This window comes from Onychomys torridus, chromosome 2 (genome assembly GCF_903995425.1).
Source record: "Onychomys torridus chromosome 2, mOncTor1.1, whole genome shotgun sequence".
NCBI lineage: Eukaryota > Metazoa > Chordata > Mammalia > Rodentia > Cricetidae > Onychomys > Onychomys torridus.
Window position 1 is genome coordinate 64,999,507 of NC_050444.1, and position 144,179 is coordinate 65,143,685.

Consider the following 144,179-nt stretch of genomic DNA (forward strand, 5'->3'; position numbering starts at 1 on the left):
GTAGCCCAGGCTGGCCTCAAACTTTCTATGTTGTTGAGGCTAGCCTTGAACTCCTGATCTTCTTGCCTCCATCTCCTAGGTATTGTGATTACATGCATGCCTATGCCTCCCCTGCCATTAATACAATTTTTTAAGAGTGGAGAAGGATTTATTAGTTTTTATTACGTTTGCTTTTTGTTGAGAGGTGGGGAGCATGCACCACAGCATACATGTGGAGGTCAGAGGTCAGTTTGTGGGAGTTCATCCTCTCCTTCTGCCATGTGGGGTCCAGGGATCTCAGGTTGTCAGTCTTGGTAACAAGTGCCTTTACCCCGGAGCCGTCTCTCAAGCTGGAGTGGAGAAAGATTTATTACTTGCAGCCAGCAGGAAATCATGTGATCCTCCGTGCAAACTAACATGAACAAAGAGGATAATTGTAAATATTTTAAAATCAAGTTGTAGCTTGTTCAAAGGTGTACTAGTTAGGTTTCTATTGCTGTGAAAAACACCATGGCCAAAAGCAACTTGTGGGGAAATGTAGTAGAATATTATTTTAAGGTGTGTTACTTTTGTTGATGTTGCATTTGTTTAACTCTGTGAAGCTGTGTTACTGTTCCTGTCTAGACCACCTGATGGTCTAATAAAGAGCTGAACGGCCAATAGCAAGGCAGGAGAAAGGATAGGTGGGGCTGGCAGGCAGAGAGAATATATAGAAGGAGAAATCTGGAAAGGGAGATGGAGAAGGAGCCAGAGAAGGGGAGGTCATCAGGGACCAGCCACCCAGCTACACAACCAGCAAGGCACGGAGTAAGAGTAAGATTTGTGGAAGTAAGAGAATGGGAAAAGCCCAGAGGCAAAAGGTAGACGGCATAATTTAAGATAAGGAAAGCTGGCTAGAAACAAATCAAGCTAAGGCTGGGCATTTATAAGTAAGAATAAACCTCTGTGTGTGATTTATTTGGGAGCTGGGTGGTAGGCCCCCCACAAAAGAGTAAAATACCACCAACAACAGAGAAATGGTTTATTTCAGCTTCTATTTTGTAGCCCAGCATGAAGGGAATTCAGAGCAACGATTTAATACTGAACCTGGAGGTAGAAGCTGATGCAGAGGCCATGGAGGAATTCTGCTAACTGGGTTGCTTCTCTTGCTTTTTTATACAACTTGGCACTCCTGTCCAGTAGTAGCACTACCCACAGTGGGCTCGATGCTCCCACATCTATTGGTAGTCAAGAAAATACATCACAGACTTGCCCACAGGCCAATCTGATGGAAGCACTTTTTCCATTGGAGTTTCCTCTTCCCAGATGACCCTGGTTTGTGTAAAGTTGACAAAAAAACAAAACAAAACAAAACGAAACTAACCAGTTCATTTTGTATTTAATGGACTGGAAATATCTGGGTGATTTAACACGTCAACTATTAAAAATACATAAACAAAAATTACACAACTTCCTTCCATTGTTATTAATTTTCTTTGCACTGCTGTTATAGACTCTAGGGAAACACACAGGTCTCTGCTACTGAGCTATGTCCCCAGCCAGCCAGCAAGTCACCTTTTTTTTTTTTTTCCCTCGAGACAGGGTTTCTCTGTGTAGCTTTGTGCCTTTCCTAGATCTCACTCTGTAGACCAGGCTGGCCTTGAACTCACAAAGATCCGCCTGCCTCTGCCTTCCGAGTACTGGGATGAAAGGTACAAGTCACCTCTTTATCACTCCCTTATTTCCTTCTCTTTCCCCCCACTTTCATATTCCCATCCTTCACATTACCTTATTTTTTCCTTTGCTTGAAAATCTTCTATCCAACACCTTAAAATACTTCACTGTAATAAACAAAATATATAGAGGCTGATCCAGTTTGCTCTTATTGCTATGATAAAACACCATGGCCAAAAGCAATCTGGGGAGGAGAGCGTTTATTTGGCTTACAGGTTACAGTACACCAGGAAAAGCCAGGGAAAGAACTCAAGGCAGGAACGAGGAAGCAGGAATTACAGCGGATACCATGGAAGAATGCTGCTTGCTCCACACAGCTTGCTTAGCCTGCTTTCTTACACATTCTGGGACCACCTGCCCAGTGGTGGCACCACTGTAGCTGTTAAGTTTCTTCAGTCCCACCTGGCCCGAAGTCTCGTGTTTCTCTGGTCCTGTCTGGCCCTGAGGTCCTGCAGCTGCTTATTACATAATCACTCAGAGGCTTAATATTAGTTGCAAATTCTATGGCCTATTGGCTCAGGCTTCTTGCTAGCTAGCTCTTACAACTTAACTCAGCCCATTTCTATTAATTTATGGATTGCCACGTGGTTCTGTGGCTTACCTGTACTTTCACATCTTGCTTCTCCTGGAGGCAGCTAGCAGCACCTGCCCTACTCTCCTCCTCTCTCTCCAGTTGTAATGTACCACTTCCCAGTACCTGCCCCACTCTCCTTCTTTCTCCTCTCTCTCCAGTTGTAATGTACCACTTAACCTTATTCTGCCTCACCATTGGCCAAATAGCTTTATCAACCAATCAGAGCAATACACATTCACAGCATAGAGAAAGACATCCCACAGCATACCACCCACAATAGCTTGAACCTTTCACATCATATCAGTCAAGAAAATGCCCTGCACAGGGACTTAAGAGATGACTCAGTGCTGAAGAACACTGATTGCTCTTCCAGAGGACAGGGGTTCAATTCCCAGCATCCAAGTAGACCAGTTCCAGGGGAATCTGATGCTCCCTCTTCTGGCATCTTCAGGCACTGAACACATGTGGTGCATAGACCATAGGCAAAACACCTGCTCATAAAACAAAAACAAGTGAATAAATAAAAGAAAGAAAAAAGATAATGCCCTAGTTCCTTGTCTACAGGCCAATCCAATGGAGGCATTTTCTTTCTTTCTTTTTTTCTTTTTTCTTTTTGGCTTTTTTTGAGACAGGGTTTCTCTGTGTAGTTTTTTGGTGCCTCTCCTGGATCTCACTCTGGAAACCAGGCTGGCCTCGAACTCACAGAGATCCGCCTGGCTCTGCCCCCCCCCCCCCCCTGAGTGCTGGGATTAAAGGTTTGTGCCACCTCTGCCTGGTGGAGGCATTTTCTTAATTAAAGTGCCCTCTTCTTGGATATCTCTAGTTTGTGTCAAGTTGACAAAACACCACCACCACCACCACGAAAAACAAACAAGCAAACAAAAAACAAAAAACTAACCCAAACAGGGACCTAGTGGACTGACTCCTGAACAGAAGTGTGACAAGTAGGGCCAGTCTGTCACCAGAAGTGGTGGCTGAAGCATCCTCCATCAACAATCACAAGTACAGCTAAGTAGGCTTCTGGGAGTGTGCTGTGGATGCTCCGAGACCAGAAAATGTGTCGTGAAAGGGATGGGGACTCCAAATGTGGACACTGACACTAGACTCACCAAAATTACACTAGGGAACGCTGGTGTTGTATTCCTCTGTGGCGATCCATGGAAAGGACTCACTAAAATGCTCTGGATGTTGGCAGCCTCTGTGCCTTTGGGAGCCACCTTCAAAACCAGACAATCCACGAAGATGTGAACTAACTGCTGATTGCCAAATAATTATAAAACTGCAAATACATAGGCTTTATGTTTTCTTTCCTATGGCCGTAATTCTTAATATTTTCCTGGTTGGGGCTGTTGCTACATTTTAATTTATACTACCTATCCAAGTTTTATAATGAGCAAACAGTAACTACATGAGAAAACTTCTGAGCTCATGACTGGGTATAATGGGGTGCTACGATGAGAAATGCGTTTATTGGGATAATGGATGTTTATGGTACATTGAATTTTTCTTTTTCTTTTTTGGTTTTTTGAGACAGGGCTTCTCTGTGTATTTCCGGCTGTCCTGCAGCTCTGTAGACCAGGCTGGCCTCAAACTCAGAAATCTGCCTGCCTCTGCCTCCCTTTTCTTTTTCTTAAAAAAATTTACTTATTTTTTTATTTTTTATTTTTTTGCAGAGGGGTGACTGAGGAAGTCAGAAGTTCTGAGGATTGAATTCAGGTAGTCAGGACTGGTGGTACCTTCACTTGCTGAGCCATATTGCTAGCTAGCATTTTGATGGAGAGTTAATTTAGCTCCTAAGGGTTATAACTCATAGCAACAGATTTTAGTAAGGATCAGGAAATGGACAGGATGGGGGAAAGTAGCTCAAGGTTAGAGTTCTTGCTTAGACTAGTCAAGGCCAGGGAGGGTTTGGCTCCCTATGAACCAGAAGGGAGAAAAAGAGATCAGAAAGATGGTTTAGTGAGTAATGGAGATTGCTGCCACACTGACAATCTGAGTTGATTACTTGGACCCACATGGTGGAAGAAGGGAGCCAACTCTTGAAAGCTGTCCTCTAATCTCCATATGTGTGCAGTGATCGTGTGCTCAAACACACACACACACACACACACACACACACACACACACACACACACACACGAATAAGTGAATGTAATAAAAAACAAAGAGACCATAAGAAAGTTGATTATGTGAAATTTAACAGGTTGATGTCTTCCGGAAAAATTTTCATACCCTTATGAGATATACACACTGCAGTTAGTAGAAGCAAGCTACCAAGAAAAAAAAAAAAAAAAACAGGACAGGAAGATAAGTGGGTTTTGGGTGGTTTGGGGAGCAAGAAGGGAGATTTAGGTGGATGTGATCAATGTACATTGTCTACATGTATGAAATTGTCAAAGAATAAATAAAAATATCTTTAAAAAAAAGACAAGAGGCAAGGCTTTAAGTCTTCAGCCAGCATTTCAAGGGAGCACCCAGCCACCTCTGGTCCTGAAAATTGAACACCCTCCCTAGTGTCCCTAGTGTCCCTTAGAAGTTGGAGCCCATCTCGCCCCGCCCCACTGTAGCCCCGCCCACTCCCTCCCGGCCCCGCCCCACCTCCCTGGGACTGGGCCTTGGGCTCCCGTGGGCCCCGCCTCTTCCGGCCCGCGAGGTTTGATTCCTTTGGCGGGCGGAAGCTGCTGGAGCTTGAATCCTGTGAAGATTCCCATCGACTGCTCTCTGCTTTGCTGGGTTCTGCGGCGGCTGCTTCGACCTTCTGTCCGGTTCGGTCCCGCCGGGCCTGCCGCCCGTCAGGTCAGTTCTCCCACTCGCGGACCGGGCTCTGAGCTGTGGGGCGCGGCCGGGAGACGGAGCTGCCCCCGGGGTCCCGCCCACCCGTGCGGTTCTCTGTGAGAACTTCTAGAGGTTTCGACCCAGGGTTTTCACTGGTGGTGGTGGTTGCTTCTATTTTTAAATTTCTTCCTGCCGTTCTGAGACGTAGTCTTGTGGAGTCCAGGCTGGTCTTGAACTCACTGTAGCTAAAGCCTTCCCGGGGGCTGGGGAATACGGGCGTGGGCGCTCCCCACCCCGGTGCTCCGCGCACCGAGTTACTATAGATGGAGTTTTCAGTGCTCCTGACTGTCCGCAAAAGCGGTTCAGAGAAGGGCTTTGGGATACTTTACCAAGTTCCCTGGGGGTGCTCCAGTTAAAAAGGATATATGTGATCCCCGTTTCCAGAGTCCAAGTCCTTGCTCACCCGACATCTCCTCAAAGCAAGTGGCCCGAGACGCGCATATTGTAAGGGTGCTCCGAGGCCACCGCAGTAAACGGAGCAGCTAGGGGCTCCTGCCGAGGAGAACACAGGGAAACCTCCCAGAGAAGGCGTTCCAGGGCAGCAGGCTCACACTGCCGTGGGGTGAGGGAGTGTTCTAGTCCCACCTTGGGTAGATTTCTGTAGTTGGTGGAGTAGGAGGAGGGGAGGGGTTTCAGAGTGGCCTGACAGGTTGCTTAGAGGCGTAGATTCCCGATTTTTGTTCATGTTTTGGTGAGGTGTGAGAGAAATCGGAACAGCTTATTACACCGTCGTGGAAACAGTGGATCTCTCCTGCTTATCTATTGTGAACCAACTCAATGGGCAGATTCGTCCCTAAATGCCTTTTGGAGTGAATGCCTCTGTATGCTGTTCTCAGAAACCTGCAAGGGAGCAGGAAGGATGCTACTCCACGTATTCTAAGGCCAAATTATAAGGCATTCCGCACTCTCATTTGGAATGGCCAGATCAGTGTCTCATGTGAAGAAGATAATGTATTTTGTAGCAAGTGATAGTGGCCCAAATAACATAACACTAGTAGCAAAACAAACTCAGTTAGTTTATAGTCCATGCTGATCTGCAGCTCACAGAGATGTACATGCCTCTGCCTCCCAAGGGCTGGTATAAAGGCATGTGCCACAGTATCTTAGAGTTTCATCACAAATCTCCCAGTGTCTAGCTGATGCCATGTTTCCTCAAGTTTATAACATGTGCCCCATTTCTTCTATTTCACCACAACTGGAGGGGCACTCAGATACCAGACTTAGGGGTCTGGTTTACTTGTACACTAATGGACAAGTAGTCAGGTATCTCTGATCACAAGTATTTCTTGTTTCCTATTCCAATTTCTAGAAAATAAACAGAATGTCTAAGATTATTTAGAAATGTAGAGGTCAAATATAGTAGCTATAATTGCTAGTGCCCCCCCCCCCCTTTCTTTTTTGCGACAGGGTTTCTCAAACAGCTCAGGCTGTCCTAGAACTCCCTTTGTAGATCATGCTGGCCTCAAACTCACAGAGATCCTCCTGCCGCTTGAATGCTGGGATTAAAGGTGTGTGCCACCAGTGCCCAGGATTACTAGTTTTCTTCATAGTAGCAAAAATGATGTTCCCTGGATTTAATAGATATAATCCAGCCCCACAGTGGCGTTACTTAAAGCCATGGTGATTTGAGGGAACACGGTAGACAGGAGAAAAGGTTTTAGTATTTGTGCAAGCTGGTCTCTTCCTAGGAACTGGAAGTTTAAGAGTCCTTTGAGAGAAATCTGTGAAGAAGTTAATTATGAGCCAAGCCTGGTGGTACACTGTGTAATCTTGTGTGTGTGTGTGGTGGGATTAGGCAGGAAGTGTGGAAAGTCAAAGCTGCCTAGGCGGTGGAGAAAATTTATGACTTTTGGGATTGCAGACCTGAGTCTCCATGCTGGGTTTGCTAGCCTACTTTATAGCAGACAGCTCTCCAATCAAATTTATATCCCCCAGCTCCCCCATTTCCTTTCTCCTGCTCTCCCCACTCCTTCTCTTTGAACAGGGGTCCCAGGAGTTTCTGAGCCATGTCTTGACCTCTAAACCGCTATTATTTCGTGTCTTGGACTTCCTTAGTTCTGTGTTTCCAGTTTTTTTGGGATGGGTTTCTGCTTCATTCCCACATTTGTCTTACTGGCAAATGACCAATAAGAGATTTCTGTGTTAGTGAGGCAGTTAAGCATATTCCCTTAAAATCTGGCCTGGTGAGATGTTGTGGTGGATTGGAGAGAACAAAACTGTTCTCTGTCCTCTCACCTCCACACGCATGCTATGGCATGTGCACACCCATATGCACATTTATCATACACACACAATAATTACAAATTTAAGAAATCAAATTTACATGTATGTGTCTGCGTGACTGTAGCATGCTGGTACCTGCAGAGGCCAGAAGAGAGTGTTGGATCCTCTGAACTTGGAGTTACAGTGGTTGTAAGCAGTCTAACATGGGTGCTAGGAACTTGGGAGAGCAGCAAGCACTCTTACCTGCCAAGCCTCTCTTCAATCCTCCTGCCAACCCTCCATTTTAATGTAGTATCTTATGTGTGACCTATGCTACTCTGGAACTTCAAATCCTCCTTTCTGGTGTCCGAAGTGCTGTGATTGTAGGTAGGTATCAGCATACCTGGTTCTGTTTTCTTCTTGACGGTGTCTTTGATTGTACAGGAATTCTGAATGAACACACACACACACACACACACACACACACACACACACACACACCTGGGTTTTTTTCCCCAGTTGATCTGGAACTCTCTGTGTAGACCAGGCTGGTCTCAAACTTGGAGTAATAATCCTCAAGACTCTGCCTCCCAAATGCTGGGATTATAGGTGTGTGCCACTGAGCTCAGTCTTGTGTTTTCTGATTTTTTTTTTTTTTTTTTGGAAAGGTAATTTTTTTTTTTTAAATTTTGATTTTTTTAAGCTTTATTTATTCACTTACTCGGTGTGTGCACAGATGTGTGGAGGTCAGAAGACAACTATGGGAATTGGTCTCTGTCATGGAGGTCCCAGGGATCAAACTCAGGTTGTCAGGCTTGGTGGCAAGCGACTTTACCCACTGAGCTAGTTTGTCTTTGATTTTAAGTGGATTTGTTGTTGTTTGAGGCATAATCTCCTGAAGCCCTGGTGGTCTTGAGCTTGCTATGTCTAGGATGACCTTGAGTTCCTGTCTCTCTCTCTACCTTTCAAGTACTGGGATTGCAGGGAAGTACTATCACCTGGATATGTTCAGGTCTTTTATCTGAACTTGATTTGTATGGATGTTGTGAGGCAGGAATCCAGGGGTTTTTGTTACTGTTTTTTTAATATGACTAATTACTGCTTCACTGTCATTCATATGCCTAAGATTTTATCTATCTATCTATCTATCTATCTATCTATCTATCTATTTATTTGTTTTTTTGAGACAGGGTTTCTCTGTAGCTTTGGAGCCTGTCCTGGACTAGCTCTGTAGACCAGGCTGGTCTTGAACTCACAGAGATCCACCTGCCTCTGCCTCTCCAGTGCTGGGATTACAGGTGTGCGCCACCACCGCCCGGCCTAAGATTTATTTTTATCTCTATTTACAAATGGAGGAGGTGAAGCTGGGCTGTGGTGGAGCACAGTTTTAATCCCAGTGCTCTGGAGGCAGAGGCAGGCGGATCTCTGCCTGGTCTAGCCCTGGTCCACAGAGTGAGTTCCAGGACAGCCAGGCTACACAGAAACCCTGTCTCAACAAACTTTAAAAAAAAAAAAAAAAGTGGTATTTCTTTTATTGGTCATGTACAATTTTTTTCTGTTTTACAGATTATTTTTGTCATTTTGAATAAACTTCCAGGTGGACTATGAAAGATTATGATGAACTTCTCAAGTACTATGAATTATATGAAACTATTGGGACAGGTAATTATTATTACTTTTTTTGGAGGCAGAGTACAGATAAAATAATTGGAGGTATGGTCTATTTGGGTAGTTATGAGCTTTTTAGTATAATTGAAGTAGCTTAAATTTTTTCTACCTACAATTAAAAAACTTAAATTTATTTTATTATTATTGTGTGTGTGTTTGTGTGTATGATGTATGTGGGACACATGCCACAGCATGCATATGGAGGTCAGAGGACAGCTTTGTGGAGTAGGTTCTCTTCCACCGTTATGTGTGTTCTGGGGCCGGAACGCAGGTTGCCAGGCCTGTGTGCCAAGTGCCTTTACCTGCTGAGCCATCTCACCTGGTGCTTTACCTACTCTATTTACTAAGCAGAGCAGAACAGGGGTGGAATACTAGAGAAAGCCTCGGAAGTCAGAAGAACTTTGACTTTTACTGTAAACAAAGTCCTTGGGGAGTTTCGAGCTAAGGCATGGTCTGACCTTTGTTTCCAAAGGTCATCCTGGCTGCTTGAGCTCAGGTGAAGACGACATGGGGTGGAAGAGGACAAGGGCAGAGGAGGAAGCTGTTGGGCAGCACAGGGGAAGCTAGTGAGACTGAATTAGAACAGACAATAAAATATGCAGAGTGCGCAGATGTTAACGAGTACATGAATGCACAGTCATGCATTACCTGCTCAGAGAAGACGTGGGCCATTTCTAGTTAGTACCTGATTCCACCTGATTCCTTCCCCCAAGGAAGTCGTTGGTATGTTTTCCCCAAGGTAAGCAGGTGGGATTTGCTGACGGAGTACTTGGAGTGCTAGAGAAATGAAGTTCCAGGATGTTGTGCCCAGCCAGCCTCCAGGGAAAACAGTAGGGGAGATCTTGGAAGAGGCTATCAGAAACTTAAATTTATTTTTATTTTATGTGCATTGATGTTTTGCCTGCATGTATGTCTGTGAGGGTGTCGGGTCTCTTGGAACTGGAGTTACAGACAGTTGTGAGCTGTCATGTAGGTGCTGGGAATTGAACCAGGGTCCTCTCGAAGAGCAGCCTCTCCAGCCCTACCTTCATAGTTTTTAAGCTCAGTGAAGTTTTATATAATTTGTTGTCAGTCTCAGTAACTTTATGTTGTGTTCTAGCATGTTAGTAAAGAAAATTTAATTGCAATGTTTACCATAGAGTATATTTTTTTAAAAAAATTTATTGGTTTGGAGAGATGGCTCAGAGGATAAGAGCACCGATTGCTCTTCAAGAGGTTCTGAGTTCAATTCCCAGCGCCCACATGGTGGCTCACAACCATCTGTAATGAGATCTGATGCCCTCTTCTGTGTACATAATAAATAAATCTTTAAAAAAAAGATTCATTAGTTTTACTTATGTTTATGTGTGTGGTCTGCGTGTGAGTAACGTGTGTGTGTGTGTGTGTGTGTGTGTGTGTGTGTGTGTGTGTGTGTGTGTGGCTGAGGAGCCTAGAAGAGGGTGTTGGCTGCTCTGGAGCTGGAGTAACAGTTTTTTTGAGCTGCCTGACGTAAGTGCCGGTAACTAATCTGGTCATCTGTGAGAGTGGCAAGCATGCTGTGACTTGTTAGCCGTCTCTCCAGCTCCATAAAGTGTATTTCTAAAGAGTGAGGGTTTTTTCCCTGCTTCTTTATTATTTATTCTTTATTTACTGTTCATGATCGGAAAGAAGAAAACTCCATCTAGAGCAGTGGTTCTCAGTCTTCCTAATGCTGTGACCCTTTAGTACAGTTTCTCAGGTGGTGGTGACCCCAACCATAAAATCATTTCGTTGCTATTTCGTAACTGATTTTGCTAGTGTTATGAATGGTAAACATCTGTGTTTTGTGATGATGTGAAAGGGTCTTGACCCACAAAGGAGTTGTAACCCACAGGTTGAGAACTGCTGACCTAGAAAGGCTGAAAAGAACCTGGGGTCATGGCTAACCTGTCGGAAGTGACAAAGGAAAGACAAACTTCTAGGAAAATGTGGCTTGAAAGAGCCTTTTTAAAAATATGTGCTTGGCTGTACTATAAGTAGTTGATTTGTATGAGATGGTTAAAAAGGCCAAAGATAAAAGGGTTTCTTTTTTTTTTTTTCCTTCCTTTTTTTGTCTATGAAGTTGCTGGTTTTGTTTTTTTGTTTTTGGCCTATTTGATGTATGTGTGAAACAATGTCCAACAATAAACCAGAATTTTATTTTGCTGAGTTGTTTAAAAAAAAAAAATCTGTGTTTGGGCCCCTGTTTATCTCCTATTCATTTTTTTTATACTTAGGTGGCTTTGCAAAGGTTAAACTTGCCTGCCATATCCTCACTGGAGAAATGGTAGCTATAAAAATCATGGATAAAAATGCTCTAGGGGTAAGTTTGAAATTAATTTTTTTCCTTAATTGTATAAAGTAATGGGCGGCTCTACTGTCATATGGGCGTTATAGTACATTGACCATTTATCCTTCATGACATTTAGAAAAAAAAGGTTATTTTGAGTTAAGGTTTCACTATTATATAGCCCTGGTCTTTAACTTACTTTGTGTCAAGATTGGCCTTTAACTTGTGATCTTTCTGCTTCAGCCTCATGAGTGTTTAGGATTGCCAGTGTGTGTCATCATGCCCTAGTAAAGGAATATATATAGCTTTTTAAATGTATATATGCATGGCATGTGTGTAGGCGCACGTGTAGGGATGCGTGCATGTGTATGCCCATGCATGTACAGAGACCTGAGGTTGATACTGAAATCTTCCTTGATTGCTTTTCACTTGATTCTTTTTTGAGACAAGGTCTCTCAGTCAAACCCGAGCTTGCTGATATGGCTAGTCTTGCTAGACAGCTTGCTTTGGGGATCCTGTCTTTGTCTTCTGAAGGTGAAATTCTAAGCAAGCTGCCTTATCTATCTGACGTTTATATGGTTTCTGGGGACCCAAATTCTAGTCCCCTTGTTTGCATAGCAAAATGTAAAGATCTGGAGACTCAAGGGATGACTCAGAAGTTAAGAGTACTTGTTCACTTTCAGAGGACACAAGTTCAATTCCCATCACCTGCGTCCAGCACTCACAACCATCTGTAACTCCAGTTTCAGGGGATCCAACTCCTCTGGCTTCCTGGAACACCTATAATTATGTGCACATACCCACATGTATGCACACATACACACACATACTTAAAAATAGTAATAAAAAAACTTTTAAAAAGCAAGAGATGGTTCTGTTGGTAAAATATTTGCTGTGTAAGAATGAGAAAGTTGCTTGGTGGTGATGGCTCACACCTTTAATTCCAGCACTTGGGAGGCAGAGCCAGGCAGATCTCTGTGAGTGGGAGGCCAGCTTGGTCTATAGAGCAAGTTCCAGGACGGCCAGGGCTACACAGAGAAACCCTTTTTTGAAAAAGCAAAAAAGAATGAGAACATGAGTTTGGATCCCAAGCACCCACATAAAAAACTGAGTGTGAGCGTGGTGGCTTTATACACCTATAATTCCAGTGCTGGTAAGGTGTACACCATTTAGCCTAATTGGTGGGCACCAGATTCAAAGAAAGACCCTGTCACAAGAAATAGATGGGTGACGATTAAAGAAGACATCTAATGTTGACCTCTGGTCTCTATATGTGTGTGTACACATGTGCATACACATGGACTTATACATATGCCACACACATATATACCACATTCACAAAGTAAAGATCTGCATTTTTAAAGTAATCTGGATCCAGGCATGGAGGCACATACTTATAATCCCAGCACTCATGAGGCAGAAGCAGGAGGATTGCTCCAAGTGCAAAGTTAGCTTGGTCCACATAGCAAGTTCAAGGCTAGTGAGTACTGTACAATGAGACCTCAATAACAGACATAATGAAAAGGTATTTTTACAATGAATGAATTCCTTTTCCTTTTCTTTCTTTTTTTTTTTCTTTTTTTCTTTTTTCTTTTTTGGGCTGAGGACTGAACCCAGGGCCTTGTGCTTACTAGGCAAGCGCTCTACCACTGAGCTAAATCCCCAACCCTCCTTTTCTTTTTTTGAGACTCCTTTCTTGTTCTTTAATCCAGACTGACATATAACTCACTTTGTAACCCAGGTTGGCCTCAGATTTTCAGTCCTCTCGAAGCCTTCTGGCTGCTAGATTCTATCCAGGCCTGCTAATGAGATCTCTGTACTTGGTTTGTGTGGAACGGCCACCTTCTGCAGTAGTCCGAGATTCTTTCAGAATTGTGGGCATTGTACTCTTGACCTCCTATGTCAGCTAGCTTCTTACTTACCATTGTGACAGATACTTAAGGGAAACAATTTAAAAGGGGGAAAGATTGAGTTTTGTCTCCTGTTTGGGTCCAGGATCTACTGCTTCAGGCCTGAGGTGAGGTTGAATGTCACAGTGGTTTGAGCATGTGCCTCTGTAGCACCAGGAAACAGAGCGTGCCTCTGCTAGTGGGCAACCTCCTCTATCCCACCCATGCCCCAGCTTATTGAGTGGTGCCACCGTGTTTGGCGTAGGTCCTCTCTGAGTCCTCAGACACTGCTAGTATGGGCTTTGCTGATCTCCACTCACTCAACCTGGCAGATTAACTGTCACACTAACATTGAGCTTGCTGTATCTTCAGAACACTAATTTTGAAATGTTTTTCTGTATTTTTGAGCAGCTTGTTTTAGAGCTACTGATAGGTTTTCCTATCTAGTATTAAAACTATTGATATTGATACTTGGAACACTTACCAGGAAATTTGTTGCTTATGTGAACTGATGTTTTGTCAAACAGAGTGATTTACCCCGAGTCAAAACTGAGATTGATGCCCTGAAGAATCTGAGACATCAGCATATATGTCAGCTCTACCATGTGCTAGAGACAAAAAACAAAATATTCATGGTTCTTGAGGTTAGTGGTGGTTTCCAGACAGTGAAAGTGTTTGTTAACTTTTTCAGTAGTTGAGAGAGAATTCTATCTTCTTACCTGAAAAATTAGAATCAATTTGTTCATTTTTGTCGCCATGATAATGTAATCCTTATAAGAAGTAACTTAGAGAAGATGGGTTAGCCACAGTCCAGGGTCCCAGGAAGTCAAGGCAGCACAGATTTAGCAGAGCAGAGAGACATAAAGACATGCTTGCTTGTCTGTTAGTGCTCAGCTTGACTTCTCCAGTCTAACACAGCTCAGGACTCCTGAATAGGGAATAGTGCCACCCAGAGTGGGCTTTCCACATCAATGAACTTAAAAAAGATAGTCTGCCACAGATATGCCCACTGGCCAATCCAGTATAGACAGTCCCTCACTGAGACTTCTCCCAGGTGATTTTAGGTTTCGTTAGGTTAATAAAGCCAATGCTTAAATAACTTACTGATTCTTTTCTTCCACCTTTATGTGGGTTCCTGGGATCAAAACCATATTGCTGGCCCTTTTTGTGCCTTTTATTAGTATATATTAATTATACATAATGTGTTTCACTGTGACATTTAATATGTATATCTTTATGTATATACAGTTTATTTTTAAGTTTGATTATTTTGTCTGCATTTCTGTCTATGTTCTCTCTGTGTGAGTGTGAGTGTGTGTGTGTGTGTGTGTGTGTGTATGTGTGTGTGTTGCCTGTGGAGACTACAAGAGGATGTTGGATCTCCTGGGGCTAGAGTAATAGATCTGCCTACCTCTGTCTCCCAAGTGCTGGGATTAAAGGCGTGCGCCACCATCGCCCAGCTAACTGTAGGCTTTTATGTGGGTGCTTGGGGATCTGAACTTAGGTCCTTATGCTTGTTCAGCATGCATTAACCACAGAGCCATCTCCTTGGCCCCTAATGGGCCCTTTGTAGGGAGATTGAAAAAACACTTGCCTTTTGACAATGACCAGCAGTAATTGCTTGAGAAACAGTAATTACTGCTGCTTTTCATTTTTGATGACTGTACTAAATGTTGGTATGTTAACTTGAGAGTGAGTTTTAGTACTTTGTTATAAAAATATAAAGCCCTGAGTGAGCTTTCTAAAATCACAGTGGTAGTTGGTTTGGCTTCTGTTTATTGGTAGTAAAACTGCTCAAGGGAAGAATTATTGTTCTCCTTCCTGGAATAATTACTGAATTGTTGGATCCTGAGAGTGTAGTTTTAGATATGCTTACTCAGTTCCCTTGCCTTTAAAGTCAAACTAATAATACTGAGTTCGGTATGGTTTTTACTTTCCACTCCTGGGAAGTGATTTCTGTCAGCTGTAACTGTGTGACTCTTGCTGTTGAAGTACTGTCCGGGAGGAGAGCTGTTCGACTACATAATCTCCCAGGATCGCCTGTCGGAAGAGGAGACCCGAGTTGTCTTCCGTCAGATACTGTCTGCAGTTGCTTATGTGCACAGCCAGGGCTATGCCCACAGGGACCTCAAGCCAGTAAGTGACTCTGTCACAGGTGCCCACCTGAGACATGAGTGTGGTCTGCTTCTTATTTTCAGATGTCCATGTGTTCTGTTAAAAACCACCAGTTTTGCTCCTTAGTTTTTCTGTTTTAGTCAGAATCTGTCACATCCATTTTTCTTTCTTAACATTTCCATCACCTGTCAGTCGTGTGTGACATTGGATGCCCTTGGAATCAAGGTTTTATCCTTGGGAAAGATGTGCCTTCCAATATTTTCTATTCAGTGTTCTGTTTTTATTTGAGACAATGTCTGCCTATGTAGCCCAGGCTAGCCCCAGCTTTAGATACTCCTGTCTTAGCCACTTAGAATGCTGAGATTATATTCCTTTAATTTCAAACCAATACCAGTGAGCAGTTCAGTAGAATTGACTGACTGTAATTTTAAAGACTTGATGAAAAATGAAAGCAGTCTTTCAGTCTTTAGGCTCTAAGGTGGGTGATACATTTAAATGTAACTTTGTAAAAAGAGGGTCTGTGGTAGTGTTACCACTGTTTCAGGTTTTAATACCTCACTCTTTGGTCTCAGCTCTGCCTTTGGCAGAGGTTGTCTTCACTGTAGTTGGCCCTCAGTGCTAAGGAGGAATGCTTTTTCCTCCTTTTTTTCTTTACCATATTCTTTGAAACAATCTCCTACTGAGCCCAGAGCTTGCTATTTTGCCTAGACTCTCTGGACAGTGAGCCTCAGGGGTACTCATATCTTCCCTCCCCAGTGCTGGGATTAGAGGTGTGTGTTGTCATGCCTGGCTTTTTACATGGGTGCTGGGGTCTGGGCTTGGCTTCCTCATGTTTGTACAGCAGGCTCTTTATACACTCAGCCGTCTCCCCACACACTGCTCTCTCTCCCTTTCTTTTTGTGGGAAAGTGCTCTACCTCTGAGCTACATCTCCAGTTTCCAGTCTTCTCTCTCTCTCTCTCTCTCTCTCTCTCTCTCTCTCTCTCTCTCTCTCTTCCTTTTGGTGGTGGTGGTGGGGGAGACAGGGTCTCTGTATGTAGTCGTGGCTGACCTGGAACTCACTACGTATACCATGCTGGCCTCAAACAGATCTACTTGCTTCTGTTTCCTGAGTACTGGGGTCAAAGGTGTGTGCTTATCCCCATCTTTGTTTTTTTCTTATCTTTTCATTAGATTTTAGTGATGTTTTAACTTCTATTGGATCTCAGCCTCGAATAGCAACAACTCTAAATCAGTTTTAGAAATAGTTAAAGGTAGGATATGATATAAGGAAATCAGAATACAGTTATCAAAATATTTTTGTTTTTCTAGGAAAATTTATTGTTTGATGAATATCACAAATTAAAGCTGATTGACTTTGGTCTCTGTGCAAAACCCAAGGTAAGTGTGAAAATAAAAATACACTTATGTCTGTAAGTATACCTGTTGGTATGTTATTTTGCACTGACTTTCATTTAATTTTTATTGAGCTAAGTTAAATCCATTTTGAAAAACGTTAATTTTTTTCTTTAGCATTGGTAGTTTTATAAGTTTGCTAGATAATTCTGAGATGGAGCCAAGATTGTGAGCCACCACTATAGGGCTAGGATTTGTCCCCACAGGTAAGCTATAAGAATCTGTGATGCCAGGTAATAAGAAGCCCTTACACTATGAATACTAAATCACGTGTTTGCAGTTTGAGTATGTTACCACTAGATGATCCCTTTGTTCATTTGTGCAGAAGCTGAGAATTTGGTGCGTATCTAGTTTTTAGTACCCAGATGGTTTACTGACAACTGAGAATTAGTTATACTCTGAGGTGATTCCCCTTTTCTTGTGAAGAAGAGGGGGAATGGATGGCCTTGGACTTCTACATTTATACTGCTTGGGATTCCCCTAGTTTGCATCTCATGTGTAAGTCCTGGTGTTCCCTAGCCTAACTTCTCTTTGAGGTGACTTTGACTTCTCAGCTCTGCTGTCTGCAGCAGGTCTCCTGTGTGGCTGCTTGTTGGAGGCGTCCTTCCTGGTTCTCTAATGATGCCACTCCATTGCTAAAATGAGCTGTCTACATTCATTAAGAATGTTGGAACTGCAGACTCCTCTCAGCCCTTTGTAGTCCCGTGATTATTTCCTGCACCTCAGAATTAGCAAGGTGCAGAGGGAAGCAGATTTTGCCTCTTCAGTTTTGAATGTCTGCTTCTTTCTGCTTCTTCTCCCACTGATGTCTATTCTGAGATTATCAGTGGAGGCTTGTGTCTGGGAAGCAGATGACTCAGAATGCAGTTTAAATTTTTTTACAGACATAAAGCATATAAAGATCAACCTTTGACAGATAAGGTATATTTTCCACAGGAGATGGATGGGGAATGTTTGTAGAAGACTATTAGCCTTTTTTTAAAAATGGCTGCCACCGATTCAACTCACATGGACACCATCTAAGAAAATGGGGGTGGTCTGGGAAAGATGGCCTCGGCCTCTGTGGGGTTCTCTCTTTTGGGCATGTTTCCTTTGTAAATAAAATCTTAAGGTTTCTAGGTCTTTTGCACCCTACAGGGCTCAGCATAGGAGTGCAGGAGCAACTTCATTTTCATAAGGCCTATGTTTCTGTGGGAGAGCAGGAGAGGTTGGCAGATCACCAGTTAAGGTGGTGATTTGTCTTACTATACAGTCTGGACAACAGATTAGCAATGAATCGCCTACTTACCAGTTGCTTCTTCCTGTGAACAAAAAGGAAATTCTTCTGTATTTGTAAAGATTTGATGTTAAAGATATCGACTTAGGGGCTGGAGAGATGGCTCAGCAGATAAGAGCACTGGCTGTTCTTCCAGAGGACCCAAGTTCAATTCCCAGCACCCACATGGTGGCTCACAACTGTCTGTAACTCCAGTTCCAGGGGATCCGACACCCTCACACAGACATACATACAGGCAAAATACCAATGCACATAAAATAAAAATAAAATAAAAGAAGAGAACTTCCTCCATATGATTAATAATATCTCCAGAAATTCAAACAGCATTATTGGCTTAGCACTTAAAAAAAAAAAAAAAAGATAATGGACTTAAATTGTATGGGTATTCCTTGAATACTTGGGGGTAGGAAATCATGGGTGTTTGGATGGGTATGAGGTTAATTACTGTGCAAATGAGTATCTAAGGAAGTATGGACTTGATTTGACTTAACTAAGGGGAAAAAGATCTTGTTCATGTGAGGTTGAGTGGTATTGGAAATCCAGAGGATCACAATTGGTCTATGTGCATGTACATATATACAAAGAACATTTGCAGAAATCTCTTGATTATTTGGAATAGGTTTTTGTTGTTTGTTTTTTTGAGATAGATTTTCTCTGTGTAGCCTTGGCTGTCCTGGAACTTACTTTATAGACTAGACCCAGGCTGGCCTTGAACTCAGATCTTCCTGCCTCTGCCTCCTAAGTGCCGAGATTGAAGGTGTGCACCACCATGCATGGCATGGGCTGGTTCTTCATCTAGCCTTTTTTTTTTTTTTTTTAAAGATTTATTTATTATGTATACAGAAGAGGGTGCCAGATCTCATTAGAGATGGTTGTGAGCCACCATGTGGTTGCTGGTAATTGAACTCAGGACCTCTGGAAGAGTAGTTGGTGCTCTTAACCTCTGAGCCATCTCTCCAGCCTTTTTTTTTTTTTTTTTTTTTTTTTGTGGTGGTTGGTGTGTCCCCCGCCCCCCTTAGTTCAAAGGGGAGAGTTTATCAAAGTTGAATGTTTTTAATGCTTGTTTTTGTTTTTTGAGACAGGGTCTCACATAGCTCAGACTGATCTCAAGCTTTCTATGTAGTTGAGTCTGGCTTTGAACTCCTGAGTCTCTTGCTTCTACTACCCAAGTGCTGCTGGGATTACAAATGTACACACCATGCCTAACTTGAGATTTACTATTCTTAGGGTCTGTAACTAATAAATGTTTCATTTTTATGTTGTGGTAGGGCCACAAGGACTACCATCTACAGACATGCTGTGGGAGTCTTGCTTATGCAGCACCTGAACTAATACAAGGCAAATCGTATCTTGGATCAGAGGTAATTGTTACTGATTAGTTTGGGGACATATTTCTGTCATCCTTGTTGTAGTTGCTTTTTGTCTAAAGTGTTCTGCAGTTTGAGCTGGTTAGGTCAGCTAGCTATGGCCCAGTGCTACAGTGGCAAACCTAGTTTTCAAAGATATTTGTTAGCACAGGAAAAAACTACCTTTCAACTGTAGCTGACACCCCAAAGCCAGTGGTCCTGTCATGTGTCCCTGCTCAGAAGGCCTGGCTTTGCTCCTTTACACTTGCTCCCTCAAGTTAGTCAGCCCCTCTTATTCTCTGGAGTTCAAGTGTTGCTGTGTTAGTGTTTTAAAGAAATAAAACATGACTTGTCAGAGGTTGGGTGTTGCTGGGCTGAGCGTCTCCTGTCTTGCATGCACTTTTGTACAGTGGGACCTTTGGAGGGGAAACAGCCCAGGTAGCAGCTGGTCCCAGTTTTCTCTACCTGTAGAATCCACTTTTTTGTGGAACATCTCTGGGGAGAAGTGCTATGTGGGAGAACTTTGGAAATACCAGCTTACTTAATTTAGAACAGGAGTAAATGGGAATTTGTATATTTTTAGTGACTTCATTTTGATCTCACATTTAAAGTATTATACAAAAATAGAATTAAGAACTTTGGCATATTTTTATTTAAATTTGTAATTATTTTTCCTCATTTGCTTCTTTCTCAGAACATACATATTATGCAGATCCTTTTTTTAACCATATGAATGTGTACTGAACATAATACTCTGTTATAACTATATGTACACTTTATATTTTTTAATATATTGTCTCTCTTTAAAAAAATTCTTTACTATATCTTTGTGTGTATATTGGGGCAGTGAATGCCATGGTGTACATATGGAGGTCAGAGGATAATTTCCAGGAGTTGGTTCTGTCCTTCCACTGTTAAGGTTCCAGACATTGAACTCAGCTTGTCAGCCCTGGTAGCAAGTGCCTTTATCTGTTGAGCCATCTTGCCAGCCTGTTTTTGTTTGTTTTTTTATTTAAATAAGCCAAATTTTTAATTTATTCATTTCTTGCATTTGAAGTGCTCTTCCATGACCTCTTGGTCTGAGAGTCTTTGCCATAGTCCTTACCCATTATGTAGCTCCAACCAACCACTCGGGGCTTTCCTCCTTGAGAGTTCTGAGGCCTACCTATCATTTAGTTTCTGCTTTTGGTAACTTTAGGTTGATTTGGTGCTCAGCATAAAGGGCCTTCTTCATCCTGACATACATAGGCATATCACAATTGGAAACAGACACACAAAGACGTGCTTGGAGCTTGTCTAAGGCTTTGGCACTTCTGTGCATTCATATGCTAGGCTTTCATGGATGAGTGTGGCCTTAAATACCTCTTGTAAAGCCATCCATTACACCTTTAGCAGCAGTGCCTTTTTTGGCCATGGGGTAGGGTCACACTGAATCTTGAATGCACTTGAGTCCCTGTCTCTGGGAGACTTGGCGGTGGCAGGGAAATGCCTATTTGTTTATTTATTCTAGAAGAAAATGCTTATTTATTTATTTATTTGCTCGTTTTGGAAGAATAGTTTATTGAGTATGTTTCAAGAGAGCAGCAGGCTGGGTAGTAACTGGAGTTATAAAGCCTGCAGCTTTATGTATGTATATTTTCTGAAAGTCAGGAAGGACCTTTCCTTTTTGGTGTGTGTATGTGTGTGTTCACATGTGTGTTTATAGGTGTACATCAGGTTGATAGCGTCTACATTATTGAGGCAGGGTCTCTTACTGAACTCTGTAGTTCACCAACTCCAGCTAGTTTTGGTAGCCAGTGTGACAAGGGAGTCACTTGTCTCTGGCTCCAGGTGATAGGCTTGGAAGACACACTGCCTGGCTTTTATGTGGACTTGGAGGATGTAAACTCCCACCCTCATGCCTATATGAGAAGGTATTTATCTACAGAGACAAACCCATTTTGTATCCTAAGCTGGTCTGGAACTCACTGGGTAGCTCAGGTTGGCCTTGAGTTGTTGAGTGTTCTTGCCTCATCTTCCCTTCACCACTCCTGGGATTATAGGGTTAAGCCATTTGGCTGCAGACCCCTGTAAAGTGTGTTATCTGTACCAGTGATACTCTTTATATCCTTATTGCATTGGTTACCATATTTCTTTAGTTCTAGTTAATTGTATGCATGTATGTGTGTATGTATGTATATATGTATGTATGTATGTATTGTACATGCAGATGAAGACCAGAGGACAGTTTATGGGAGTTGGTTTTCTCTTTCTCCTTCCACTGTTGAGAGTCCTGGGGATTGAATTTATGTTAGCCTTGGCAACATGCTTCTTTACCTGCTGATCCATCTTGCTGGCACTCTTGAGTTCTTTTTAAATCTGGAAAGCTTAGGTTTTCTTCATTTTCCTTACAACATCCCCTCGCGCCCCCCCTCCTCCCAGAGTATCACAATAAAGTTTTGGTTTGCCTGAAACTCACTATGTAAATCTTGCTTCTGCCTCCTTTTTTTTTTTAAATTTTTTTTTTTTTTGAGCTGGGGATCGAACCCAGGGCCTTGTGCTTGCTAGGCAAGTGCTCTACCACTGAGCTAAATCCCCAACCCCGCTTCTGCCTCCTGAGTACTGGCATTAAAGGTATGTACCACAATGCCTGGCTTGTTTGTGAAATAGGTCTCATATAGCTCAGGCTTCTGATGTTGTCTTTACCTCCCAAGTGTTGGGATGATGGACATGTCACCGCATTCAGTGGTGCTGGAGATCAAATCAAGGAAGGGTTCATGCATGCTAGGCAAGTGTTTTACCAACTGAACTATATCCCCTTAGTTCTTTCTTTTTAAACTTTGGAAAAATGCACGTAATATAAAGTCTACCATGGTAACTGTTTGCAGTTCAGTTTGTGAGGTATAGTTACATTGTCGTGCAATGAAGCTCTATAGTTCTCTTTACCTTGTATAGCTAAAACCTGGTGTTCACTGAACAGTACCTCCTCCCATTTCTACCAACCCCTCCGGCTTCTGTCCTATTCTCCATGTCGCTGAATTTGGTTATTCCATGCCACATTTAATACTTATTTATTTATTTAGGTTTTTCAAGACAGGGTTTCTCTGTGTAGCTTTTGGAACCTATCCTGGATCTCACTCTGTAGGACAGGCTGGCCTCGAACTCACAGAGATATCTGCCTGGCTCTGCCTCCCGAGTGCTGGGATTAAAGGCATGCGCCACTACCCGTCACATATAATTTTAATAATTTTTTGTGAATATCTTATTTCACGTAACATAATGCCTTCAAGGTTTATCTGTGTAATAGCATGTGTGATTTAAAGAAAAAGTATGTGTGTGTTATGTGTGTGAGGGCTTTCCCTGAACTTGAGGCTCCTTGGCTAGGTTGGAAGCCAACAGTTCATTGCAATCCTTCTGTCCCGGCTCTCCTTGGACCTGGACTTTATAGGCATGTGCAGGGTGCCCAACTTGTTACATGAGTTGTGGGATTCGAACTCTGGTCCTTGTAATTGTGCAGCAGACACTTAACTATTTTGCCTCTCTAGCCCTCTTATGTGATCTTAAATAGTATTCTTGTCCATTTGAGTTTGACTTTTTGTCCTTGTGAGATAGTGTCTTAAGAACTGTACCAAGGAGTCCATTGTCATGCTTGAATGATGCAGAACTCAGGCCTATACCCTTGGAGATTTTGGTTTGATTGTTTAAGAATAGTGCTTCATTTTAAAGTAAGCAGTTGAGGTAATTCTGGTGTTTATCCTGCCTAGGACAGTTTCCATGGCAGGGTCTCTTAAGGCTTTCACAAATTTCTCATGGGAAATGTTTCAGATATTTTTCCCTAGTTATTTTGGCCTTACGTGCCAATTGGTAGGCTTATTTACATTTGCTTTGGCTTGTGATTTTAGTTAATTAGTGTGTTCTCTTATCTAATTTGAAACAGTGATGTGAGATGCCTGATTGTGTTAACTGGAAAGTCTGTTTCTTTTCAGCAGGCTGCTGTAGACTTTTTTTTTTTTTTGTTTTTTGTTTTTTGAGACAGGATTTCTCTGTGTAGCTTTGCGCCTTTCCTGGAACTCACTCTGTAGACCAGGCTAGCCTCGAACTCACAGAGATCCACCTGGCTCTGCCTCCTGAGTGCTGGGATTAAAGGCGTGTGCCACCACCGCCCGGCTACTGTAGATTTTATGGAAACACTACGATACTTTGTTTTTCTTCTTTTAGTATAATCTCAGACATAATCTGTTTTGACCGCTCATGGTATTTGACAAGACCATGTTCTCTTTCTGCATTGCCTCAACTTCATAAATGAAATGGCCGACACCTCTTAGGTATAATTGCTTAACTTCTGATCTACAGCTTGGAACACAGATCACTTGTTGACTTGAAAGGCAGGTTTTTCACTTCAGCATCGTTACAGAATCCTGGCTGGCACTCTGATGCGATTCACTGGGCAGGGCTGGGTTACCTGGTTACCTAGTGCCTATGTACCACCTAGATATGTGATGCTGCCTAGGTCATCTTAACTGTTTCTTCTTTTTTTTTCCCCTTTGTAAAACATGCAGTTCTTCTTATTTCTTACAAATTTCCCAAGGATCAAATGAGGTTGAAAGCTGTGACTTACAGTTAGGCACTCTATCACTGGGCTACCTCCTTAGCAAGCGAGCTCTGGTAGAATTCTCTAAAGGAATAGAACTGACAGAATGGAAAAAACAATGTGGCTTTATTAGACTGATTTATAGATTGTAGTCCATGTAATTCGATAATGGCTGTCTCACAACAGGAAGGCCAAGAGTCTAGTAGTTGTTCAGTCCATGAGCCTGGGTGTCTTTGCAGTCCCAGTCTGGTTGGTGTTGGAGTCCGAGAGGATCTGTGTTGGACTCCTGACTATTGGGTATAATAGCAGTCTCACAGCAGGATAGACAAATTTGCCAGTGAGAGTAAGGGCAAGCAGCAAAAAGAAAGCTTCATTCTTTCATGCCCTAAGGCTGCTACTGGAAGGTGTGGCCCAGATTTAGGGGTGCGTTTTCACACCTCGAATATCTGATCACGCAACAACAGCACCTTGGTTTTAGTTGATTCCAGATGTGGTCAAGTTGACAACCAAGATTAGCCACCACAGAAGCCATGACTAATAATGTGACATTATTATTGATCCAGGTCAAGTACTGCCTGAACAAATAGTTAGTTACTACTCAGGACTCATGAGACTCAAGGATACCTCAGAAAGATGTAAACTTCTTTCTGGAGTTTAGGATTTGTAGTGCTGCTGTTCTGGCAGGCTAATTTCTAGCCTACACATTGGAAAAGTCACCCATTGAATTTTATTAAGATCTCTCTATATACAAAAGATTTTACAGCATGGCTTAATTACATTTGCAGATGACAAGGAAGTTCTCAGATTTGTTTTTGACAACCCTCTAGATGTTTATATAATCCTCATATATAACCTTAGCCCCTGGTAGCCTTAAAATTATCTAGACCTGGCTTCGTTTCCTTATCGTGGCTCAGTTTCTAGCCAGTTGGGAATTATTTTCTATTCAGTATTAGCATGTATCTAGAGTATACTAAATTGAAAGTCAGGAGGTCTTCCATTGAGTCAGTGACTTTGGACAAATCTTCCTTTCTGGGCTTCGTGTTCACTGTCTGTAGAATGAGCAAGTTGAATTGGCTGGTTTCTTAGTGCTCTTCCAGCTTGTGAAGATTCTGTGACTCTCTTTGTGTCCTGCCTTTTGGAAATGTGTTTTAATGCTATTTTTCTCCCTCTTAGGCAGATGTTTGGAGTATGGGCATCCTCTTATATGTTCTTATGTGCGGATTTCTACCGTTTGATGATGATAATGTCATGGCTTTGTACAAGAAGATTATGGTGAGTATTATGGGTACAGAATTTCAGAATAAAAGCTCTCTGTGCTGCTTATTGTATGCTCCCATGGATAAAAGTACCAAAAGGCAAACATTCTGGCCTGTTAGAAGTTAAGACTATAGGTATTATTTGGCCATGGTTAAAAGGAATGGAGTTGGAGGCTGCTTTTTTTTCTTTTCTTTTCTTTTTTCTGAGGCAGGATTTGTCTGTTTATCCCTGGCTCTTCTGGAACTCACTCTGTAGACCAGACTGGCCTCAAACTCAGAGATGCTCCTGCCTCTGCTTCCCGAGTGCTGCAGTTATATAGGTGTGCACCATCACTGCTGGGCATGGCTGCTTTTTCTTGATCTGGATTCCAGTCATACTTTTTGTATCCAGTTTTTGAAAATTTACCAAGATATATGTTTATGATATATTTTAATATAAATATACATATATTTATCTCCCATACTCATTCAGTAAAATGTTTAACAAAATACAAGCTGAAAGTGTTCCATATTTTAGGCTGCTGCAAAATGAAATAAATATGTAAGATTCTTTTCCTGTTTAAGAGTTGTGTGTGTCTGTATGTATGTGAATACATATATTGAGAGCTGCTGGTAGCAAGAGGCCATGGGAGTATACAGCAGATGACTACTAGTGTTTAGAAGGTCAACCTATCTTATGGGCACACATAATTGTGGATAGTCTAGAAGATGGTTTCTTATTTAACTGTATAATTATGAATAGAAACATACTAAAATATGCTTCATGCTAGGTCTATTGTTCCATGTGGACTGTAGACACTTAGAGGTCTTGTTCTCTATCCCTAGTCACTAACAAGGTAAAACTGGCCAGACAAAGTGTCCTCATAGAACTTTCACAGAGCAGAATTACAGGTGCCTGGCCTTGTTGGATCAAAACTCTTTAGAAGAATTGTTAGTGAACTAGAAGTGATATTGCGGGTGTTTGGCTTTATATCTTAGTCCTTCAAGAGATCAATAGTACCTATGTTGCCCTAAGCTTCCTCCACTGGCACCCCCCAACTCTGATTCAAATAACAACACTTTGTATTTATTTCTACACCAGTTTTTAATGCAAGTAGACTATGTATAGGTCCTGAGAGTCAGGTGATTAACAGAAAAATCACATAAAATAGTACACATATTCCTTGCCTTTTTCTTAAACCACTTATTGGTTTAATGTCTTCTCTTGTAACCCTTGTAGCTATCCCTTTAAGAGATAGCCAGAACTTTTTACAACCTACAGCTATTGTCAGTCACCAGTTAGCTGGCCAAGTCCTTGCCAAGTGTGACTCCTATCAGAATACTTGTCCCTGAGAGAGTTTACTTTGTAGTTTTTTACTAACAAGTTGTAAATGAATGGATATATATGTATGTATATGTATATATGTATGTATGTATGTATGTATGTATATGCTTGGAAAGAACAAAGAGGAGGACAAAGATGAGGGAGAACTAAGTTTAGAACAGTGAGAGTTCAGTAGAAGAAGAGACATAGGGGAGCTAAGTGTAAGAACAGAAAAGAAGCTGTGTAGATAGAATTGAATTAGAAGAATAAAGTGAGTGAACTAAAGAACTCAGTGTGCTTAGATTCATTGAGTATCCCTCAGACTAGATTCCCAGCTGGTTGTTAGATTCTTCAGTGGACCTTGGGAGAAAGTAATATACGTGTGTATGTTTATGTGTGTGCTTATGCACGTGTCTGCATATGGAGGCAAGACATGGACAGAGGATGCAACTTAATGACTGTCTGCTAGGGTCTTTTCTTGTTGGAGTCAACCATGGGCTGTCTGAAAAAAGAAAGGGCAAAGAATGCCGTATAATATCAGTGTATAAGTAAAAGCAGCAGCAGTTGAGGAAGAATTTGGTAGAAATCCTACAAGTGAGAATTGGGCGGGGTGTTTATAAAAAGTGCTTTTGATAGAGTGGCCAGTATAGCAAGTACATAGTGACGGGGGAAACGTGGGGAGGAGTGTTGAGAAGTTTTTGATTGGACCGTGCAGTCTTCTAGCACCTTTATATAAGGAGAGACCCTAAGTCAACAGAATTGAAATTCCAGGCCTAGTTGACTTGTAGCTTACTGTGGAATGCCAAATCTAAGGGCACGGGTTTTAATCTTCATTAAAAAAAAAAAAAAATCAGTAGTTTTTCTTCTCTCCTAAGTTGTAAAAAACTCTTTAGAATTGATGTCTACACTACTGAGAATAATTTTAGGAAGAGATGCAATTGATTTAAAAAAAAAATCAGTAGTTTTTCTTCTCTCCTAAGTTGTAAAAAACTCTTTAGAATTGATGTCTACACTACTGAGAATAATTTTAGGAAGAGATGCAATTGTGGGAATTCGACTCATTGGAGGCTGAACAGCTTTTATCCTGCAGGCTTACTGATAAAGTGGAATGAAGGCAGTAGCCATTACTACTGCCTTGGCAACCTGTGTGCATCTTTTCTTCTTGGGAAAGAAGGGGGCATGGAGCTGAAGGGCAGCCTCCTGGAGCCTGCTGGTGTGGCCAGCATGGTCTGTATTTCAAGCTACCCCTTCTTAAGCTTTTTCTAAGCTTTGTGGGCTATCAGCTGTGTCTTTGGCTCCTGCTTGCTGAATGTGGCAGCAGTTCCTGTCACAGAGCTGTGTCACCCCAAGGTAGCAATGCATTTAGAGTAGGGTTGGCTCACTCTGGAGCTTTGTTGTGAGTTGACAGAGTGCAGCCTTGGTCTTTGGGCAGTCAAGAACATTTTTCCAGTTGTGTTTTGAATAAACAGTAGCTTGTCTTGAAATCTTTCCTCTGCTGGTCTTTTCTGCAAAGTAGAGATATGTTTCTTGGTCTGAAAAAGAAAGTCTAGTATTGTAAGCTGCTATTTTATTATATCCTATGCTTCTTTGGGGGAACTTAATGCCAAAGAAGTAAACTGATTTTTCCAAAGATGGGCTGACTAAATCTGCTAACTGGTATAGTGCAGAATCTTACACCCCCAGAATTCTAGGTGAGTGTTCTCTTTCCGAATTCCTTCCCGGCTCTCACCTCCCAAAAAGTTCCAGAAAGACAGTGTAGGGCTGCATAATCATAGAAGTTATACTTGTGCAAAGAATCTTGGAAACTTTTTCTTCCTTTGATACTTGTTCACTCCTTAGATTCATGGTGTGGTCTCCTCATGGTGAGAGGAGCCTTTGGAAATAGACTATGAGGAACAGTCCATGGTGCTGACTGAACGACAGAGTCACCTTCGGTACTGAAGGAAATGCTGATTTCAGCCCTTAGGACATCTGGGCCAGGTGACATTTTGAAAATTAAAGACTACTCTGGCTGTGGGCTTTGGCGAATTAACTTCTTTGTATCTGAGTTTCTTCTGTAAAATGGGTGGAATATACATACAGCATAGGGCTCTAAGGATTTAGTGAGTTAGCTTATGAAAAGCATTGAGTAGTGTGCACTGAACATCAACTGTTATTAACAAATTTCTAAGTCGGGCTAGTGTTTTGTCTAAGACAAAATTGTTCAGAGAGATTAATGTGTCTTTTTTCTTTTTAGAATTTGTAATGATGGCTGGGAGGTGGTGGCACAGGCCTTTAATCCTAGCACTCAGGAAGCAGAGGCAAGTGGATCTCTGTGAGTTAGTTCAAGGCCAGCCAAGTCTGAGTTCCAAATGTGTAATCAGAACTACATAGAAAGACCCTTCTCAAAACAAACAAACAAACAAAAAATTGTAATGATGTTGGGCAGTGATGGCGTTTAATCCCAGCACCCTGTGGATTTGAGGCCGGCCTGGTCTACAGAGCGAGTTCCAGGACATCCAATGCTGTTACACAGAAAAACCCTGTCTCAAAACAAAACAACAATTTGTAATGATGATTTTTTTTTGTGTGTGTTTGTATGTATGCATGTACATGTGTGTGCATGCATACATGATGTCTGCGTATGAGCCTGTAGGTGTGCCATAGCATCCATGTGGAGGTCAGAGGACATGATTTAATTTAGTTTTAAAGATTCATTATATTAAATTATGTGTATATGTGTGTATCTATGCATGAGAATGCAGGTGCCTGGAGAGGCCAGAAGAAGGTGTTACGATTCCCAGGAGCTGGAGTTAATAGGCATTGGGAGCCCCTGACATGGGTGTTGGGAACTAACCTTCAGTAGAGCAGTAAGGGCTCTTAACCACCAAGAGAACAAAGGAGAACCAGGGTGAGGGCTGTGGTAGGGATCCAGCTAAGAGATTGGGCAGCGTAAATGGTGAGAAGGTGGGCAAGTGAAGGGGAAGGGAAGGGTGGGGAAATGTCTGTTTTATCCTCTTAAAAAAGTACTGGATGGGGGCTGAAGAGGTGGCTCAGCAGGTAAGAGCACTGGCTGCTCTTCTAGAGGACTCAGGTTCAATCCCCAGCACCCACATGGCAGCTCACACCTGTCTGTAGTTCCAGTTCCAGGGGACCCGACACCCTCACACAGATATACATGCAAAACACTAATGTTTATAAGAAAAACAAAAAAGTACTGGATGATTTGTCTAGAGCATTTCTTTCTGAAGTTCCTTTTGGTCACTGTCTTATCACAGCACAACTAGTAACTTACAGGAGGGAAAGTAAAGAAGGGAGAGGGAAAGTAATTTGAGGTTACCCACTTCCTGGCAGAAGTGGGATATGAGCTCAGCTGGTTCGGATTCAGTCTGTGTTCCTAGCCTGCTAGAGTGAGTCCTGAGGACTAATACCTGTCCTACGTGTTACTAAGCTACATAGTGTAAGGTTTTTATACTCTATTTATACTTTTTAGTAGTAATTCTTGATTAATAATTTTTTTCTCCTTTTTAAATTTATTATATTTGTGTTTTAATTTTACATATCAGCCATGGGTTCCCCTGTCCTCCCCCCTCTCGCCCCGCCCCCACCTTCCCCCCAGCCCCTCCCCTCCATTCCCATCTCCTCCAGGGCCAAGACTCGGTCCCAGGTGGAGCTCCAGGAGTCCAATTGTTGAGAAAGAGGAGGGACTGTAAGAGTGTGAATTGTTGAGACCAAGATTGGAAAAGCACAGGGACAAATAGCCAAACTAATGGAAACACAAGAATTATGAACCAAAAGCTGTGGAGCCCCCAACTGGATCAGGCCCTCTGGATAAGTGAGACAATTGAATAGCTTGAACTGTTTGGGAGGCACCCAGGCTGTGGGACCAGGTCCTGTCCTTAGTGCATGAGCTGGCTGTTTGGAACCTTGGGCTTACACAGGGACACTTTGCTCAGCCTGGAAGGAGGGGACAGGACCTGCCTGTACTGAATCCACCAGGTTTAAATGAATAACTCTCATCCAATAACTGATGGAAGTTGATTAATAATTTTAATGTCAGAAGTGTAGGGATCCAACTTTTCCCTTTTCTCTTTCTTGAGTTACCAGGGTCTCTAATCAAGGGACTTGTGTATGCCAGGTCAGTGCTCCATTACTGAGCTACACCCCAAGCCTAACTTCTTCCTTTTTAAGAAATTTGAAAATACCCCTTTGTCTTAAAAACTTGTGAAGGTAATATAGAGTGTCCGTAACCCTCACTTCTTTCCCTGTGTTGTTGTCCATTACAGGCACACTGGTCACACTAAGGAACTAATGCTGTGTTCTCATTAACTAAACCCTTACTTGGATTTCAACACACTTTCTCTAATGTCCTTTTGGTGTTTTAGAATCTATTCTATCGCTTCAACATTACTTTTCCTCATTGGATTAGCTGCTTATTTCAATACCATTTATCAGTAACTCATCATTTTTACAGTTTCTTGTACTGAGTTTTTTTAAAGATTTATTTTATTTTATGTGTATGAATAGTTTACCTTCATGCATGACACGCATGCTTAGTGTCTGTAGAGGTAAGAAGAAGGCTTCAGATTCTCAGATGGTTGTGAGCCCCCCATGTGGGTTCTGGGAATCAAAACCAAGTCCTCTGCAAGAGCAAGTGCTCTAAACCACTGAGCTGTCTTTTCAGACCCTGAAATGAGAGTTTTTAATAGTACCAATCTCTTAATATTCATGCCTTCCTTGTCTACAGCTTCAAATGGTCCTTTTCTGACTAAACTATACATTTTCCGAATCCCTCTGTCCTTATTAAACTACTGAATACCAGCCAGCAGTGACCATGATACAGCTTGGATGCTGTGCTGTTTTGAAGTATCTTTAGTTAGACTATTTCTTTTACATTCATTCTCATCAAAGTATAGGTCAAATACAGGCAAATTCTTAGCTAGGATTTAACATGAATGGGCAGTAGTATAGTTTCTTGTAGAGTCTCCTTTCTCCATCTTCAGCCTCATGAATCTGACCTTTGTCTGTATTTCCATTGACATTCTTCTTTTCTGAGCTCCCTCCAGTCCCTCATTAAACTCTTCTTGCAGCATTTTAAGCTTTTCCTACCCCGATTCTGCAAACTTTTTTTAAACTGACAAAATGTGTGACACAGCAATTTACATAGAAGAAGTGTAGTTTGTTCTGTTTCATGTTTTATCTGTCATGGTCAGGAGAGCATAGTTTCGTAGTTCACAATATGGGCAGGAAGCAGAGTGGAGTGACCAGAAGGGTCCAGGGGCAAGGTATCCCCACTTTTCTAGTTTGGTTTCTGTTGCTGTGATGAAATAATTTTGACAAAAGCAACTTAGAGGGGAGAGGGTCCCCTCACAATTCCAGATTATAGTCCATTGCTATGGTGATGTCATGGCAGTAGGAGCTTGAGACAGTCACAGCACATCCTCTGTTAAGAGCAGAGACATGAATGAATGTTTGCTCACTTGCTTGCTTATGCTCAGCCTGGGTTTGCACAGCTCAGGACTCCTTGCCTAAGGAATGGTGCTGCCCAGTGAGCTAGAGTTTTCCCCCATCAGTTAATGTTAATTAAGGAAATCTTCTACAAACATGCCCACAGGCCCACCTAATGTAGACAGTTCTTCACTGAGAATCTCTGAGTCTAGATTATGTCAAGTAGTCATTAAAGCTAACCATCATGTTTATGTACTTCCTCCAGTAGTTTCTAGAACCTTCCAAAGTAGCACTATCAGGTGCAGATCAAACCCTTAATACACTTTATATCCATCTTATTAATTCTCTGGACTTGTGAGTCTTAGTGCTTTTTTTTCTTTTGGAAATCATTCTTGTTAAATTACAGTAGATAGTAATAGTAGAACACCTGTAGATTTAAAAAAGAGCTGGGTGGTGGCGGCGCACGCTTTTAATTTCAGCACTCAGGAAGCAGAGGAGGATAGATCTCTGAGTTCGAGACCAGCCTGGCCTACAGCATTAGAATCATATAAAGGTTTTACTTCGTTGCCTACTTGCTCTGGCTAGTACTCCTTTACCATGTTGAATCAGGTGGTGAAAGTGAGCAACTCTTTTTTTTTTTTTAAATAAATGTTTTACTTTTTTAATGGTGTTTCACCTGCATGTAGGTCTGTTTTGAGGGTGTCAGATTCTCTCGTATAGACAATTGTGAGCCACCATGTGGGTGCTGGGAATTGAACCTGGGTCCTCTGGAAAAGCAGCCAGTGTTCTTAAACTGCTGCTGAGCCATCTCTCCAGGCCTCCCCCACACCTTCTTAATATATAAATATATGATCTCATATGGCCCAGGCTGACCTCAAAGTTTTGTTTTTAAAATTCACTTATCTACTTGTTTGGGGGTGGTACTACTGTGTGTGTGTGTAGGTCAGAAAACAACTTGTGGGAATTGATTTTTTTTTCTAACATGTCAATCCTGGGGATTGAACTTGAGTTATCGGGCTTAGTACCTTTTCCTACATGCTTAGCCATCTCACTGGCCCCAGGTGTGTGTGTGCGCGCGCGCGTGCGCACGTGCACTTTATGTTTTTTGTTTTTGGAAAAGGGTTTCAGTATGTAGCCTTGGTATGTAGACCAGGCTTGCCTCAAATTTACAGAGCTCTGTCTGTCTGCCTCTACCTCCTATGTGCTCGGCTTAAAGGCATACACCACCATATCCAGCTGTGATTTGTATTTTTGAGGTGGTGTCTCCTACTATATTCCAGGTTGTTCTGGAATTCACTCTGTAGCCCAGGCTGCCCTTAAGGCCTGCAGTCCTTCTGCCACACTCAGTTCTGGGTGCTGAGATTATAGACTGTCACCACACTCAGCTCTTTTTTGTTAATCTTAGAGGGAAAGCTTGCAGGGTTTTCCTGTGGCATGTGATTTTCATTATGTTGAGATAGTTCTTGTCTATTCCTACTTTGTTAGGTGCTTTTTTGGAGTGGTGTCAAATTTTGCCATATGCTTTTCTATATCAATGTAGATGATAATGTATTTTTCTCCCTTGTATTTTGTTAATGTGATTTTGCTATGTTGAACAGTCTTCAGACCTTGTAAGAGAGACTGTATGGTCATGGTGTATATAATCCTTTTAATGTGCTGTTGAACTTGTTTTGTGAGGATTGGTACTTTATGGGTAAGATGGTAAGTTTTTAGTGAGCTGATGTGGAGAGTCGGGAGATGATTGTACTGACCAGCCATGAGTCTCTTTGTAGCTGTTTAGAAAAAGAGTTCTTTGCTTTTGAGCTGTGCTGAAATCTTTGTGCCTACAACATACACTTTAGGCTTTTTGTTGAAGTTTTGTTTTCCTACTGCCCCTGTTCCTCTAAGGGCATGGAGCCTTCTGACATGTAGGGTGCATGTCTTTGTTTAGCTGGCACATGGTTGCCCACGATAAAAGAAAATGCTTGCTGCATGTGTATCTTATTCCTTTGTAACAAGAATAACACATGGGTTTGGGAGCTGTGCTGATTTGCCAGGCTCTGTTAAGGAGGACACTTGCTGTTACTGTTTCTTTCCGTAGTGGAGGGAGTGAAGGTAGAGACTTTGATAACTTACTTCCTCAGGGTCTTCTGGCTACCCAAGCCCAGAGCCCTTCCTTACAACTACTAGTCACGATTTCTCAGTTCTGTAGTTGCTAGTGTACAAAAACCACAGGCGGCCAGAGGAGACATGACTTCCACCTCAAGCTTGTTTGTACCCATCATCTGGAATGTTCCCAGAAATCCCTTCTTTTCAGGTTTACCATGGCTACAAGTTCACTTCCCTAGTTCACAGTAGGAGTTGTTATGCATGAGCTTTTCCACTGACTGTATGGCATTGCATCCTGACTAGTTCTGGTTTTGTTCATCAGTATTGTTACAGCATTCCAATAATCAGTGATTTCTAGGGTCCGTTCCAACTCTCTGTAGCTCTGAATTCTTTGACTATTGTTTTATGTTTTTCTTACTGTTATGTTGAAATTTTGAATGCTGATTCTTCTGTCATGTAATAATAACTGCCACTGCCAGTTGGCATTGTGCCACTAATATTTCTAATTGTTTAAAAACTGAATGGGCAGGACATGTGGTGGCACATGTAATTCTAGCTATTAGGAGGTGGAGGCAAAGAGGATCAGGAGTTCAAGGCCATCCTCAGCTACATAGTAAGTTCAGGTTTGCCTGGACTGCATGAGACTCTGTGTTAAAGAAATAAATGGAAAGAAGAAAAAAAGGGATTGGAGTTGTAGTTCACTAGCTAGAGTGCTTGCCTAGCATTCATGAGGTCCTGAGTTCTGCCCTTAGCGTTTTATAAATTGGGAGTGGTGACACATGCCTGTACTTGATAGAGGCAGGAGTATCAGGAATTCAAAGTTGTTCTTTGCTATATAGTGAATTTAAGGCTGCACGAAACCCTGTGTTCCCCCCCCCACCCCGCCCCTGAAAAACAGGGAGGTGCCATCCATCTCTTACTCTGCATCATGGCTGTCCTTAGACCTCTTGTGAAACCCAAGATTGTTAAAAAGAGGACCAAAATGTCCATCTGGCACCAGTTAGACTACAGTGGTGAAATTAAGCACACCTGGTGGGAACCAAGCAGTATTGGCAACAGTGGGGGTGGGGTCCAAGGTCAGCATCTTGATGCTCTTAGTGCTGGTTATTGGAGAGACAAAACAAAGCACATGCTATCCAGTGGTTTCCAGATGTTCCTGGTTGGTGGCTCGAGGGAACTAGAATCTTACCTGTGTTGAGATTACCCAGTTTTCCTCTAGATACCCCAAATCCATTGTAGAAAGAGGAGCTTAGTGGGCTATCAAAATCACTAGTCCTGGTGCCAAGCTGCACAGTGAAACAGACAAATAGCTCATATGCACACTTATTGTATTTAATAAAAGAGCAAGCTAGCAGGAAAAATACACTGAGCAGTACAGGCTTACCGGAGGGTTTGTGTATTCAGTTTTAGGCTGAATCCTATCCAAACTATCAAGATTTTTATAAAAAAAAGTGATTGTTCATAGTCTGTGGAAACTGAGTTACATTAGGTCTATGATGTTCTTAATTTACCAACTTGACCATGAGGTGTTTTTGCCTATCTGGACCTTAGATTACTGTGTTGTTTGCTTTCCTTTGCTGTTTCTGCAAAGTCACATTCATATGGCAGATGTGGCATTAATACTATTAACTATTAATATTGTTTAATCAGTATATTTATTTATTTGAGTGCACTAGTGGATCTTGAATAAATCTTTTGGGGGCTGGAACTTACCTTAAAATAATATGAAAGTATTCTGCCCTAATAGTAAAATCCAAGGTTTTATTTTTGGCAAATTGAGTGCCTTTGCAGTGACATGAATGTGGTAGAAATGTCTAATTCTTGTTTGGTAGAATTTGGCCTTCCTAATTAATATTATTTACTAATACTGTGTATTCTTTGTTTCCCCTACTCTGAATTTCATTTTTTAGTTTTTCATGTGTTTGCAAGTTGAAAATTGATTCAAATTAGGATTTTTATGCATTATTGTGGAATTTAATTTCACACATTATAGATTTTGAAATTTATTGTAATCTTGGCTCAGAACTATTGTTCCGAGTCGCGGTGTAATACAGTCTGCTGGTTGAATCTAATTAGGTGTCGTATCACTTGCATACAGTATGTATCTGCCTAGAGTGTTCTAAAAATTCTCACTTGGGACTATTACAGTCCTCAGTTCTTGGCTTGGCTGAAAAGCCTAGCAATATTTGACAGACACACTGTGTAACTTACTTAAGAGGCAGGCTTCGTTTATCTTTGCATTTGTTGGCTATTTTAACTCAAATGCTGAGCTGTAATTTTCAGCATGATTACTTAGAGATTGTGTATTAATCTTATTAAAGTCACCTATTCATTTGCTATCACAGTATTTGAAGACAAGCATGACCATACTTCAGTTCTGGTACACAAATATTAGAGTAGTCTATGTAATTTAGAAGTCAGAGTTGGATAGCCTGAAGGTAAAATTGCTTATCAGCTGTTACTTTCAAATTTAAAGAAAATGAATAACTTGTCTCTTTATGAGATTCTGTTTTTATAATTTTTATAGAGTTGACTATGGTGCTGTCATTGTGTGTTGGAGAGACCGCCTGCCTTTCTTAGTACCATGTGCTGAATGAACAATTTCAAGGCTGCTAGAATTCCCAGGATTATTCTTAGCCTGTAGATCTTTCTCCTCCTCCCACTTGGCTTTACCCACTGTTGCGCTTGTTCTCATTTGCAAGGTAATCATCCTTTAAATAAAGAAGCGGGGTTAAGGGGCACAGCCCCGGCTGGCACAGGGCCCTCTGTGGAGATGCCCCTCCTCAGCGGCATTGTTCCCTGAGGTCTTTTCTGTTTGGTCTTGGGATGTATATTTCACCATTTAAATCACCCCTCTGTGCGTGTAGGCTTCTTTGGACCTCACAGCATAGCACAGCGGAAGCAGCACTGTCTCCTTCTCTGGTCCCTTTTTCTAGCCATTTAAAAAATTGTGCTCTGTAACTGTTTTCAACCTTGGCTCTGTTGTTGATATTTGGGACCAGATCATTCTTTGCTGTAGGTGGTGGAGTGCCGTAGCACTGGGGTGTACAGCAGCATTATTAGAGGTCAGGAGTATCCCCCGACCCTGCACACTCTAGCAAAGCATGGGGCATCTACGAAAAAGTTCCTCATGCTGGGTGTAGTGGTATTATGTAATATGGATTATTCCTACTTTTAGCTAAGAGTTTTTTTTTGTTTTTTTTTTTTCCTTGCTTTTCTTTTTTCTTTTGGATGTTAGTTTAAGGCCATAACATTTCTTTGGTAGTTATGAGCCTGTTTTGGAGTATCAGAAAACCTGGCAACCTAGAACCAGACTTCTTGGGAGGCTGATGGGAGAGTGGCAGCTGAGGAGGTGAGACCCTAACTGAACCTGTAGGAGTTGCTTAGTGCTGCTATAGCCAGGAACTTGAGGGTTGTGGCTTAACACAACTGATTTACTCACGAAGTTGGGGCTGGGCACCAGCCCAGTATAGAGAGGGTCAGAGAGTAAGCAGCAAAAGTCTGCAGCAGTTAGCATGAGGCAAGGCCACCCAGAGCTCATGGAGTCCGACCAGTGACAATCAGAGGAGCAAGTTCTGATCAGAAACTCCTGGTGGGCTATGACTACTTGATAAGCAGGTAGGCAGGTCCAGCTCTTCTTTCTGTGGGACCTTGACAAGAGCAAGCTGAAGCTTCTGAGAAAGACACAGGCAGACGGGCAGTTTGCTGAGAATGAGAACAAATCCAGTTCCTGGGGAGACTCGTGAGAAGCCTTTGTGTCAGGAGTTAGGAGATACAAAACTATGGGAGGGGCCAGTGAGCGGTCCAGCCCCATATTACAAGAGAGTTGGCTGCAGCATCTAAATCCCTTCTTCCTTGGGATAAGAATTGGAGCCATGTAGCACTGAGCTTTCGCATTGGGGTTCAGTTGGCTATAGGTAAAGGCCAATAGGGAGAAATAAATGAGGGGTTTTGTCGCCATAGTCTAGAAACACATTGGGTCAATTTCTGACTCAGGCAAAACTTAAGACCCCCTAGCAAGGTATAAATGAGTGGGCTCTCTGTGTCACATTGAAGACTGAAGAGAAAGGCAGTGACAAGTTTGGAACTCTGGTTACCTCTTTAACATAGTGGAAAACCAGCCTGCCATGTAGTTCATCTGTTTATTTCTTTTTCTTTTTTCTTTTCTTTTTTGAGATGGTCTCACTATGTAGCCCTTACTGACCAGGAACTCACTGTATTCTCCAGGCTGGCCACAAACTCACAGAGATCTACCTGTCTCTGTGCTCCAAGTGTTGGGATTAAAGGCCCAAGCCAAAACATCTACCATATAGCTTATGATTTTGAATGACCCATAACTTGTCCCTGCCTTCTAAGCTGGTTTGACTTCTGTTATACCCTTCCTAATGTATGAGTGGATGGATTCTAGAGTCTCCTTCATTACAGCTGGCTTCGGCTTTCTTTCTATGCCTGCCTGTATCTCCCTGGACTGCATTTCTAACAGCTCTCACCCAAAGGGTTTAAAGTAAATACTGCGGCTTTCTGTGCTTTAGGAGGCCCTTTGGCTCGGCCATAGGTTCTTTCGTGGTATTACCAACAGTTGTGTAATAAATACTACCATTCTTACATTTTTGTATACCAAATTATTTGCTTAGATTAAATTAATGAAGTTGCTGAATTAAGGATATATAGTTTTGAATGCCCTATTACATATTTATTCTTCAGAAAAACTTATACTCTTGCAGATTATATAAGTACTCATGGTCCTGAGCTCTTTCTAGTAATAATGTGTGCATTTAAATATCTTTCTTTCTAAAAGTGTTTTAGTTTATATGTGCTTCTAGTCTCAGCTACTCAGATTGAGGCAGGAAGATAACTTGAGCCCTGGCTATTCTGGGCAATTATAGTGACACTCATCTTAGAAAAACAAAAATAATATGTTTGTCAGTGTTATGAAAGCAATATCTTAAACTTCTTTTAAAGATTTATTTTTATTTTATGTCTAGGATAGTTTTGCCTTCATGTATATATGTATACCTTGTGTGTGCCTGGTGCCCATAGAGGTCAGAAGAGGGTGTTTGATCCCCTAGCACTGAAGTTGCAGATAGTTGTGAGCCACCTTGGGGGTGCTGGGAACTGAATTGGGATCCTTTATAAGAACAGTCAGTGCTCCTCATTGCTGGGCCATTTCTGCAGCCCCTTTTTCCTTGAGACAGGGCCTCTCCTTGTCTCTGTTTTGTGTGTATTATGCATGTATGTATGTGTACATGAAGGTGTATCTGTGGAGGTCAGAGGACAACTTTTGGTTCACGCCTTCCACCTTGATGAGACAGTCTCTCTCATTGTTTCTGCTGTTGTGCTGTGTAATTCAGGCTAGCTATCCTATTGGCTTCTGGGTGATTCTGTCTCCACTTCCTTGGAGGACTGCTGGGATTACAGGTGCAGCACATAAGGGTTTTTAGAACGTGGGTCACTGAGATTGAATTCTGGTTGCCCAGCTTGTGTGGTTAGCGCCTGTACCCATTGAACCATCTCTCCCACTCCTGCCTGTTTTTGAGACTATTCTTCTGCAGCCCAAGATGACCTTGAGTCTGTATGTAGTTTAGGAAGATCTTGAACTCCTGCTCTCACGTTCTAAGTGCTAGGATTACTGGTGAGTTGTCGTGGGATAATCTTTTTGTGCACTCTGAAGATGTGTTGCTTTCATTGGTTTAATAAAGAGCTAAATGGCCAGTAGCTAGGCAGGAAGAGGTGGGACTTGAGGACAGGGAGAGAGAGAGAGAGAGAGTTCTGGGATGAAGGAGGGCAGAGTTGCCAGGAGACTTGAGGAGAAGCAAGATGAACATGCAGTACTGAGGAAAAGTACTGAGCCATGTGGTAAAGTGTAGATAAGAAATATGGGTTAATTTAGTTGTAAGAGCTAGTTAGTAACAAGCCTAAGCTATTGGCCGAGCATTATGATTAATAGTAAGTCTCTTTGTTGTTATTTGGGAACTGGCTGTTGGGACAGAAAATTCCGCCTATAGTGAGTGCCACTATACCTGGTTTTATGCAGTGCTGAGGATTGAACCCAGGGGTCTTGTACTTGTTAGGCAGTCTTTCTTTCTTTCTTTCTTTCTTTCTTTCTTTCTTTCTTTCTTTCTTTCTTTCTTTTTTTTTTTTTGTTTGGTTTTTCGAGACAGGGTTTCTCTGTGTAGCCTTGCGCCTTTCCTGGAACTCACTTTGGAGACCAGGCTTGGCCTTGAACTCACAGTGATCCACCTGCCTCTGCCTCCCAAGTGCTGGGATTAAAGGCGTGCGCCACCACTGCCTGGCCTGGCAGTCATTCTTCCAACTGAGCCACATCCTTAGCCCTTAAATTAATTTTTTGTTATAGTAGTTGAACATAATTTGATGCTTGTTGGCTATTTAAATGTCCTGTCAATATTCTTTGCTTGTTTTCTTTTAGAATGTATGCTTTTTGTCTAATTCCTTCCTTTAGTCAAAAAATATTAATTGAGCACTTTATGCACACTAGGGCCAGACACTATTCTAGGTCAACAGAATGGCAAGTTCTATATTAAGGAGCTTGTTTTTGAATGTAGTGAGGAATAAAATAGGAACTAAAGGTGGTAATAAGGCTGTAAAGCAAATAGGAATGACGGTGGAGTGCCGTGGCGAACGTCGCAGGGCAGGGTAGGGCAGTCTTCACTGAAGCACACACTGCTGGCACCTAGCACACGCCAGACAGAGGGAACCATGAGTGCCGAGGCCCGAGGCACTTTCATGCGTGACTCGTTTGGTGAGGGAGAGTGAGACATTAGATGAGTTTGAGAGGTAGTAAGAAGTGGGATGGACATGAGGAAACGGAACACCCTGAGCAAGATGGGGGCACTGGGGAGCTTAGAGTAGTGAGGTGACATGACTCGCCCCACTGTTTTTAAGAAACATAAGTGGTAGTGAATGAGGACTAGACTTTATGGGACAGTGATGCAGTCTGGATGTGCCACAAGAGGCTCTTGATGGTGTAGATGAGGTTGCCGGATGTGTTTTGAGCACAGCCCAGATGCTGATGGGTTGAATGTGAGTGTGGGCAGAAGAGAGGTTAGAGCCTGCCAGTTGGCAGAGTGCTTCACCACTCACTGGGCGGGGGAGGCATGGAAGAGCCGATGTAGTGCTTAGTGACTTGCAGGCCTTTTAGTGTAATTAAATGTTGTAATCTTTCATCTAGGCAGGGAAGACTTTTCCCCGATGGCTGTTAATCTTGTTAGTGTTTTGCTGTTCAGAAATGTCAAATGTTTGTTTTGCCGTGATAGTCTTAAGTTTTTGGTTTTGCTGTTGTGTCTGGAAAAAATTCTAAAAACAACTTCTCCTGCTTTCTTCTCTAAGTACTGTTAAGATTTTGTATTTGCATTTAATTTGGGTGAAGTACACATTCAACTTTATTTAGATTTTCTCAAATAATTATCTTATTATTTTAGCATCTTTAAGAAATTTGATGTCTGCTACAAGAAATTATTGTATCATTTCCCCAAAATTGGAAAAGAGGATGTTTGTGGCAGGTTCTTTCAAAAGGTATTTTGACCTGGATTAAGGTTTAACAACCTCCTGGCTTTGTCTTTGGTTGATGAAATGGTGACCATGATGTGCCAGTTAGCCAGGTAGTAAGCATTTCTTTCCTTAGTCTCTTCCGTTCCCTCAAAAGATGTTTGCCTTAGGATATGCTTTTAGAGGACTGGTGAGATGGGTAAAAGCACTTGCCTCACACACCCGATGACCTCACGCCAGATGACCTCACGCCCGATGACCTCACGCCCAATGACCACATACCCGATGACCTCACAGACCTGATGGCCTCACACCCGATGACCTCACAGACCCGATGACCTCACAGACCTGATGACCTCACACACCTGATGGCCTCACTCACCTGATGGCCTCACACCCGATGACCTCACACACCTAATGACCTCACAGACCTGATGGCCTCAGCTCAATCCCCAGAACCATTGCAAAGGTGGAAGGAGATAACTGACTCCACAGAGCTGTTTTCTGATCTCCATACACATCATGTCACACATGTGCCTGCATTCGCATGCACATATTCACACAATAATTGACATTTACCAGTTTGTTCAGGGATTAAAAGTTCTGCCCTGTGTACCATGTGTGTTAATGACCTGTTTTGTTTTGTTTAGGAGCTGGGTACCAAACTCAAGGCCTTATGCTTGCTAGGCAGACACTCTACCACTGAGTTCATCCCTTGTCCATTGTGGCCTATTTTTTTACTACATGTCCTGCTATCAAGTATGTCTTGCTGTTGCTTCATTGTGACAGCTCATAATTGCTCTAAGATGATCAGTTTCAGTTTGCTTTGGCAGTACAAAATGAGTGTAGTATTCTCTTTGCTCTTCCTGTAATCATGGTATGGATTCCTAAGTCTGTGCTGTATATATTTCACTGTTAATTGTAATTATATTCTCAGTACTGTAGTCCTTTTCTGACAGGTGAATAATTTAGAGATGATGATAGTATTTAATTTACTGGATTTTTTTTTTTTTTTTCTGGCAAGAACTAGGAGTTGTTCTTATTGACAAAGTTGGCTGAATCTTGTAGTTGGTAAAGTATTGGAAGTTATAGAAGCAAATTCTAGCATCTAACTACCATAGAATATCAGCAAGGCAGGTTGGACCTAAGTTGTCTTTGATGTTTTCTTTGTTTTTTTGTAGAGAGGGAAATATGATGTTCCTAAGTGGCTCTCTCCCAGTAGCATTCTGCTTCTCCAACAGATGCTTCAGGTAAAGTTTGTTGTTTATTTTTAAATAATAGAAGCCCATTGTAATCATTTGGTTTAACTTTTAATATAACTGGGACTGCTGCATTTATCATTATGTATTAGCTTAAAAAGGATTCCATTCATCATGTATCTTATAAATATCCTCTCTGAGAACCTCTGTTAATTAGGTTGTAAACACAGTTGCTTTAGACTTTGATGATGTGCTTTTTAAAACCTTTATTTGTTTGTTTAATAATCATTCTGTTTTCTCTAGCTCTTGCTCTCCTCTCCATTTTCTTGTTTCTACTCCTGCACATTAGGCATATAAACTACTGAACAGATGCTTGGATGAACTGATGTGTGGTCTGTGGGCTCTGTGATTGAGTGTGCTTTTCAAACTTCACGTGTCAGAATTGCCAGGTGGGCCTGTTAAAACGCACTTACTAGTCCAGTCCCAGTTACCTGACATAACAGATCTCAGGCAGGACCAAGCATTTGCATTTCTAAAAGGCTCCTGAATGGTGTTGATGCTGATGATTGTGGGACCACTTTGAGAATGACTCTCTGATGGGATGATGGTGGAAGGTGCTGAAGTCCAGATGTTCACCCTCTTACCAGTCAGGAAGCCTGTCTTCTAATCTGTGGTCCATGAAACGGAAAGGGTGTGTCTCAGCCACCTCACTGCTCTGTTGTGTGCTTTGGACACAATGAAGTGGAAATACTTGGAAAATAGTGAATTATTTTATTTATTACGTTCCCTGAATATCTTCCAGTTTTCCATTGATTAAGTCGTCTTTACCTTTAATTTAAAATGTACCTCAGGCTCACCCACCTTGATTAAGTAGAGCCAGACCACCAAATCTCCATAGTGAGATTGAAAAATGCCTCAGCCTTTCTTCTAGACCCCAAAACTTAATCTTTGTTGATTAATTTTTCTCTCCTCACATTTGAACATTACAAATGGAAACGAAAGGTGTGCTTTTCAGCTTGTTCTATGTGATTGTGTGTGAATCGGAAGTAGAGATTGCATATTCAGTGTGAATGCCTGGCATTGCGCTTGCTTGAATACTAAACTGGTGACTATTTCCCATGAATAGGTTTTCCAGCAAAAAGACTATTACATCATACAATAGATTGACTGAACTTCATGAATAATGTCCATACCAATGAAGTTCATGTTTGTTAAACATTTACCATGTAGGCCTGTGTTGGTTGCTATAGTTTTCTTGCCTCAATTGCCTTTTTAAAAGAATTCATTCCAAGGCCATTTTAAGGGCTTTGACAGCGTTGTTTGTGATGATAACATTTACATCTGTTCTGGTGCATTTTGAGTTCTCAGGAGGAAAGGTGTTGTAGTCTCTGTTTGAAATGTGCTTCAATGGCCACTAGGTGGACCCAAAGAAACGGATTTCTATGAAAAATCTCTTGAACCATCCCTGGATCATGCAAGATTACAACTGTCCAGTTGAGTGGCAAAGCAAGACTCCTGTAAGTATAATGAAACCCAGAAGTTTGTTTTCAGAAGTTTGTGTGACTTCAGAACCTGGGATGATATGCTCTAAAGATGAAAGAAAGTTTATTATCTGGATTGCTGTTGGGAGACTTACAGCACAGTTCTATATTACCTGTTAGTCTTTGGGCCAACGAGTGGTTGCTTAACCTGTGCTACCCATGAGAATCACCTAGAACCTTAAAAGCAGGGCCTGGCGGAGAGAGTGCCAAGTGTCTCTAGCTCCTGTGTGCAGGAGACGAGAGCAGAAGTCCAGAGGTTCAGAGCCCACTGCCACCAGCGTCCTGCTCTCCGTCCCACAACATTAACCAGTGCTTTTGAAATCTCCCAGCTGTGTTCCACGTGCAGTCAGGATTGAAGGAGTTGTTGAACTCTGCTTAAACCTGTTTATTCATCTGTAGAAATAAGTTCAACCAGTTCTGCTTCCCAGTGTAGTGATGAAATCACACCAGTTTCTGGACAGATGAGTTTGAGAGGGTTTTTTGTACCCTTGATGTTTGTTTATTTATTCATAGGAAATTAACAGTAAGGGTTGAGTGTAGTGACACATACTCATAACCCTAGCACTTGAGAAGTTGAGTTTAGCCAGGCGGTGGTGGCGCACGCCTTTAATCCCAGCACCCGGGAGGCAGAGCCAGGCGGATCTCTGTGAGTTCAAGGCCAGCCTGGGCTACCAAGTGAGTTCCAGGAAAGGTACAAAGCTACACAGGGAAACCCTGTCTCAAAAAGAGAGAAGTTGAGTTTAGAAGGACTGCAAGTTTGAGGATAGCCTGGCCTATATACTGAGACTGTCTCAAAGGAAAAAAGCAATCAGTAAATCTGTTACATATCATGAGTAAATATTTTTGTGAAGAAAAAAACATTGAAAAATAAAATTGACAAAAGAGTGGCATGTTGGTGTCTTTATAAGTTTCTGTGAGGTCTGGCATAATAGCAGACACCTGTATAGTCTTCCTGCATTTAGAAAATGTAGCTTCACCCAGACAGAGAGGGAACATGGGGAATATTTAATAGCCCTTTCAGATAGTTTCTGTTAGTTCCTTAAAGTATGGTCATTTCTTATTTTAAAAAAATATTTATTTTAGTTTATGTGTATGGGTGCTTGCTTATGTGTACATATGTATGTACACCATGTGACCAAGGAGGACAAAAGGGAACATGGGATCTCTTGGAATTAGAGTTGCAGGTGGTTGTGAGCCACCATGTGGCTGCTGGGAACCGAACCTTGGTCCTGAGCAAGAGTACTGAGGACTATCTTTCTCTAGCCCCCAGTTTGGTAATTTCTTAAAGATTAGTTGCAGGTAGAATATGAAGTCAGTGAATACTTTGGACTCTTTCATAAAAGACATTAGTCTGTTCATGGGCTCTTTTTTCCATGTACCATTCTGTATTGGTCATGTGGAAAATACTTGCGCAGTGAGTGAGTGGTGTAGATTTTCCAGTGCTGACACATTTTCCAACATAGCATTAAAAATAACCACATTTCCTAAAGTCACTACTGACCTCATCAGAAAAGACATTTTCAATGTTGGAAAGCTGTCAAGCTTGTGTGACAGTCACAAGTTTTTTAATAATTCTTAATTTTTGCTTGAAAGATAAAATTGCATTGTTTGCAACGAATACCATTAGTTAATTCACTTTTTTTGGCTTTGACAAAGTATTTCCAAAATATCCCAATCTGAATAACCAGTAGGAAGTGGTATTCTATGACTAAAATGGCTAATTGAAGATTTACCCTAGTCACATAGGTTCCTTGCTCCAGACGGCAATGGTTTTGCACCTGACACTTCCATCTTATACTAAAAAGATACATGTTCAGTGTTGACTTGAAATAGAATTCTTTTCTTTGCTTCATCAAGGACTTAATAGCAACTGGCTTATTTGGGGAAATATGACACCTTACAAAACACCCTGTCCTGGAACAGTTTGATTTCTACGGAGCCCAGTTTCACTCCTTGGTTCTGTGCTATCAGTTCAAATTTCAGCACTGTGAAATGTGAGAAATAGTATTGTAGAAACAGTTTTGTGCCTGGAGGCCCTCAGGAGACGATAGATCACACTTTAAAAATTGGTTTAGCCGTGCGGTGGGAGTGCACACTTGGGAGTCACAGCCAGGCGGATCTCTGTGAGTTCGAGGCCAGCCTGGCCTACAGAGTGAGTTCCAGGAAAGGCGCAAAGCTACACAGGGAAACCCTGTCTCAAAAAAAAAAAAAAAAATTGGTTTAATATATCTGCCCTCTGAGTCCTCACAGGTACATGTAATGCACATACATGTGCATATATCATATATATAGATATCATTTACATACACACAGACTCACCATATATGTAGCTAGAAAATGGAGGAGTATTTTTGGAACCTTTGCAGGTAATTGAGACTTTTCTTCACTTCTGCTATGGTGTATGATATTCACATGGATTGGAATAGCTTGGGGGTGTATCTCAGACATGTCACGTGTAGACAGATGGGGCATTTGCTTTTTGAATAATCACATCACTGAATATAATTACTCTTCCAACTAGCTAGCTAGTCTTAGAAAAGTAGACTTTTGCTTCAAGCATCCACTCTTCTCCCCACTGTCCGGGCCATACAGACCTAACTAAAACTCTCTGATTCTGCTTTGATTGTTAACTCTTACTCTATCTCTTATCCATGTTCTCCCAGGCCTCCATAATGTAGTGGATAGCTGTTGAGTAAATGCAGCTTAATCTAGAGATTACCAATGCTCAGAGACCAAGAGTGTGAGTGTCTGAGCAGTTCAGCAGAAGAAACAGGAAACTGATGTGTCCTTTGTGAGGTGGAGATTGGGGGATGCAAATGCCTGTGTTCAACCATTGGGGGTCATCATTTCTCCATGTGTAGAAGGCTTTGCATGTCTTTTGAGCCATGATTCTAATATGATAGAATACACTATTGCTCATGTTAGAAAAGTTACCAAAATGAAGTAAGTTTCTCTCTTAGCTTGTTTGATTTTGAGACACAGTCTCATGTAGCCCAGCTCAGGCTTACTATGTAGCCAAGGGTGGCTTGGAACTTCAGAGCCTCCTAACTGCTCCTGAGGACAGTCTCTGATTTAAACATCAGAGGTTTTGTATGTTTGTTTTCTGTTCTTTGTTTTTTGTTTTTTTTTAAATTTGGGGCATAGTATAACGGAAAACCTAGTTTTGAGTGTTCCCAGGGCATACAGTTTTATTTACATCTTAATATAATTGCTGGTCAGCTGTGGTAGCATACATACATCTATAATCCAAACTCCTCGGGTATCTGGGCAGGAGGATGACAAATTTGAGGCTGATCTTGGAAACGTAGTAAGACTGTGTCTTGGAAAAAAGAAAGGAAAACAAGCCAGGTGGTGGTAGGGCACACCTTTAATCCCAGCACTCGGGAGGCAGAGGCAGGCGGATCTCTGTGTATTAGAGGCCAGCCTGGGCTACCAAGTGAGTTCCAGGAAAGGCTCAAAGCTAAACAAAGAAACCCTGTTTCGAAAAACCAAAAAAAAAAAAAAAGAAAGAAAGAAAAAAGAAAAACCAAATAACTGCTAATGTGGATGTGGTGCTAGCACGTGCTAGATCTTAGGAAACCAAAGCAGGAAGACTGACTTGAATTTGAAGCCAGTCTGGGCCACCTAACGAGTTCTAGGCCAGCCATAGCTACAGTATGAGACCCTGTCTTAAAAAAACAAATAAAACTGTGGCTGAGAGGTTAAGAGCACATATTTACTGTTCTTGCTAAGGACCCAAGTTTGCATCCCAGCACCTGTAGCAGGTGGTGGCTTACAACCTTCTCTAACTACAGCTCCAGGGGATCCAACACCTGACCTCCTCAGGCACCTAGACTCATACACAAACTAATAAAAACAAATCTTTAAAAATTGCTAGTATTTGTTGAGCACTACACTAGCATGCTATTCTAGGATTCAGGTTTTACATTTTACTACGGAATGATTTGGGTAGAACTCTTTGGATAGTACTTTTTGGTCAAGTATTGTTCCATAGGCTTTGCCAACTCATTCAGGCTTTGACTAGATCTCTGAAACAGAGCCTGTTATTTCCCTATTTTGCAGATGGAGCAAAGGATGTACATTATCATGAAGTAACTTGTCCACAGTTGAGTGGCTAGTATGTGTAGAGTAGAAAACCAGAATTTGAATCAAGCAGGAGGGCTGCAGCCTGGAAAGGACCTGGGAGGTCAACTGGATTAAACCCAGGGTCTGTATCCTGCCTGTCTCTAACCTTTGTGGCAAACATTCCTTTTTTTCATAGAATCATAGATAAGTAGCATAAGAAACATAGATAGGCCGCATCTTAGTGTGGTAGAAAAGTCTGGGCCAGGAGCAGAGTCATAGATGGTAGACAACATTATGGCGTAGTAGTAAAGTCTGGGCCAGGAATAAAACATGCCAGTTTTGGGAGCAGATAACTGACTTTTCTGAATCTTTGCTTCATCATCCATAATCTGGACATTTTACTTAGTGTTCTGTCTGTCTAGAGGACCTGTACCCATCAGCTTGCTCATCCGCTCTGCCTCCTTACAGAGCTGCTGCAGGGTAAAAATGAGCTGTAAATAGAAGAGCTATAAGGATTGTTGTCGTTTTTTGAAGTATTTGCTTTTTTCACTAGTGTGTGTTATCAAGAATGAACTATAAAAATAATTCTGATTTACTTGGATATTTAAGGCATAGATGCAGTAATAATTCTACGCATGACCTCCTCATGATATTTTCATGCACAGTTCTAGTACCCAAGTATTGTATCAAATAGAAGTTATATTCAGTTCCATTTTCTGCCCTAGTGAACAGGAAATGTAGCAGGCACGGATAATCCAAAATAATTGGCTACTTTTGGACATGCATTTTTGTCCTTAACCTGAGTATACATAGCTGAGAGTTCAGAGCACCATCAAAGTATTGAGTCCCTTTGGAAGACTCAGTTTAAAATGACTCTTTCGCAGACCTTTGTCACCCCATCCTTTTTATTCTAGTTTAGGAGTCCAGGAGAAAGCATAACATGGTAGATTTGTAGGGTAGGGAGGTGTGGAGAGACAGGCTGATTGTCTTTGCCTTTAAAAAAGGTTTTGTGGGTTGGTGATTTAGCTCAGTGGTAGAGCGCCTGCCTGGCAAGCACAAGGCCCTGGGTTCGATCCTCAGCTTTAAAATTAAAAAAATAAATAAATAAATAAATAAAAAGGTTTTGCATGGGTTTTGGTTTTGTGTGTGTGTGTGTGTGTGTGTGTGTGTGTGAGAGAGAGAGAGAGAGAGAGAGAGAGACAGACAGACAGACAGACAGACAGACAGACAGACAGAGACAAGGCCAGAGAAGTTGACTTTCCTTCTACCATGTAGGGCCCTACAATCATTCCAGGCAACTGAGCTTGGTGGCAGGAGCCTTTACTTACTATGCCGTCATGCTAGGCCTGGTGGATGTTTTTTTTTCTTCCCCCTTCTTTTCCTTTCTTTTTTCTTTTAAAAATAGGCTCTCCCAAAGCTGGAGAGATAGCTTAGCAGTTCAGAACACTTACTGCTTTTGTAGAGGACTGGGTTCAGTTCCCAGCACCCATATAGTGACTCAAAACCATCTTTAACTCCAGTTCCAAAGGATCTGACTTTTTTTTTTTTTTTTTTTAGTTTTCCGAGACAGGGTTTTTCTGTGTAGCTTTGCGCCTTTCCTGGAACTCACTTGATAGCCCAGGCTGGCCTTGAACTCACAGAGATCTGCCTGCCTCTGCCTCCCAAGTGCTGGGATTAAAGGTGTGTGCCACCACCATCTGGCAGGATCTGACTTCTTTGGGCTCCAGGACACAGGTGGTGCACATATATACACTCAGGCACACATATAAAGTTAAAATAAATATTTAAAATATAAAATAAAAATAGGGGTCTTCCTATATAGCCTAGTCTGGCCTTGAATTCTTAATCCTCCTGTCTTTTTTTTTTTTTTTTTTTTTTTTTTAGATTTATTACTTTTTTTATGTATACAGTATTCTGTTTGCATGTGTCCCTGCAGGCCAGAAGAGGGCACCAGATCTCATTACAAGTGGTTGTGAGCCACAATGTGGTTGTTGGGAATTGAACTCAGGACTGCTAGAAGAGCAGTCAGTTCTCTTAACCACTAAGCCACCTCTCCAGCCCCCTGTTTGTTTGCCTTTTGTATTTTTTTTTTTTTTTTTTTTTTTGAGACCGAGTTTTTCTGTGTAGCCCTGGCTGTTCTATAGACCAAGCTGGTCTCAAATGCAGAGATCCTCTGGCCTCTGCCTCCTGAGTGCTGGGAGTAAAGGTGTGCACCACCATCACCTCACTGAACCTTCTGTCTTAACCTCCAGTGTGTTAGAATTACATGTGGCACCATACCTGGCTGAGAAGTGTTTCCTGTTTAGGGGTTAGCTAGAATCTGGAAAGAGCTCCATAAATCTCTTATTTGAGCTATGATATTAATAAAAAGATGTCCAACTGGGTGTTGAAGTGTTTGGGCTTTTAAAGTTGAGATCATCCTAAATGAGGAATCTGTACTCTGAGAGTCACAAAGGTTAAAACAACCCATTGAATACATGTCTTAGCACTTTGGAGTTCTCCAGTGCCACTGGTATAAATCTGTGTGGTCTGTACTTTTTTTCCTCTCTTTTTCTCTCTCTCTAAATAAGTTTGTGCTTATCCAGCCAATAGTGCAAGTTTGTCTTGATTTCTTCAGCATGTTCGACCTCCAAGAACAGAATACCATAAATTGGGTGGCTGGAAGTTCAAGACCAAGGCCTGCGTAGTGTCTGGTGATGACTTGCTTTTCTGTTTGTGGTTGTGTCCTTCACATTGTGGAAGGACTGAAGGACGGATGCCTTTGAGGCTTGTTTTTGTTCAGGAGGATAGATCTCACTCACATCTCATCACTTTGCAAAATCCCCACCTCCCAACACTATCACGTTGGCCATTAGGACTCAGCATCTAGTTTTTAAGGAACAGAAGCAATGAATCACAGAAAAGTCATCATCTTTTCTGTTTCTGTCCATCCATGATGGTGGGATAAGTTTCTCTTGAGTACACTGTTAACACTCATGTGATGTACTACATGAGGATGGGTCATGATACTGCTGCATCTGATACTGTTGTATCATTTAGAGGGGAAAGTGGCCTGTAACCGGTATATTTAAATTTCTGAAAGGTTATCAAGTTAAAGAGGAAATGGGACTGTGTATATTAATAAAAATAGTTAAACCATTTTGGGGGGGCCTTGTTTAGATGCTATACTTGAATATTCCCGTGTGTTTCATATATGGCATGGCATGTACCATCTCTCTTTTACAGATATAAAACAAGCTCAGGGAGGTGTAGTGGCATCCTCAAGGTCACATGGTTATACAGTGATGTCACAATTAAAACCAAGATGTGTCTAATCTCAAAGCCTGTGAGCTGTCAGGCCGCACAGACTCGGTGGCTGGAGATCCCATGGGACAGACATAGGTGACAGGGTGAGGCTGAGCACCCCAGCTTTTCCAACTCCCCTACAGAGGAGGACTTGAAGCAGAAAGGAAGGCATTATTTCCTGGAGCTGTTGCAAAGAGGTCTTCCTTTGGAAATCATGTTCCTTGTGATTCTCTTCACATTCCGTCTTCTGAGTGTTTTCCAGCTCGGACAAGGCCATTCCTGTCATTTTGTTCTCAGTGAGGTCCACCATGCAGGGGTCTGAGCACTTGTCATTGCTGCCCTTTAAGCAAATTGGAATTAAAGCAGAGAGAGTTTCAATGTGTTTCAGCATGATGGTGTGCTATACCCTCTTTGTGAAAGTGGTTGTGTTGCATCTGTCACACACTGTCACAAGGCCTCCTGGGATGGTATAGACCTAAACATGACCCAAAGTGCAATATGATACAAGTCAGAGCCACCCATCGACCATTTGTGTCAATGCTTACTTTTAAACATGGCTGCTCTTTGAAGAAAATGCCTGATAGACTTGGAGTAGACATGCGGGAGGAATGTGACCCCTTTACAGTATGGAAACACTGTTACGCTCAGTCAGGTGATGGGATAGGAAAGCCAGGAAAGAACTCATCTTCTTGAAATGTGTTGGCCTCTGATTGCTTGTGGACAAATGAGGACTAGTGGGCTGAGAATGTAGCTCAGCAGGAGAGCATCTCTCTAATGTGAGATTGTGGGTTCCAGTCTAGAGCACTGCAAAAGGAAAAAAAAAAATCATGCATATTGATGTGCACCTAAAAGTTTGATAAATTCATGTTCTTTCCATATGTTGTTGTTGGACTTTTTTGAAATGATTATGTTAATTTAAGTTTCAGAATAATATATTTGTAAACTTAACAGTTTATGAAATTGTGTTTTGTAGTTGATTCACCTTGACGATGATTGCATAACAGAGCTTTCCGTACATCACCGTAACAACAGGCAAACAATGGAGGATTTAATTTCATCGGTAAGAACTTTTCATTGGTAAGATCTGGTACAGCATGAACTTAAGCTTTTGTTCATTGTCCTTTTATTTTGCTAGTACATTGACAGTGATAGAATGTTTATAAGACCCATGGGACCATCATGAATTTAAGCAAGGCAGTGACTGTATATTCATGTATGATGCATTTCTTTGCTATGTCTTCTGGGTCTCTTACAACTGTATCTACATTTATTTATTTGCTTATTTTCTCCTTCTCTCTTTCCTCTCTCTCTCTCTCCCCCCCCCCCTCTCTCTCCCTCTCTCTCTCTCTCTCTCTCTCCCTCTCTCTCTCCCTCTCTCTCTCTCTGTGTATGTATGTGTATGTGTGTGTGTGTGTGTGTGTGTGGTGTGGGTGTGGGTGTGTGTGTGTGGTGAGCGGTGAATACATGCTCATCATGTAAGTGTGTAGAGCTCAGAGGAGAGCTTGAAGGAATTGGTTTTCTCTTTATACCATTGGGTTCCAAGAATTGAACTCAGGTTGTCAGGCTTGATGACAAGTGCCTTTACCGACTGAGCTCTCTACCAATCCTGGATGTCCTCTTTAAATGTGAACACTGCACTTGGACATTGATTGGAGAAATGTAATGAATAAACAATTGGGAGTCAGTGCAGACGAATCCATAGAGAATTAATAGTTCTGACTTTCACTGTTTTAAAGTTCTCAAACAGAATTCTAGTTCTGCTTTAAACAAGAAAATAGACTTACCTTTTTTCAAGAGCTGAGTGTCTAGCCAGTGGTACAGTGGTAGAGCACTTGCCTAGTGTGTTTGAAGTTCTGGATTCTATTTCTAGCACTAGAACTAAACAAGAATGAAAAGTTTTGTTTTCTGGCAGGGACTTGGATGTAGCCCAGGTAGCAAGCCTCAGATAACATGTCCCACACTGTCTCTGTCTGTCTATCTGTCCCTCTGTCTCTGTCTCTCTCTGTCTCTCTGTCTCTGTCTCTGTCTGTCTGTCTGTCTGTCTGTCTTTCTCTCTCTCTCTCTCACACACACACACACACACACACACACACACACACACACACACAGTTTTTCTGTATGCTGTATGCCTCAGGCTGGCCTTAGCCTGGAGCGCTGTGTGTAATCCAGGTTAGCCTTCTACTCAGTTTCCCAACTTCTGCCTTCCCAGTGTTGGGATTGCAGGCATCTGCTACTGCCCAGCTCATACCACAGTTTTCTTCCCTAAAAACAATCCTGTAGCATCATGTTGTTCATCAGCATGTGAAATGGATGCTATGAAATCATTGGTAGGATTTCTGATATTGGATCATTTTTGCTTTTTTAGGTCCTTGATATCTAGGCTAAATGTGTGGTCTTTTTCTGGAGACAGGTATTCTCAGCTCTTGAGTCCTATCTGGTATGGCGGGCAAGTCCCATTACCCTCTTGCTCCTGGTTGAACACCGTGTCTTTTGTTATCCGTGCTTCGTATTTATTTTCTGTTTTCCATCATCCAGGGTCGAAACCTTACACACTTTGTTCTGAAACAGAGCTTTACTGCTTTGCAGTGAGATGTAAAGGGTGCTGCATGCAGTGGCTCTGGAGTATGTTTACAGACTTTGACAGCCTTCTTAGCCTTTAACAGTACAAATTTGAAATTTAATGCCAGGCCTGGTGGTTCACACCTATATAATCCCAGTCCTCTGAGGGCTGAGGCAGGAAGATTGCTACTACAGTGTGAGACCATCTGAAAAACCAACCAGGCATGGTAGCTCACACTTGTAATTCCAGTACTTGGGAAGGTGAGACAAGCCTGTGCTGCATTCTGAAATGCAGCAAATTTGTTCAAAATGAACAAATTTGTTGGAAAAATGAACAAAAGCCAACTCCTGGTCACCATCTAAGATTAGTGCTGCACTTGGCTTCAGAAAAGCTTTTTATTGCCTATGAGGCAATTAATGCCAAAACCTATAACTGGCCAAAATGCTAAGTGTAAGTGATGGTGGAATGCTTGACCCTAAGTGAGCCATTACCCTTTCCAAAGTTCTGGGAACATCTTGGAAGAATGGGCAGAAAGAATGTGTGAGCCAGAGGGTGGAGAGATGTGCTGCAGAAAGATGTTTTCTGGATATGACACGGCAGCTGCAGACACCAACTCCTGCAGCTGTAGTGATCTGCACAAGACTGAGCCTGTCAGCATTCATCATGGATGGACTGTTGGCAGCTCATGGTTTCTGGGGAAGGGGCAGTTTTCTTTAGTGGTGTAGCCACTGATAAGTTGTCCACTCTCTAGTAAGAATCCTTCCCCATGCTCTTGCAAGCAGCTCTTATTAACTCCAGTGTCACACCAAAGGAGCATGAAAGAGGAGATGTGTTGGGAAAAGGGGTTCATTGGGAGAGGGAGGGCTGATGAAAGAGGGGGTTTGGGAATGAAAACAGCTAAAATTTATTAGTACATATATGAAATATTTATATATATTTCCTCAGGAAGGTTATAGTACAAAGTTACAGACACCTACATAAGAAGAGCTAGGATGGTAGCAATGAGCTTCCAGGCATTCATTGTCCAGCTTCAACAGTTGTTAAAATGTGCCAACTTTAGGGCTGGGAATGTAGCTTAATGCAGAGTGCTTGCCTCCCGTGTGAAGCACTGGGTTCAGTCTCTGGTCCCACAGAAAAAGAGGGGGGAAGATAAGCCAGTTTTAACTGTATCTCAGCACTATAATTTATTTTTGCCAGCTGAGGTATTTCAGAGGACCTTGGATATGTTATATTAGCTAGGAAAAAAAGTTGTTTGTATGAATTTGACAGTTGTTTAAAATCTGCCTCTTAGAACAATCAGTTTCAACATCATTGGAAAAAGTCTTTCAAATGGTATCTTGAAAATTCTCTCTATTTTTCAAACTTAAAAGTGAAAATTGAACTAATTTCTTTCCTTCTGATGCAGAAAATAGAGATAGTAAGGCATTTTAGAACTTTTTTTCTGCTGCTAATTTCTTTAAAGGTTCTGTCAGTTATTCTGAAAGATGAGCATGAGTTTGAGGCAGGGTCTCCTGTAGCTTGACTGAAGACGACCTCGAACTGTTCCTCCTGCCACTACCCCCAAGTACTATGCCTGTCTCACAGTGTTTCTTCTTTAGTACTGCTCTTCATTTGTGTGTGTGTGTGTGTGTGTGTGTGTGTGTGCACGCACGCGCGCACACGCGCTTGAGGTGGGGAGGAAAGGGTGAGTGAGCACAGGAGGTCAATGGACAACTTGATGGACTCCATTCTTTCTACCATGTGGATTCCAGGGATTGGACCACGGTCATCAGACTTGATTGACAACAGATGCCTTTATCTACTGAGCCACCCTATCAGCTTTTTCTCATAATTTTTTTTTTTTTTTTTTTTTTTTTTGGTTTTTTTGAGACAGGGTTTCTCTGTAGCTTTGGAGCCTGTCCTGGACTAGCTCTGTAGACCAGGCTGGCTTCGAACTCACAGAGATCCACCTGCCTCTGACTCCTGAGTGCTGGGATCAAAGGCGTGCGCCACCACCACCCGGCGTTCTCATTCTTTTTGAGACAGGGTTTCTCTGTGAAACAGTCCTAGCTGTACTGGAACTCATTCTGCAGACCAGGCTGGCCTCAAACTCAGCAGAGATCTGCCTGCTTCTGCCTCAGATTAAAGGTGTGTGCCACCACCTGGCTGTTTTCTCATTCTTAAATGCTTATTATACTTATATTCAGTCCTAAAGATGAATAAATAAGTACCCTCACTTTAAATGAGGGATTTTTCAGCTGTAGCTATATCTTGGAATTACCCATGAACTTTCTAAGTAATCCTAATGTCTAAGTCCCACCTCCAGAGATTTATTTGGTCTGTGGTATTACCTAGGCATAAATGCTTTTTTAAAAATTATTTATTTATTATTATGTATACAGTGTTCTGTCTACATGTGTCCCCACAGGCCAGAAGAGGGTACCAGATCTCATTAGAGATGGTTGTAAGCCACCATGTGGTTGCTGGGAACTGAACTCAGGACCTTTGGAAGAGCAGTCGGTGCCCTTAACCACTGAGCCATCTCTCCAGCTTGGCATAAAACCCTATTTGAAGCTTCCTGAATGGTTTGCATTGTATTGATAGGAGTTGAGACATTCCGTTTTAGTTTCTTGTAATCCAAAATCCAGGGCAAACTTCACCCTTCCTTAGGTACTTATTAGAAATTAAGAAGTTTAGGTCCACCGCAGATCTACTGAATCAGAATCTGAAATTCCTCAAGTGATTCATTGTACATTTGAGCTTGAGAGAAGTATTAGTCTAGGTCAGCTCTTAATTAGAAGTGTTTTTTCCCTTCAGAGGACATTTGGCAGTGTCTGGAGAGTTTTTCTTTTTCTTTTCTTCTTTCTTTCCCCCCCCCCCCCCCCCATATTTTTGAAGACAGGGTTTCTCTGTGTAGCCCTAGCTGTCCTGGATCTCACTCTGTAGACCAGGCTGGCCTCAAACTCAGAGATCTGCCCCTCTCTGCTTCCTGAGTGCTGGGATTAAAGGTATATGCCACCACTGCCTGGCTCATAAAGAACTTTCTAAACTCTATAGCCCTTGCAACTCTAAACTGTCTAGAAATGAAAAGCTTGGTAGAAATGTTTGAAAATAAAGTTAAGCTGACATTTTCAAAAGTAGGACTGAGAGACAGAAAGAAGGGTTAAGGGTTAAGAAAGATGTAATCGTGCATATTACTATTAATAGCAATAGAAGGCTGAAGGAAGGTTAAATAGTGAAGGGGAGGAAACCAGTAAAGGAAACTTCACGTTAACACAGAGGATGAAAACAACGTACCAGTTAATGTCTCTTCTAGTGGAGTTTCAGAAAGCTGGGGAAGGACCATGAACGTTTTCAGAGACAAAAGCTAACAGCATGGGAGTTAGGGAGCTCTTTAAATACAGCTGTACCAGAATCAAGAGGAATAGTGTCTTCCAAACTGTGAAAATTATTGTTGGTCTGTAACTCTTTACTTGACCAAACCAGAGTCAAGCATAAGTCTAGAATGCTGTCATATATCAGATATGTGGGGCTTTAAAACATGTACCTCCGGTCAACCCTCAGAAAGTTACTGGAGGATGATTTCTACCACAAGAGTGTCAATCAAGAAAGAAGAATGCTTGGATCTAGGAAGGTGAGGGTACATTGTAGCATGGAGGAGAAAAGTTGCTAGACAGACAGGTGGCACACGGAATGCCAATATCTGAGAACGTCTCTAGGAGAAGGGAGGAGGTAGGTTAGCTGATGTACCGTGAATGTTGAGAGGTAACAATATTAGAATTTGTGCAAGAAGTAGAAGAATGATGAACTTAAATAAATTAATTTTAAGGATGATATAGTTCTAAAACAACAAAAAGGAAATACAAGAACGCTGAATCTTTCTTACTCTTCTGCTTTTGTGTCTTTCTTTCTTCAGCTCTGTGTGGTTTGGCTGCTGGGCTTATAACCGATCAGTATGGCTATTATTAAGATGTTAAAATATGTATATAAAGCTTAGTAAATAACCACTGTTCTGACTGCTTCTCTGTTACCTGTCCCAGATACCACTTCCCCTACATCTTGTCTACTTTGATTTGGTGGTGCTGGGGATTGAACTAGGGTTGCACATGCTAGACTAATTGAACTACTTCTTAGCTCTGCATCTCACAATTAAATAGTTAACAGTCGATGTGGCAATATCTTGTTGGCCACCTCTTGGTCTCTGTTCTGACTGGTTGTATCATGATAATAATTAAATATTCAGAACATTACCCTATTTAGTTGTGAATATTACTTATAAACTCATTAAGATGTATATTTGGAATGATTTGTTTAAAAATTACCAGAAGAGGAGATGGAAGATGTGTGTAGGAAAGGTATTATAATAGATCAAAATTCTTTTTTCCCCAACTAAGAATTCTATGGAGAGTACCTGAAGATAAAACAATTAGAACTACAAAGGAAACTAACTTAGAAATAGGACATTTATAACAAAATAGCTTCAAGGTGTTTGGAAGTTCTTCTTGCACAGGGCAGTTTTAGGTATGGGGGTATGTTAAATACCTTGTCTCTGCAAAGCTATTGACTTAGAATTCTGAATGCCTATTGGATTGAAAGACCAATTTAACTAGAATAGCATTTCCTCACACACTGCAGTGTCTTAACTGCTGTTCTCCTTTTCCTTCAGTGGCAGTATGATCACCTCACAGCCACCTACCTTCTGCTTCTAGCCAAGAAGTCTCGAGGGAAGCCAGCTCGCTTACAGCTTCCCTCTTTCTCCTGTGGAACCTCCAGCCCTACTCCAAAGGTAAGTTCTAGAACCCTCGTGTGAATACCTGCTCCTCTTGCCAGCAGCCTTGTGTTCATGAGCAGACTGGCATGGCTATCAACTGGATGCACGAAAACCTGTGTTTCTTCTGCAGCCCTGGGACTGAGCCCTGGGCCTTGTACATTTGAGGCAAGCACTCTACCACTGAGCTTTCCCACTGATTGCAACATTCTTGAAGAGAAAAATGGGAGTTCTGAACTGGAATTCTCAAAGTTTGGAGTTCATGTATCATTTTAAAAACACTTCTCTAGCCTGGCGGTGGTGCACGCCTTTGATCCCAGCACTCAGGAGGCAGAGGCAGGTGGATCTCTGTGAGTTCCAGGCCAGTCAGGACTACACAGAGAAACTCTGTCTTGAAGAACAACAACAAAACGGCAAACACAAAGCTCTGCCCTTCTTTTTTCTTCATAAAGCACATCCTGATTATTATAGGAATAGACAGACTAAAAGGAAATACAGGATTTACGTATAAACCTCCTAGCTTTAGATGTATAGTTAATCTTGTCAAAGAAGATTTACTATTTTTTATATGTATGAGTGTTGTGTGCGTGTGCGCGCGGGTGCACGCACACATGCACCTAGTGCTGGAGGAAGCCAGAGAGGGTGTCAGATCCACTAGAACTGGAGTTGCAGACAATTGTGAGCCAACATGTGGGTGCTGGGAATTGAACCTGGGTCCTCTGCAACAGCAGCTAGTGTATTATCCACTGAGCCACCTCTCAAACTCCAGATTTAGTTCATCTGTAATGTCTTTCCCGTCTCTGCTTGTCCTTGTACATACGGGGTCTTTAAAGGGAGTCAGGCCTATGAATACATGATACACCTCATATGATGTATTTTAATATAAATACTTTCATGTTTATGTTAATATAGTTTGTGCCATGTAAATTCGTTCCATGAGAGTTGTTTTTAAGCAAGTTGTGATTCTTTTTCTGTTTCTTTTGTTGTGAACATTCATAGAGATGCAAGCAACATCTCATTCCTCCTAGATGCTCACTTTGTTTTCATATGATTCTGTCTTCCATAGTTGAAGCTTATTTTATATTATTTGTGTGTGTGTGTGTATGTGTGTGTGTCTGTGTCTGTGCCTGTGCCTGTGTCTGTGCCTGTGCCTGTGTCTGTGTCTGTGTATGTCAGCATTCAGGTGGTCAGAGGATAGCTTTTGACAATTGACTCTCTCGGGGAATTGAATTCAGGTCTTCAGGCTTGATGGCAAGCACCTTTACCCACTAAGCTATTTCTCTGCGTTTGTTCCCACTCCCGCCCCCATTACTTAAAATTTAACTGTCTGCTCTTGGTAGACTGAAGCAGAAGAATTACTGTCCGTAGCCAGCATGGGTTACATATATCAATTCAGCCCTCCTGTGGCTGTAAAGTGAGACCCTGTAAAACAAGCAAACACAAGTGTCTGAATACTTTGTTAGATGGGTGTAGGATTTTATAATATAATATTCCCTCACCTTAATTCAGATTGCAGTTTAATGACTGCAGTATTAAGAAGACATCCCTTAGGGTTGCAGCTGTTGCTCAGTGGTAGAGTGTTCATTTAGCATGCGTGCCTGAGGCCCTAGGTTTGATCATAGAATGAAAAAAAAATCAGAAAGAAAATGTTGCTTTGTTATCCTCAGGGAGCCATAGTTGATTCTCTTTATAGATTTAATGTAACCCAAATGGACCTGAATTAGGCTATTTTTTCTTTTAGATCTCAAACTGTTTTTAAATAAGTTAAAACCACTGCTTTCTTGATCTCTAGCTGATCATCTGTCTCCAGCTTCCTTTAACTCTCTTAGAGCCTGCTTTTTATTGCCTGTCAGTCATGAGCTGTAGGTCTAAGTGGATGTTAGGGTCTTGCTTGACCTTATGAGTATCTCCCATCTTTTCTCCCTTCTTGAGCTTTTGACCAAACTCAGGACTAGAGTATCGGTGTAGTTGACCACCATGAGAAATCTGTGAAGTGAGGTATTCTCATTCCCAGGTTAGTATTCTGTCCAGGTCTGGAATGTTTTGTTAGGCTGGTTAACATGTCTTAAGCCTGTATGCTTAGTGAATCAACCTGTTCCTTTTCTTGCTGATTTGGTCAACAACAATCAGGTTCATTTGAGTTCAAGAAGGCATTACAATATGGGCTTTGTTTTTGATCAGGATAATTACAGAAAGGTATTATTTACCTCTACAGTTACAGTAGTTACTTTAGCTAAACATTTCAATTTACTCACTTCAGTTAAGATACCTGGGACATTCTCCTGAGCCATTGGCTTTTCTTGTATCTGAGTTGGCGTGGTCTCAGTGGATGTATTCAAGTGGGAAGATCTGAGAAGATATTTATTCTACCGCATAGTGAATATTTACCTAATCATTTCATTATTTGGACAGTCATACAAGTGAACCAATTTTTATAGCAGATGACACTTTTTAATAACCAGAAAAAAGGAGAATCAAATTATGTATTCTTTTCTGGTGTTTATGCAAATCAGTAAACCTTGAATAGGCCACATAGTTTCTTTGAGCCCATTTCCCCCTGATAGGATGGCCTCTTTTTCTGGGGTTTTGTTTTTAAGAAAATAAGTAATTCTGACTTAGCAATCAATTGATGGTGCTGTCAGTGAGAAAATGATGTAGTCTGACTGAGGAATCACCAAAACCCACACAGGCACCAACAGTGTTCAGGAACCATGGATTCGGGGAACAGATCTATTGAGTGTGGTACTTGCTCTTGGAGTAGTCCTACTGAGACAAAGTACATGTGCACAGGGCCACAGGGACTCCACACCACAGGCAGTGGGTTCCAGGTTAAGGGGCTGCTGTGGGGACTCTGGAAAACAGGGGTGGCCACCATGGGGAGATCCAAACTGGACCAGCAGTTGAGTTTGAGTTTAGAAACATGGAAAAGAGGAAGCATAGTGATTGGGGCAAAATAAATGTAACTAGCAGAGCTCAGGTACCAAATTGTGCTCGATTTATCCTGATGACAGTGGCCAGACTTCTCTGATAGGGAAGAGCTAAACTCTGGGGAACTTTGAAATGCTGTGTCACAGTGGTTGACTGTGTAGTAGGTCATGGGGACCCACTGACTTCTGAACAAGAGAGACAAAACAGTGGTTTTGAAAAATTTATCCAGTGGTATACTGGAGATACCTCAGTGGGTAAAGGCATTTGGCAAACTTGATACCTGAGTTTGATAGCCAGGTCCCACATGGCAGGAGAGAACTAGTTCCCATAAGCTGTCCTCTGACCTGCATTTTGAGCATACACACACACTGAAATAAAGAAATAAATGTAAAATTAGAAAAATGTATATAGAATTGTTCAAAGATGCTGTGTGAATGGTTATTGCCTACTGCGGGTAGCATCATCACAGCCATCTTACACAACACTGAACTTTCCCCCACTAGGCCTAACTTAACATCAGTATTTTTCTCAGCCTGGCACTCTATGCAGTGAATTCTCATTGATAGTAGTTGGCAACCCTGGAGAACTCACAGTAGGCAGAGAGGGCAAGGTTGCCTGTTTGAGTAACGTAGACATGAGAAGATTTGGACTTGAACTGCATTAGCTGTAAGTTTGGGCATAGGGATGTAGGTATTAGAAATTCAAGTAAACATGCCTGGTCATATAGTTAACAAGATGGTGAGTAGTGCTCCATAGTCTCAACCTTTACGCTATGTCTAGCATACTCTTAGTTTGTACAGGGCAAGGATGAAGGAAAATAAGGAATCTGGTGGTAGTGTTAGCATAGGCCCCAAGTGTCCTGTTTGTGAACGATCTTTTGTAAAGCTGATTTATTCCTGGCGGAAAAAATGAGCTATACTGTGTGCTTTTAAAATTTACTTATTTATGGAGCTGGAGAGATGGTTCAGTGGTTAAGAGCACTGGCTGCTCTTCCAGAGGAGTCAGGTTTGACTCCCAGCACCTCATGGTGCTCTACAACTCTCTGTAACTGCAGTTTCAGAGGATCTGACACCCTCTTGGCCTCTGTAGGCATGATGCATGTATGTGGTGAATGAACATACGTGCAGACAAAAGATGCATACACATAAAATAAAAATTAAGCCGGATGGTGGTGGTGCACACCTGTACTCCCAGCACTTGGGAGGCAGAGGCAGGTGGATCTCTGTGAGTTCGAGACCAGCCTAGTCTACAGAGCTAGTCCAGGATAGGCTCCAAAGCTACAGAGAGACCCTATCTTGAAACACCAAAAAATAAAAAAATAAGATTTTGATTGAGATTGTATAATATATATGTAGGGGTTGGTATACATGCCATGGCATGAGTTTAGAGGTCAGAGGACAACTGTGTGGAGAGTTCTAGTGCGCAAACTCAGATGGCCAGGACTGCAGGGCAGGTGCTTTACCTGCTGAGCCATTGTGCTGGCTCCTGTCACACGGTCTGTCAGGAGTTACATCCTTCCCAGCTTCTGCTTGGTTGGGGCTTTATCTGTAAACTTTCGAATGAGTTGTCTACTGTCGCTGTGGAGTACTGATAAGCTAAGTCAATCATATTCCATCTAACATCTAGCTTGTCTCTTGTTCCTGCTCCCAGGGTGTCTCCCTGGGCCTGCTATGTGCTGTTGTAAAATTTGAATCGCGGTGTTGTTCTTGCTAACTTTTTTTACCTTTTAAATTAATAGTCAAAGAATCTGAGTCTGGAAGATATGACCACACGTGATGATAGCTGTGTGGCTGGGTTCATAGACTATGAACTGTGTGAGGATCATTTATCAGCTCCCCAGACACCACAGGTAGGTAGTTTATTACTACTTAACACAGAATGCGTGTCTTAATTATAAACACATCTAGTCTAAGAGGAAATCAAGTCTGTGCTTGTAAATTTTTTGAATCTCTAAGCCACTGAAGACATTAATAGAGATTATTGGAATATTAATGAGAGAGAAGTTAAGAAAACCAAAATTCTGTTTTGGAGCTCTTCATTGCCCCCCCCCCCCTTTAAATGAAGTATAATTTGCATGTAGTTAAATGGTTGAAATTCATCCTGTTTAGTGTTTAGCGACAACATGGAGCCACCAGAAATTGTGACACAGTAATTCCATTGCCCTCTCTAGGTCCCTTTGTGTGGACTCTCTCCTCTTGACTCGGGGCAGCGACAGACATGTTTCTCCTCTTCTGAGAATCTTTGTCTTAACTCTACTTTAACTTTGTTGGACCTCTTAGGTCTGCAGCTCAAACTTTCCCACCAAACATGGGGCTTTAGGACCATTTTTCCAAATACTGTTTTTTTGCTCCATTATTAATCTGTCTTTATTCTTGTTTCTTTCTGTTCCTCAGAGTAATTTGATCCACTTGTTTCCAGTTGGCTTCTTCCCTTTCTGATGCCTCCTGAAATGCTGTAAATTATTCTAATGCTGAGTCATCTCTCCCCTCCTGTTTGTCTGTCTGTCTGTCTGTGCCTGTCCTGTCACCCCCCCCCACCCCTATCTTTCTGTGTCTGTCTGTCTTTCTCTTTCTTGACTGGACCTCACTATGTATGTAGTGCTGGTTCATCTAGAGCTCACAGTGCAGCTAGCTCCCAGACAGTGGATTCCTTCATGCCTCTGCCTCCTGAGTTTTGAATTAGAAGGACACCACTATGTCCAACTAATTTTTAAAATTACTATACTTTTCAATCCTAGAATTCCTGGATAGTTCTTGTAAATAATTTTATTTCCATTGATTGTCTACTAATTGTGGTATTGCCCCTATACTTTAGTTCTTTAGGGCCTAGCTTCTTAACTATGAGTCCTACCCTCATTAGGTTGTGTTGATGTGAATGTGGAAGTTGAGAAAAATTTGACAACAGCAAAATGTTTATGAATATAAAAGAATCAAAGATTAATTTAACATCATCATGTGATGAGCCTGAGGTGTTCCTGGTTGTGTTCGCCTGTACTGCATCACGTGATTTCTGGGTAGCCTCCATCCTGAGCACTCAGCATATGCACTGTGCACCACAGAGGCCCCACGTGCTCCATGGCAGGCCATGAAGGTTGCTTGACATGCCTTGGCACAGATTTGAGATTTGCTGTGAGTTAAGCTCCATCCTAGGTCATCATTTCCTTAAACTTATCTTCCTGTTTGAGAATTTTGAAATGTTGATCTGTCTGTGCTAAGGAGAACTGAAGGACACTGCCAAGTTTGCCAGCAGTGGCCTTTGGGTAGCATTTGATTTTAACAAGAACAGTACAAGGTAACTTGCTGAGTGTTAATGTGGAGTGTAAGTAAATGACTTGTCTTGCTCAGTTTGCTCCATTCAGTGCCTTTCTTCCTCCAGGTTACCAAGCACTGGGCAGAATCAAATGATGTGGCGTCTAAATCCCCAGCTCCAGTAGTATGCAGAGCATTGGCAGATAAATTAAAGGATAAAGAGAATGTGGGCACTCCCAAGTCTGCTGTGAAGAATGAAGGGAAATTTGTGTTCCCAGAGCCAAAGACTCCAGTTAGTAAGAACCAGTATAAGAGAGAGATACTCACTTCGCCAAACCGTTACACAACGCCTGCAAAAGGTATTTGCTAAGGGAACTAAGTGGAGATTTAAAGGTCAAATGTCATTTTTACTGTAGTAAAAGAACACATGGACTTCTGGAAGTAACTAGCCTTGTTCTCTGGCTTCTAGGGTGGTTTGGCTGCCTTTATGTATGTACTGGCATTGGTGGGAATGGAGACAGTGTAATTCTAGTATTCTTGTAATTCTTGTAATCCTTGTAATTCTCAGATGGTGTTGTTGCTTTATTTTCCACATTTAAAGATTTAAAAAAAAATATTTGATTTACATTTATGTCTCTGTGTGTATATGCTGTGTGTGTGTGTGTAGAGGGCATCCAAGGAAGCTTAAAGAGGATGGTGGGTCCCCTGGAGCTTGAATTAGAGGTATTTGCCAGCCACCTGATGTAGGTGCTGGGAATCAAACTCTGGTCCTCTCTAGAAACACAGCAAGCACACTGAGCTTAGCTGCTCAGCCGTCTCTCCAGCCCCTCTCTCCCATCTGTGGGATTGAAGCATAGCACCATAGGAGAGCAACTTAGAGCTTGTCTTATTTCCACAGTGTAGGAACCTGAGACTCAGGAGTGAATGCTAGGCTAAGGTCCTATGTCCAGCCTTAGCCTCTTCATCCCTTCTGGGGATGACTGAGGCTGGAGTTTCTGCTGAGCTCTTCTTTCCATCTGGTTCTCTGTTGTGGTAACCTGGTCCTGCCCTGCCCTGCCCTGCAGCAGTACTGCTGGAGTCCAGAAGGCAGGGGGTCTGTGACTCCTTCCCTTTCCCTTGGTTTCCTCTTCACTGTAATCTCCAGCAGCTATTTAAACTGTCCCCTGGGACACATGGTGTTTGGCTGCTGTCTCATCTGGACGCATTCTGCTGCTGTGTCAGTGTAAGGCCACTTTGCTAGGATCGTGTCTCCCCAAGACAAGCGGTCGATGTATGCAGCAAAGCTCTGTCGTGTTTACTGCGGTCTTTCATGCTTTGTAGTAGGGTCATATTTGCTGAGTGAAGAAATAAACTAGAGCTGGAAGCAGTTTTATTTACCTTGATCTGTTATCTGTGTCGTTTTTAATCACAGCATCTAATTTATCATCTTTTCCCAGCAATTGTGTCCTTCTCTTGTGCTGTAGTGAGATCCTAGTGAACCCCAACTCTAAGGGTTGCCATCTGAACGCCTGCTAAACCCCTTCCCCCATTGTGTTTCTAGTTTGCTAGTAGGGTCAACCACCACTTCACGAGGTCATCATATTATACATGAAGGCATTGTGGAAGATTTTGCTGAAGTATTTGCTAGAGTTCCATTACTGTGTTAATGGAATTTGTCATTTCATCAACTCACAGTCTCCTCCAAATGTGAGGCTGGTTTGATGTGATGAGGTGTGTTTGTGTGTGGTTGTCTGCACTTGTCTCAGTAAACTGCAGGTTTATTAAGAACAGCTACACATAGTAGGATCTCAAAAGTGGTGGCCATTTCATCTTTCCCCAACAAGGTTTCTCTCTTTCGTTATTCCTCTTAATATTATTGCACTGTCTTTTAATTTGTTTATCTTTGCTTTTTTGAGACTGTGTCTCATGTAGCCCAGGCCAACCTTAGACTCACTGTGAATATGTAGGTGAAAATGATCTGGAATACCCCCCTCTCCTGCCCCAAGCAAGACAGGGGTATCTCTGTAGCCCTGGCAGTCCTGGAACTAGCTCTGTAGACCAGGCTGGCCTTGAACTCAGAGATCCAGCTGCCTCTGCCCGGGACTAAAGGCATGTTCCACCACTGCTCTGGCTGACCTTGAATTCTTGTTTTAAAAAAATAATTTACTTAGCTTTATTTTATGTGCGTTGGTGTTTTGCCTGCATGTTTCTCTGTGTGAGAGTGTCAGATCTTAATGTGGGTACTGGGAATTGAACCTAGGTCCTCTGACTCCAGCCTCCGACCTTGAATTCTTGATCCTCCTATTTCCACCTCCCAATCCTTCTGGGTTTGTTGATGTGTGTAGATGTGCACCACCTTGCCTGGTGGAGACAGAGAGGGGGAGAGGAGGAGAGGAGAGGGGAGAGTGAAGAAAGAGAGGGGAGTGAAGAGAACTTGTGTGTAGACCAGGGGTCAGTCTTGCCTGCCCTTCTTGAGCTACCTGCTTCACTGAGACAGTCTTGGTGGGACTTGAGGCTTGCCAGTTAGGCTGAGCTGGCTGTCCAGCAAACCGCAGGGACCCCATCTGCCTCTGCCTCCCCAGTGCTGGAATTAGAAGTTCCTGCCAGTCCATACCAGGCTGTTTCCTTTCCACCGGGGTGCTAAGGACCTAAACTCAAGTCTTCACGCTTCAACCATTCCCCAACCTCACTGAGGAACTACAAAGAAACAAACAGAACAGCAACAGGAACCCTTTGACAACATAGTCTTTATTATTACACTTTTTTATTGTTGATGCTGTTAATGGGATTCTAAAGGGGCTGAAATGTACATGGTTTGAAATGTAGTTTACACATCTTGTCTCTGCGAGACTGTGTTAGTGAAAAATGTAACATTGGCTGTTTTCTTCTTTAAAGAGAAGGGCCTCCACAGGGAGCAAGTGCTGAAGATATAATCGGCAGCTTCCACTAGTGCTTCTTACTTTTTTCTTCTTTTGGACATTAACGGTAATTCCTGTGTGTGACTACTATGTAGTCCAGGCAGTGGTAGTTGTTTGTCATAGGGCAGCTATATATGTACCACATTCTCTTAGGACACAAAGACAAACTTTTTAAAAACAGCTATTTTTAATTACTATTTTGCTGTACTTGTGAACCTTGAGAGAATAGAATTTATTAGTTAAAAACAAACCAAGTCCCCACTTAAAAGTGTATTATCAATATTACCACTAAAGTACATAAAATCTGTGTGTATATGTGTTTTCCTGGGATTGAACACAGGGCTTTGGCATGCTAGGCAGGTGCTCTGCCACTCTGATACATCCCCAGCAGATTTTTAAGAAAACAAAGGCTACTCAATTAGTGGTAACCAGATCTGTTGATGCCCATTTGTGGTAGACTCTACCCTATGTAGGGTAAAGCACAAAGTTCTGGAATAAAGAAATAGTCAAGTTAACAAAACTCACTCTGAACTTTTTTCAAACTTCAGAAGGGGATCAGTTTCTTTACCTAACAGGAATTAAATGGGGTTGTGAATTGAATTAATACTTTTCAAGTATGCTTCAGTTTGTAGTGAAGGTTTATATTTTGTTTTGTTTTAAATCATTACATGTAAAGCAAAATGATTTTTTTTTTTGAAGGGGGTTTTGTTTGGAGACAGGTGTTATATACCTTAGACTGGGCTTGAACTTGCAACTTGCTATATAGCAGAGGTTGGCCTTGAACTCTGGAGCAGCCTGACTCTGCCCCCTGAGCACTGGGATTACAGGTTTGCTTTATGGCACAAGGTAAATTTTTTTTTTGAGCTGTGGATCGAACCCAGGGCCTTGTGCTTGCTAGGCAAGCGCTCTACCACTGAGCTAAATCCCCAATCCTGATTTTGTTTTTAATATAGATCATCTGGAAACATTTTCTTTTATATATATTATATATAATTTTTTATTAAAAAAAGATTTTCTTTCCTTTTACATACCAACTCCTGATCCCCCTCCCTCCTCTTCTCCCATTACTCCCAGCTACCCCCATCCCCTCCTCGCAGAGAGTAAGGCCTCCTCCTTTGGGTAGTCAACACAGGCTGTTATACCATGTTGGGGCCAGATCTAGCACCTCCCTCCTGCATCAAGATTGAGTAAGGCATTGCACCAGGAAACATTTTTTTTTTTTTTTAAATTATTAGAGCCCAAGCCAGGCAGTGATGGCACACGCCTTTAATCCCAGCACTCAGGAGGCAGAGGCAGGTGGATCTCTGTGAGTTTGAGGCCAGCCTGGTCTACATAGCGAGTTCTGGGACAGGCTAGAAAGCTACACAATGACACCCTGTCTTGAAAAACCAAACCAAAACAAAACAAAACAAAAAAACAATTATTAGAGCCAGCAATTTTACTGGCCAAGTGGTACCAATATTTTGGAGTCAATGAAGGAAGTGATGTATGTATTATCGATTGGTATTGTCAGATACACATGGTCTGTATTTGCTGTTTTTCTAATAGCGAGAAACCATTGCCTAAAAGAAGCCCCAGTCAGAACGCCAGGAAAATCCACAGGAGCAGACGCATTAACGACGAGTGTCATTAGCCCTGAGAGGCGGTGAGTATTGCTTTTCAGACTCCATTCTTAGTGTAGGTCATGGGATTACTCTTCACCCATGAGAAAGCCTGGCTGAGGGAGTGGAGACGAGGCTGCTGGCACTGGGGTGACTTGTGTGTGAGGACGGTGTGTGGCCGAGCATGGGGCTATAGCTGGTGCTCTCTGCCTCCTCGGGGTGAAGTCATGAAGCTGATCAGCAGTGGGACCTTATCTAAAGCACAGCAAGCTGGAAGACAGGGTCCCTGCCTGTGGCCGTGCACTTCCTTCTGCTTCTCTCCAGGAGAGTCTAGGTGTACACTAGCAGTCAACATTCCCCCAAATGGTAAAAGCACTAATTTAGGTTACAAAGAAAACCAACTCATTTCTCTAAGATGAAAAATACCAAGGCGTAAATGAGCCTTCACTACATTTCAATTTTTTTTAGAAGCATGATTTATTTGGGGGAAATAGAATATATAAACCATTGAATGCTACTGCAGTTATTATCTTTTTTAAATGTCTTTGGTACTACAGTTGGGTGAGAAGATAGTCTTGCTTATTGGAGGTGTATGCAGAAGTGTTTCAGAGTGTCGTATTATGATACCTTCAGGTGGCTTGAGCAAGCATGCACATGTACTTAATCTGTGAATTGTCTGTTTACATAGAGAAGCCACTGACCAAATCTTAGTAGTTGTTGACCCTAGGAGGGCATGTGGATGTCTGTTGTACTGATATGTTCATGTTCTTATGTTTGATTTAAATAAAAAAGTGAAAGATCTGAGCCTTGGCATAGGCCTGGAATCCCAGCTACTTGGGAGACTGAGGTAGGAGTTTTGCAAGTTCAAGGCCAGCCCAGGGAGCTTAGTGAAGATCCTGTCATAAAAATAAAAGGTAAAAAGAATGGTAGGGGTATAGCTCATTGGTAGAATGCCTTCCTAGTATAAATGAGGAGCTAGGTTCAATCCCTGTTATCTCCCAAATAAATAAACAAAATGAAAGGACAAGTAGTTTGGTGGGGAGAGTAAACTTATTTCTAATGGGAGATGGCTTTAGTGCCCCTCCTCAAAGGAGAATTGAGGTGATCTGGCTCTGGCACACCTATCTACTGCCCTTGGTGCATGTAGAGGAACAGGTACAGGAGCTGAGAGGGCAGCAGCCCAGTGCCAGTAGTGCTCTGTTGATCTTGAAGGTGCCGCTCAATGGAGGTGGATCTCAACCAGGCACATATGGAGGATACCCCTAAGAGGAGAGGAGCCAATGTGTTTGGAAGCCTTGAGAGAGGGTTGGATAAGGTTCTCACTGCACTTACAAGGAGCAAGAAGAAGGGCTCTGCCAAAGACGGGCCAAGAAGGCGAAAGGTGAGTGGACCGGAGTCTACTAGATTTCAGAATCTACTCTTAACTGGATGTCTCTAACCCCATCCTCTTTGTAGGGTCTCTAACCAGGGCAATCTTCTTCCCTCAGCCTCCCAAACACTGGGATTACAGGCATGTGCCACCACCAACCACCTCACCTGATTGCACTGATTCATAGTCTCTTTCTCTCCCTCCATCCCTTCCTCCTTCCCTCCCCCCTCCCTACTTCCCTACACATGCCTGTGTGTGTGTGTGCGCGCGCGCGCGCGCGCGCGCGTGTGTGTGTGTGTGTGTGTGTGTGTGTGTGTGTGTGTGTATGTGTATGTATGCCACTGCTCATGCATCCAGTGAGGGATCCAGGGATTAACACAGGGTGTCAGGTTTGTATGTCAGGAGCTTTTACCTACTGAGCCATCTTGCTAGTCCATCCTTTTGCTTTTTAAAAAGAAATGTATTGCTGGGTGGTGGTGGTAGTAAGAGTTCCAGCACTCAGGAGGCAGAGGCGGGCAGATGTCTGAGTTCAAGGCCAGCCTAGTCTACAGAGTGTGTTCCAGGACAGCCAGGGCTACACAAAGAAACTCTGTCCTGAAAAACATACATACATATATCAAATAAATTTACTGGTTTATCTATCTATCTATCTATCTATCTATCTATTTATTAATTTACTGGTTTTTAAAATTACCTATTTTAAATTGCCTATTCACTTATACATATTTTTTGAGTAGTTAATGCATGCATGTTCTTATGTAGTGAGTTTTAAGAATGTATAGTTGGGCTGGAGAGGCTCAGTGGTTAAGAGCATTTGTTGCCTTGTAGAGGACCCGAGTTCAGTTCCCAGTGTCCACATGGTGGCTCACAACCTCCTATAACTCTAGTTTCAGAAGATAGGATGCCCTCTTGTGACCTCTGTAGACACTAGGCACACTCATGGTGTATAGGCACACAGGCAAAACAGTCATACACATAACATAAAATAAAAACCTAAAAATAATTTTTTTCAAGAATGCAGAGGTTATTTAGATACAGTCACCCTCTTCAAAGAACATACAACTTTAATTGAAATAATTCAAAATCACACACATTGATCACAGGACACCATAGAGGTAGCGGAACATGGGATGTATAGAAGAGAAATTAAGAGCTGCTTTCACGTTGGAGACTTGAGCTTAGTTGTCCTGTTCCTGGCACGTTTGAAGAGTCCCTGACACATAGATGCTTTCATAGGTTTTCATGAAATATTTGCATGCATGGGAAATTAATTGAAACTTTTTAAAAACAGTGGTTTATTGTGTGTGTGCACATGCACACATGTGGAAGTTAGAGGACAACTTGCAGGAGTCTAGTCTCTCCTTCCATGGTGTGGGTCTTGGGGATTGAACTCAGGCCATCCAGCTTAGGAATAAGTACTTTTACTCACTGAACCATCGTGGCGGCCCTAATTTGAACGTTGAGCTGTAGTATGTGTAAGGAAAATAGTGAGTGATAGGTTGGGCAGACAAACTGGAAGGGCATTAAGGGCCTGGCTAAGAGGTTTGCATCTTATTTAATAACCCTGTTATACCTTTAAAGAGTTAATCTATGGGTGTAGACAATATACTTGATAGGGAAGGAAAAAAAAATAAGCTATTAGCAGTTTTATTGCTGTGAAGAGACACCATGACCAAGGCTGTCTTACAAGGGTTAGTATATTGTCATCATGGTGGGAAGCATGGCAGCAGGTGTAGCAGGCAGATGCTGGAGAAGTAGCTGTGAGCTACATCCTGATCTGCAGGCCACAGGAAAAAAAGAGAACTACTGGGCCTGGCATGGACTTGAAACCTCAAAGCCTATCCTTAGTGACACACTTTCTCCAACAAGGCCACACCTCCTAATCCTTATGATCTTCTCAAATAGTTCCACTCCCTGGTGAAAAAACATTCAAATATAAGAGCCTATGGGGGCCCATTTTTTTTTCACACCAAAACATTCTCTGGCCCCCAGAGACTTGTAGCCATATCATAATGAAAAAAATGTATTCAGTTCAAAAGTCTTCATAATCTTTCACAGTCTCAACACTGTTTAAAAGTCTAAAGTTCAGCTGGGCAGTGGTGGTGCACGCCTTTAATTCCAGCACTCAGGAGGCAGAGGCAGGCGGATATCTGTGAGTTTGAGACCAGCCTGGTCTATAGAGCGAGATCCAGGAGAGGCACCAAAACAACACAGAGAAACCCTGTCTGGGGTTTGGGGGGAGTCCAAAGTTCAAAGTCTTTTCTGAGACTCATGCAGTCTCTTAACTGTTAACCCATGTAAAATCAAAATTAAAAAGCAGAACTCATGCTTTCCACACACAATGGCACAGAATGTACATTACTATTACAAAAGGGAGGGAAGGGTCATAGTGAAAAAACTGGACCAAAGACCAACACCCCGCAGGGCAGGCTCCAAATTCTGCATCTCCATGTCAAAGTGCTCTTCAGAATTCCAGTTCCTTGCTTTGTTAACTGCAGCACACTTCTCTCTTGGTCGGGTTCTACACCCTGTTAACAGCCTCCTCGGCAGGTATCCCACCACTCTGGGGTCTCGAACACAAGCCAGACTTCACCTGTACCGCTTCCCACAGTGGTCTCTCTGGGCCTCCATGCAGGGACACTCCTGACATGCCTGTCCTTGGCAGCTTTCCTTAGCCAAAGAGGGAGATTCCACAACCCCGTTAGTGCATCGTTGGCTTTAAAGCCAGAACTGTGTGTACACATGCACATACTTGTACACACACACACACACACACACACACACACACACACACACACACACTGAAATGTCATTTAAAAAGTTTAAAAGTTGATAAGAAAGGGAGATGAACATACAATATTGACATGAGGTTACTGAGTGGGTAAAGGTGTCCCGACAGAAGCCTGATGACCTGATGATCTGGAACTCACAGAAAGGTGAACGAAGAGAAGCAGCTTCATACGGTCATGCTCTGACCTTCACACACATAGTCGTATCTATACACACAATTCTCCCCTCCCCAGACAGGGCTTCTCTGTGTAGCCCTGGCTGTCCTGGATCTCGCTCTGTGGCCCAGGCTGGCCTTGACCTCACAGAGATCCACCTGCCTCTGCCTCCCGAGTGCTGGGATTATAGGCGTGCGCCACCATGCCCAGCACATTTTTTTAAATGGGGATAATGCAGTAGTTTCTGATGGAGGCAGCCTCTGATTCCCCTCTGCTGTGAGCTGGCTCAGCTGGCCGGTCTTGCAGTGTTCCTGTTTGGAAAGGAGTTTTAGCTTTTGTGTCAAGTGAAGTCTGACTCCTGTCCTGTTTCTTTCTCAGCTGCACTATAACGTGACTACAACTAGACTAGTGAACCCCGACCAGCTCCTGAGTGAGATAATGAGTGTTCTTCCGGAGAAGCACGTGGACTTCGTGCAGAAAGGGTGAGCCCCCCCCCCCCCCCACGCTCTTCAGTCCGCTGCCAGTCCCTCCTGGTCCCTGCTGGAGCGTTCTCCCCCGCTCTCCACAGAGATGCTATGGTGGCACCGTTGTTCAGAGCTGGCTGTCTTTACACTTTCATCTCAGAAGAGGGAAATCTGGACAATCCTCTAGGTCCTTTGATTGTCTGCTTTGTTGTACTATTTGTCAGTTGTAATCTTAATCAGTGAGACACTTTGGACAAGTGGAAGCTTGTAGATTGCGTCTCTGTGACCAGCTACGGTGTGGAGTTAGTTTTCAGTGGGTCAAGGAAGGTAATTCAGCTGAGTATCCCTGATGAGTGAGCTGTCAGAGGCTCTCCATGGTGTGATCTCATGGTCTGAGTAGCCAGGTCTCTTCTGAGCATGCAAACTGTACCTGTTTCTAAGAATTTCACTAACTGGTTTTTTTTTTGTTGTTGTTGTTTGTTTTTGTTTTTTTTTTCCCCTGAGACAGGATTCCTCTGTGTACCCCTGACTGTTCTGGATCTCGCTCTGTAAATCAGGCTGGCCTTGAACTCATAGAGATTCACCTGGCTCTGCCTCCCGAGTGCTAGGATTAAAGGTGTATGCCACCACTACCCGGCCACTAACTACATCTTTAAAATGGACTTATTTATTTTTAATTTTAGTTTTTATGTGTATTGATGTTTTGCCTGCGTGTATATATGTGAATCCCATGCATGCCTGGTCCCTGCAGAGGTCAGAAGAGGGCATCAGATCCCCTGGAACTCAAGTTATAGATCATTGTAAACTGCCTTGTGGGTCCTGGGGATTGAACCTGGATCCTCTGAAAGAGTAGCCAGTGCACCTAACCACTGAACCTTATCCTCAACTCTGTTCATTTATTTGGAAAAGAGCCTTCTATGTATCCCAGGCTGGCATGGATCTCCTGATCTGGGTTGCCTCAGTCTCCCAAGCACTGGGATTACAAGCATCCATCACATCAGTTTCTAAAATGCCTTTATTAAACAGCTGTGTACAACTGTTTATTAAATTTACCAAAAGCATGCAGACAGGATAATCTATATAGAGTTTGATTTTTTTTTTTTTGTTTCCTTATTTACTCTTTTGAGACTACTGTGTAGTCCAGACTGGCCTCAACTTTGTATCCTCCTGCCTTTGTACCCAAGCTCTAGATTATTTCTGGCTGACCTGGATTGCAATTGACTAGTCCAGGGTGGCTTTGAACTTGAGATTTTCCTACCGCCACCTGTGAAGCACTGGGGTTACAGGCTTGTGCCACCATGACTATTCTAGAGTAATACTTTAAAGACAATCTTTTGTGAATGTATCATTACTCATACTCTCTAGGTGTGTTACCTACGGGAACTCTTGCATTGTTTTCTTTCAGCCTCATTAGAACATTTGTCTAACTCATTCTTAGTGCTTCGTATCTGTGCTGGTGTTTCACTGGCCCCAGAAGCTCTAGCTGAATCTCACAGGCCTGTACTGATCTTTCCTTTGGCATGTAATTCGGTAGCAGATCACTAGCTGAAATCTAACCAGTGCTTTGACCTTCTGACATCATGAGCAACCAGAGTGGTCTTGAGTGACCCTCTCTGTTGGTTACTTTCTGTCCGCTTTGTGATGAAAAAAAGGGGCAGCATTCAGCTTCTCAGTGGTGTGATGATTCATATTCTTTTAGTTCTACAGAACTAAACTGTTCTTCACCTTCCTGTGTAGACTCTGCTCCCTAGGATGTTCCTTTTGACATTTCTGATATTGCTGCTTATTTCTAAGATAATCTATCCTTTCCCTCAAACTCATTGTACTAAACAAAACAAAGAATGATGTCTTCATAATAAATCATAAAAAAATTGTAGTTGTGCCTGTTGGCATGTGCATGACTGAGTTTGAGGCTATAGTAAGTTCCAGACTAGTCTGGGCTATGTAGAAAGATGCTGTCTTTGTTGTTTGGTGCTTGTTTATTTTTGAGACATTCTCATGTAGCTCCAGCTGACCTCAAACTTGCTGTGTAGCAGGGGATAACCTTGAACTTCTGCTCCTACTGCCTCTATCTCCCAAGTTATAGGATCCCATGGCTGCAAGATGCTGTCTCAAAACCCCCCAAAATTGTCATTTTCTGAACAACAGTACCTAATTATATACTTAAATATCTAGAGAGCTTAAATTTAAAAGAAACCCAAATGTTTTTGTAGTTTTGAAGATCAGTAAGACAACTAATATTTAAAATGTAAAGTAATTAACTTTGTTTATATGTGTTCAGTCTGTGCCACTTTCATAGTCTAAGCCCTATTTTGTGTTGACACTTGGACTACGCATGCCCGAGGCCTTCAGTGTGGGGACGCACTTCCCTGGTCTTTCTTTTGCTCTTCTTTTTACTGTAAAGTGTAGCAATCATAACTTCTAAACTTGAATAGGAAAAATCTCAAGGCAGATTTCTCTCTAGAAAGTTAAGTGCTTCAGCTTTATTTAAATGAAAGTCACAAGTTTCAAAGGTAAGAATGTTCTAAATCTCCCTTGTTTTTCTTTGTTGGGAACATTGTGGAAATGACCTCACATTCTTGTATTACACTGTTGAAAAGGCCACATAAAAAGTGCCAGGTTTCCCAAGTATGCATGGCATGTACAGCCATTTCAGAAGGGCTCTCCTTCTCACCCTTTCTTTGGATCATCGCTCAGCTTTTGGGGAAGCACCAGTCACCCCATCACTCAGCATGGCTAGGCCAGCTGGGAACTGTGTGGAGAATTGATTGCTTAGAGGGAAGGAAGGGCTCATTTCCCACCAGCTCTTAGAAGCCAGGGACCTCTCGCATTATCCAGAATACTTATGCCTCCCTAACTACCTGTATCTTAATGTTTTTCACAGTTACACACTGAAGTGTCAAACACAGTCTGATTTTGGCAAAGTGACAATACAGTTTGAACTAGAAGTGTGCCAGCTCCAGAGACCTGATGTGGTGGGCATCCGGAGACAGCGGCTTAAGGGTGATGCCTGGGTTTACAAGAGATTGGTAGAAGATATTCTGTCTAGCTGCAAGATGTAACTAATGGATGGTTTCTATCCTGCCTGGATGAATGTGGATGTCATGCTGTGCACAAGAAGACCCGTGTGATTGGTTGGATTTTCAAGCCCTTTGGAAGCCCATTTCTAAATAGCCATCTTCAAGACCAAGACCCTTTCACCTTTTCAACAAAAAATTATTTTGTGGCTGAATCCAAGGCAACCAACCTTTCTGTCATTTTCTCTTACTCTTTTTTAATCATGTGGCTTGACATGTTAGTAGCTGTTGATTTTTCTGTGTTCACTTCCATGGGGGAATGGCAGCTCTTCCTGTGAGTCATTTTGATGTACAGTTTCTTTCTGAACTAAAACCATTTGTGAATATACAAGGCTTCTCTTTGTATCTGATTTTGATCCAAATAAACCTCAAATGGCTTTCTGACTGTTAAGTAGAGACTATTTGGAGTGTGTTTTATCTGTTATCAAATATGCCTTGGGCAGAAAAACAGATAAGAATTCATTTGCATAATTTTTCCCTGTCTCTGATTTAAGTAGGATTTATTGAGATCGTTAACTAAGTCACAGCTGTGGTTACCAGAGTTAAACAACACATTTAATATGTGGTATAAAAGCGTATTGACTCCAGTAAGTATGTCCAGTCAACAATGATAAGTATCCGAACTGCAGGTCCCATGAAATGTTACTTTATGCTAATCTTCCTAAGTCTCAACGTTGGCCCCAAATTTGTATTTTTATTTCATTTTATTGGTCTCTAAAGGCCAGAACTCAAGTTACATTTGTATGGATTTTACCAATTAAACTAGTTGGAGAAAAAATAGCACTGTTTCTGGTCAGTAGTGAGGGAGTGTTTGTCATTCATTTACTCAATAAACATTTACAAGCACTTGCTGCTGGAGCTGAAACTGGTACTGCATAGCAAACCAGGGGGTTCAGAATCCATCCTGAGGGCCAGGTGTTTTCAGTATTCACACAAGATGTGAAGGTAGAAGTGATGTCTTGGGAAAAATAGCATTTATTTTTGACAAACCCACAGTGATAGATAGAAGTGGGAAGTATGGTGTTCTTCACAGAATATATGCAAAGGCAAAGCATTTCCAGGTGGTGCTGAATAGAAATTTTAAACGGAAAAGGGAGTGACAGTTACGTATTAAGAGAGACTAGATGAGAGCTGGATATTTAGCCAAGAATGAGGCCTGAAGGAACCCGAAGGCCCCGTTGAAGAGAGTGCCGCAGGATTTTACACTGTTTAGTGACAACTTTATTGACATAGAAGTCACATCTTACAGGTTCTACCTTTTATAATCCAGAGATTTTAAAACCGTACTCATGGAACGGTGAAATGACTCAGCAGGTAAAGGTGCTTGCTGCCAAGCTTACCCAGAATCCACATGGTGGAGAAAACTGACTCTTATAAACTGTCCTCTGACTCCTGTGTGCATGTTCTCCTCCCCTCCTCTCCCATGACAAAATAAGTGTAACATTTTTTATTTTTTAACTCATTTTTTATTTTTTACTTTTGGTTTTTCAAGACAGGGTTTCTCTGTGTAGCTTTGTGCCTTTCCTGGAACTCGCTTTGGAGACCAGACTGGCCTTGAACTCACAGAGATCCCCCTGCCTCTGCCTCCCGAGTGCTGGGATTAAAGGTGTATGCCACCACCGCCTGGCAAAATTTTTTATTAAATAAGGAATGGGGGATAGCTCAGTGGTAAAAGCATCTGTCATCCAAGTATGAGAACCAGAGGTAGGATTCCTAGAACCCTTGCAAATGCCCACCTGGAATTCCAGCCTCAGAAGGTGGAATCCTCAGAGTAAGGTGCCAGCTCTGTTTGAGATACCTTGTTCAATGAGTATGGTGGGAAAATGATGAAGGATGATTACTGGCATCAACCTTAGGCTCTGTGTATGTGCATAAATGCGTACACATCTGTGCTCACACACCTGTGCACACATGTATGCACACGTGCACACATAGGAAAGTGGGGAGATAAAGCTCGTTTGTAGTTATGCAACCATGTAAGATTTTCATCCTGACAGAAACTGCCACTGGAAAGACTCACTTTCCACCCCCTCACACCCCATAGCCCTGATGGACATACATTTGCTTTCTGTCTTCACAGATTAACTTTCTTTCTTTCTTTCTTTCTTTCTTTCTTTCTTTCTTTCTTTCTTTCTTTCTTTCTTTCTTTCTTTCTTTCTTTCTTTCCTTCCTCCCTCCCTCCCTCCCTCCCTCCCTCCCTCCTTCATTTATTTATTAAGTTTTTTTTCATTTTACATACCAACCCCAGTTCCCCCTCCCTCCCCTTCTCCCACCTCCTCCCCTCCCTCCCACTCTACCCCCATCCACTCCTCAGAGTGGGTAAGGTCTTCCATGGTGGTCAACAAAGTCTGGCATACCAAGTTGAAGGAGAGCCTAGCCCCTCCCCATTGTATCAAGGCTGAGCAAGGTATCCCACCACAGGGAATGGGCTCCAAAATGCCAGTTCATGCACCTGGGATAAGTCCTGGTCCTGCTGCTAGGGACCCCACAAACAGATCGAGTCACACAACTGTCATCCACATTCAGCAGGCCTAGTTCGGTCCCATGCAGGTTCCCGAGCTGTCAGTCCAGAGTCAGTGAGTTCCAACTAGCACCAGTCAGCTGTCTCTGTGTGTTTCCCCATCATGATCTTGACCCCGCTCTTCTTTTTTTTTTTAATGCTGAATGCCTTTTATTGAAGGAGGGAGGAGGTCTTAGATACAGGCTTACAGGACAATGGGAGAACCCTAGAGGGCAGAAGTTCGCTTCTCATTTTTTTTTTTTCCTTTTTTTGGAGCTGAGGATTGAACCCCGGGCCTTCTTCTTACTTGGCAAGCACTCTACCACTGAGCTAAATCCCCAAACCTGTCTCTGATGTTTTACAATCCTGCATCTAAGCTGTTAACGCCCAATATGCTGGATACACAGACAAGGAGCTTCCCTTAAGCATTCAGGAGGGTGGAATCTCGTAGGGAATTAGCATGGGGAGGATATCAAGGTCAAGGTCAGTAAGCAAGGCAACAGTCCCCAAAACGGGACCAGAACCCTATAGGTCCCCCTTCCCTCCTCCTTTTACTAAAAAATGAGCTTCTGACTTAGGTTGCGTGGGACATCAGCAGGTCACCTTACCCGTCATGGAGACGTCTGTCCAGGCCACACAGGCGTTCTGTCTTAGGTTGGTGAGTGCCCCACCCACCCACCCCTGGCATTACCGGTCTCTGAATACTCATTATCATACAGGCTCAAATCGTGTGAGAACTGCAGTTAACTGTTGCCTAAGTGGCGCTGGGCTTGCAATCTGTGTTTTCGTCACAGAAAAGACCAACAGAAGTCCTAACCCACCCATAGCCGGTAGGTTAAAGGCAACTGAGCCATTCCCTTCTTTAACGAGCCTTACTGCAAATTGGAGTCCTTGTAAGATGATATCCTGAGAGCAAATGGAAGTGGAGTTTGTAAATTTAAAACTTTCAAAGCCAATTGAAATGTATATAACTATTGATTTAAATTTGTCATGCCCAATAGAATGAAAGATTAATTAACTGTGGTAGCTACTTTTGCTGCCAGGGTCTCCAGATTTACTGTTCTGCACACCCTTATAAATATACTCCAGTTTTATGCTGTTGCTCTGACAAATACCATGACCAAAAAGTAACTTAAGGAAGGAAAGGGTTGGTTTGGATTACACTTCCGGGTCACAGTCCATCACTGAGGAACAGGGCAGGGACTCAAAGGCAGAAGCCATAGGGAAATACTCCTTGCTGGCTCTCTTGCAGACCCATGTATACCTATCTTAAACATTAATTAACACAAATTATTTATGTGTGTGGGCTTGTAGATATTAGTGCAGGTACCCTTAGCGGTCAGAAGAGGGTATTGGATTCCTTGGAGGTGGGCTTAAGGGTAGTTGTGAGTCACCTGGTATGGGTGCTGGAAATTGATCTTGGGTCCTCTGAAAGAACATGTGCTCTTAACCACTAAACCAGTGGTTCTCAACCTGTGGACCACGACCCCTTTGGGATCACATAGACATTAGATGTTTACATTATGATTTGTATGAAGTAGCAATGAAATAATTTTATGGTTGGGGTTCCCACAACATGAACTATTGAAGGGTTGCAGCATAGGAAGTTTTAGAACTGCTGTACTAAAACATTCTTCAGCCCCAGCTCACTTTCTTATATGGCTCAGACCACCTGCTCTAGGGAAAGTGCTGCCCACAGTGGGCTAGGCCCTCCTACTTAATATTAAGGCAATCCCTCACAGAAATGTCCAAAGGACATCTCTAGACAATTGCTCAGTTGAGACTTCAGATGATTCTAGGCTATGTCAGGTTAGCAAAGCTGTCTAGGGCAAAAATAGGGCTAGAGAGATGGCTCAGTAGTTAAGAGCACTTGCTCAGATCAGAAGGGGGTTCAGATCCTAGCATCCATGTCAACCAGCTCACAGACATCTGTGGCTCCGTCTCCAAGGACCTCATAGCAGGCACGCACACATACACATATGTGCTTAAATAAGCCTTTTTTTTTTTTTTTTTAAAGCTAACTAGGACAAAATAGATCGATCACATGTTGCCTATGGGATCTAATTTATCTAACGTTTTCAAGATTTATCATGATTCCTGCATTAGTACTTCATTCTAATTTATAGCTGAAAAACAATCCATTGTGTGGATATAGTGCATAACCCTTTTATCAGCTCATAAAAGGCACTTGGATATTTAGACCTTTGCGTCTTAGATAATGCTCGTGTGAACATTTGTGTGCAAGTTTGTGTGAACAGTTTTCAGTTCCCCTGTGTGTATACCCAGGAGTGAAATGCTGATTACTGTGACATTTTGAGGCATCACCAAACTTTTCAGACACTTTACACCATTTTACCATCTCATCCATGACGAATGAGAGGGTTCTATATTTTCCACATTCTGCAACACTTAGTGTTTATTATATTAGCCGTCTTAATAGGTGTATCTTACCATGTACTTCCCTAATGATGAAAGATGTTGGTTATGTCTTTGTGCACTTTTCATCTACATATTAAAAAAAATCTGTTCAGGTCCTCTGCCCAGTTTCAGTTGGGGTTTTATTTGAGTCATAGGAGCACTTCACAGATTATAGATGTAAGTTTGGTCTCTGCTGTCATAAGGTGACACATGATGGTTTGATCGCATGTGATGTACAATGTTTTTCTCATTCTGTGGTGTTTTAAAGTTTATTTTTGTTTTAAATGTATGTGTTTGTGGGTTTGTGCATGTGACTGTGGGTGCCCTTCGAGGCCAGAGGCACTGGATCTCCCTGGAGCTGGAGTTACAGGTGGTTGTGATCTGCCTGATGTGGGTGCTGGGAATCCAGCTCAGGTTGTCCACAAGAGCAATAAGTACTCTACAGATGAAACGACTGAGCTATCTCGCCAGCCCCTTATTCTGTTCTGTTTGTTTGTTTAGCTTTGTTATGTCTATGGGTTTCCTAACTTGATGGTAAATTTTAAGGAACAAAAGTTTTAGTTTTCTGAAGCCCAGTTTATCTGTTCTTGGATGGCATAAGACAGTGTTTACCTTTCTTCCTCTATGGGGAATGGCACAGAAAGTGAGCCTCAGTATTGCTATGTTTACCAAAACCCACAGTAAATTCACATAGTGTAAGCCTTTATACATTAGTAGTATATCACTAGGGTTTTTTTTTTTATTTTTTGTTTGTTTGTTTGTATTTTTGAGATAGAGTTTCTCTATTGTAGCCCTAGCTGTCCTGGAACTTGCTCTGTAGACCAAGCTGGCATTGAACTCAGAGATCTGCCTGCTTCTGCCTCCTGAATGCTGGGATTAAAAGGCATGCACCACCACTGCCCAGCTTCCTTGGGGATTTTGAGGAGAGCGTTTTGAGGCACATCTTTCTCTAGCTCAGGCTGACCTAGATCTTTATTGACTTATTAAACAAAGCCACATAACTATTTTTATCGTGTTTCTCTAATCACTGTTACATGTTCTGGACAGTATGGAGAATTGACTATTAAGTGTATGACAAGCAAAAGTAAAAGGATAAATAGTGAATAGCATGTAGAGAGGAGCAGTAGATAGACAGCAGATCAAAGCCAGGGTGTTTATATCAGGGGATACCAATAGGAATCTCTGTTAGAAATGTTTTGTTTTCTAGTTGTTCTCAAGGACACACATGGTTTTCATTCCTGTCATGGAGTTGGGGAGACCAGCCCACCCCCAGACAAGAAGCCTTAGAGGACACTTCAGGACAAATGTGCTTATGTCTGAAATGGGAATGGGCAAAGTGGGATCTTGATATGTAGCCTAACCTGGCCTTGAACTCAAGATCCTTTTGCCTTAGCTTCCTGAATGTTGGGACTGTAACTATACTATGTCCGGTTAATTTTATTTTCTCAATTAAATGTTTTATTTCTAGTTATGTGTATGTATATTTGTGTTTGGGTATGTGCCTGAGGATGCCAAAGAGGGCTTCAGATCCCCTGAGCTTGAGTCACAGGTGGTTGTCTGCCTGATGTGGGTGCTGGGAACCAAACTTGTGTCCCCGGAAGAGCAGTTTACTCTTAACTGTTGGCCTTCTCTTCAGACCCCTGTAAAACATTTAGTCTGACAACTGTAATCTTTGACTTTTCACTTTCATTTACTTTAATAATTCATTTTTTCTTAACATTTATTTTATTATGTATACAGTGTTCTGTCTGCATGTATGCCTGCAGGCCAGAAGAGGGCACCAGATCTCATTATAGATGGTTGTGAGCCACCATGTGGTCACTGGGAATTGAATTCAGGACCTCTGGAAGAGCAGCCAGTGCTCTTATCCTCTGAGTCATCTCTCCAGCCCCAATAATTCATTTTTTGGGCATCAGGTTTATTGAGAGATAATTTACATAGAGTAGAATTACCCTTTTAAGTTATATAGTTTGAGAAATACATGTAGTCATGAAATTATCACCATAGCCAAAATTAAAACATTTCCATCACCCCAAGGGGTTGTATCATGCCCTTTTATCGTCAGTCTCTGCCTACACCCCCACACCCTAGACCCACTCTTCTCTGATTTCCATCCTGTTTAAAGATGGGGTCACATGTATCCCAGGCTGACTTCAACCTTGGGAGAGCCAAGGATGACCTTGAACTTCTGATTTTCCTGCCCCCACCTCTCAAGTGCTAGGATTATAGTGGTACTGGGGATTGAACCTGCAGCTTTGTGCATGGCAGGTAAGCACACTACCACCTGAGCTACACCCCACCCCTGTTTCTGTTTATATGAGACAGAGTCTTGCATTGCAGACCTAGCTAGCCTGGTATGTGCTGATTTTAGTCTCCTGAGTTCTAGGATTGCAGACCTTCACCACCACACCCAGCTGATGTCCATCTGAGAAGTTTTGTTTATCAAGAGAGTTATACAACCATTTACTGTGTGGAACATCTATCTGGAGTGTAACTTCTTTCATTTAACATGATTCTGAGATTTGTTTATGTCATTATCTATAGTAGTAACTCATTTTTATTGTTGAATAATGTCTATCAGTACATCCCTAATCAAAAAATCTAAAGTACTCCAAAATGACTGAGTATGTGCATCTGTGCACGTGTGTGCATGTTTGTGGAGGCCAGAGATTGACATCAGGTGGCTTCCTCAGTCACTCTCTACCTTATTTTTTTGAGACAAGGTCTCACTGAACCTGGAGTTTCTGGTTTGGTTATGTGGGCTGGCCAGAAAGACCTAGGGCTCCTTTTGCCATGACCTCTCCTGTGCTGGGATTACAGGTGCATTCATGTGTGTGTGTGTGTGTGTGTGTGTGTGTGTGTGTGTGTGTGTGTGTGCTGGGATTACAGGTGCATTCATGTGTGTGTGTGTGTGTGTGTGTGTGTGTGTGTGTGTATCCCCAGCCCCTTGGTTCTATTCCTCTAGAGAACTCTGACAATATATATATTGACTCCATAATTTTATGACTTTTCTAGTAGATTTTTTGGGGTAGATTTTTTTTTTTTTTTGAGACAGGGTTTCTGTGTGTAGCCCTGGCTATCCTGCTATCCTGGAACTTACTCTGTAGACTAGGCTGGCCTCAAATTTACAGAAATCCACCTGCCTCTGCCTCCAGAGTGCTGGGCTTAAAAGTGAGCACCACCACAGCTCAGCTATTGGTAGATTCTTGAGTGTTTTCAGTGTATGTAACTATGTCCATTTGTGAATATAGCCATTTTCTGTCTTTTCGATCTATATGTCCCTTTTTCATTTTCTATCATATTATTAAGGCTAGGACCTCCATTTATGATGGTTAGTATTAAATGTTAACTTGATATAATCTAGAATTGACAAGAGTGGGCCTCTGGGCATGCTTTTGGAGTTTTGTTTTCATTGTGTTAGTAGATGTGGAAAGACGCACCTTAAATGTGGGTGGCACCATTTCTGGGCTGGGTCCTGGACTGAGTGAAAATGGGGGTGAGCTGCGTTGCTGATCTCTGCTTTGTAACTGTGGATCCTGTGTGATCAGATACCCCAAGCTTACCACCGTGATGTTCCTGCAGTGATGGACTGTCATCTCAGCCAGAATAAACCCTTTCTCCCTACGTGTTTTATCACAGTGACAGGAAAGGAAACTAAGACCTCAGGATAATGGGATAAAAGAGACTAGAAGATAGCCTTCTGCAGGAACTGAGGGGGTTGTATGGATTTTTCTCTTAGATTTGAGCACGTGAATTAAAACAATTTTACTTAAATGGGCTTGTTGCGTACAATGTAAGGGACAGTGGCAGTAATAAAAGTACTTCTTGAAGCCTTTCTTGAAACTCAGCCTAGGGTCTCCCATTGCTAAGCAAGCACTCTGCCAGAGCTATGTCCCCAGCTTTGAGGATTCTCTCTCTCCCTCGCTCCCACGCTCCCTGCTCCCTCCGGAGTGTCAAGTGATGCAGCCCTAGCTGGCTTCTGACTTGTGAGTGCTGGGATTCGAGGCTTGTGCCGCACACCCATCAAGAACTCACGTTTAATACGATTCTAACACAGTTGGATTTGTAGCTGTTGTTTACTGTTAATTTTCCACCTTTGCTTCATTTCACCGATGTATTATTTGCTGCCTGTTGTTGCACACTTGTTAATCCTCTTCTTTAAAATTTGTTTTATTTTGGATGTGGGGTGTTTTGCCTGCATGTATGTCCATGCACCATGTGCATACCTTGTGTCCTGAGAGGCCACAGGCATCAGATCCCCCTGGAACTGGAGTTACAGATGTTTGTGAGCTACCCTGTGGGTGCTGGGAATTGAACCCAGGGTCTTCCGCAAGAGCAGCCAGTGCTCTTAACTGCTGAGCCATCGTTCCTGCCCTGTTAATTGTCTTTGTAGTGGGCACACCAGATTAGTGTGTTACAGTCTCCCGTAGGACTTTGGCAATAGTGAAAACCTAATTATTTAATTATGTTGCCCCCTCTTGCCTTTTGCCTTCTTGTTGCCTATATTTTAAGCTCAAAATGCCCGACGGTTACTGTGTTTTCTAGTTTTATGCTTATCTACACATTTCCCCTCTCCATCTTCTTTATTCCTGCACTTCATGTTTTCAGCTATGGTCATGTGGCTTCTGACCTTTGCAGAAAGAACTCTTACTGATTTTAGTGCAGCTCTTCCAGGATAAATTCCTTGTTTTATTCCTTTGTTTGTTTGTCTGAAGACATCTTTCCCTTCTTTGCATTTTTAAAGTCTTCCCCACTGATCTAGAATTAGAGATGGGCAGAGCTGCTTCCTTCTGTTATCGGTGGCGAGTTGAAGATGCGCTTCCATTGCCACCGGGACCCCATAATTTTTGGGGGAGGGGACATTAGCCAAATGCTTCTTTGAAGGGTGCTGCTTGCTGCATTTCTCCACCTGCTGAAGTTTTTCTTGTCTTTACATTTCTTTTCCATAAGTTGATGATGTAATTTTGTTTTGTTTTCCCTTGAAATGTATGTTGTCTGGGCTTTAAGACTTTTCTGCTATCTTTTATTATTTTTAATTTTTTTAGATGTTTATCTTCTAAAATACTGTTTACTTTTCTTCCCCCCCTCCCACTCCCTCTCCTCATTCCGGATTAAACCCTGGCCCTTGTGCATGCTAGGCTCCCTCTGGCCTCTCTCTCCTGGGACTACAGCACTTGTATGGTACACCGTTTGTGTCTCTTACATCTCGTATTCTTGTGTGCTTTCCTTCTATTTTTCTCTGCGCACCTCACTTTGCTGGCCTGCCTTCCTATTCATTCATTTTGTCTTCTCATGTCTAGTTTTCAGCCATACCCATCTGTTGCTCCTTAACTGTAGAAATTATATTTTTAACCTTTAAACTTATTTATTTAAAAAACATGATTTAAGCCTAAAGTCTTTATTAGAAGGGTAGTTTGGTTTTTGTGTTTCTGGTGGCAAGGACCCAATGCCGGCAGGCTTTCTGTCTTCTCTCTCTAAGCTCTATCTTCAGCCCATGTGTTTTGCTTGTTGTCTTTTTAACTTCTCTTTTCGGTGTTGGCAACTGAGTCCAGGGCCTGCCATACACGAGGCAAGCATTCTGCCATGGAGTTGCAGCCCACGCCTTCATTTTGAGAGAAGCCCTCACCAAGCTGTCCAGTCTGGCCTTAAACTTACTTCACAGTCCAGGATAGCCTTGAATTTGTGATCCTCTTCTTTCAGCCTCTGGAGTAGCTGGGATTACAGGCTGCAGGACTGGGTCTGGTTATTTTTCCCTTTTAAAAAACATATTTTAGCCAGATGGTGGTGGCACACACCTTTAATCCCAGCACTGGGGAGGCAGAGCCAGGAGGATCTCTGTGAGTTTGAGGCCAGCCTGGTCTACAAAGTGAGTTCTATAAAGGACAACCAAGGCTACACGAAGAAACCCTGTCTTGAAAAATCAAAACCAACTCCCCGCAAAACCCAAAGCATGTATCTTTGTGTGTCTACTGCTTCTTTTTATTTTCTTGTTGTTTTTTTCCTTTAAGACAAAGTCTCCTGTCGACAGGCTGGCCTTGAACTCCATGTATAGCCAAGGATGAACTTGAACCCTGATTGTCCTGTCAAATACTGGGATTACATGCTTATGACACCACACCCATCTTCATTTTGATTTTTTTAGTATTTATTTATTGAATGATAGACATTGTTTATTAAAGGTTGTCAGAATTGTAGATGATACCTTCCTCAACAAGGCTTTATCCTCTTCTTAGGAAGGGTGCCAAGGGCACTCACCTTCACCCTCTCAATCACCTTCACCCTCTCAATCACCTTCACCCTCTCAATCACCTTCACCCTCTCAATCAATCACCTTCACCCTCTCAATCACCCTCACCCTCTCAATCACCTTCACCCTCTCAATCACCTCCATCCTCTCAATCACCTTCATTCTCTCAATCAATCACCTTCACCCTCTCAATCACCTTCACCCTCTCAATCAATCACCTTCACCCTCTCAATCACCTTCATCCTCTCAATCACCTTCACCCTCTCAATCACCTTCACCCTCTCAATCACCTTCACCCTCTCAATCACCCTCACCCTCTCAATCACCTTCACCCTCTCAATCACCTTCACCCTCTCAATCACCTTCACCCTCTCAATCACCTTCACCCTCTCAATCACCTTCGCCCTCTCAATCACCTTCACCCTCTCAATCACCTTCACCCTCTCAATCACCTTCATCCTCTCAATCAGCCTCATCCTCTCAATCACCTTCACCCTCTCAATCAATCACCTTCACCCTCTCAATCAATCACCTTCACCCTCTCAATCACCTTCACCCTCTCAATCACCTTCACCCTCTCAATCACCCTCACCCTCTCAATCACCTTCACCCTCTCAATCACCTTCACCCTCTCAATCACCTTCACCCTCTCAATCACCTTCACCCTCTCAATCACCTTCACCCTCTCAATCACCCTCACCCTCTCAATCACCTTCACCCTCTCAATCACCTTCACCCTCTCAATCACCTTCACCCTCTCAATCACCTTCACCCTCTCAATCACCCTCACCCTCTCAATCACCTTCACCCTCTCAATCAGCCTCATCCTCTCAATCATCTTCACCCTCTCAATCACCTTCACCCTCTCAATCAATCACCTTCATCCTCTCAATCACCTTCACCCTCTCAATCAGCCTCATCCTCTCAATCATCTTCACCCTCTCAAGCCTGAACTGAGGCTTTCAGTGACCTGGTACTTTTGACTGCATGCCCAGTGTACTCAGTAGGTCTCATATTCAAAGCAGACCCAGAAATCTACATTTCCCCCTTCTCAACCCTGTAAGGTGGCAGGAACTTTTTTTTCCCCCGAGACAGGGTTTCTCTGTGTAGCTTTGCGCCTTTTTCCTGGAACTCACTTGGTAGCCCAGGCTGGCCTTGAACTCACAGAGATCCGCCTGCCTCTTAAAACTATAAAGTAATACCCCATGTTTATAGATAGGAGGACTTGATGTGCCTGTGACAGCTGTGCCCCAGCTGATCTGGAGGCAGTACATCTTTATAATCCCTAGGTTCTTCTTTTCAGAAACTGACAAGCTGATTCTAAGATTCATGTGACTGTGTATGGGATGGAGACTAGCCAAACAACCTTGAAAAAGAGCAAAGTTGGAGGATTCTCATTTCTCTCAAAATGTATGGCAACTCTTCAGAAATCAAGATGGTGCAGTCAGTAATGGCACCAGGATATAAATAGGGATCATAGAACAGAGTTAAAAAATTAGCACTTTTTAAAATTTATTAGTTTTCTAATTTTGCTGTCACAGATTTAGTGACTAAGCTTGTAGTTGGTTGTTTTTAGTCTTTTGCTTTTTACTCTTTGTTCTTTGTTCTTTTGGGGGCCCACTGCCCAGCTCCCAAATAAATCCCACATGGAGGCTTATACTTAATTATTATAAATAACTGACCTTAGCTTGGCTTGTTTCTAGCCAGCTTTTCTAACTTAACTTAGCCCATCTACCTTTTGCCTCTGGGCTTTTACCGTTCTCTATTTTTGTCTATCTTTTCTTTCCTTCTTATTCTGTGGCTTGCTGTGTAGCTGGGTGACTGTCCTCTCCTCCTGTTTTTGCTTCTTTCTCTATTGTTTTCTCCTCTTCTTTATTCTCTCTGCCTGCCAGCCCTGCCTGTCCTTTCTCCTGCCTCCCCCACTGGCCATTCAGCTCTTTATTAGACCATTGGGTGTTTTAGACTGGTACAGTAACACAGCTTCACAGAGTTAAACAATCAAAGAATGCAACACATCCTTTGCATCATTAAACAAATGTTCCACAGCATAAAGGAATGTAACACATCTTTAAATAATATTCTGCAACACAACCCTCTTCCCATCCATTATGTACATCCATTAATGTACAGCTCTGTAGGTCAGCGCTCTACCACAGGTCTCACTTGTAGCTAGAGTTTTCCTGCCTGGCCCAGTCAGGACAAATCTCTCTTACCCACCAGTCCCACAGTCACTCAGACCCAACCAAGAAAGCACACAGAAACTCACGTTGTTTAGAAACTGTATGGCTGTGGCAGGCTTCTTGTTATCTACTTCTTCTATCTTAAATTAACCCATTTCTGTTAGTCTATACTTTGCCACATGGCTTGTGGCTTACCAGTGTCTTTACATGTTGCTTTTCATGGTGGCGGCTGGTGGTGTCTCCCCCCCAGCCTTCTACTTCCCAGAATTCTCTTCTCTCTTGTCCCGCCTATACTTCCTGCCTGGCCACTGGCCAATCAGAACTTTATTTACACAGAGCGATATCCACAGCACTTCCCCTTTTCTTTTTTTTTTTTTTTTTAGGAAGGTTTTAACTTTTACATAGTACAATTACATATAACAAAACAATTATCAAGCAAGAATTACAGTTACAATATTAAAGAAGATATCCTATCTATCTTATATTTGTGAGTCTAAGGTTTTATATCTAACTTATTTTTTATCATAACTGAGGAAATTATAACTATCTAGTCTTCAACCACATCAAAGACCTCAGAAGGATATAATATTACCTGAGAACAGGGAGAAGGATGTAAACATTTTTCAGGAGTCTTGCAGGGTAGACAGAGACAGCTGGCAGCCTGGACAGTCACCTAATGTTCCTTTGTAAAGTTGGGGCATTTGTCTTCAGCCCACAGGGATAGAGTCTCTTGGTCACTTCTCTCAGTGTCTTGTAGAATGTCTGGCAGTTTCCTCTGCGAAGCAGGAACCTGAAGGACCATTTTGTCAAGCAAAGTACAGTGGTCACCTTTCTATGGGTCCTGTATGTCCAGTCGATCAAGCAGTACAGGCAAGAACAGTTTCTTGCCCAAATGGCTATTTTTGCCAAGGTGAAGATAAACTCCATATGAAGTGTCTTCAATGCCCATCCTCTCTGAAGTAAATCGGTGCTGCCAGGAACAGACATGTCTCACTGTCCAGAAAGTCTAAATTTTAAAAATATTTTAAATGCTATATTCTGTAGACCTTTCAAGTGTTTGAAGATTACCTGTCTATCTGAAATATCTCTGTGTATACCTAGAAGACTTAACTAACATGGCTATGAATATGATTATCATAGAAGATCAATTATTAATCTATTTTTAATTATCCATTACAATTTTAAATGAGCTGTACAAACATAATTCCTTAAACAAGAGTAGAAATATACATACAGTATAACAAAATTAACTTTGAGTTTGTATCAATAGATTAAAATCTATAGCAATGTAAAACATTTTAAATGAGTTGTTGCTCTTTAGAAGTAAGTTCATTAATCTACCCTTTCATCCTATCATATCTATATCATATCCCCTTTTTATCTTTAGAAAGAGATTGCATTTATAATCAACCTGTTTTAAATAAAATAGTGGTTTTTCTCTGTCCCACATCAGAGGGCTCTTCTGACTTGGTACACAAGGAACTCTTAACCTTTTCTTTTAACAATATGTCTGGGTTTAGAGAAGGAGTGAGCCAATTCCATCTCCAAAGCCAGCTTGATAATTTTGGGAAATTGAGCGTAGTTTCTCTTACTACTTCCTGCTGGAGGGGGGCGCTGTATCTTATGGGGATACAAAGAAAATTTTAGGATTATGGAGTAGTCCATCAGGGTAAACCTCTGAGCCAGTTGCCTTGAAACCATACTGGATGTTGGATCATCTGGGCCATTGTGTCATTGGAGACCTTTCAGGTGGTCTTGGCTGATCAAACCTGATGTATCTTAATCTGGAACAAATCCACAGCCTCTGGCTTTCTGTGGAAACAAAAGCAGAGACTCTTTTCCAAAGCAATATATCCTTATATACAAATTTTGAAGTCAAGGTGTCTTTAAAATTTACATATTTGTTTAACTAAACAGCTTTTACAATCAATTCTTTTTCTGCAGTTAAAAATCCCAAAGACAAGACAAACAAGATTTTCTGTGTAATATCCATCTTTGTAAGACTGAAACACCACTGTGGCTGCTGGCTCCGCCCACCTCAGCTTCCCAACATGGCGGTGGTACAGTTTACCACCAGCTCTGGGTCTGGAGCCATGTGTACCATCAACTATCAGAAGCTGTTCTATCAAAGCAGTGCATAGCCCAGAACCCTTTTTTTTTTTTTTTTTTTTTTTTTTAAACTAGCAAAGGCTAAATCCACCAGGCAGCAGAGTAAAGTGCCGCTTGTAGACTCCTCATTCCCGCCACACTGCAGGTCAGACGCACATGCCAGGAACCCGCCATAGTAGCTCAAACCAGGAGGCTGCCACTAACTTGAGAGAGACAACTAGGAAGCTGTTTTTAGCTCCGTTTAGAATCTTTTTTCTCAGGTTTTAGGTGGAAACTCTTGCCAACACGTTGGACACCATATGTAGTTAGAGTTTTCCTGCCTGGACCAGTCAGGGCAAATCTCTCTTACCCACCAGTCCCACAGTCGCTCAGACCCAACCAAGAAAGCACACAGAAACTTACATTGCTTACAAACTGTATGGCCATGGCAGGCTGCTTGTTATCTATTACTTCTATCTTAAATTAACCCATTTCTGTTAGTCTATACTTTGCCACATGGCTTGTGGCTTACCAGTGTCTTTACATGTTGCTTTTCATGGTGGTGGCTGGCAGTGTCTCTCCCCAGCCTTCTACTTCCCAGAATTCTCTTCTCTCTTGTCCTGCCTATACTTCCTGCCTGGCCACTGGCCAATCAGAACTTTATTTACATAGAGTGATATCCACAGCACTCACTAGGTTCAAATTAAGACCCTGACAAAGCTGCTCTCTTTTCTCTAGGCTCTGGATAGACACACTTCCTTAGTTCTTCCCTAGAATGGAGGTTTTCAACCTTCCTAATGCCGCAACCCTTTACTGCAGTTCTTCCTGTTGTGGTGACCCCAACCATCAGATTATTTTGTTGCTACTTTAGAACTGTAAATTTGCTACTGTCTGCTATGCTACATTATGTTATTATAATGTAAATATCTGATCTGCATAATATCTGATATGTGACCCCAAAGGAGTGTGACCCACAGATTGAGAACTGCCCTAGACACTTTCCACATTCCTTGACTCATGGATCCCTCCCTTCAGGTGCAAAGTCAACACAGGTGATTTCTGTCCCTCTCACTGACTTATTATATCATCAATATCCTCTGAATCTGGAAAGACTACCTTCCACATGATCCAAATTACTTAGCAGTCTAGAAGAGGAGGAACTAGGGACATGCAAGTGGTCATTGGCTGCCAGTGCTGATGGTGTTGCATAGTGGAGCGGTGGTAGAATTATGTGTGGCAGGTATGTGGAATTCATCCATCATTATGTGGTGGACACTTGGATCTGTCAAAAAACATGTAGAACTTTATAGCACAAAGAGTGTATATTCATGTTTAAAAATCATTCACCAGGTAGGGAGATCCAGAGAGGAGAATATACTGTGAATATATGTTGCTATGATTGGTTAATAAAGAAGCTGCTCTGACCTATGGCGAGTCAGGTTATAGCCAGGCAGGAAATCCAAGAGACAGAGAGGAAAGGAAAGGAGAGAGAGAGTGACCAGCTAGACACAGAAGAAGCAAGATGACACGGCAGAACTGAGAAAAGGTACCAAGCCATGTGGCTAAATATAGATAAAATAATGGGTTAATTTCAGTGTAAGAGCTAGTCAGTAATAAGCCTGAGCTAATGGCAGAGCAGTCATAAATAATATTAAGCCTCTGAGTGATTATTTTATAAGTGGCTGTGGGTCCTGGGGGGGGGGTGGGCAGGCGGGACCTGAGAAACTTTTGACTATAGATCTGTGAAGCAGCCTCAATGATGGGGTAGAAAGGATGTTGGCTGGAGTGGCTTGAAATGAGGGTCTGTGGGGCAAAAGGTGAGAGAAGCCACACCGCATGCGAGTTGAGAAGGCTGCTCCTTGTGGAAACCCATGCAACTATTTGGGCACACTAGAGTTGCGTGTGCTGGAACTGAACAGTGACGTGAACGGCAGATGGAGAAAACCAAGCTTCTTACAACTGGAGTAGAAATTCACTGATGAGCAAGAGCAGGAGCTGGAATGATCCACCTGGTGATGGACTGTGGTAGGACCATGTGCGGCTTCTTAGAGACACCAATGGCTACATATGGGACTGTCTGTCTGTCTGTCTATTATCTATCTATCTATCTATCTATCTATCTATCATCTGTCTACTATCTATCTATCTACTATCTATCTATCTATCTATCTATCATCTATCTACTATCTATCTACTATCTATCTATCTACTATCTATCTATCTATCTATCTATCTATCTATCTATCTATCTATCTATCTATCCACTTATTTGAGATAGAGTTTCACTAAGTAGCCCTGGCTGGCTTGATACTTGCTATGTAGAGCCAGGCTGGTCTTGAACTCAAAGAGCTCTACCTGCCACTGCCTTCTGAGCACTGAGATTAAGACTTGTTCTACCATACCCAGCAATGCATTTATTTTTATTGAGATAGGGTTCCATATAACCCAGGTTGGCTCCAAACTTTCTATATAGCTGAGGCTGACCTTGAACTCCTGATCCTTCTGTTTCCATCTCCCGAGTGCTGGAATTACAGGCAAATGCTACCACACTCAATGCAGATCTTGATTTCAAATACAACTCTCTAATAAAAGGAGTCAGGGCTGGTTGGATAAATGAGCACAGTATACATGGCCAGGGTATACAAAATAAGCCTGAAATATTGGAATGGATAAAAACTACAATAACACCAGAACCCACATTGCCAGGTGTATGTTATGAGTACAGGAGAACGTGTGACTTTTGGTGGACTTTTAATTTTTTTTTTTCCCCAAGTCAGGGTTTCTCTGTATAGCTTTGGAGCCTGTCCTGGAACTCACTCTGTAGACCAGGCTGGCCTCGAACTCACAGAGATCCATCCACCTGCCTCTGCCTCCTGAGTGCTGGGATTAAAGATGTGTGCCACCACTGCCCGGCTGGGTTTTTTAATTTTTAAGATGTATGAAATGGCAGGTACTCTAAAAGTTCTGTTATGTCCTGACAGAGTGATGTTGAGTACCTAGGCGTCTCATGAAACAGTGCCTTCTTCCAAGGGAGGCTGCAAGCACAGTGAGATGTATGTGCAGCTCACACAGAGGCTTTGCCCAGAGGGAGAGCTAGGAGCCCAGCAGCACCCTGACTACAGGAGTGTGCTCCTTCCCCATCTCCCAGTCTCTCCACCAGCAAATTCAGCTGTCCAGACCCCACGAAGGTCAGCCAGTTCACCCCATACTCTTCATTGAATATTCATTCTTTGTGGGGTAGATATGAAAAGTTCTCAGTCCGTACTCCAGGCTGTCCTGGTGTTTACTATGTGACCAAGGTTGGCCACAGCCTCATGGCAATCTTCCTGTCTGAGCCTCTTAAGTCCTAGAATTTGGGTGTGAGTCACCACTCCCAGCTGGATATTGTGTAGTCAACAGTGACTGGATTTGAACTCTTTACTTGGGTCAAGGTGTGATATGGGAAACATTGTTCTCCTCAGACGCTTGTGGAAGGCCGTGGTGGCAAGGCCACTGGGAAACACTGATGTCCGCACAGGTTCATGTGGGGATTTGGGTGTCTCCTTTCTACAGGGGCTTACTCTAAAAGACATTTGTGCCTTAACTGGGAAGAGGAAGGCTTGGAGACAGCCTCTGATCCCTGCTTTGAGGCACTATAAAGATTTTCCTAAGGCCAGCTGTGGTGTTCACAAGTGCTGAACTTGACCCTGCACATGTGCAGGAAGACCACTAGATCTGGGGACTCCAGACCTGTTTCTGCTTTGTGGTCTTGAATGAGCCACTGTTTATTTCCGGGTGTGCTTATATAAGGCTCACACACATTCCTTTTTTAGGGTCCCTCCAAGCAGACACTACAGATCCAGGATGCCTCTGTAATTTGGAATGGTAGAACAGATTCAGCCAAGACAGTCAAGAGGCTGCACGGGGACATCTTGGAATTCTTCACTGTGTGCCAAGGTTCAGACTCAGATGTGGGGCTCCTTCCGAGGACCTCAGGCCTGGGATCTGCCCCTCTGTTTAGTGCCGTTCTGCTGACTTCCTGGTTTGGGTTTTACACTCTGGGAAACCCCAGCCATCCCCTTTATGGAGAAAAATAACTTGCGTAGAAAGCCACCTGAGTGATTAGACACAGTCCGGAACAAACAGAAAGGCAAAACTTCACAGGAGACTTCAAAGAAGCATGACTGTGAACAGCACAGCTCTTGGGTTTGTCCTGAGAGATATGAGCTGCCTGAAGGGCATGGGCATGCTGTAGCTAAATATGCTTGTGTACGAGGTTTAAAACAAATAGAAAAAGAAGAGGAGGAGGTACTCAGAGAAGGATCTGTCCACCAGGGTTTAATATCCTAATTTTATTTTACATTTGAAATCTGCTTAATGATAAACTTGGTTTTGTGTGGGGCTAGCTGTTAGAACCAGGAAGCGATGATTCTCGGGCTTTCAGGGACAGGAAGCCCTTGACATGAAGGTCCATCTCCTTCCTCACCCTCTCCTGACCCTGCCATGTCCTTAGCTGAGAGAGTGTTTTTTAAGAGAGAGAAAGAGGTGGAAAGAAATCATAGGGGACAAGTCCAGGGTGACAAGATGCACCATCCATCATGGCTTCTGACTATGAACAGTTGGGGCCTTTCTCTTTACACTGTTTTTTTTAATTAACCTTTTTTTCATTTTTCCTACTTTAGATTTTCACATTATAGTCCTTTGTTCATCCTCTTCTTTCCTTTAGATAATGAAAATGGATCTAATATGAACTTAAACTCACTTGCCCTGGGTCATTGCCAGTGCTTAATAAACTGTATTAGTATTTGTAGTAATGATAATAACCCACAGATAATGATGTCGCTAAAGACCAAAGGGTCCCCTTGCGTGAGACACCCCTGCTTCCAGTTCCCAGCCTTGCCAGATTGAACAGGGACCTTGACTGCCTCAGCTGGTCACTGTCCCCTTTAAATGACCAAGGTTTCATGGAGACAAACATTCTTCACTTAAGGCTTTTCCAGACGGTCTGATGTGCCGGGCTCGGGATAACCTTGTCCTCATGTCACCATACGTCATCCTGCCGCTCAGAAAATTGTTCCCTGATGTTTGCAAAAATGAACTACTTAAAAGAAAACTAAAAGAAATTCCCTGTGTGCGCTGAGCACACACTTCACTCTTGGGAATGGCCACCCTCAGGAAAGGGGAGGACGGCTGTCAGGGACCTGGATCCGTGTGGGGTGAGGCACGGTGGAAAGAAGAGAGGTGACCTGCAAAACTCTGAGGACATGTGGAAGGGGGATTTGGCCTTTCATAGGTGGACCAATGGGGCACAAAGAGTATCAAATGCATGGTGTAAGAAGCCAGGTTTGCTTCTGGAGGAAAAAAAAAAAATGCTTATCCTGAAAACGACAAATTACCTCTCCCTGGTTACTTAGGCAGAAGTGGGTCTCCCGGGACTTTTGACAGGAGGCTTGAGGGTCCAGTGACGACTAAGGCACTTGAAGTTTCCTTTGAACCCTGACAGTCAGTAATGGTGGTTCTTTAATAAAAAGATTTTTATTTCATTTCATGTCTATGGGTGTTTTGCCTCCACATACATTTGTGTACCACACGATGGCACCCACAGAGCCAGAAAGAAGGCATCAGATTCCCCTAGAACTGGAGTTACACACAGTTGTGAGCTGCCATGTGGGTGCTGGGAGTCAAACCTGGGTCCCCTGGAAGAGCAGCCAGTGCTCTTAACCACTGAGCCACCTTTCTATCTGAGTTTGAATTTAGCAGTAAAGTTCCTCATAGCCTCCCATGAAAGTGTGCCATGCTGAGGGGTTCCGTGGTATATCTCATGCTTCGTTTACACGATATTAAAAACTATGTGTGTGTGGCATGTCTATGTACACAGATTCATGTGAATGTGCGTGTGCGTGTGCATGTGCGTGTGCGTGTGCGTGTGCGTGTGCGTGTGTGTGTGTGTGTGTGTGTGTGTGTGTATGGCCATGGTTGACCCCAGTTGACAATGGGTGTCCTAGATCACTTTCCACCTTACTTATTCCAGTAGGTCTCTTGTGGAAGCCAGGGCTCTAGGCAGCTTATCCATGGGATCTCTTTCTCTGCCTTCTGAATGCTGAGATATGTGGCCGCCCAGGTTTTTATGTGTGTCATGGGGATCTGACTCAGACCTGAGCAGCAAGGGTCCACTAAGCCTTCGCCTCAGACTTCCAACATGGTTCTAGGGAGCTGAGTTGATATTTGATTGGCATTCCACCAATTTTCTCTAGGCGGCATCTTTCTCCTGCTCCTCAACATGGAATGCTTCATGGATTAGCATGCCATCCTTGCACAGAGCCCGTGCTAATTCTCTCTGTATCACTCCAACTTTAGTAAATGTGCTAAGCACATCTTACTTCTTAACATTGTCTGGCAAGATTAAAAATCATATCTCATCTTTTAGTATCTCAGGTTTTGTTTAATTATTATTATTATTATTATTATTATTGTTTTGTTTTTCGAGACAGGGTTTCTCTGTGTAGCTTGCACCTTTCCTGGATCTCGCTCTGTAGACCAGGCTGGCCTCGAACTCACAAAGATCCACCTGCTTCCCAAGTGCTGGGATTAAAGGCGTGCACCACCACCACCCGGCTGTTTAATAATTTTTAAACTGGGTTTTGTGTATCCAGTGCTAGCTGTGACTCACCGTGTAGCCTGAGATGACCTTGAACTTCTGAGCCTCTCTCCTTTCACCCAAGTGCTTTGGTTACAGATGTGTACTGCCACATTCAGTTTACATGGTACTGGGGACTGAACCCTGGGTTTTGTGTGTGCTAGGCAAGTGCTACCAACTGAGCTATGTCTCCAGCTCTAGTTTTGTTTTTAAGCTGAGCACGAAATGCCTCAGCGCAGCACAGCTTCCTGGGAGACTGTGAAGCACTTAGCTGCTCAGTCTGCCCCAGAGCACAGGGGACAAGAGGACTCTGGGAAATACCTGTGTGATGGTCTCTACAGAATCCTTTCTGTTTTGTTTTGTTTTGTTTTTTTTTTCTTCCCTGCTGATTGTTCTCTGAGCCTGAACTTGGCTAGTAAGTCATTTGATTTGGGGGGAAATCACTTCTTTCTGAGCCTTGTATCTCCCATTCATAAAGGAAGCTACACTGTATACACTCCCTGCTGCTCTGTCACTGGGTGCCACTCCCCCTTGCTTGAGGAAATCTAGACATTCATGTCAGCCCTTTATAGCTGATATATGCACGGATTTAAGCTATCAAAATCTGCTTTGTTCCTGGCTGAATGCCATCTTCTCCTCATGCACTCGATTCTTTAGCTTACCATCCCTTAAATGCCGAATCTTCTTCCCCCCCCTAAATTCTCTAATAAAGCTTATTATTCCAACCATTTATATTTAACATTAACGTTTAATCATGAAGTTACTCACCATAGAAAATTATTAAATAAGTGAGTTTGGAATGAACTAGAGCGGCTGAAAAACATAAGAGAGTATTTCAGAATGAGCTCAGAAAAGACATTTATGCATAGAAAACAATGGAGAATCACAATTAAGAGCTCTGGGGAGCTCAAGCTGATTTGTCCAGCCATTACATAGTCATTTCAATTTAAATTAAAATTGTAACTATTTTCTAGTCTACTAAAATATGAGGTGTCACATTAAGAGTTTTAATGGTGCGTTCTCTGGGGAATGCAGAAGCGGGAGACTGCAGCTCATGAAGAGCGATATGGTGCAGGGGAGAATAAATTCTCTGCCCAAAATGAATATGATCAAAACAGAAATGACAGCGGATTATCTTATCCCCTCTAGTGAAGCGCAGCTCACACATTAGAGCACAGAGACAGTTCACAGGGTGTCCAACTCCATCTCACTTTGTCAGAACTGATGGAGGGAACAGAAAACATTTGAATGGATTGATAGACAGGCCAAAGTGAGGCCATGGATTTTGTTCCCAAAGTAAAGTATGTTTTTAACTACAGAAAGCGGGTGGAGAGTAATGTTTGGTATTTCTGATTAGAAGAACGAATCAGTCTAGGTTTTAACCGCTGTAGAACATGCTTCCGGCAATCTGGCTTCTAAAGGAGCATGGAGGAGGGTGTCAAAAGCAGCCATGTGACTTGAAAAAGCAAGAAGACCTTGGTGTGTGTGTGTGTGTGTGTGTGTGTGTGTGTGTGTGTGTGGTCAGGCTGGCAGAAGGCCCAGTGACTGGACACAGGCAATTTGGGACTTTATTGGATTATGAGTGAGTTAAGATCAAAGAACATTTGGAAACCTGGAGAAAGGAATAGAGATTTACTGAAACTAAATTTGGCTGAGCTTCCTGGTAGGCAGATGAAATGTAGATTAGAGGATTTTGTAATTATGATTTTCAGAAGGTTTTCATGCTTATGAGTTCCTGGAGCAATGATCCTCAAATATGAATGCACATTACAATGAACTGTGGGATAACATTGACAAATGAGACCCACCCTAGACATTCTGCCTAGCTCAGCCAAGTAGATCAGGACATGTACATGCGTGTTCTTAAAACATCTCTCAAGTGGGCTGGCATCTAGGCACCCACTGTCAGTAGTTTATGAAAGACAGACTAATGTTCGCCGTTCTGCAGAAGACACAGAAATCATTTTTATTTTTGTGTGTGTATATGTGTGATGTGCACATGCATGTAGGTGCTGAGGAGGCCAGAAGTGCTGATCCCCAGGGACTGGAGTTTCAGGTGTTTGTAGTTGCCCTGAGGGCTCTGGGAATCTGCCAAACCCTCTGCAGGAGCAGCCAGTGATTTTCACTAGAGTCCCGCAGCTCCAAGGTACAGAAATTCTTAATAGAGCCAGTCATCATATTGTTTTTTTTTTTTTTTTTTTTTTTTTTTCTGTTTGAGACAGGGTCTCAGTATGTAGCCCAGGTTGGCCTCAAACTTGAAGCCTTCCTGCCCCAGCCTCACAAGTTCTGGGCTAACAGGCACACACTGCAGTATCCAGCTGAAACTATTCTTAATGTAAGAGGAGAACTGAGAAGTATTTCAGGGAAGACATTTCAAAAAACAACTTGACTACAGACACCTGCATTTTCAGTAATCTATCCTTGAAAAATCACATAGTTCACACAGAAATACTGTCTAGGAACCTGTTTTCTTTTGAACTTTAAAAAATTAGCCAGGTAGTAGTGGTGTGCTCCTTTAATCCCAGCACTTGGGAGGCAGAGTCAGGCAGATCTCTGAGTTTGAGGCCAGCCTGGGCTACGCAGTAAGTTCCAGGACAGCCAAGGCTACACAGAGAAACCTTCCTTGTTGTGAAAATTTTTTTTTCAAAAATGTATGTGCATAGGTGTTTGTTTGTGTGTCTTTCTGTGCACCATGTGTGTGCAGTGCCAGAGCAGGCCAGAAAATGGTGTTGAATCTTCTGGAAATAGAGCCCCCATGTTAATATCTTAGTCTGTAGGTAAGTAAAGGCATTCCTTTACATTGCAGCTAATATTTTAGGGAAATTTGTTGTAAGGCTTTGGGTTGACATATGATAAGTTGTATTTTTATTCCATCTAAAAATATAGAAAATAGGCCAAACAAGGTGGTGCACACCTTTAATCCCAGCACCCAGGAAGAAGAGGCAGGCTGATCTTTATGAATTCAAGGCTAGGCTGATCTACATAGTGAGTTTTAGTCCAGCAAGGGTTGCATACTGAGAACTTGCCGCAAACATAAATATAAATAAATAAGTAAATAGAAAATAGGTCTGTAGACATGGCTCAGCAGGTTGAGTGCTTGCTGAAGAGGACCCAAGTTCAATTCCCAGCACCCACATCAGGCAGCTCACCCTACCTGTAACTCCAGCTCTGGGGGGTCTGAGACCTCAGGCCTCTGCAGATGCAAACACGTACACAGACAATTAAAAATAAAATAAATCTGTGGTTGGTTGTTTTTTACTCTTTTGTTCTTTGGGGGGCCCACCACCCAGCTCCCAAATAAATCACAAGGGGTCCTACTCTTTCTTATGAATGCCTGTCCTTATTTTGGTTTATTTCTAGCCAGTTTTTCTTAACTTAAATTAGCCAGTCTATCTTTTGCCTCTGGGCTTTTATCTTTCTCTATTTCTGTATTTCTTTCTTTACTTCTTTCTCTGTGTCTTGCTGTGCAGCTGGGTGGCTGGCCCCTGGAGTCCTCCTCCTTATCCTGTTCCTCAATCTCTCTCTCCCCAGATTTCTCCTCCTATTTATTCTCCCTGCCTGCCAGCCCTGCCTGTCCTTTCTGCTGCCCTGCTATTGGCCATTCAGCTCTTTATTAGACCATCAGGTGTTTTAGACAGGCAAAGTAACACAGCTTCACAGAGTTAAACAAATGCAACATAAAATAATACTCTTCAAAATTTGCATATGATTTAGACATTTAAACAGTTGGGATTTAATGAAGACTTTTTTCATATGTTGCTTTGTTCATAATGTCACAGTGATTTTTGAATTGATGTATGTACCAATATCCTTCATGATATTGGCTGAAATGATATATTAGAAGATAAACATTTTCTTTGAAATCTGAATCTTCAAACTAAGGCATCCCACCAGGAAGATGTTAAACAGGAAGGTGTTATGAGTCCAAGATGGGAGAGACAGCGAGAGCGGAGGGACACTGGGCAACTCTTGGCCTCGAAGGAAAATCCACTACATGTGGGCAGAGAAGAGGCTAGGGAGCTGAGGCAAACATCCTCACATGTATTCTTTGTGCAAGCTTGCCAGAAGGAGCACAGAAGCCCCAAGGGACACCTCTGCCAGTTCCTCAGTGTTCTCTGGAAGTGCTCGGAGACCAGGGTGGGGATGTGTCTGCTGAAGGAAAGAGGAAAGGAAGACATGGCAAAGGCCGACAAGACTCATTAAGAAAGAGAAATGAAAACCTACATCCCCCAAAGGGAGACCAAAAAGAAGTTCAAGGACCCCAGTGCGCCCAAGAGACTTCCTTCAGCCCCGTTGTTCTGTTCTGAGTGTCTCCCCAAACCAAAGGAGAACATCATGGTGTACCCATTCACAAAGAAACTGGGAGCAATGTGGAACACCCTCCTGCGGGTGACAAACAGCCTGGAGGAAAGAAGGCTGCTAAGCAGAAGGAAAAGTAGGAAAAGGATATTGCTGCCTACAGAGCTAAAGGAAAACCCGATGCAGCAGAAAGCAGGGGGTCAAGGCTGAAAAGAGCAAGAGAAAGAGGGAAGAGGAAGATGAGGAGGAAGAGGAAGATGAGGAGGAAGAGGAAGATGAGGAGGAAGAGGAAGATGAGGAGGAAGAGGAAGATGAGGAGGAAGAGGAAGATGAAGGATGATGAATAAGTTGGTTCTAGCTAAGTGGTTTTTTTTCTCATCTGTGATGCGCTTAACCCCGTGTACACAATTTACTCCTTTTAATGAAAAAAACAAACAAACAAAAAAAACCATTGAAATGTAAGACTGTGTAAGATTTGTTTTGAAGCTGTATCACAGTGGGTGTTGTTGTTGTGGTTGTTTTGTTTTGTTTTGTATAGTTAACACACTGCCAAATGTGTCTCTAGCTAGCTCTGTCCTGGTGGTGATTTCAGTAACCACTAACCATGCCTGCTACAGTCTGGGGTTGTAAATGGACATGGAAATCTAAAGCAGGCTCTTGTTGGTGCACAACACAAAAGAGGTATATGTGGGGATGGTAGTTTTCTTTTTTAAATTAATTTTTATTTATTTATTTATTTATTTATTTATTTATTTATTTATTTATTTATTTATTTATTTATTTTGGTTTTTCGAGACAGGGTTTCTCTGTAGCTTTGCGCCTTTCCTGGAACTCGCTTTGTAGACCAGGCTGGCCTCGAACTCACAGAGATCCACCTCCCAAGTGCTGGGATTACAGGCATGCGCCACCACCACCCAGCAATTTTTAATTTTTATCTTCAGTTGTCTCTGATGCAGCTTATTTGAAGATTATTGTTCTGTTAACTGACTATCACTCTGTAATTGCAAAAAAAAAAAGAAAAAAAAAGAAAAAAAATTGCAAGCAAAAGGGTGTCCTCCTTAGAGGCTGTCCAGAGGGGCTGGAGAGATGGCTCAGAGTTTAAGAGCACTGGCTGCTCTTCCAGAGGACCAGAGTTCAATTCCCAGCAACCACATGGTGGCTCACAACCATCTGTAATGAGATCTGGTGCCCTCTTCTGTCATGCAGGCAGAACACTGTATACATAATCAATCAATCAATCAATCTTTGGATGGGGATTTAGCTCAGTGGTAGAGTGCTTGCCTAGCAGGTGCAAGGCCCTGGGTTTGGTCCTCAGCTCCAGAAAATAATAATAATAATAATAATAATAATAATAATAATAATAATAATAATAATAATAACAAGCCTCATTGCCGAGCCAATGTAAAAACTAATGGCAATTCTCAACATTCATAAATGATTTCTTTAGCGGCAGTGCAGCGAGGACACTCAGAGTTGGTCTAGCACAGGCTATCCTCATTGTCACCTGCTTTCTGCTTACCTCTCTGATGGTGTTGGTGGTGGGTCTCCTCATTGTCACAAGGCGGTGGCAGCAGCTCAGAACACCACCTCTGCCATCAGGAGGAGAAAAAGGAGGAGGAAAAGGAGGAAAATGTAGGAGTGAGTGAAATCTTTCTTACCAGACCTGCAACAAAATTCTGTCATCTCCCTAGCAGAACTGCTCACATGCCATCCAGACCTGTGACGGGGATCGGGAGATGGTGACCTTGCTTCCTTTGCTTTGGTAACGCAAAGATGGGAGAGAGGAAAGGCCTCTGGGAAGGCCAATGGAGTCTAAAGCCCATCATGTCCTTGGGATCAAGGTCTCTCAGTCCCTATAAATTGCCAGCTGCGGTGGTACAGGTCCGAAATCCCAGCACGCAGGAGGCTGAAGCTTGTGCTATGTAGTGAGATCCTGTCTAAAACCAAAACCAAACAAATGCCCAAGAGAAATAAATATCCTGCATAAGCTGATAAGGACTTCTGACAGTTCTTTTGCTTCCAAGTCAAGGTGAAATACTTGAGCAGGCTTGACTGGGAGAATCTCCCTGGTGATTCTCAGGGCACAGTGGCATGCCGGAGTCTGACAAATTCTGCAGCAAAGAGAATAAGCTTGCTTTAAAGCCAGCCCAGCACTCCCAAAATGTGTCTGGCTGTGGAATCTTTTTTATTAATGTGTGTGTTCAAGTCTCTGTGTGTGTGGGTGGGTGCACACTCACATGGTTGTGTGGAGCAGGATTTGGTGTGATGCTTCAGCTAATACCACTGGGTTAGACTGAAAGTTACTGCATCTTTAACTTGGATACTTCAGCCACTAGGAGTATCATCTGCCATCTGCCTCAGACTCTTGAGTCTCACTTCATTTCAAAGAACATGTAACTTACTATCCAAACGTGGTCCCCCACCCCACTTCCGTTTTTATCTCCCTCCCCCTCCTGACTTTGTTTGGTGTGTGCCCTGTTCTTGTGGTTTGTTGTGAAATGTCTGTCCCCCACAGGCCCCTGTGTTTGATGGCGCACCTGGCCCCATTGGGCTACACTGCCTGAAGAAGTTATGAACCTTTAGGCGGCCAAGCCTGGCTGGTGGAGGTGAGTCCCTGGAGGGCAGACCTCTCAGCCTAACCTGGCCGCTTCCAGTCCTGTTCTCTGCTTCCTGAGTCTCCAGGAAGTAACCACCCACCATGCCTCCCCGCCCACGATGGACTGACCCCTCTGAAACACTGAGCGGAATAATCCCCTCTTCCCTTCAGCACTTGTATCTGATGCTCTGTCTTATCCCTGGGGAAAGTGACTACTTCCGGTCATCCTGTTTGCGTTTATGTACCACCACAACCACAAAAACAATCAGGAATGACTGAGTATCATGTGACAGCAAGGATGGTGCTGTGGTCATCGCCAGTGACCAAGACAGTGGCTAACACCCAGTAGGTGCCCATTATACACTTGTAAATGAATCTGTCTCGCCCATGGTAGATTCAAGTATTTGTGTTAAGAGACACATTTTGTTTTGTTTCCCCTGATGGAGATACATCAGCTTTTAGGAGGGCCCTCCAGTCTCCCATGTATCCATATGGGGGTTCACATCATTATAGTGCAGAGTGAGTACCTGCGTCAGTGAGCCCCACTCCTAGGGCTCTTGAAGTCGGATAGAAGGGTGGCCAGCTTTCTTTCTTCCCTGTGGGTACAAAATTAAGAGGTGAAGCTCTTGGCTGTCACATTTCTTTCTCTTTGAGTCAGAGAACTGGGGAAGACTGGTCCAAGAGGAGAGACAGGGAGAGGGAGAGACCATGGCTATTACCCAGCTACCCCATCAGAGAAGGAAGACGAAGGAGGGCGTGGCAAAACTTGAGCCTTGAGTCTTTTATCTTCAGAATAACGTCATTCCTTTTTGTTTTTGCTTAAGCTTATTTGAGTTTGGTTTATACCACTTGTGAGTCTTAACTAATAAATGTGTAAATTATTGATTATGATTCAGGAAGACAAAGATTGGAGGCCTGAGGCATTTGGGTTCGTGGACATAATTAAAAAAAAAACAAAAAAACACATGCCTTTAATCCCAGCACTCAGAGGCAGAGCCAGGCGGATCTCTGTGAGTTCGAGGCCAGGCTGGGATACCAAGTAAGTCCCAGGAAAGGCGCAAAGCTACACAGAGAAACCCTGTCTCGAAACACCAAAACAACAACAACAAAACAGAACAGTGAGCAGAGGAACTGAGTTGGAATCAAACAAAGTGAACCAGGACACAATGCCAGATTCAAGACAAAGAAAAACCTGCTCTATTTATGTCCATGTGGTTTTGAGGGTCAAAATGAGCCAAAAGGTGTGATTGGGCTTAGGTGTGAAATCAAAGAGGATTTTATAAAAAGCCTAATATTTACTCTGGCGTGTGGGGAAAACTACAGAAAGCCCAAAGCACAGACATTATCCCAGTCCTGATGGCCTGTTTGCTGTAGCTGTCATGATGCCCCCAAATGCTCGGCCCTCCTGCGCCTTCCCCAGAAGAGTGCTTTATCCCATGCTGCCAAAGCACCTGGTCCATCTGCATCCTGGAGGTGTGTTCAAAGTCACCGGGCTCCTAGTCCCTGGTCTGCCCTACTTGGAGACACTCTCAGACTGTGAAGGACACACTCAGGCCAGTGTAGGGTGACTCTTGTGACTGAATAATGCATGAGAACAGCGGTAGCTAAGTGGGACCCTCCCTGAGTGGGTGGTAGGCTGAGAACGGGGTCTCGTCTCCATCTGTGGAGACCCAGCTATCCCATTGTGACGTCTATCAGACTACTGGTTCAGTTCATATGGGTGAAGGATCTTTATCAAGTTTCCTGGAATAGTTCTTAGCTGACTGGAAGGGGATGGGCTGGCAAATAAGACAATGTCACTTAAGAGTACACAGAGATTCTTAAGTCTCTCATGGGCCACAGGGTCCCTCAGGGTGCCATAGGGACCAGGGACAGTTACCTGGCATCTATTGACAAGGAAACAGGTCTAAAAAAAGCACAAGTTGCTCAGGAGGTGGCCAGTCTTCCAGATTGATGTTCTTTTTAAATACTCCTAGGTTGACTGCATTCACAAATTTTTCTCCCAAGATACCTTAGGATATAAAGACGATTTCTCTGGAAAACAATGCGGCATTCTGTTTCCCAAATCTGTTATCAACCAGAATACCCTAGAGAAACCTTTCAAAGACAGTCTTGAACTTCTGGGGGTGCTGATTCAGCCTGGCCCCGGGTACGGGAGTCTGGATAGCTAGACAGGGTAGCTAAGCATTTCCCCAGAAATTCCTCATGAGCAGTGCAGTGGGGGGGCAGGGGGGCGCGGTGCTGAAGGGATGAGGGAGGGCAGAGGGTGGGTCAGGCCCCTGAACTGAAGTCTGGGCTTCATGCTGATTGCTGTCTTTGGACCTCACATTCTAGGTGACCTCAACACTCAGTGTGGGCCCCGCTTTCTCCATGTCTTTTAAACTCCCCCCCCTCCTCCCAGGACCGAGCTCAACAAACCTCTGGCCCCTTAAGGCTCCAGAATAAGGAGAACCCTAGTAAAACCGTCAGAGCAGCAGCTGCCTTGTCCCCTTCTCTGTCCTTTTCTGTGTCTAACAAACTGGTTCTGTTAGGCCGTTCCTTCCTTTCCCACACAGGTAGCATCTACCTTGGAGAACCCTGACTGCACGCCCCCAGGGAAGTGATTGGTCATGAACATGTGATGACCCATGTGGGGCTGATGTAGCAGGAGGAGGGTTTACTAGGGATTTCTGGGAAAGGATGGTATTTCATGTTGGTACAAAGCTTTCAGAAGTGACTTTTTGTCTTTTTTTTTTTTTTTTTTTTTTTTTTTTTTAGATAGGGTCTCAATCTATAGACCAAGCTCATCTGGTCTGGAACTCATAGTAATCCTCCTGCTTCAGCCTGTTGCATTCTGGGATGATAGGTATGAGCTACCACACCTGGATGTGACTCTACTTGGATGGAAGCAGGAAGCTCACTTCTTACAAAGAAGCTTTTGGACAAAGCTCACTATTGACTACAGAGCTGAAAAGTGGCACATTCACTGATCAAGGTGATGACCTTCAATTGTTTAATCAGTTCCCAAGTCCTTTAACACAGAGCTGTTTCCTTCTTGGTCATATGAACATTCACTGGAAAAAACTTTGATGGTGTTATAGACTGAATTGTATATGTGCTCCCCAAATTTGTATGTTAAAATCATACTTTAGAATGTGAGCATGGACAATAATATCTCCAAAGAGGTGATTCAGTTAGAGTGGGACCTACCCAGTGTGACTGGTGTCCTAATGAGAAGAGGAAGATGTGGCATTGGAAAATATACATGGGGTGCACATTTACAGAGGAAAACACCATGTGGAAACCTTGGGCAGGCAGCCACCTCTAAGCCCTAATGCCCCTTTGATCTTGAACTTTTGGTCTCCAGAACATGAGAAAATACATTTATCTCATCTGGGCCATCAGGTCCTTTTCTGTGGCCCTGGAAACTAACTACCGAGGCATCAAGCCCCCTCCTCCAGGCACTAGGCTATGTATGCCCTTGGATGGTAGGGCCCTGTGATCTGCCCACAAACAAGAGAAGGCATAAGGTAGATAGGCAAGTTTCTCTGTAGTAGGCTGGGGGTGGCTCACACCACCAGCTATCCACTTCCAATTATGTGTGCATGTTCAAATGCAAGGGAGGCTGGGAAATGAGCTCTAGCGACCTTCTCTGGCAAAAGAGGAAACTGAGGCTGGAGATGTAGCTGAGTCAGAAGAGTGCTTGCCTAGCATGCATGAAGTCCTAGGCTCAATATGCAGCATTGTGGCACATGTCTGTAATCTCAACTCTTAGGATATGGAGGCAAGAGGATCAGAAGTCCAGGGGTAGAGCTGGGGAGGTGGCTAGAGGTGTAAAATGTTTCCTGAGCAAGCATGAGGCTTGGAGTTTGGATTGCGAGCACCCATATAAAAGCTGGGTGTGGCAGCAATTGTCTGTAACTGAAAGGGGATGAGTCGATCCCAGGAGCCTAATGGCCAGCCAGCCTAGCCTATCAGTGAACTTCAGGTTTAGTGAAAGACACTATTGCAAAAAATAGACAGAAAGTGATTGAGGAAGGTATCTGACATTGACCTCTGACCTCTTCCACACACATGCACATGTACACGTACACACACACACACACACACACACACACACACACACACACACACATTCAAGGTCATTCTTGGTTACTGTGGTGGTTTGAATAGGAATGGCCCCCATAGGCTCATAGATTTGAATGCTTGGTCACCAGGGAGTGGCACTATTAGGAGGTGTGGCCTTGTTGGAGGAAGTCTCACTGGGGGTGGGCTTTGAGGTTTCAAGCCAATGCTCAAGCCAAGCCAGTGGATCTGGATGTAGAACTCTCAGCTACCTCTCAGCATCATATCTGCCTGAGTGTCTCCATGCTCCCCACCGTGACAATGGACTAAACCTCTGAAACTGTAAGCCAGTCCCAATTAAATGTTTTCCTTTATAAGAGTTGCCAAGGACATAGAGCAATGACGAAGGCAGCTACATTGCAAACCTGAGGCCAGTCTGAAACACAGGGAACCCTATGAAAAAGAAAAAAGAGCAAGGAATTGGGTTAGTTGTCCTCTGGGCTCCATCAGAGAGAGAAGGCTCTAGAACGTATGTTGCTGAAGGTGACCCTCAGAATCCACCACCAGTCTGATGCTGGCCTCCAGTACTGAGCCAGTTTCTTTCCCTGTTGTGGTCAGCTGGAATCAGCACCCTGTTCTTTACCACTGAACACTTCCCAATCCCTGCCTGGGCCAGTCTCCCCCTTCCATGCTGGTGCGTGTGACCACATTGCAGGATTAGAGGGTGCCATCCACTTGGTGTGAAAGTAAAAGTTAGCACTTTCTTTCTCAATAGAGGGAGACAGCATGACATCCTGTAAAATGATCTGAAATCCAATATTACAAAGCCAGGAAGGAGGAAATTATCAACAAAACCCCCTTGTTTTCCAAGTATAAAGATGTAGCTCAGTAGTAAAACCAAGCTCTTGTTAACATGTGCAATGAAAAATTATATAGCTATCTTTTTATCTTCTTGAAATCTTTTTTTAAAAATTTAGATTCACTTATTTTATGTGTATGAGTGTTTTGTCTGCATGTCTGTCTGAACACTACATGTGTGTCTAATGCCTGTGGAGGCTAGAAGAGGGCAGATCCCCTGGAACTGGAGTTGCAGATGCCATATGGGTGCTGAGAATTGAACTGGGTGCTGCGAATTGATCTGGGTGCTCTGCAAGAGCAATAGGTGCTCCTAACCACTGAGCCATCTCTCCAGTCCTCCTCCTGCAAACCTTAAAGCCATAGTTGATTCTCAGAGTGAATGAGCAAAGATGAAGGCTGTCTTGATGGTTTAAGACATTGCCTGTTCTCTGTCCTGTGCTTCTCCTCCGCAGCCCAATGGGGGTGTGCTGTGCAGTTCAGGAGCTCCACATTCTTCTTCCTGCTCTCTCAGGCCAGATCTTCCCAGCTCAAAACCAGCACCTCCCAGTTAGCTTGTCTCTCTCATGGGGGAGGGACACTGAGGTTACCTTGCCCTTTCCCAACTACGTGAGTTCCACAGGCTCCCACAGATGTGTTGTTCAGTGTGTGTGTGTGTGTGTGTGTGTGTGTGTGTGTGTGTGTGTGTGTGTGTGTGTGTGTGTGTGTGTGTGTGTGTGTGTTTCCTTCAGTAGAATGACAGCTCTACCCTATGAGGACAGGTGTGACCTGATGTCCACATTTACCCCATATCCTAGGACCTTGTTTTCCACAGAGCAGAGCTCTCAGTGACGGCTTCCTGGAATACAGAGCAGCAGAAGGACTGGAAAACCCGCTGTGGGATGTAGCCAAGCAGCCTTGCAGCTGGACGGAGCCATTAAACATGAGCAGGCAGTTCAAGTGCCTTGCCTCCTCTCTCCCGTTACTGTCTATTATTCTCTACTATGGTAACCTAGGATTTGCCATTTGAACTGCTGAGTGTAACTCAGAGGTGCTGTATACACCCATAATGTTTGCAACCATCATCTGTTTCCAGAACTTGCACATCTCCCCACTATGACTCCCTGTTCCTGCCTCCTGATGCTGCAGCCAACTACCCCTCCCTGCTCCTTGCATCTGTAAGTGTGACTTTAAATGTGGATGGCTCATGTAAATACAACAGTACGATATTTCTCCTTTGTTCTTGTCTTTTGGTCTTTTGTTTTGAGACAGGGCTTCACTTATGTAGCCCAGGCCAGCATGGTGCATAGTAGGTAGATCAGGTTGGCCTGGAACTTACAGCAATCCTCTTGCCTTTGCCTCCCAAGTGCTGAGATGACACGTGTGTCACTAGGTCACAGCCATCTCCATTCTGGTGAGGATTGTGTTTTTGTACCTAGCTTATTTCACTTAGCATGCTGCCCATTAGGTTCATCTGTGCTATAGTATGTATCAGTGTATCCTTCTTTTCAGAGGCTGGAAAGTAATCCATGCTATGTGTACCCTCCATGTTGTACGTTTTCATGTGTCAAGGGGTGCTTGGGGTGCTTCTACTTTTTAAATATTGCTTCTGTGAACCTGGCTATCCAAGAGTGAGTCAGTTTGAGCCCTTGCCTGCAAGCCTTTCGAGTTTATACCTGGGAGTGGACCACCCAGAGCCTCTGGCCATTGCACTTGTAACTTTTTCATGGGCCGCCAGAACGGTTTGCGCGATGGCTTCACCGTTTTCTATTCCTCTGTCCCTTCTGTTTTGAAGCTGGAATCCATCTTCTGCCACAGCTCTCCAGCATCCCCCACTCACCACCCCGCCCAGACACCTACCCTTCGCATGGGCTGATGTGCCTGTCCTACTTATTAGAGAAACAAAGTTGCATTAATAGTTAAAAGTGTGGTGTTGGGCTTGGGCCTGGCAGTTTGTGATTGATGGCCTCCATTACACCCCATTAGATATTTTATTCTTGTTAAATGAAGAGCAGCCAACTTTGTCAAGTATTTTTAGTTCCCTCTGGTCTTATTGGTCCGATCTATTCTTCAGGATGGTCTATAAATGGCCACATATGGCTGAGTGTCTGCAGGACGGATGGCCGTGCAGCTGGTGTTCATTGGCCACCAATTTACCCTGGCCCCCTTCATTGTGAGCCTGACAGCACTGGGGAGCCTTGTAGATCTAACCAAATATATCTATTTTCTAATTGTCTATTTATCACCTTCTGGGGATTTGCGGGCCTCCTATCAGAAGGCAAAGGGGGGACGGCCTTGAACAATGATCCTTGTCAAGGCCCTCGCTCGCTCTAAATTAGGGCCTAGTTGCTAAATAACTAATTTAGTCTTGCTATCAAGCTGAAAAAGTAGGTATTCAGTGCAAAGTGCCAGCTGGGGAATTGATTATGTCTTCTCTCAGCGAGCGAGATAAACCTGCAGCCGAGCCACTGTGGAGGGCTGGAGACAGTTCCCCCGGGGCGGCGGGCGGCGTGGCTCATCACTAGCCATGCCAGGTCCACTCTCTGGCGAGGCAGCTGAAGTCTGGGGCACAGACCCGTCCACGGCACCCGCAGGAGTCTGCCCCTCACAGTCTGCTCCTCGGCTGCCATCGCTGCTTGGAGCTGTGGGGACATTGGCATCTGTCAGAGCTGGGGACCAAGGTGAGACTCAGGGATGGTAAAGGGAAGTCATGCTGACACCCCCAATTTCAATTAGAGTAAGATTATTGAAGGTGGTCCCGGGAGACATGGGAGAGGGAGGGAAGGAAATAAATTGGACACGGTGGGTTTCTGAAGATGTCTGAGTACCAACAGCTCCTGGATTTTGGGTAGAGAGAGATGGTGGTAGAGACTCGGGGTTTCCAGTCTGAGGAATCTATGACTAACACCCCACCCACATTTATTTCCTCAGCCCTCTCCTCTGCTAGGACCTGTGCCAGTAGCCTCCATATCTGAGATCTTGCATCCTCTCAATCACCAGGCCCCGCAAGTTTTACCTGGATCTGTCCTTTGAAAAGGACATGGTGGTACAGGCCGTTAATCCCAGTACTCAGGAGCGGAGGCAGGAGGATCTCTATGAATTCACAGTCAGCTTGGTCTACATATCAAGGACGTCCGGGACTACATAGAAAGACACTCTCAGAAACAAACAAAGGAAAGAAAGAAACAGATGGCTCTTCACCTATAAAATCCTGGACCCTACAGTGTCCAGGATGAGCCATCATTCTTGGTCAATTGCACTTAATCCAGAATTCCAAACACAGGGCCCCATGGACCGAGACCTGCCTTCATGCACTGATCCTCTAGCAGAGACACAGAGACGGAGACTATCGTGTAGTTGATATCTGGTGTATTGGACTCTCAGTTTCAGAGGGTCTCAGCCCATCACAGCAGGGACAGCTTGGCATAGCAGCTGCATCTGTGGCAGCGGGCCCAGGAAGCAGAAGCCGTTCACATCGTGGTGGACCAGGAAGTCAAGAACACCTGCTTCCTCCCACCCTCACATCTGCAAAAGTCCATAGGCTTCTCAATATAGCGTCGCCATCTGGAGAAAAAGCATTCAAATCAGGCACCTTGTTGGGGATACTTTAGATTGAACTGAAACAGATACCAAGCCTGTGGTTCTCAACACAACCAGACCATTGAAAATGTAATTTTAAAAGGAATCTCCCCTTTAGTATCTTGAAATTAAATTCTTAAATACTCCATTTACTTACACAATTTAAAAATCAATAAAGCATCTTAACTGCCATACAGTGTAAAAGTAAAAAGAAAGTAACTTTAATAAAAATAATATGTACTTTGATATTTAAATGTTTCATTATCGGTATTCAGAAAAGCACAGTGAAGCATTAGGGAGTTTAACCTTCCTCACTTGAATACTTGAACTTAAAGAAAGGAAGTCGTATCCATGTGAATGTTGATGATAATTTCCTTTTATCTTTGACATTTTGGAATAAGGACTTTAAAAAACTACATGGAAGACAGAATGACTTTGTGGGTGCCAGCCACAAAAGCACAAAAGCATACTGTGGCATCGGTGATGTGGATGCCACAGACAGTGTCACTGGCAATGATGTGAAGAAAATAAAATAATAAACACAATCATTTAAACAAAACAAAACAAAAAAAACCTCTCTCAAAAAACTGCTCAGTTTCCATGTTGGTTTCATTCCTGGAAACGTCACCATGAGTGTAACCAACCACACCCTGTGTGCTCATGTGCCAGCAGAGTGGAGGTCTGTGCTGGCAGAGTGGAGGTCTGTGTTCAGATAACTACAACCTAGACGACCTGATTGTTAAAATTCAAATGTTGTGGGCGGTGAGATGGGGAGTGTCTGGCATCCTACCTTTCTCCACCTCCCAGTTACTGGTGATCAAAATATCTTCATGGAGGCTGTCAAGATGACTTGTTGGGTAAAAGTACCTGCTCCTAAAGTCTGGCAATCCAAGATAAACCCCAGAACTCACAGAGAGCAGGTTGTGGGGGTGCGCATGGATAGGATACACTGAAGAGGCAGAGGCAGGAGGATAGTCAGAACCCTCAGTGGAAGGGAAAACTGGCTTCTGAATATTAACTTATGCAGTGGCATTCAGGTGTTTGTGCGCGCGTGCACGCGCACACGCACACAAAACACATACACACTAATACTGAATTAACTAGAGCAAAGTGTACCTATTGGGAACAGATCTGTCCCTCTGACGGCCACTGAACTACATGAAGGACAAGTTAATGAAGGTGTGGTAGGACAAGAGTCAGGAGTACTGCAAGTTCAAAGCCAGCCTGAGCTACGAAGTAAGATGCTATCTCAAAGCAACAACAATGAAGAGAAGAAAAGAAATAACAATAATTATAATGATCAAAGTAAGATTGCCTTGGTTTTCAGGGGATGGAGCTCATTGGCAGCACACTTGCTTAGAAATGAGGTCTTGGGTTTGGTCCCCACACTTCAGAGAAAAAGGAGGGAGAAGAGGGGGATGAGGGAAGAGGAAAAGCAGGCTTTCCAGGCATTGCTGCAATGCTGAAGAGGTGCAACTCACTGGCCCACCAGCCCAGCCCACCTGGAGAGGCTCCAAGCCACTGAGAGACCTTGTCTCATAAACCAAGGTCAGGCTAGGCAAAGTGGCACATGCCTTTAATCCTGGCACTCAGGAGGCAGAGACAGGCAGATCTTTGTGAGTTTCAAGGTCAGCCTGGTCTATATAGCAAGTTCAAAGTCAGCCAAGGCTACACAATGAGGCGGTCTCAAGACAAAAATACAACAACAACAGACTCAACAAGGTAGATAGCTCCTGAGGAACGATGCCCGAGGTATCCCCAGACTTTAACGTGCACATATTCACCCTCACACGACACACACACACACACACACACAGGTCCAGAGAGGATGGCCTTCTGTTTGTTGTTAAAAGGGGAGAGCAAGGAAGCAAACATCAACACACCAACCAAAAGACGAGGAAAGACCCTTCCCAGAATCATAACCAAGGGATTCCTAGGATTTGGAGTTGACTGTAATTTTCTTTCTGTTCCCCCATATAATCGGTTATATCATTTTGTAATAAGAAAAACAAATCACAGACATGATATTTAAGATGTTTTCCTGCTGAGAGCCCTGAGTGGGTGGCCCATCTCCTTTCTTGCAATTTTGCTTGCACAGAGGTAAACACTGCGGTCACTCACTGCTCAGGAAAGCCACGTTCTTCCAGGGAACAGCGAGTTCTCTTTTTATGTTGTGTTCTCTGGCCTCTGAGAAGCCCAGGCTCTTTTAGGCAGCACTGATGATGTAAGTTGCAGGTTAGGGCCGTAATTTCCATAACTATTTTGTGTGTGGTGCTGGGACTCAAGTCTAGGGCCTCATGTATGCTAAGCACTCAATTTTCCACTGACCCTCATGGGGGAGGCCAGCTTTTATTAACTCTGCTGACCACCCTATGGGTAGGTATTGTTCCCTGTTACTGGCCATGTATTCCCTCTCTCTGGCTGTCTCTGCATACTCTCACCTCTTTTTGAGACAGGTCCTGCTACATAGCCCAGGCTGGACTCGAACTCGGTTCTCCTGTCTCAGGCTACTATGTCTAAACTGGAAGAACAAGGCTTTAAATGTGAATTGTCACACTCAGGCTAGCTCTGAGCCACCAAGCAGAAGAGAGTTACCAATGGGTGATTATTGTCCAAGTTTGTTTGTATTTTTTTTTTAAAGATTTATTTATTTATTATGTACACAGAAGAGGGCGCCAGATCTCATTACAGATGGTTGTGAGCCACCATGTGGTTGCTGGGAATTGAACTCAGGGCCTCTGGAAGAGCAGTCGGTGCTCTTAACCCTCTGAGCCATCTCTCCAGCCCCTGTTTGTATTTTTTTACATTATCTTTTTTTTTTTTTTTTGAGACAGTGTCTCAACTTGTACAGTTGAGGCTGGCTTTGAACCCCCAATCCTTCTGCTGCAATTACAGGCATGAGCCACCATGTATGTCTCCAGCTTTATCAGCCCAGTTTACATATCTTTATAAAGGAAACGCTATTTACATTTGTGTGTATGTGTGGTGTGTGAGTGTGTTCTCAAGCTTGTTTGCCTGTGGGCACATATGTGCTACACTATTCATGTGGAAATCTGAGGCCAATTGTGGGAGTCAACTCTCTCCCTTCACCATGTGGGTCCCCAAGACTGAACTCACACCATCAGGCTTGGTATCAAGTGATTTTACCTGCTGAGCCATCTCTCTGGCCCTCACCCTCATGCTTAAGAATGTCCTTGTGCGTGGTTGGAGGGGGTGGTGGGGATGGGGGTGGTGGTGGTGCACGCCTGTAATCTCAGCACTTGGGAGGCAGAGCCAGGCGGATCTCTGTGAGTTCGAGGCCAGCCTGGGCTACCAACTGAGTTCCAGGAAAGGCTCAAAACTGCACAGAGAAACCCTGTCTCGAAAAAAAACCAAAAAAAAAAAAAAAAAAAAAAAAGAATGTCCTTGAAATTCAGCTGCCTGGTTTCACTGTGCTTCAGCAGAATCCAGATGAATAGCCCTATGCTGGAGGCTCAGCAGGGTGGCAGGCACACAGGCCCCTGCAGTGGTCACACCCAGGTGTGACATCCAGGTGACCATGGCTTTTTCTCTGCCTTGGGCCTGGGTAGGTTACAGTCTTCTGGGTAGCTCCTGTGCAAATTGAGCTCAGTGTACTGGGAATAAACCGCTGAAGGGCAGCCCCATCCTGGGACACTCATGACCCCAACTAGTATCTCTCAAAAAAGAGGCATGCTGGCCCAGCTATGGTGGTGCACACCTTTAATCCCAGCATTTGGGAGGCAGAGGCAGGCAGATCTCAGTGAGTTCGTGGCCAGCCTGGTCTACAAAGTGAGATCCAGGACAGCCAGGACTGTTACACAGAGAAAACCTGTCTCAAAAAAACTGGAAAAAAAAAAGAGGCCTGCTTTTTCTGCTTGAGCCATTGTGTTTCAGGACTTTCCTGAAATCACTTAATTTTGACCCACAAAGCACTATTTGGAAACAATATCTTCGTCCAAATAATCTCAGTTAGTGCTGTGTTTCAAATGCTTATAAAGGTCACTCACTGGAGCAAATGTGAAGAGGAAAAAAAAAATCTCTAAGCTCAGATTTAGTGATTTTTCCTTATAATTGCAGTTGTTGGATGCTGTAAACAAGGCTTTTAAAGATCCCTTAAAAAACAATCCACTAAATGGTCGCTTTGCAGAGCTCATGAATAGAGAATGGGTATTTGGGGCTGGGAAGTGTAATTTCCAGTGACAGTATCATCGGTGTATACAAAGTGCCCTGTATCTAGATGACTTAGATGGAAGCCTAGAGGATGCGCTCTGGAAAGCTGTGTTAGATGATGGCACAGTGGCTTTTGCTGGAGACAAAGACACCAACGCCAGCGATGTCTGTGAAGAGCAAATACAATTGCTGCAGGATGTGTGGAATAGGAAAAAAGGAAGTCTTCAAAATGTGCTTCCCCTTTGTATAAGACTTTATGATAACATTAATGAGATTTTATAATTCAAGTATATTAATTTATAGCCACCATTAACATATTTTTATAAAAGACCTTAAATATGGGTAAAACTAAAAATGTTAAATTAGTTAAAGATTATAAGTAGGCTTTTGATGACCTCATCAATAATCTGGAAAAACTTACACTGTAAGTTAAAAGACAAAATCATTTTTTTGCGGGGGAGGGGGGTGCGTAGGGAGGTGCTTGCAAGGTGGCTCATTGGGTAAAGGTGCTTGCAGCCAATCCTGATGACCTGGGTTAGAACTCCAGGACCTATATGGTGTAAGGAGAGAATAAACTCATGACATTTGTCCTCCAACCTCTGCATCATATACACTATATAAATAATTGTAATGCAGAAGTTTTTTTTTTTTTTAAGGTTGTTTTCAATTGAGGGGATCTTTCTGTTGGGAAAAGGCAAAGCTGTCTACACTTGGGGATGTTACATGGTTAGGTCTGTTTTCTATGGACCTACTTACTATGTGTCAGGTCTTTTACCAAATGCACAGTGAAGGATCCTAGCTAGGTGAAGGAGAATGAACCGTCCCACACCATTGGGGGTGGGGGTGGAGAAAGCCTGATGAAACGCCTTCATTTGCCTGGCAGAGGAGTTTGGCATGCATCCAAGGTTGTTTTATATTCAATACAGTGGCTGCATCTTAAGCGACTGCTGTCGCAATGGGCAATTGCAACTCTGCAGCTACCAGCAGTGGTTTGGCCTCAGCCTGGCGGGAATTCTGTTCCCTCAGGCACTGGCTCTATCCCGGCCACTAAAGGGAACTTTACCTAAATCTTTATTCTTCTATAGAAGTCAGGATTCAAAAGTTGAGGTGAAATCCTGCTCTCTCAGAGGGACTGAATAACAAGTAGCTAACCTCCTCTCCTTGCTCATCTCCCGAAAAAAGGGGGCCATCCTTCTGCTCAGCCCCCACTAAAGAATGCTAGCTACACTTGGTTCTCTCTCACTTCCTGTCAGCTAGTTGCTGACTCGGTCTTCTGACCCCAGGTTAATTTTATGTAATCAAACAAATGTAAAACATCTTTGCATCAGAAACCAACATAACACATCTTTACACAGTTAAAATAATACTTCACAACACCTCAGGCCACACAGAAAGAAACTTCTGGCAGGGAAAGGGAGGAGAACAGATACCCAGGACAACCTGGTGTTGTAGTCAGAGACCACCCTTCCCATGCACTGAAGTCCCCACTCCTGAGCCTGAACTTGGTCCAAAGAGAAGCGAAGAACAAGCACTTCCCATGGGGGACATGTCTTCTCTGAAGCCCTGGCACCTACTTGTTGGGGCAGGCTGGTGTGTCCAGTGGGGTGAGCCGCATCAGTGAGGTGAACCATTTTGCTCAGTGGTGGTGAAAATAATTTTGAAAAATATCTGCCCCTTCTTGAACATGCTAACTCTAGTATTTAGGATGTTTTGTAACAATTAAGATAATTGCAAAGGCTGTCATGTCTAGTGTGTTATGAGAATAAACTTTATGAAACTCTGCTGTTTTAAATGTACCCCATAAAACACAAACATCAGTGCAATTGGATGTCCCCATCCTTTTAAAAAACATGCAAACGAGCTTTTATTTAACAGTGGGAAATTGCATTTCCGATACACTTCCCCCACAGATTTTTATCCCAATGTAATGTGTTTTTATGCTTGAAAATCTTTTTATTGATTTTCCCATCATACTTCTCTATAACAAAGAGATGTATATACATTGGATTTAAAAAAAACTTTCCCCAACCATGAGCCTCTATATTAAAAAAATTCTTCTGTATTGAATGGCCTTATCCAATGCGAGTGATACAAGTGTGACTTTTAAAAGCAACATAAATGTACTGAACATTGTTCAGGTAATTGCTAAACAGTGTAAAGCTTTTTGGTGTTTTGTTCTGAGTTGTGTGTGCATATGGTGTGCACGTGGGCATACATGAGGATGCCAAAAGGGTGCCCCCTTCTATTGTTCCTGCCTTATTCCCTTGAGATGGGGTACCTCGCTGACTCTGAAACGTGGGTGTTTTTGGTAGGCTGGCAGCCAGCAAGCCTCATGCTTCCACCCCACCTCCCAGTACTTGGTTACGACACATGCGTGTGGCCATGTAAAGCTTTGTTTGGATGTGGGTGCCAGGGATCTGAATTCAGATCCTTATGCTAGCACAGCAAGTGTTCTAACCCACTGTGCATCTCTCCAGTGCACCTCTGTTTTTCTGGGAGACATGGTGTCACTGTCTAGCCTTGGCTGACCTGGAACTCGTGGTGATCCTCCTGTCTCTCCCTTCCAGTGCTGGGGTAACAGGCTTGCCCCACAACCCTTGGGTTAAACAGCTAACTCTTATGAGAAATGTTTCTCCTGGTACGATGGATGGAGGCGAACTGGCTCACGCAGCCATGCAGGCTGTGGCCACAAAACTCTGGGGGGAGCTGTTTGTACAGACGATTATGTACAGGGCAACTCTGGAGTCTTAGAGGGGACACTCTACACAACCGTAATGTGGTGGCCCTTGATGTGAGTGGGTGGGGTAGTGGTTGTAGTTCCTTGACTAAAGATGACATCGAGAACACCATTTGTCAGGTTGCCGTTTTTATATGATGCTAGGGGCTCTGACTCAGTGAGACACAATGAAAAGATCCAGGTGACAAAAATGTGGGTCTCGCTGCACAGGAGAGGGTTCCTCAAGGAAAGGTGGGAATGGAAAGCTGGCATGATGCTTCTGCAGGGCAGATTTGTAGAAACCGCGACCCATGAAACTGACACCTTTAAAGTTACCTGTGCTGACTCTCCCTGAGTGTTGCCACGGTTGTTTTTTTTTTTTTTTTTAAGGTGAGGATCGAACCCAGGGCCTTGCGCTTGCTAGGCAAGCGCTCATACTACTGAGCTAAATCCCCAGCCCTAACACAGTTGGGAACCTCTGCATTAGCGGTGATGGAGTATTGGTGCTGGCTGAGCTGAGCTGTCCATGGTGCTCAGATGGAGTGGGGTCTTTGTGTGTGTGTGTGTGTGTGTGTGTGTGTGTGTGTGTGTGTGTGTGTGTGTGTGTGTGTGACAGGGTTTCTCTATGTAGTTTTGTGCCTTTCCTGGAATTCACAGAGATCCACCTGGCTCTGCCTCCTGAGTGCTGGGATTAAAGGCGTGGACCACCACCACCTGGCTAGTGGGGTCCTTTTTACCATTAGTTGGGGGCCTCTGCCCTTCGGTCTGGGCCCTCTGAGCCAGGACCTCAAACCCACAGAGCCCACTACAAAGACAAAACCTGGACTGTGAGTCTGGTTGATGCGTCATCCCAGGTTAAAGAAGCACATAACAACAGCTCCCGTGTGTTCAGAACTCAACAAGCTGAGCAATATCCTCACTGCTGGACTAATCTCAAGTAACTTGTCCCCAAACAATTGATTCTGTTGTTCCCATTCCCTAGATGAGAAAACAGGAAGCAGAAATTAAGCTGTTTTCTCAAAGTCCCACACAGGTATGTGAAGAAGGGAGCCTTCGGAACCAGTCCAGCTCAGCCTGGCATGAGAGCCTGAGCCCCTTTACATTAACCATATCTTTTTCCAACATGAAGGGAGAACGGAAGGCCCATGGTTAGGGTCTACTCTGATGCAGGCACTTTTCACATTGTCCATTTAAATCCCAACTACAGCCTTCCTCCATATTAATGACATTACCTTGTTGCAGGTAAGTTAACCAAAAGCCCAAGGGAGTTAGCAATAAGGTAGAGTTTGGCCTTGGATCTACCCATTGCCAAAGAAAAGCCCCTTCCCTTCCCTTGACATCCCTGCACCACAACCAAGCCCATGATTGAACACAGAGTCCAAAATTCTCTGGGTGACGTACACACTTGGGATTTCCCTAGGTGAATAAGGGGAAAATTTGACACAGCCCACATTTCCCATGGTTTTAATTTAATTCCAAAAATGTTTTTGATCCCTGGCCATGTGCCAGATCCCCAGCACAGTACTGCTAAGGGTAGACAACAGAGAAATGATTGCCCCTGACTCTCAGCCCATGCCATTTGACTTGCAGCCACACCCTAAATTCAAACAGACAATGGTCAGTCCAGAGCCGTGGGAGTTTGAGGTGGGTTTGATGGGACAATCTGGAAGACATCATGAAGATGGCAGAATCTGAACACGCATGTTATTGCTGGCCAGTTAATTCAGCCGAAATGTTTGGCCTCTAGAAAATGGTCACCAAAGGGTCTCAGCACAGGGCAGGGGCTGGTTCTGTCTGTGCAGATCTCTGACACTAATACTAACTCACCTGGCCATAAACTAGCATGCTGTTCATGATATTAGCTTATTTTGTGAAAACAATTCCAGCCAAATACACTTTGGCTTCTCATGGGATCAGAGAAAGTTATTAGTATTCAACCATGTCATTCTCCTTAACTCCCTTGTAACTGGAAGTTCGGCAGGGAGGCAGGACTGATGACTGAGGTCCCCTCAGGACCTTTCAGGTCTGACCAGTTGTGAATATTACCAGACACACTGAAATAAACTAAAATACGAAATTCCCCACCCTAGAGGACGGCTGTGGAGATGGCTGGGAGCTCAGTGCTTCTCTGGTGGCCCCTGTGGTAGGAAATGGAGTCACCTTCCAGGGCCCTTCTGCCCCTTTGCTGAAGCACAGGCAAGGCGTCAGGTGACCCAGGGAACCACACTCCGGCCCCTGCACGCCCCACTTTTTAAGAGGGGAATATTCTGTGAGGAGGGTTTTAGTTCAAGCCCTCAAGAGATGTGACCTGGGGAAGAGCATCTTCACCCTCAAGAGGAGGCTGGGACCACACTGGGAAGCGGCTCCTAGCGAGTCCCAGGCTGGAGTCATCTTCTAAGTGCATTCCACTCAGGGTTTATTCTTGTCTTCTCGGAGGGAGACAAGGAGTTCAGAGGCCACCCTTTGCTCCTGATCCCTTTCTGTGGAACGTCCCCTGGAAACGTCCTGCTTGCAGCTCAGGTTGGTTTTGAACCACCACCTTCAGCCTCTAGAGTTCATTTATTGTCATTATTTTTCTTTATTCTGGGGCAAACTTAGAATTTTGAGGAATTAGTTAAATCTTGGAACTTATTTTGAGCTTATGCACTAGGTGCGTCCCCAAGTCTTATCACGTTCTGCCTGGTGTGTGGTGCTGGTTGCGTTTTACTCAGGAGGAGACTGAGGCTTAGAAATCTAGGACTCATCAACAGGTCTCAGACAGTCCTTGGCAGGATCTAGATTTGAACCCAGCTCTTCTGGACTCCAGAAAGTGTGTTCTGTCTATACGATGAGAAAAAGCTTCAAGTTTCCTGCCTCTCTGAGCCATGAAGCCTAGCGTCTGTCACTCAACCAGACCAGAACCGGGAAGCCGTACTTCCTTCCATCCGCATGTGCTCTAAATGCAGTGTAAGGTCAGATACCTACCAAGCTGTGTGGTCTTGGGTGAGTCACTCACCCTCTCTGGACCTGAGATCCTTCAGCCATAGAAAAGGCTCATGGAATGGGTGATTTCTTATGGATTCTGTATATGCCAAAGTCCTGGGCTTCAAATGTCACAGTAAATTAGGGGTTTTGTGGAGCCACAGCCCATCTGATCATCTCCCGAACTTGACCTTTTCTTAAATTCATTTCATTAACGCTCGTACTCATAAGAATGCGTTTTCATTTCATGGTTCCTATTTTAGTACCTGCTCCCCCGGCCGCTGCTCTTCCCCAGTATAATTTTTTGTTCCATTAATTTCAAAGGACCATTTTGCTAGATCAGAGTGTTAAGACTCATTCACACCTCTTCCATTTGTCTAACCAAGCGCTCATCCATTTCTCCCCAGAAATAATTGTATATGGTCCGGTAAGTTTATTGTTCAAATCTGTTTACACTTTGAGGTGCCCGACGGGATTTGCTATGAAGGGGGAGGCCACTTGCAAATGATGCTTATTATGTCTATTTCCCCAAGTCTTCCAGATGTTTGTTTTCTTCCTCATCAACAGTTGATTTCATTTTCCATCAGTTTTTGCTGTCTTTTCTGTTAGAGACAGACGTAAAAAGAGAAAAGCATACTTCTTATTTCCTCTTTGCCTCTGGTTCCCCTGAGTATGATAGTGTGGGTGCCCCCTCACCCCCCTGCCACCACCCCCTCATGACTTCCCTTATTCTAAGACTTTCTTCATTAAAGTCTTGCCAGGTCTCCAGTGTCTCTCAGGCTGTGGAGAGCCTGGGGAGACACGAGAAGGCAGAGATGGGAGAGTATAAAAAAAAAAAAAAAAAGGCAAGGCAGAAACAGAACTCCAGTGGCAAAATGCAGGGAGAGAATTTATAACGCGCAGTTTCAGGATGTAATGTGAACCGGAGGCCAGGTGGACCCGAGTCTGCAGGATTCTGGACTCCTGGAAGTGGCAGGAACCCTGGGGTTTTCAGGGACTGCAGCTGTGGGCAGGCTCCTGTTCTGTCCCACCATTTAGTAGCTGAGTCTAGGAGCACATTTCTTAATCTTCTGGGCCTCAGTTTCTTGGCGGAGAAAATGGGGTAATTGTAGCTTCTGTGCCGCGGGGTCATGTGGAGATTTACTTCTGTGTTCCTTTAGTCCATTGTTTCTAAGATTTGCAGAGCCCTGTGCCACGTGCTGGAGATTGAGCAGAGGGCAAAGCCATACCCCATCTTTGTCAGGTTAGGATGACATACGTCCATTTATTAGCCATGTAAACGGACAAGGACTATATGGGAGGCAGCTGTGCCCTGAACTCTGGGATCTGTGTAAGGCCCTCAGTTGATGAGTGGGAGAGTGAGTCAGGAGGAGGCAGGGGCTGGAACCAAAGCGGGTGGGGAGCCTCGCTTACAGAGACGCTGACAGGATGGGAGGGATATCTGAGGTGTCTCCTGGGAAGTGAAAGCTAGGCTCCCTACAGTAGCTGTGCCTGTCCTTCATGCCCAGAAGGCAGAGGCGGTGGCCCATGGTCCCACAGAGGGGGCAGCAGGCTCAGTGAGGACATCAGGTTGAATAAGCCTCCATCAGGGGTAGTAGACATTCAGGGAAGAAGGGGTGTTGGCAGCTTCTTCCCTGGGGAATCCCAGCTGGGTTCCAGGTTCTTTTGGCACAGGGCAAGGCCGGGCCTGGCTTGAAGAGCAGACAGACCGGCCAGGAGAAGCTGAGAACTCTTGCACGACTGGGCATCTTGTTTTGTCAGGGACTTCCTTGGTGTTAGCACAGACAGTCCTCTGAGACCAGGACAAACCAGATGGTTGGTCGAGCTCCTTAGTAACTAGGAAGGTTATCCCTAGTCTCTTGGGAAGGTGGATTTCTCTGTGGTGCAGACGAAACTTCATCCACAGAGCTGGCTGTTGATTCCAGCTGCACCACTGCTGGGTGGCCCCAGCACGTGTCTCCAATGCTCTTTCTTGGTTTTGGCTTCTGGGGGCTGAGGAGGCATTTGGGGGAAGGCCACAGGATGGTTCATGTAGAACCTTAGCATGGCCTTGGCATGTCTATTTCATTGACAAATCCGATTTGGCCACTATAGCCACATGTCAGCTGACTTCACTGAATTGATGATGCCAACAATGAATTGTAAGCTGCACACTTATTGATTTACTTAGGAAAACCATGCTGTCAATTACATTCAGTTATACACCAATTTCAGAGATGTTAGCATGTAACAAAAACATCACCCTAGAATCAATAAACCGGGGTCATGCTAGGAATCTCTAGGGGCACTGTAGTCTCTACCTTGACTCTGTTAGCAGCTCCAGACAAACCTCCAGGCAGAGTCTTCTAAAAATTCCCAAAGTCCAGCTAGGCAAGTGTTGTGTAACAGGTTCCTCTGAGATTGAAGCATTACATCCTCCAGGGCAGCTCCTTAAGCAGGAAGCTAAACAAATAAAAATAGCCCCAGGAAGTCCCTGAAACTGACCAGATTCACTAGGCCCCTCCCTCCCAGAGTAAGATATAAAATAAGCAATAAAGCTGCTGCTTCCAGTCCCTGTTAGACAAGCCAAGCTCCAAAGAAGACTCCTGAGACCAGCCAAGCTGCCTGGCAGAGGCTTAGACCAGAGTCACTTGGAAAGGACACCCTCTAATCTGTTGAGCTGCCTGCAGGCTGAGCAGTGTGTTTCCGATTCCCAGCTTTCATGAGCTGTCACCCATGCTTGGTGGTGGTTGTGGTGGTTGTGGTGGTGGTGGTGAAGCATCGGTCTTTAAGTCATTTCTGCTGCTGTAAGTAACCCACCACTCATAGTCCTGTAAGTAACCCCAATAAAACTCAGGGGTCCCTAAGTTGGACTTTGGTGGAACTGTGTTTTGGTCTGCTTGAGATCCCTATCTGGGGTTTTGTAGACATGTGTGTTGCATCTCCACAAGAAAAACGTCACACAATAGCAAGTCCTCTACTACTGAACAACATCCGAGATCTTCCTTTTACTGTTATTTATTTTGAAGCACAGTCTTGCTTTATAGCTCAAGCAGGTCTTGAATATTTAATTCTCCTGCTTCAGGTTCTCAGAGCCGCTGGGGTTACAACCATGTACCATGAGACCTGCCTCTGTGTTCAGTTTTAAATGCCACAGTGTGAAGGAGCAGCTTAGGCTGTGTGGTGGACCTGAGAAGAAAATTTGCTTCATGATTGCTGTGTGATCTCAGGCCAGTCCTTAAGGGAACTTTATCAGTCCAAACCCTCTGTGCAAACCAAAGGAGCCATGGCTCAGCTGTTAAGAGCACCTGCTGCTCTCTCAGAGGACCTTGCTTTGCTTCCCAGAACCCAAACCTGTAACTCTGGTTCCAGGGGAGGCAATACCTTCATGGACTAAGTCGAAGCCGGGACACAGCAGTTAGCAGGAGTCTTAAGGGAGCCACTTTTCAGAGACAAGCTATTTGAACCTTCGGGACGGAGCGACACCTGCTGGCAGAGCTCGAATTGCCCCGAGGCCGTGGCTGGAGGGCTGGGCCCTACCTCTTGGCGTGGGCTTGAACAGCTATTCCCTCTGTCTGGGCCTCAGTTTCTTCATCCATACAAATAGGAGTTTGATTAGCGGTTTTCTCAGATTCCAGGTGAGGGGAAAAGCTAGCTTCCCTCACTTTTCGCTCTGTCCTTGAGACCGCTCTGCCCCCTGCTGGCCGGCGGCCGCATTCCAGACCTGAGTCTGCAGAACCGTCCAAGACTCTGTGGGGGACAATCCCCTGGGTTTCTGTGTCATTTGGGGGGCTATGCTCCTAAATGCCGCATTGAGTTCATTTGTTGAGGCTATGTTCCCAAGTCCCTCTATGTGCCCCTGCTGTTGGGGGCTGGCGGTTTTGTCCCTAAGAAATGCACAGGTATCTTTGCTTGCTTCTGCTGCTGTGATTAAAGACACTATGACCCAAAGCACCTTGGACATGAGAAGGTTTGTTTTCCATGGAGGGATCACTGTCCATTGCTGAGGGAAACCAGTCTAGAAACTCAAGGCAGGAACCTGGAGGCAGGAACTGAAGCAGAAGCCCCAGAAGTATGGTGCTTACTGGCTTGGATCCATGTATTACATGACCCAGGACCACCTGCCTAGGGGTGTCACCACCCACAGTGGGCCTGGCACTCCCACATCAATAACTAATTAGAAAATATGCCACTCTCTCCTGTCTCCAGGTCAATCTGATGGTTTCTCAACAGAGGTTCCTCTTCTCAAATAACGAATTTGTGTCCAGTTGGCAATAAACTGACCAGGATAACAGGTTATAAGGGGCAGAAGAACAGGCCACCTGTTCAACCATAGAGTGCACAGAGACCCAGAGAAACCTAGATGTTTAGTTATTTGACTCTTAAATGACCTTTCAACCCACAGATTTGGAGAAAGACCCCACATCCGTGTGTACTTGGTTGAATAGTGTCACACACACACACACACACACACACACACACACACACATGCACACACACACACCCCATGTCTAAATTATGCACCTAGAGTGTGTGACTGTGACATGGGGGTGTTGGCAGATAAAGAAGTTAAGATGATGCCAGACTGGAGGGTAGTGTCCTGAGAAAGAGGCCCAGGAGACCTAGGGAAAGGCCGTGGGAAGATGGAGGCGGAGACTGGAGTGGAATCAGATCCTGGCAGGAGCCACTGGAGGCTGGGGAGGCAAGCAGACTCTTCCCCTAGAGTTAAAGTACCATGGCTAGCAGACATGCTATTTTAGTAGTCCGGAATTGTGGGGCAGTAAGTTTCAGTTGTTTTGAGTCATGCAGAGTGTGGTGATTTGTTACAGTAGCCACAGCAAACCATCAACAGCCACTCTGTGAGGGTGAAGATGCCAGGAATCTTACAGCACAGGAGTGCATCTGAGTGGGCGGAGCCAAAAGGTCTGTACTGTTGCCTCCTCCCAGCTGCCAATTGGCAGGGTTTATCATAACTTTGGAGCCTGTCCTGGAACTTGCTCTGTAGACCAGGCTGGCCTCGAACTCACAGAGATCTGCCTGTCTCTGCCTCCCGAGTGCTGGGATCAAAGGTGTGCGCCACCACCACCCGGCTCTGCTAACTTCTTAAAATTGGGTTGTGCCAAACCATTTTTTTTTAAAAAGAATCATGTTGTTGTTGTTGTTGTTGTTTTTACCCCAAACTAAACACGGGGCTCAATATGTAAGGACTATACTAAGCTGTGCCAGGCAGCGGGTCTGGGGAGGGGTGGAGCCTTGCTCCAAGGACACTGAACTTGTGCTGAACCCTATGCTGGCCCTTAGGCCCTGAAGCAGGTCCTGTTCATTGTCCAAAGATCAGGGAATGGGATATCTGCAGCATCATTTAACTTGGCCAGTAGCGTTTGTTTATGGAACTTTCACACAGGCTTCAGCAGGGCATGTGCACCCATCTCCCGGGCTGCTGTAACAAACCATCGGAAACCTGGTGGCTTCAGACAGCAGCAGTGGATTCCCTCACGGTCCTAGAGGCCAGAAACACAGAATTGGTTCTATTGGTTAGAAATAGAGGTATGTCTGGGCTGCTCCCCAGCACCCTGAAGGCTCCAGGAGAGTCTCTTCCTGCCACTTCCAGCTTTGGTGACTGCCAGAACACATAGGCTTGTGTCCCTTTTAATTTCTGCTCCTTGGCCATATTGCTATGATTTTTCTGTGGTAAACATCCCCCACTCTCTTGTGGGAACACTGTGACTGTCATTAGGCCCATCCACTCCAGAGAAAGGAGGAGTCTCCAGCTCAGAATCCTTAATCTATTCTGACAGTTCCCACAAAGGCTATTTTGCTAAGGTAAGACTTAGAGAGACGAGAGCCTGATATTTTAAGGGCTTTTTCAGCCCACAGCGAAGAGTGTGTGTGTACACGGAGTCTTGGCAGAGATCGGATCTGGCTATCCCCTTTATAATCTTGAGGGTAAGACATAGGACACCCCACACTGTGCAATGACTTCTTGGAGCATGGGGAGAGGTAGAGATACAAATAACTCAAAGACAAGGCAGTGCCCGGTTAGGGCTGGCAGAGAAACAAACTGTTTGTGGGGTCACAGAGATGAGTTAGGTCCTCAGGGAGGACAGTGCAATTCTAATCTTGTGTGTGGAGTATGTTTCTATCTGAGATCCGAGACCCTTATACACATCCTGGGGAAACAGAAAGAATAATTATTATTACTACAAGCACCCTTCATTGTGTTTGTTTGTTTGTTTAGAGACAGGGTTTCTCCGTGTTGTTTTGGAGCCTGTCCTGGACCTCCATCTGTAGACCAGGCTGGCCTTGAACTCACAAAGATCCTCCAGCCTCTGCCTCCCAAATGCTGGGATCAAAGGTGTGCGCCACCACCGCCCGGCACCACCACCACCACCACCACCACCACCACTGCCCGGCCCCTTCACTGTTTCAGAAGTGAGGATGTTTTGGCCACCATAGGATGTGTGGTTGGCACATATACACAACACTAAAGCCACCCAGCTGCCCATCTCATTACCTGTTGTCATTATTTTAGTATATTTCTTTCTTCGGACTGTTTCGTTGTATTCTGTTTCTTAAGGACACCAAATAATAATATTTGTGCATCACTAATGGTTTTTTGAAACTAACTGTTAAACCAGATGTACAAAATTCTACCAGGCACCACACTTTAGCCAACCCCTATGGGCCAGACATCCCCCCAAACCTCTTTTCTTCTCTTTTTTAAAAATGCTACCAGCAGAGTCAGGTTCTGGTTCCTAACACTTTACATCTTTGTTCAGACAGTCACATACTTTCTCCAGACAGCTCCATTGCTGTGGCCAAGGGCAAGCTCATTTTTGACAGAAATCCACCCTTTGTGGGGAGTTGTCAGGCTGCCCCCTCACAACAGTGTTAGGGAGCCCTTGTAACTCCCCACCTTCACCAACACTGGCTTTGACCACCTTGGAACCTTTGACAGTTTGATTCTCCTCAACTGATTTGATCTGTACCTCTAACATCATGAGGGATTTGAGACATTCTTCTCTGTCAGCAGCAGGCCATGTGACTCTGCACCTTCCCCCGGGAAATTCTGTCATGTCCATTGGTAGGTTTGGACTTCCTTGACAGACTTGACAAAAACCATCCTGTGGGCCGGGATGGGACTTAGCCCGTGAGGAGCCTGAGAGGCGGCGAGGGTGAGTGACTTACCCAAGGTCACATAGGCGAGTAAAAGCTGGAGCTGAGTCCACAGTCTTGGGCTTTGGAGTCAGTCCTCTAGAAAGTCTCTTGCTGCGTCATGCTGATAGATGACCCTCTCCTGTGATTCTCTGTGTGTGGGGGAATTCAAGCCTGCCTTGTTTCAATTTAGTCTTGATTCTTAAAATAATCTATCCTGGAACATACAGTGGAGTTAGCAGAGAAAATATGTTCTGTCACTTACTGCTAAAGGAGCCAGAGATCCACGGTGGGCTGTGACCCTTTAAGAGCACGCCCTCCATCCGGATAAATCAGGTGCTGGAAGGCTGTGCAGGCAGGGAGTGCAGTTGTTAGCAGACTGCCATGGCTGCAGACAAGCTGGCTCAGCGGGCACAGGGGCACCTGGACCCCCCATAGTGGCTGGGGCGGCACCTACCTGCACAGCCACATGCCCCAGGGATGTCCCAGCCCTCCATCTGATTCTGTCCTGCTGCCCTTGTGGCCACTCACAGTGCTGGGGATGGGAGAAGGGGACAGGGTATCTGAAGAACAGGGACTAGAGTCTGGTTTTGTGTGTTTTCCTGTGTGACCCCAATCAACCCCCAGCTCTGTCTTGTCCTGCATGTCCCACCAGAAGACAAAGTAGAAGGTCGTCTCAGGGAACTGCAGGTGATCTCAGCTACTTGGGGGTTCTCTTCTCTCTTTACCTCTGACAGATTGTACCTCAGTTTTAGGTAGGGGGAGTCTCTTTGTGTCACAAGTAGAGAGCTGGGTTGTCTGCGTTCTAGGGTTGCCTATGATCCAGCTTCTTAAACTGTGATCATATGTGTGTGTGTGTGGGGGGGGGGCAGCAGAAAAAGTTTTCCGAGTACTCAATGACCAAAATTTTACTCAAAAACTGAAGGTGACTGAATCCAGGGAGTTTCTGGTGGTGCTTACCCACGTTCCTCTGTGGGATGTCGCTGCAGTCTTGGTCCTGAACATATAACGTGTGTACCTTGTTCTTCACATGACTTTGTACTGTGTAACACCCTCCACCAGTGCTGCCTGGGGCTTCTATCTGAGACTGTATGTTAGTAATTGCAGTGTTTTACATTCTTAGAGAAGTATAATGGTTTAATTATGGAAAACAAAGACTCTGTATTCCCCTCCTGCCATTTCTCAGCATTTAAATATCTAATTTGTATATATTTTCATTGTGTTGTCTTAGGATGCTTGATTCTAAAAAGTTGCCTTTTGACTTCCTGACTTGAGTCTCATAAAGATCATGACATAAACTTTGGCTTGGGATTAGGGCAAATTTCCAACCATTTCTGAAATTGCCCTAAGCATATTTCTACCACTTTGTACTAAGTATTTATGCAAAGCAGCACTCTCAATACTTACAATGATGAAATCAAAATACTAATCAACTCTGAAAAATGTTAACAATGCGTTATGTCCTACAGTATCAAATATTCAGCCAGGATTTAATTCTTTCTGTAAAAAAAGCATATTCATCTCATTAGTATGTAAATTTGCTTTTGTCTTTAACAAATGGTAAAGTTATATGTACCAAAGAATTGCTTTAAACTATATTTCTTTATGATTTGTTGTCAGTAAATGCTTGATTTGTATACCTGTTTTATATACCTCGGTTCTTGAGTTTGCACACATTTCTTTGGTGAAAGGGGCCATGGATGGAAAAACTGTGAGAAGCTCTATCTTAGGAGATATCCATCCCACGGTTGCTCTTCAGCCACTATCCTGTAGGCCCTCAGGACCAGTACTTACAGCTCCTCAGTACCTACAGGACCAGTACCTACAGTACCTCAGTACCTACAAGACCTCAGAACCTACGGGACCAGCACCTATAGGCTGTGGCTCTCTTGCTTCCTAGCAGAACTCACTGTAGAAATGAGAAAAAAAACTCAGCTGCCTTGGCTTTTAAGGGATTAAAGGAATCTATGTATTCTCCTCTCCTGAAGCACCACAGGGCTCCCTGCCCCTCCCGAAATAGCTTTGTCCACAGGTGCTCTTCCAGGCTTGGACTCCCTGGGGAAGACTCAGGTCTCTCCCATTTTCAGAGCTCTCCAAATCCAACAAGGCTTTTGCTAACCCTGTAAGCTCCATTCCGCCTGACAAGAGCAGAGTCCAGGGCTCTTGTTTGGGGCCCCTCCAGTATCCCACCTTCATCCATTTTCTCTTTTTTAGCCCAAGTGTTTTGTTTTTTGTTTTTTAAATGTCCTCTGGGGTAGACATGAACTTGGCACAAAACAAAACAAAACAAAACAAAACAAAAAAACGCCAAAAAAAACCCAACCCCCCCCCAAAAAAAACCCTAACAAAAAAACAAAACAAAGATTGCTTTTGCTTTAAATCCCTCTGTCCCTTTCTCTATTTTTTTTCTTCCTCTCTCTGGCCCCTTATTCTGATTCGGCTGAAATTACCTCATTATCTATATCATAACAACCTATTTTGAAGTATCTATATCAAAGCAAGAGCAAAGGCTGGGGGCTGGAAAGATGGCTCAGTGGTTAAGAGCATGCATTGCTCTTCCAGAGGACCTGAGTTCAGATCCCAGCATCCTCAGCAGGTAGGCCACAACTGCCTGTAACTCCAGCTTCAGGGGATCTGACACCCTCTTCTGGACTCTGGGGGCAACTACATTCATGTGCACATACCTACATAGAGATACATATACACATATCTAAAAATAATAAAAGCAAATATATTTTTTAAAGATATCAAAAGCTGTAAGGAAACAGGAGAGCCGGAGGACGGGGAGGCTGGGTGGCACAGGGTAGCTCTAGACTGACCCCAACTAGCCGTTGACTTTTCTCTGGAGCCACACCCTGACGCCAGCAAGTCTTTAGGAGACGCCATCTTCCTGCCTATGCTTCCTGGTCCTCTTGCTTTCCCTAAGGTCTTATCATGGGCATGACCCTGATCTTACTTCTATAAACACCCCCGCTTGAAGGCATGGTTCAAGGGGAGTAAGGAGGTTGGACTTGTCGGCATGTGCCAGCATCAGAGTCCACCCTGGACCCACACTTGATGATTTTTACATCTCCCTTTGCTGCTTCTGTTTATCAGTGTACTAAAAGCACATTTATTTATTTATGTACTTATTTATTTGAGACAGGATCTCACGGTGAAATCCTTGCTAGCCTGGAACTCCCAGAGATCCACTGGCCTCTGCCTCCTGGATGCTAAGATTTTGTTTTTGTTTTTAAGGCTGGAAATACTGTGCTACGGTCTGGCCCTGTTACCCCACCACCACCCACCCAGAAGCTCACAGTGGAGTTTAGTCCTCATTGTAAGGTAGGAAAGGTATGGAAAAACCCTAGCCACAGTGGTTACAGGTGATGCCACTGGGGTATGGTTAGCGGCGGATAGGGTGTTGTAATTTGAATCTAAAAGCTCCTCCACCACTTGTGATTTGAATGCTTGGGTCTTTGCTGACTGCCTTAAGTTGGGAGGTTCTGGGAACTTTGGGAGGTGCGGGGCCTAACAGGAAGAAGTGGGTCACTGTGGAGGGGTGCTTGGAGGCAGATTATTCTTGGATTCTTCCGGCTCTCTGCTTTGAGTCTGTGAACACACAGAGAAGAGGCCTGCTGTGTTCTGCCATGCCTCCCTGAAGTGAGGGACCGAACCCTCTGAAACCATGAATAAGGATAAATATTCCATCTGGGTTATTCCGCCAGATGTTTGGTTACAGTGGTGAAAATGTAATACACAGGCCAGCCAGAGGTCGGATACTGGTGGCTTCATGAGAAGAGACCACTGGACACACTCATACATGTATGTTCATGCTCTCTGTCTCTAGTCACATGATGCCTGAGCCACCCCAGGACTCTGAGGACGAAAAGGTTATCACCAGATGCTGTCCCTCAGCTTTGGACCAGAACTGTGAGGCAAAGTAGCCCTCTTGTCTTTATAACTCCCCTTCCTGGCTTTATGACTTGCCCTGTGTGTCATTAGCAGAAGTGAGAGCCGTGTGTGCTTACAGACAAGCATAAAAGGAGAGTGAAAACCCTGCCCCATCCCAGTGTCAGGGAAAGCTCTTCTTAATGCCACGAAGTCTATCACTTCCTGTACATGCAGTTTTCATGTTTACAGGGAAGGGGTCAGGCTGTAGGAATTCTTTCTAAGTTATTATAATCCTAAAATCTTTCTGTTCGATTAAGTATAGGTCTGCAGTATCATCTGCAACAGCCACATGGTTGTCCAGGAGGTGCAGGAATGTGGCTAACCACCTCCCTTAGTGGACATTCAGGTCTTCCTGACGTGTTAATTTTGTTCTGCAGAACAATACGCAAGTACTGACTTTCAACTCTTGACCTGAGAAATGGCTAACAACATGTCGGAGATTGTTCTTGAGACTACTCTTCACACAGTATTTGTATGTCTCTAGGATTACAGTCCCATAAATAGACCAGGAAGTGAACAGGAGGCACCTGCTCTTAAGTAGACCCTCACTGTCACGCACAGACTTTTTGATGAGTATTGAAAATGGATCCAGAGAGAAGAATAAGCCTGTCTTTAGCGCTGGCTGTTATGTGCTGGGTTTGGTGACATTCTGGATGCTTTTCTCACTAGGATGAGTGGTACAGGCAAGGAGTCACCCATATTCTCTGGAATGCAGTCAGCAGGCATTTCATGGAGGAACAATGGTATTGTGCTTTGGAGATATTGGCCAATTGGCAAAGGATGGATCATTCTGAACCAACTTCAATTTTCAACAGGCCTTCAAATTTCTGACAGAGTTTAGCAAGCCCTGGGCTTGGAGATCCAAACCTTTTTTTTTTTTTTTTTTTTTTTTTAGTTTTTCGAGACAGGGTTTCTCTGTGACCAGGCTGGCCTCCAACTCACAGAGATCCTCCTGGCTCTGCCTCCCAAGTGCTGGGATTAAAGGTGTGCACCGCCACTGCCTGGCCAAATCTATTTATTTATTATGTACACAGAAGAGGGCGCCTGATCTCATTACAGATGGTTGTGAGCCACCATGTGGGTGCTGGGAATTGAACTCAGGACCTCTGGAAGAGCAGTCGGTGTTCTTAACCACTGAGCCTTCTCTCCAGCCTCGCCAAATCCTTTTTTAAGGACAGGCAAATCTGTAACATTATTTCCCTTTCTGCTTCCTGAGATGAGGGCTTGCCTTTCCTTCCTTCCTTCCTTCCTTCCTTCCTTCCTTCCTTCCTTCCTTCCTTCCTTCCTCTCTCCTCCCTCCCTTCCCCCTCCCTCTGTTCTTTCTTGTTTGGACTCACAGTCATGACCATGTTTAGGATGTTTAAAAATGCAACTTGGCCTTGAGGGTGGACCAAGCTGGGCTTTTGGAAGGAGGTTCTGATGGATTCCGAGGCAGCAGACTTTTTGAATCACTGAAGCGTGCTGGCTGAATTTTAAAAATAATTGTCCTTTTTAATGATGTAAAACATGTCATCAAAATTAAAAAATAAACACACTTTATTACTTCCCAGTCCTTTCCTCCTCCTTCCCAGGGCCAGATGGGGATTGCTTGGATATTTCTGGCGTATTTCACATATTTAATAATGCCCTTGGAGGTTCTTTCAGACATGATGAAAATATGGGATTGAACTCTGCCTATAGACACTATTCACAGGAAAGTGTGTGTGTGTGTGTGTGTGTGTGTGTGTGTGTGTGTGTGTGTGTTACTAAAGTGGGAGCATATTATTTTAGAAGCAGCTGGGACTTCAGGTCAAAAGGCTTGTACTTTTTATATTGAGCAACAAAGGAAATTGTCTCTCCTCCCCACCCCCCTGCCCAGCGCCTTTTGGGGAGTGGGGGAGGTGGGAGTCAAGCCAAGTGCTGCTTCCTCAACAGCTCAGCGCGGGTTACCTCTCCGGAGCTGCTGCGAATGCAAGAAAATAATTAAAGCTTTAATTTATTTATACATCTTCTCTGCAGATATTATAGATCCAGCAACTGCCACTTGCTAATTGATGCGCGGAGGCCGGGCTTGAGCGGCTGGCAGCTCCGAGGGCCGAGCGCGGGGTCCGCTAGGCCGCCGCCCGGAGGGGCCCGGGACCCCCGAGGCGAGGGACCCCCAGCCGGGCTGTCACCCCCGCGGCGGGAACAATGGCTGGCGGCCGCCGCACCTGGGTGATGGGCACCTCGGAGCCGCCGCGGGACTGAGGACCTGACAGGCGCGCGCTGCCTCCTTAATAGACTGCGAGCGAGTGCTCCGGGAGAAGTCGGCGGCGGTCCCCGAGGAGCCATCATCAGGCGAGTGGTCCCCGGAGCAGGATTTATTAGCAGACAGGATGGGGAAGTTGATTAGCCTCAGCGGCTGAACGGACATCCTGTCAGCCCGGTCTCTTAATCCAATCACTTACCTGTCGGGGCGCGTGGCCGCCCGCCCCGCAGCCTCCTCCAGCCCTCCGCAGCGCTCAGCGGGATCCCGGCACCCGCCTGCAGCCGCCCGCCTGGCTGCCTGGGACGGGGGACCCAGGCCAAGTCCCCCAAGGTCCTGTGCTGGGCTCTCTTGCTGTGCATGCAGCCTCCACGTTGTTCTGTCCTAGGACCCTCTCCGGAGCAGAAACTCACCCTTGGTGGCTCCCCATTTCCCACTCAACCAGACGCCCCTTGTGGTCTGGTTTCATTTGACCCAGCTCTGTCCTGGGTTGGTGCCTCACTTTAAGGCAGCTGTTCTCAGCCTGTGGCCCCTTTATAGTCGTATATTATTTACATTTCGATTCGTAGCAGTAGCAAAATTACAGCTATGAAGCAGCAACGAAAACAATTTTATGGTCGGGGTCACCACAGTATGGGGAATTGTGTTAAAGGGTCCCAGCACTATAAGATTGAGAACCACTGCTTAAGGCATCTGCTCCATGCAAACTAATGCCTTCCTTTCTCCTGAACTCCTGTTACAGGCTCAATCTAGAATGGATACTCCTCTTTCTTTAAAACTTTTTCAGTTTTACAATATATATCATATTCTTTTCCCAATCTCTCCCTCTACCCAACTTCCTGTTCTTTCTCTTTTCTTACAAAACAAAAACTGAATAAAACAAACAAAAGGAGTGTGTGTGTCTACCCCCCACAACAAAAAAGACTGCAAAATCTGGTTTGTGTTGAGCACAAGACCTGCACACAAGCTTTCTTTTTAAGTCGTGTTTTCTGGTTGGAGAGCCGGCTCACAAGCTCCAGGCTCTTTGGCAGCATCTCTCCTCCTTCACGGTCTTGAGTTCAGATAAGGGAGGTGCCCCCATCCTCCCTCTGTTCCCGCCATGCTCTGTACCCTTGGCGCGGTGACCTCATCTGGGACTCCAGCCTCTGTGACCACATGTTCCTTAAAGGACTGTCCAGAGGACACAGAAGGGCTGGAGAGCTACAGAGACTCTGGTCCTCTCTACATGGTCACTTAGTATGGTGTTATTCTTTTCAGTAGACTAAGATCACTGGAACAGGGGCCAATCTTTCATCTTCTTTTCCTTCCACACCCTACCCTAGTACCAAGCACAAGTACCTGAGCAGATAACATGGCTGAGAGTTGGTTAAATGAATGAGCCATGCTGTGCACCAACTGGCAAATCATCTCTTTGAGTGACTTGCAAGGCCCTGTCTCCAGCTGATGTGACCACTGAGAGTGAGGGGCAGGCCCTCATCTGCTTTCCAGTGGCAGGCATTGAGAGGTGTGTTCTCCTCAGCTCTTGTCAAGAGTTTAGGAATTCAGACCCTATTGATTTGCTACATCTTCAAAGCCATCAATCATCATTAAGAAACAAGACCTGAGCCCTAGGATGGGGTGGCTGGCACTAGGTAATAGAGGATTTTACAGTGCACACACACACACACACACACACACACACAAACACACACACAGAGGGAAAGGGAGAGGGGAGGGAGAGGGAGGGAGGGAGAGAGACAGATGACAGACATAGAGACAGAGAGATAAACATATGCACACATATATATGCAGAGGGAGAGGGAGGGAGGGAGACAGAGAGCGAGAAAGCAAGAGCGAGCCAGAGCGAGAGAGAGAGAGAGAGAGAGAGAGAGAGAGAGAGAGAGAGAGAGAGAGAGAACTGGCTAAGACAAGCACAGAACACCTGGCAGACTAAGAGGGGAAGAATGCAGAGACTAGCTGAAACCAAACACAGCAGAACTCGTGTTAAATTTGGCTTCCTGGCCACAGGCTTTTGTGGTTGACTTGGGAAATGTGGGTTCTGAGCTCTCTCACCCTGGGCCCTGCTATCACCCAATGATTCCACCCTTTCCTGCCCACACTCATCAGCCTTGCCTGGGTGAATGTCAAGGTCACTGGTCTCTACTAGTTCAGGCCATCTTTATTTCTCTTTTAAAAAAACACAAAACAACAACAACAACAACAACGCTAACAGAATATTCGTCAGTCTACCGCTTTCCCGTGCCTTGTTCCTCAGACATTTCTTGCAATGCCTGGGTAATTGTGTGTGTGAGCATAGTAAGGAGGTGGAAGTTCAACCTTGTTTTCTTCATCCATCAAATGGGATGATATTTAGTCTACCATCATGGGAGGAGCAATTTAAGATTAGAGCTAAGGTACTTGATAGAAATGTGCCTCTCAAAGCATAGAACAATACAGAACCACACAAAATTATTATCATGCAATTATGCCTAAAATAGGGCCTACTCTCAGTGTTGGGTCCTGGGAAGCTGAGGTGACTTACTTGTCTTCGGTGAGCACGTAGGCTAATGGGGAAAAGATGTGAGTACACTGGCTGCCAGGACCCCGGGCAGAAGGAGACTGGGACCTGAGCAGGAAGACTGCTGGAAGAGCAGTCTTTGTGGAGGAGGGAGCAGAGTGTGGCATCTTGAAGAGACGGGTTACAATAGTTGGAAAGGGTCACAGGCACAGAGAGGACCGTGAGCAGGATGCCTGGCAATGGGAAGGTGGCTGGTGTGGTGCTCATGGGAATGATGGGGAGGGTCCTTGGGAGCCCAGTGGGTAGATCCTTGTAACCCCCCTAAGTTCTGAACTGCAGACCCACTGGGGCTCTCAGCAGAGCAGGGGCCAGGCCTGAGATACATTCTGGAAATGGTGGGAAGGTAGCAGGTTCTAAGATGAGGGGTCGCAAGTGCCTGTGAACCCGAAAAGAGGACTTTTCCAAACCCCGGTGTCTCAGTCTCTTCCATCTCCATGGCAGTGGAAGGACTGACTGCTTGGGTGGACTTTGCCTTGAGAGCTGCCACACAGTCAGATACCGTATTGAGTGAGAACTGGCTTGGATTGCGGCTCCTTTCCTTACCAGCTGCACAGTCCAGGCGAGGGATGCAATGGCAGTGTCCCTATTTTCAAATGGAGACGATGGTCGTGGTAGTGAGAATTTGCATGGCCAAGCACTGCCCCGGGTAATCTCACGGCATCCTCACGATTCAACGGAATGAGGAGAGGAGATAGACATCACCCTGTTCTTCAGCATAGGGGAAACTGAGGCCCACGCTGTTTTCACTCTGCCAGGTACAATGTCTCTTTCGCGCATGCGCGTGTGTGTGTGTGTGTGTGTGTGTGTGTGTGTGTGTGTGTGTGTGTGTGTGTGTTTGGGAATTGTTTGCTGCATTCTAGAGTTACACAGACATTACCTCACTGTTAGCACAGAGCTCTGAAGTAGTTTGGTTTCCTATTCCTTCCTTCCTTCCTTCCTTCCTTCCTTCCTTTCTTCCTTTTTTGGTTTTTTTGAGACAGAGTTTCTCTGTAGCTTTGGAGGCTGTCCTGGATCTCGCTCTGTAGACCAGGCTGGCCTTGAACTCACAGAGATCCACCTGCCTCTGCCTCCCGAGTGCTGGGATTAAAGGCATGAGCCACCACTGCCCTGCTAGTAGTGTGGTTTTCTTATATTTTTGGTTGTGAGCCTAGCCTTTAACGGCTGAGCCATCTCTCCAGCCCAGTAGTGTGGTTTTCTAAACTAGCTGAGCAGACTCACAGGCCAGCCAGTCAGGAAGGGCTGAGCTGGACCTTGGCCCCCTCGACTAGCCGACTCCCCATTCTCTCAACCACTACATGGGATGCCCGAGTGGAGGGGTTAAGGCTGGAAGTCACAGCAGCTGTCTGGTTTCGGTAGATGGAATGGGAGCAGACACCCAGGTTTTCCTTCCCAACGGGGTTCTTAGTAAGAGTGGAGAAACTGGATTTCGAAAAAGCTGCAGATTCCCCTGAATTTTCTGTCTGGTAGATGTGCTGAGCCCTGTCAATCGTACCATCAACGACAAGGAAGGTGTGGAGCTGGCACTTGGAAGTCTCTACACAGAACCCGTCTCACGCTCCCACTCACTTGGGGTTTGAGGCAGGGCCTCACTATGCATCTCAGACTGGCCTTGACCTGTGGCTCTCCCGTGGCAGCTTCCCGAGTGCTGGGGTCACAGGTGTCCCTCGCCCTCCCTCACCTCCACTGGCCTCCTTTGTTTCCAGGCTTGCTCTAGGCCTTGATGTTAGGCTCGCCATGCCCCTCCCAGGACTGGATGCCCCATGCCACTGCAGCTCTGACTCTCCATCCCTCCCCAAAATATACTCTCAAGTCTCTGGGTCTCCTAGAGGCAGGGGCTCCTTCCTGGGCCAGGTTAGAAGTGACTCTCCCTGGGGACGGGAAGAGGACTCTAATCTTCCAGCCTGTGGGCACCCCTTTGGATGGGCAGAGGTGGACCAGGACACGGCCCCAATGAGAATATTGAGTTTTCTCAGATGAGAATTCCACTACAGAGGAGGTTCCTCTGGTTTCCAGTTCCACAACTTGAAGCTGCAGGCTAGGGTTTGAGCTGTGGAGATAAAGTAAGGAGCTGGGCCCCACTAGGATTTTCCTGCTGTCACCGAGCTGTGACTGAGGCACAGTGATGATCAGGGGCCAGCGCTTGACTCTCCCGTGGTGCAGAAGTGGCCCCGTGTGAGTCTGGAAATGCTTGGCGTCTGTGACAAAGTCCTTTTGAGCCGACACCTGGACTTCCTTGTGATCCTGTCCACCCCGGACTTCAACCTCTGTCCCCTACTGTGTAAGAGATGTCAGAAGAGGGGCAGGTGATTCCTCATGGGAGGGGTGGACAAGGCTGTGCAGTCATGTGACTCTGGCTGGCGGTGCTCAGTGGGAAAGAGGGAGATGCTGGTGATGGTTTGGGAGCTAGGACAAGGTTTGAGTGATCCCTAACTCGGGCACAGAGTAGGTGCTCAGGAAATGGGTTGTCAAACCAGAGGACAGCAGGGTGAGGGTCCTGCAAGGAACAGAGAAGGAGAAGAAACAGTACCAGCCAAGGCCTAGAAATGGTTGAATGGGGAGGAGCCTGCAGAGGGAGGGTCAGAAGCACAGGCCTGCAGCTTGTTCTCTCTTGGATGTCTTTTAGAGTTCTAGGGCATCTCAGATGGCTAAGGAACACATTTTTTCTTAAACCTGATTCTCCTAGGCGCCCCTGCTGCTCCGTGGACTGCTGCTTCTTCCAGTGCTGACACAAGCGTCTTGGTGTTTGTTCTGCACATAGATGGGGCTGTTGGCAGCTTCGGAGCAAGAGCTCTGTGAACAGGCAGCCCTGGGTTCAGGAAGATGTTGCTGCTGCCTGGGCGGGGCCAGAGTCCTGGAAGAAGGACAGCTTGAGCCTGTCTATCTTCCTCTGCTCCTGTCTGTGCCCTCTGCCTTAGTCTATGAACCCAAGGCCAGGAAACCAGTGATCAGCAATTCTCCTCTCAGATAATCGGGACCAAGGTACAGACTGGGAGCGGGGACAGTACAAGTGTGTCATAGGGTGGTTCCAAGTCCAGGTATCAATGAAAATCAACTCCAAATCCATGACCCCTCTCTGGGTCCACCTTTCTGCGGGATTGAAGATGGCAGGCAGGTGCGGGCACCTGTTTGGGAGTGAAGGGAGCCTCTGGCTTGCTCTGGTCCTGGTGAAGAAATCAGCTAGAAGTTGGCAGATGGCCATGGTGAGGAGGTCGGGGCTTGTACTATGTCACCTTTAACTGCTTCAGGATCCCTTCTGACCTTTGCGTTCTCCAGGGGAAAAAAGTCAAGGTGATGACAAGACCCATCTTTTGCATCTCAGCCATCACTGCAGTTGAAGGATGGGCTCGGAGCAGGTGGACTGCCTCAATTATGATGGACGAAGATGGTGACAGCTCTCGGGAGAGCCGCGGGAACCTGGCAAGTGTTCACTCAGCTATGACTCCTCTGGTAGCAATTTGACAAGATCAGAGCACTTTATGGAAGTAGAAAGTTTGGGGAACTTGGGGTTTGCTTGGCCCACGGGCTCTGGCTGCTGAAACTCTTCATCAGCCACGCAGGGTGGCATGGCCACTGTGGGCGGCCTGCCCAGTAGGACCAGTGTGGGGGGAGTCCAGAGTCATCATCAGGGAGCTTGTGTACCTTCTGGCCCTGGCCACCAAGTCTGGGACTTTCCTGCTCTGTCTCCCTTCACTGCCACTGAGAACAGTCTCAAGTCCTCACCCAGGGGCA

The 144,179-nt window shown here is 43.9% G+C and overlaps 1 protein-coding gene and 1 pseudogene across 1 annotated transcript; one reads left to right on the forward strand and one right to left on the reverse strand.

Annotated features, from left to right (window-relative positions):
* The first annotated feature begins 4,917 nt into the window (after window positions 1-4,917).
* On the forward strand, window positions 4,918-78,126 carry Melk (maternal embryonic leucine zipper kinase). Its single transcript, XM_036179368.1, has 18 exons — window positions 4,918-5,062; window positions 8,870-8,965; window positions 11,206-11,291; window positions 13,675-13,791; window positions 15,140-15,283; window positions 16,573-16,641; window positions 19,201-19,293; window positions 25,022-25,120; window positions 42,610-42,678; window positions 44,046-44,144; window positions 52,492-52,578; window positions 58,724-58,843; window positions 63,492-63,602; window positions 65,129-65,360; window positions 69,447-69,543; window positions 70,712-70,880; window positions 74,192-74,295; window positions 77,162-78,126. The coding sequence occupies exons 2-18, from the start codon at window positions 8,908-8,910 to the stop codon at window positions 77,337-77,339; spliced, it is 1,932 nt and encodes a 643-aa protein (XP_036035261.1). The 5' UTR covers window positions 4,918-5,062; window positions 8,870-8,907; the 3' UTR covers window positions 77,340-78,126.
* A 20,914-nt stretch (window positions 78,127-99,040) lies between these two features.
* On the reverse strand, window positions 99,041-99,139 carry LOC118578961 (annotated as a pseudogene).
* Between the last annotated feature and the right edge of the window lie 45,040 nt (window positions 99,140-144,179).

Coding starts and splice junctions, on each gene's coding strand:
- Melk (XM_036179368.1), top strand. CDS start 8,908: ATGAAAGATTATGATGAACTTCTCAAGTACTATGAATTATATGAAACT. Junction 13,792..15,139: donor AAATATTCATGGTTCTTGAG/GTTAGTGGTGGT, acceptor TTGCTGTTGAAG/TACTGTCCGGGAGGAGAGCT. Junction 15,284..16,572: donor CCCACAGGGACCTCAAGCCA/GTAAGTGACTCT, acceptor TTGTTTTTCTAG/GAAAATTTATTGTTTGATGA.